This window comes from Vigna umbellata, chromosome 2 (assembly GCF_029865625.1).
Source record: "Vigna umbellata cultivar VRB3 chromosome 2, Vumbellata_1.0, whole genome shotgun sequence".
NCBI lineage: Eukaryota > Viridiplantae > Streptophyta > Magnoliopsida > Fabales > Fabaceae > Vigna > Vigna umbellata.
Genome location: NC_142166.1, coordinates 43,824,965 through 43,964,508, shown reverse-complemented (window position 1 = coordinate 43,964,508; position 139,544 = coordinate 43,824,965). Strand labels below are relative to the sequence as shown.

Below are 139,544 nucleotides of genomic sequence, written 5' to 3'. Positions count from 1 at the left end.
CAAAACAGTCAAAACTACTCCAGCCATTACAGAAGAACTGAGTTTCTTCTGTACTTATCAGTTCCTCCAAGAAATCACGGTCATAGTGCTCCATCTCTCTCTCTCTCTCTCTCTCTCTAAATGCGTGTGTGTAATAGGATGCTAATTCTTTAAGAAACACACCTTTCGAGTTCTTCTGAGAACATTTAGTATACTAAGAATGAAGAATTTATAGGGGAATACAGCAAGGCTTTGTTGCGTATGGATTATTATATACAATGTGGTATGTATGATGATGATGTATTCATTAGTTTTAGAACCTATAGCCTAAGACGGAAATGGAATCTGCTTTTTATTACACAGTGATTTATGTCTTTTTCACCGAAATTGCTGCAATCAAACACAAACTATATATTTAATTGGTATTCTTAGAAAACTTTGACTCTCGTATCTGCCTGGAAACAAAAAGAATGGAGTTGTCATCATAAAACCTGCCAGGTTCCTTGTATGTTTAAAGCTGTGTAATATAAATTGTTGCTAACACCTCTCTCTCTCTCTCTCTCTCTCTCAACCCTTGAAGAAAGTTTCCAAGTTGGGTCCCACTCTCCAATGCCTCCAAAGTTTGGCTTAGCTCACGAATTCAAATGAGTTGGTATTCTTATTTTGTTCTTTCTGCACTACCTCTTCCGTATATCCAATACGCTTAATAGTTAATGCAAATAGCAATAACTTAGATGAATATGATATTATTACGTAGACAAATGCAGTAATAGTGTAATACAACCTCACTATACACCTTCCACGGATTATTCTAATTTGGCTCTAGCAGGTGAACATTGTTCATGTAGGGGGTTCACTAGTCTTTGCTTCGGCTATACTATTATGATCTTAAATCATAATCTTCATCCACTAATTATATGACAGTTAAAGCATACATACATGGTAAGTGTTAATAATAATTATTATCTGTTAATTAGTTTCAGTAGCTGCACTGCATATTTATAAGCCTAGCAACATAGTTTTCTACTGCTAGATTTATACGTGATCTTGAGTCTTCTCCTTCAGCATCTATATGAGTCACGGATTTTCGACCCTTGGAAAAAGTGTACGCATAATGGTCTCTTGATGAAGAGTTTGTGACTAGCCATAGGTAGAAAGAACAACCTCACCAATGTCATTTTCTTTTATGAGCATAGAAGTCAGCTATGGTTATAACTTTATTATGTGTAGCACGGAATTACATCCTGAAATGCCAATGGGGGTAAATGTAGTCATTTTCGAGGTATGATCATACTGTGAAGAATCTAAGGTACACGTGCCATTGACAAGTTAATCTAATGCAGTAGGAATTGAATTTAGCAATAACGGAGATGTAGCCTTGTAGCATTCTAACAGATCAGAGCTTGTCAACCAATTTATATAATTAAAAAGAACACCAAAACCCCACCTCGAATTCAAACTAGAGAATGCACACAACACTTTCATTTAAAGAAATAAAAGTTAAAGAAGAGATGAGTGCTCGCATTTGGTGGAAGTCATTTATTGGGCCAATTGTTCTTAATCTTTTGAGATGATAGATTATTCTCAATCATTTTAGGCTAGCCATCTATACTTAGACAATATTTTATTTGAATAATGCAGTATTAACAACCACGCGTCCCTTTAATAGGGTAAGCTTGATATCATTAAATTCATATTCACTCTTCAATTAAAATTAAAATGTAATTAAATCATTTTAAATTATATTTTTTAAGTTACCTAATAGTATTCATTTTAACTATTATAAATTCACACTTAATATCTATTCCTGAAGTTTTCTAGGTTCAAGTTTGAAATTGTGATACACAGTAATGACAATGTTCTTTGACTCTTGGAATTTGTTGAAACGATTAAGTTTAAACCCAAAGTCAAACATTAACTTCAAAAAATTTATAGAAAGTTTTTAGTCTAATGGCCAAATATATATGATTTCATTGATGAGTATAACTTAAAAGTATAATAAATGAGTAATTTATACTGATGATAACTTTTATAAATTATTACACGGATTGTATAAAAAAATATAATTTTACATTTTAAGATCTAATCTTATTGTCACAACTATATATAAATTAAAATTCTTCATGTTTTAATATATTTTTAAAATTATATACTACATTATTTTTTATCTACATGTATAATATAATTTTTTTAATTAATGTAAAATTGTATAATTGTTATATATATAAAAATTAATCCAATCACATATTATTTAGACAAAATAATTTAATTTAAAATTATTAAACATAATATAATAGTTGATGGATTTATACAGTTATAAAAAAAATTAGGTAATTGCTGTACAAAAGTTTCCTAATAAAATTTCGTCATAATATATTTTAAAAATGGAAAAAAGGAAATGATTAAACTAAAGCGACACTGTTAACTGGATCCAAGATAATTAACTTATTTAGTCTAAGGTAAAAAAATTAGCCAATATAACAAATGTGTCTCCATCAAGCTTTGCTGTAATCACATATAGATTCAAGCACTGTTAGGTATTAATTAGAATTAGAATTTAGATGTTTTTACTTTTTGTCTTCTTTCCTTTTACTTGCTTTTCAGTAAACACTATTTTTTTTGTTTGTGTTTCATTTTTATTTTATTTCCATTTTTTTTATCAAAATCTAAAGAGTTTTTTTACCTTGTTTTTAACTAGAGAAACAAAACTTTCAGCGTCTAGCGATCATTAACACCTGGCTAACATAAAAAAAAATGTCATTGAAGAATAAAAGATTTTGAGAATTGCTTTTTGCAACGTAGAAGAATAGAGCCACGAGATATTGCTGAAACATTTGGGAATTGTTTTATTGCTCAAATAATAGTTAGTTGAAGCTATCTTAATGAAATGTATTTCTTGCTTTGAAACTTGGTTAGCTTAATTTTCCATTTTATAACAATTGTGCACTTTAACTTTTGGAGTTTCTTGCTATGAAACTTTGTTAACATAATTTCCCATTTTATTACAACTGTGGACTGTAAATTTTTATAGTGTCCTTCAATTCAAATTACACTTAATAAATTGTACCTAACAAAAGACTACAATAATAGCAAGAGGACATTATTTATTACTTAATTAATTGTTGTAACTAACTAATTAAGACACTTGTCACAAAGTGAGGATCAAAGATTTTTCCATGCTCAGAAGGAACTAGTTTGAAAATTTGTTAAATTCTCCTAACATGTATTTTCTTGCATCTAATATTGTGTACTGTTATATCATTTTGGGATATTTTCCCTCTCTATTCATGTTAATTTTTACATAAAAATTTTAGTTTTCAGAATGGAAATCAGAATGATCTTAAGAATAATGTAGAATGGTACTTGTTAAGATACTTTTAAAATAGTTTAGACACTAATAAAAGGGAATGCAGAATGTATGATACTTTCAAAATTAATCCAGGAGCAATAACAGCCTAACAACACGTGTCCAACTTATGCAAATTCATCTGAAATCGCTGCAGATCTGAAATTGAAGGTTAATTATGTGCATGATATTGCATTAATGGCCAAATGTCAGATTTCTAAAAGACCACCCAGACAAGAACTGAGTGGCTGCTTATGGTTTTTGTTTCATTAGTATATTTGGCCGATATTAAATTATTAATATTACGAGTCTTTACAAAAGGAAGATTTTATCCTTATTAACCAAATTTTATATGAGTGTTTATAAGTATTTTTTTTCTTTAAACATGTACTAAAAATGGTTTTATTCGAATTAATTGAAACAAAATTTTCTTTCTTAGGCAGGTGATTCATTTAAGAATGAAGAAGATCAGATTTGAATTGATATTAAAAGAAAGAAAAGAAAGGGTTGATAATAAATTGTGAAAGGAAACGAAACTTTGGAAGAGACAGTGACACATTAAAAACCTGAAAGAAGCACGAGGAGCACAGGGACAAAAAAATTACTTGGTGAAATGAATGAGTGGATGGTGGTGTGAGAAAACCGCGGCTGTTTTCCTCCTACCTTCCCGACACAAAGTGGTATTCTTAAAGCAGTTTTTGGTTTGGTTTCGATCTTCCTTTGTTTCGGAAGATTCAGCTTTGACAGCCCACAATATCTTATCTGGAGTTCTGAACTCCTACCAAAACCACCAATCTTTCTCCATCTCCCACTTTTGTCTTCTTCCACTTTTTGTTTCTTACTCACCACTCTCAAACAGTACTGATTGGGGTCCAAAAACCCACACCCATCTTAGATTCTATTATATAGATGTTATACAAATATTCATTACAAAATTATCATTTTTCTTCTTTATGTAAAATGGAATTTTCTTTAAATATATTTTAATCATCAGAATTTAAATTTAATACAATTTGGTTATATAACTTTTATAATATAACTATTTTAAATTTATTTTACATATAAATTGACATTTTAATTAAAGTCTGAACAATTTATAATGTTTGACAGTTCATATATATATATATATATATCTAAAACTTCATTTAATATATAAAAATTTATTATATCATAAAAATCATATTTAAGTTTAATAATATATATATATAAGTGTATATGATGAATCGATTCTGGCAGTTTCACGATTTTCAAAAGAATATTGAAAATTGATTCACAATCCTAAATTTTTATAAAGGAGACGACTTTTTAGAGGATTGATCGGTCACTTTAGTGTTAAGTCCATAATTATAAATTCAACATATTTATAAGTAAAAACAGTAAAATATTTATTGACTTTTGTGTTATTAATAAGACAACCTTAATTAAAAATTCACTTTAAATCTTATAATTATAACAAGGTAAGATAAAATAAGAAGGCAAATAATTAGATTATCATGAATTCAAGATTTTACTGTAATAATTAATTAATGAGACACGTTTAATTGATTTGAACGTCAGGATGTTTTTAACATGTATATACTCGGACTTGAGAGATAAAGACTAATGATAATAACAAAGACTTAAAATTATGTTAAAAAATAATAAAAAAAGTGTGAAGACGTTCTCATCCACATCCAAAACGATACATAATCTTTTTAATATGTTTTTAAAAAATATATAAAAGATTAGATAAATAAAATGAAATAATATTTTGATATGGTCGGTCATCTTCTAGCAGCATGGTTGTTGATAGTGATTTGGCCAAGTAGCTTGGCTGCGGACATTAGCATTAGCATGCATGTGAAGGTGAGTGGGGGTGGTTCTCGGTACCTGTCATCCTGTTTCTTCTCTTTCTAACATTTCATTTTAGGTGATGGCTTCTGAGGTAACAACATTGAAAACCATCCTTGTTAATAGTAATTCAGGTGTTAGCTGGCACCAAGTTAATACATTTTAATATTAATCACTTTTCTTCAAATTCCGTTTTTTCAAAATTTTTAATAATATTAAACTAATTTGTGGATATAAAGATTTAATAAAAGTTGCAATTTGAAGTAATGATAACTTACATGATTATAGTGAAAGACTTTTACTCAACACATTTGTTCTTACTCCCCAAAACCTCAAGCACGTGAGAGTTTATCTTAATAAAGAGCTGGAAAAAGTAGTTTCTAGGTCGATCACGAGTCATTTCCTGCGCAAGAAAACGAGAAGAGGCAACGAGCAGCAAACCCCACCTCATATTCATCACTCTTAATTATTTCATCAAAAGTCGTGCCTTTGATCTACACTTTGCATGTACCTTTACTCTTTCCTTCGACTGTTTCGTAGGAATGAAAACAAAAAGTACGAGAAATCAAATACATATAATAAGTTCAAAATTCACCTAACGTCTTCTCTGATCCAGAACTTAAGTTTAGCCTTTTCTTTTAATACTAAGTGCACTCTGATAACTTGTATGGTAGTCTTGTGTTGTGTTGAGGTGTGGAGTTTTTTTTTTTACTTGTGTTTTGATATGTTAAGATGCATCTTTTGTGTCATATTATATCTACTTATTGTTTGGTACAAATAAAGTCTCACATCAAATAAATAAGAAATAGACATGAGTTTATATACACATAAGATACCTCCATTGATAAGAGACATTTTGGAATAGTATCAGAGTCCACAGTTCAGGTCATACGAGTACGTCTCTCTATGATAATGAGAGGTGAAAAACAAGAGATGCTCAGTGTGGAGTCTTATGTTGTTCTTTTTCCTTGTTGATTCTTGTAAGTCTTGTGTTGATAAAGATAAAAAGTTGAGAGAACTAAACAACTTGATTTTTTAAATGCACCTTGATTAACTAATTGGCTATAAACAAAATGGTGTATGTGTGGATGAAATAGTAAAAGCTATTCAGTAAACAATTAGCACGAATACACATATACAAAAGTGGAAAATCAAGCAAGTAGAAAATCATTTTGCAGCAATAATGAAATAGATTTTGAGACTAATTACTTATGTAAGAAACCTTGATTCTTAATTACTGTATATAGTTTCCCCTCGTTTCCGGATAGCTGATAAATCAACAACACAGAATTTTGTTACCTCAACTTGCTGATTACATTCAAAATTAATTAGGTATACAAATATTCTACTCTTTGTGAAACAACTAATCACCAATATTGGAACTGAATATTTGATAGAGAAGGAACTTGATATTGTTTATTACCAGATGCATAATATTGTTAGATAATATCTTTTGCAAGACTCATACGTATATGCTCTTCTTACGTATATATGTTGCCCTAATATTAGTTTTCATCTCTTAAATTCATGAAAATCTCAATCCTTGTGAGTTGTGAGTTGTGATGTTCATGGGGTCAGCTCCATTCAAATTGAGCGGCTATGTGTTGGGTGGTCACACTACATTGTAATCTAACCTTTTGACTTTTATGAGATAGAAAAATCAATTTAATTTTCAAGGCACTTGTACTTATTGCACCAACCTTAATCATGATAACTTGCATATACTATTTATACTAAAATTCGTATTAATACACAAACTAATGCAGACAAATCCTTCTATGCGTGCACATATTTAAAAAAAAAATAATCAAAATCTAGAGATTAGTTTGTTAGGTTTTCCACAAATCCACTTCTAACATATAAGTTTCTAATTTTGAAGATATAAATATATATAGTATTAAGCTCTAAACCAGATAGCTTGTTTTTTAATACGTGGAAGAAACAAAGTAGCCCCACGTACCCTCTTTCAGAGGGAATTACAACTGTAGAATAACACGATTTGGAAAACCTAGTTCTTTAAAACCTTGCAATTCAAGTTGGGTTATAATATCCAGCAATCCAAAAAATTTGTCTTTTTCGAAACTAGAAAAACCCTTTGGTGTGCTAGCATAACAAATACTTCGAATTAGTCAAATTTGTGTGGGGGAGATGCAGAAAAGAAAATCAAACTCCTGAAAAATCAGAAGATTATGCAGATCAAGGATCCAATTTTCTAGGTTAGAAATGAAATAAAAACATGTTGTAGAATATATATGAAGTCCAACTAGCGTGTTTAGTGGACTAAAATTGAGGTCACAAACTTGTGATTGATTATAGGAAGGTTATTAAATTATAATAAGGTTTATAGTTAAGTTAAGCTAGATAGGTTTATAATTACAGTTGTGAATGAATATAAACAACACACAGGTAGTTATTAGCTGTCAGTTAACTTCAACGTTGTCAACATATGATCAGTTTCAAATTACATATGACATAAGTTCATTGACCTTTACTACCATATATATGGCTCAGTGGTGAAAGACTTCATAAATGATATATAATGTCAGTTTGGATAATTGTACAACTCATTTTTGTCAAAGAAGTATATATATGATTGTTCAGCTCCATCATTTTCAATATTATAAATTAATACTAAAGACAAAACCATATCAAACCTAAATTGGACCAAATTCAATAAACTTATAAGTCATAAGTCTTTGTTCTGATTTGCTCTTAACGATATTAATACAAAAGTATTTGGGGATGTATTAAAAATAATATGATATTCAAACTTTCATATTAAAAATAAATTGTAAACTTCTAAGCAAATTATAATTTCTAAAGAAAAACACATTGTTGAGCAAAATGTTGGATAAAAAAGTATAAATTTTATGAAATGCTATCAAAATCCTTACTGATCATATTAAAATTATAAATAGATTAACGTAAATTATATGTAATCATCTTACTATTTAAAGTAATGGATGTAATATATAATTTTATTATGTGTTTAAAAATATTTTAAATCACCTATATTATCTTGATTAAAAAATATTAAACTTTACTTTGATTAAAGTCCAACATAGTTTATGATAAGAGAATACAAAACGCGTTTAACTTTGAATAATTTAGTGCAAAAGTAAAAAAGTATATAATAATTTGAAGCTTGTTAGATACTTATATATTAAGTGGTTTTTGAGACTAATCCTATTTTTTAGGAAAGACAATGGAAAGGTTGAAATAGGTTAAAGCCACTTCATATTTATTAATACTTTTATTTATACTTTAATTAAAGGAATCCATTTTTTTTTCAAATTTATTCAAATTACTTTACCAAACGGATGATATTTAAAAAATTAAAGAAAAAATACACTTACCTTTTTCCACTACAAAAAAGAAGGGCATTACCGAAGGCCAGAAGCCCTCGGAAACAGCCCAAAACCGTCGGTAAAAGGTAATTACCGAAGGCTTATCGACGGCCAAAGAGCCCTCGGTAAATCCCTTGTCGCTAACATTTACCGAGGGCTTTCGCCCTTCGGTAATTACCGAGGGCCAAAAGCCTTCGGTAATTACCGAGGGCCAAAAGCCTTCGGTAATTTCCGAAGGGCGAAAAAAAAAACAGGGCGTTGGGCTGCTGCAGAATGTGATGCATATATATTTATATATTCTGGGTGATTGATTGGTGTAGCAACCAATACAAAAGCTACTTGGTTGGTGGACATCTCACTAAAACATGAGATAAGGCAGCTGCATTTGGTTCTGGACATCTCACTCATATCATTTCTTATGCCAACACCTCCCAACACATTAAAATTACACAAACAAAACTCTAAATTATGGAGACCATATGAAATAGAACAGAAATGAACAGTAATATCAACTTTCTTACACCAATTTAAACTTGTTCAAGCTTTCCAATAGCACAGAAAAAGCATAAACCGAAAACCAACCCTTATTATTGCCAATTATGCAGTAAAATAAACCATCACACCACCAAAATAAACATTCAAAGTAAGTGAGGTTACAAGATGCAGAATTCAAATTACAAATTACATCAGCAAGTTTGATATATGATCAAGAACTTATTTGATAAGATAACTCATGCAGATTTCAAATTACTCACAAAGGCAATGTTCCAAACCTAATTTTACTTCATATATTCAACTCAATCATCCAAACTTTGATTCAGAAATTGAAACAGGTTGCAAACCAGGTATTTGACTCAAACATACCACTCAAAAATTGCTCAAATAAGCAAAATGACAGTATAGATGGCTACCAATGGTCTAAATGCTACAACCAGAATTTTAACACTTTAAACATTAAGCAAATATAAAGCAGATCGCCCAACTGCTAAGTGCCAAAATCACAATTTGGGAAGAATTGATGTACAAGATACCAAGATGAAACCAAAGAGTTACAAGTGGATGTTACATGTGGATGTTGCTTCTAAATGGAGTTGCAAAACAGAAAGTTCAACAACTGTGCTGTGAAAGTTCCCACAACCTGTGGAGTAATCTGTGGATTCACGTAAGAAAACAGAATTAAAGCAGAGAAGAACACAGGCAGAGTGGGGAGTTTTCCATGGGCTGTGAAAGCTTCCAGGAGCAGTTATTGAGCAGTTATTGATCTCTTTTATGACTGATTGATCCTAGCTTTTTAGGTTCTACATACTCAAAATTTAAAGATGTTTAAACACAAACAGTTTGAAAACATCTTGCAATGTGAATTCACTGGTTCAAGTAACTTTATTTGATGATTTTAATTGTCTTTAAACTCTAAAATGAGTTATAAACATCCTGCAACTCAAAATCACTACTCCACTTCTATTTTAACTCAAAAAGTGATGGTTTAGAAAGCATAAACCCAAAATCAACCCTTGCTATTCCAAATCAGTTGTGGATACTTTTGCATCAAGGAAAGCACATCAAATAAGCTATGAAGTGCATTTCCACAGCTTTACTGCTTAAACCATATGATTGCACACTTTTCAACTTATCACCATGCTAGCTTTGCTTTAAATCACTAATTCGAGTTTAATTTCACCTAGTTGATATTTTCCAGCTTGATTCAGTGTTAATACTTATTTCAAAGTTGTTTGCATTGTTGTTTGGTCCTTTGTTTCACTAAAACTCAGTTTGGGGTGTGAGGTTGCTAATTTTCCTGCATAATGGGCTGTTAGGAGGTCATATTATGATCTATGTTTTTTCTGTACCAATTCCCAGCTTAAACAAATCTAATTTCATAATATAAAGTTGCTGGAATTGATTAATTGGCCTTAGAGCAACTTGTGCGCGTTTTCACATCTCAAAAATCCATTCTAAGTTCATTTTTGGTATAAGTGGATGTTGTGAAGTCTGATTTTAATTTTACATTGCAAGTAGACTTGGTTGGATTGAGTAAAAGCCTAGAATCAACAAAGTTAAATTTCCAGATAAAGTTTGCAGATTCCCTTAGTCACTTGCCACTTGCCATCTTGTGTTAGACTTGCTTACCTCAATTTACACACATGTCCTAGTTTAACCCTTTAGTGGCTCAGTCAGTGTTGATAAGGATCATTTACTCCATTTTTTTCTCTATCTTGAACCAATCAACAACCTGCTTTTGCCAACAACAGTGGCAAAAGTAAACAAATTAATAGTGGTAGCGTGGCTGAGACCTTTGGTTCAATTAACCTTGCTAATAATGACTTGTTAGAGAAGGGGCCTTAGCGTAAACAAAAAATTTTTGTAAACAAGTGAAGACAAGTCCACTGCACCTTCCATGCTTACACATGCATGATTGTTGTGTCAAAGGCAAGAGGGGCACGTCCCCCCACTCTCTCTCTTTTTTCTTTAATAATTTATTTTATTTATGTTTTTTTTTCATCCTTTGTGTCTGTCTTTGACTCTCTGCTCTTCCTCTCTGTTTAGTTTTTTTCCTCTACAAATTAACACTCTTTGTTCCCTTTCTCCCTCACTTCCTCATCCCTAAACTCACCCTTCCAATTAAAGGAACTGAACTATTGTACAAAGGCCTTACATTAACTAAAATTACTAACTTAGGTCCTAAAACAATTAAGGCACGTTGGAAATAACTCAATTAGCAAAAAGACATTGGTTCCTAGCAACTAAGCAACTGAATTTGGTCCTTATAGCAACTGGAACAGTGGTCTGAACAATCTGACCAGGGCAACCTACGTTGTCAACATTGCTCAATTATTCACTTTCCAAACACAATGTTCAGACAAGAATCCTAAAGGTTCAAACTTCAGAGAGAAATCATCCTTTCAGAAAAGAAGAGTTCCCTCCAATCACCCATCATTTTAGTTTTGTTGTGGTCAAGTCAAGTACAGCATCCTTACAGAAATATCAACAATGCAAACAAGTTCATGCATATTTGTAAGAACAGGGCAACAACCAATTACATGGACACATTGCACACAACTAGGGAAGAACAAGGCAATCAATTTATTCAAGTAGCGTTCTAAAACAGAGAACTTACCTCGCACTCCAGAACACCCAATTCAATGGAAGCCAAGCCACACCGCGAGCTCTCAACCCAACAGCCAACCTTGGGCTTCACCGCAACGACCTCCTGACGCTAATCACCACGAATCACCACCCCACTCGCCGCACAAGCCTGACGCCCACGACCACGAACCACCACCCCACCCGCAAGACCCACAACGACACGACCCACAGCGACACGACGAACCGTACGCACACAATGCCACCGGACAGGGAGAGGGATAGGGAGAGAATGAACGAAAGCAAGCGAAAGGGAATGCAGACGGAGTGAATGGGAAGGTCGATGGGGAGGGAGGGCCGAAATCGCAGCTCTTATCGGCAGAGGGGAAGGAGGGCTTTGTTTGACAAAATTGGGGGCGAACCCCAATCATTGATTTTAATTGCTCGACGCTCTTACCGAAGGTTCCAAACCCTCGCTAAGATCTTTTTGACCGTCGGAAATGTCATTTCGTCTAAGCCGTCGGTGCTTCACTTTTTGCCCCTCGGTAAATCACTTTTACCGACGGTAGTCAGGCCTTCGGAAAAATACCCTCGGTAATTCGCGCTTTTCTTGTAGTGTTCAAGTCAGGTTATATTCGTTATAATTTTAAGAAAGAAATTCACGTATTATATTTTTAATAAAATGACATTTACATCTTTTAGTTTTTAAAAACATGTTTTTTTATCTTACGTTTCAATAAGTGACATTCACTTTTTTATATGTTTAATAAAGTGATATTTAGTTTTTCATTTTATTTAAAGATATTATATTAACTAAAATTCAATTAAAAATATTACATTGACTAGTATATTTTATATAAATTTATTTGATTTTATTTTTTTTAAAAAAATTGATACAATTTAGTTGGGCAGTTTATTTCTGCAGTTTCCATAAATTTTCCCTGGACTTCATTTAAATTAAATTTTTTTTAATTGTATAATTCAAAAGTTATTTTTTATAAGTAAGAAGTAACTTCCAAATTTTGAAAACTAAAAACAGATTTTTTTTTTCTTAAAAAGAGACTTTTCGATTGTATGATAAAAAATAAAAAAATAACTTTCAAATTGCAAAATCTAAAAAAGATAAAAACAGAAGTTTTTTTTTTCTTTTTTCAATGAAGGTACAGAAAGGAATTTGTGTAGCGCAGGAAGAAACTGTCCATTAGTTATAGTTCTTAAGAAAAAACTACAAGTCCACAATAGTCCGAAGGAACCCATTTTCATCAATTAAGGGTCTCTTTCTAGTTGTGAGATCTAGCGCATGTTCACATCGATGCAATTTGGGTGTTGCTCCCTCCACCACCACAGTCTTCTCCCTCCACCTCCCCTTTATTATTTTACCTCTCAGTAAAATTTTATTTTTAGAATTATTGTTTTTTAATTTTACTCATTTATAACATATTTCACTAATAACCTACGTAGTTCCTTGTATGAGTAAAATATTTTTCTGCAAAGCTCAGTGATCGTGAAAAGAATTATCAAGCAATCTTCCTCTTGCTTTCGGTGCAGTACGTGGTGTAGTGTCACTACAAGAAAAATGGTGATTATCCACCGATAATTACATACGGATTTTGATTCGTATGTAACATAAAGATTACATACGGATATTATATACGGATCCTGAAAAAAGAGTTATATACGGATTTTTCATATATAAAATTCGTATGTACTTTGACTACTTGGTGGCGGGAGAGTTTTCTGGGGCGGGAGAGTTTTCTGGGGATAACATCCGTATGTAAGTGCTATAATGCGTACGTAAGTAAAAGCAAATGTTGTTTTACTGGAAATTAATTATTTTAAAAAAAATTGAAATTATATTTCATTAATTTGAAGCTGGTTTGGTAGAACAGAGGTGTGTTTACTCAAATCTCTCTGCAACCCTAACTTTAACTCTCCACTCTCCTTCTCTATTTTCACTTTCATATACAGAACCACTTCCGAATCTTATGGTTTCATCATCCTCTTCACTTTCCCTTCATTTTTAACCGATTAAAACCACTTTTCTACTGATTAAAACCCTTTCTGCCATTTGTTCTTCGATTTCCACCGATTAAACCTCCATTTGCGCCAGTTAAACACTTTTGTACCGATCAATCTTGTGTTTGAACCGATTAATCGGTTCATTTTATGTTTCTCCCCATTTTTAGGGTTCCTTCGGTCCAGATTAGGGTTCTTTCTCCATTTTGGAGCTTTCCCGCAATCGTTCTGGCTTCTATTCATTCGTTTAGGGTTTTTTAACATTTTCTTCCAATCATTCTCCATTTCGCTTTCGATCTCGAGTTCGTCTCATTATTTCGCTGCGTTTTCTCATCAAGGAAGCTTCGAAGGAGTTCGAGTCGAGTCCGCATCGTTCTTTTGGTCATCTCCTTGGAGGCTCTTTCGTCAAGTGGCCGCAAAATCAATCACACCCGACGACGTTTCAGCGCTCCTTCGAGCCTGCTACTCTTTTGAAACCCAAAGAAGAGGTTGGATTGAAGACTGAAGGTGCTGTAGGGATTGTTTTGAACCAAAAGCAAGAAGTGGTGACAAAATCTGCTGTGGAGATTCTAAACGATCAACATAGAAAGTGAGCAGTATTCTTGTGTTCTTGTTTCATTTTAAACCGTTGCGAGATTTAATGGTTTTTCATTTTGATTTCTTTTAAAAAAATTTCCCTCTTTTATTTTAGTTCGGCTCCTGTTGCACGCTTGGCAATGACGCGTAGGGTGCGTCCTCTCGTTTCATGAAAGTGGGGTTGATCAATTAGTAGAGATAATCAAGGTACATTTTCTTTTGCTCTTTAATATCTGGTCCTCATGTTTCGCCTCATGAGCTTACTTTTCAAAGTTGCAGTCTGTTTGTTTCTTTCTTCAATCTCAGCTTTTATTTTATACCTCAATGTTTCCTAGAAAGTATCAAATTTTTGTGGTTCACTCTGTATCATAGTCTAAATCTGAAGCCATTTGCATTGTGATTCACTCTGTTTTACTATTCGATATAGGAGTAGATTAATCCATTATACTTTAAAATAGTTGTTCATTATGGTGTTCACTTTAAATATTCATTAAAGTATTACTAAGATTTGATATTAAAGAGCATGTTTTCGAATACATGTCTAATCAAAGAAAAGTATTATTTGGATTGATGTATTCCGTGATTTGGTTTATACATTCTTTTGCCATAGGAGTTTATAGCTTCCATATATTAAGGCCATGGCTTAGCTAATGCTGTGTTTGACCCTTACAATCTATTATAATGTCAGGCTCCATAGTTTAACCACATTCTTAGATAGAATTGAATTCTATCTTATTTATAAGAATTTTATGCCAAACCGTGCCTATTATTTTTACGATGACCATCTTTAGAGTTCAGTTGCACATAATATATATTAAAGCTTAATAGAGTATATATATATATATATATATATATATATATATATTGGGAATTAATAGATCCGTGTCCAACCCACCATTGGGATAAGGTTTGCTAGTAATTTGGCATTGCTAATGATTATTAACATGTTCTAAAATTTCACTTGCCAACAAAGTTGAAGAAGTAAACTGTATTCTTTTCGCTTCAAAATAATCAATGTATAATTACAGTTTAAAATAATTACAGTTTTAATTATAAAAAATTATGAATCTTAGGAAAGTATGAAACATGAGTTTTAAAGGTGGTGTATCTGATGAGAATTTAGATAAATAGAATAATAAAAGTCGAAGCATGTATTATTGAGAAATGAAAGGCCTATCTTTGCATTGATGAAGTGAAGGTGTTTGTACTTTTATTTTATTCTTTTCCTGTATGTAGTTTTTTAGATCAAGAAAGTTGCTTTCATTAAGAGGTAACAATTATCAGTGGAGCATTAGATCTCACAGAGAAGATAGCTACTGTTGGCTTGGAGAAAGCCATTATGATAGTTCTATCTCTTGCCATCTATATGTTACAAAGAATTTGACAGTTTTCATTTCTAAGATATAAAGTAAAGGTTTCTAAGATATATACGTTAATAAAAAATGTTTTTATATTTTAGAGGATATTATCTTTTACAACAGTATGTGTATGGCTCCTTTCTTCTAATCACTAATGCTAATGTTGTGTTGGATTGTATTTTTAAAACTGCTATTGAATCACCATTTCAATCGTCATGTTTCTATTTTTCTTTTCATTTTAGCTGCATGTTCTTTTGTTTTATAGCTTTTCTTTCTTGATCTGTTTTCTTTTTCTTGTATTGAATGGCCCCAGCATCTTGTGTTTTGGTTGTGTCAATTAAAATTGATATTGTGTAGTCCATTTTTCATTCTACTGGAGTATTTTTGGTCACTTGATATTTGAAGCAAAACTATTGTCCCAAAAAAGATGTAGTCCTTAAATTTCAACAATTGTTTCCACGTTTCAAACCAAGCTACACAGAAGGCACAAAGTTTTTTTCTGTGTAACATATTCTATAGTTTTCAATGGAATTGGTTAGCTTCAAAATTCTTATTTCATAGTCATTACTCATTAGTCTACAAATATAGTGCCAAACTTGTCTCATGAGTTAAATACAAAAACTACTCAGTGCTTGTCTATTTACATTAGATTCATTGTCTTGGCATGTAGTGCGCACTATGCTCATTTCATCACATTATCAATGGTGATAATTTACATGTATAAATAATTTGGTTGTTGCCTGATGGTGATAATTTACATGTATAAAAAGACTATCCCTAGATGGCATGTATACTCTATAAAAGGGAAAGCCATTGGTTTGTTCATGGCATTTTTATTGACTCTGGGATTAGTGTGGAACCTATGGAAAATAGCTACTACTTTTTTTTTCCATATATATATATATAACTAGATGTAATAAAGCCTCTACTTGATGTGACAGAAACAACTCTGCTTCACTACTGTATGTAGTCTCTTAAGTTGATGAGGTGCAACTGTATGTAGTCTCTTAAGTCTCTTATCATCAACCTGGTAAAATATAATTTATTTGACCTGTCGTAGAAGTTTTTGTATTTCTAGTAATTATTATTTTGACAATGTCTGATATAGAATTTCTTACCCTGTCCTGTATTGGGGGATTGAATGATTAATGATTTGAAATTGAGGCAAGAATACTGAATTTATATATGGAAGCGTATTATGTTGTTCATTTTAGCATTCAACCACATCTAAGTCTGAACTATGACAATGTTTAGGTGTGGAGGCTATAGTAAAAAGGAACCTGGTGAAGTACTGACGCTTCAGAAGCGAGTGTTAGCAGTGCTAAATGAGGCAAGGTATAATGTTTGGATCTTAACTTTTAAAATATAAGAGTTGTTTTCAGTGGATTTGATTTTCCATTCAATAAGATGTGTTGGCCAGGCCCACTGAATATGTCTGAAATTATTTTTTTCTTTTTTATCTCTAACAGTAATAGATGCAAGAATTCAGAACGTTCTTTCTTTTTGAGGCCATCTAACTATTTGGACCATTTTTTATTCTTTGTCAACTGTTTGACTACTGTCCCAGGAATAATTTGGATGGTAAGATTGTTAAGAGAGGGGATTATGCGATAGCAGCAACGAGGGCGGTTTATTATGTTACCCCTGTCAATCACAGTAGTGCCTCAAAGTGAAACAAGGTTAGTATGATTGTATATCTGGTATAATTGGACATGGTATTTCTTATTGTATTTATTTTTGGTCTAATAGAAGGATACACGAATGGGGTTTTGGTGTTAATAAACTCTTGCAATTTTTATTTTAATGAATATTAAAATGGCAATTTGCTCCTCCGATTAATACTAATTTGATTCTGATGTTAATGATTTTAACTACTTTATAAATTTTTGCTATTTTTGTTATTATATCACGCATTACTATATTATAAAATTGTGACTTATAAATACTTAATTTGAAAATTTATTTTCTCTTATGATGTGACAAGATATAATTCTTTACTAGCAAACAAGTTTAGTAAAATTTTGCTGGAAAATACTACTTGTAAATATTCAATTGTCTCTATTATAATTGAAATGACTTAGACATGATCTTCGTTATTCTCTTCAATGATTGTCCTGGTGGCAACCAACCTTATATATCCTCGCCAATGATACTCTCTTTTTGTTGTAGGCCAGTGTTTATCTTAAAACAAGTAATTCATGTTTAACTTTTTTTTCAGGGCCAAGCTGAGAAATAATTTAAAGTAGAAGTAGAAGCTATTGGTAGAGTGCGACACAAAAATCTTGTACAATGAGTCATTCAAACCTTGATAATTAAAATGTCTTTTTCTTGAGCTACAGATGTAATAATTTTTCACTTTCTAGCATTATTAGTAAGAAGAAATAATTGTTTGATAACTTATTACACTTTATATTGAAAATTAGTGGAATATATAGCTTTGTTTTTTTTTCACTTACATTGTCTAGAACATGAGTTTTTGTTCAATGTTAGGTGCTTGCATTAAAGGATTTGCATTCCCTGCATGGGTTGAAATAGACACGTGGAAAGCTTGGTCTTGGTGCAAAGATGGTATTGATTGAGGAGAAATAGGTCCAGGGACTAAATAGGAAGTTGAAGTATGGGCTTGCTTTGTACATGTGGTGGAGAAAATGCAAGAGCTAATAAGTAAAAGTCAGGAAGACAGGTTAGTCTTTTCTTACCAGAATATCTTCCCCTCATGGCCATTTTCCAATGCATGTAGAGTTGGATTTCTTCTAAGGTTATTTACCAGCCCATAAAAAATCTACCAAAACATATTTGATGGAATAATAGCATTAGTCTTGATTATAAATTATGGATTTATCTTTAATTTTGGATGGTTCGTTGTGCTTAAACATTTATTGGTTTGTGATATATAGATTTTAAGTTATTTATCTTGTATTTATAATGACCATCACACTATTTACTATCATGGTGTTTTTGGATCAGTTGCTTTGCTACTATTTGAGACTTATTACTATAACACAAAATAGATTCAAATAAATTCTTTTGTTTGTGTGCAAGTGTACGTACTAAAACAAACCATAAATCTAAACTATTGGTTCCTGGCAATGTGTTACATGAAATCTTTTGAGATTGATCATGTATTGTTTATATGTAAGTTTTGAAAGACTTTTAATTTAATGCATGAATTTAAACATGTAGGTTATTAAGGAAACAATTGATTCCAATATTACAATAGAATACAAGTCAAACACAGTTGATGATTTACATATGAGGAAGCCAGATATTAGCAAAGCGAAGGAACTGCTGATTTGGGAACACAAAATCCCACTTAATGATGAAATTGGATTCTGAATAAAGATGAAGGTAAAGGGATGAAATTTTCCTTTAGGAAGGATATTTATTCTAATCTTCCATTTCAGGCTACGAAGGAAGTTAATTAGCATTTAGAAATGTTACCTTTAGAAGTTTAATTGTATATTGATTTACAATATGAAAATCAAAGTTAATTAGCTTTTAAAAATGTTACCTTTAGCAGTTTAATTGTATATTGATTTACAATATGAAAATCAACTAAGATACACGTGATTGTTAATTTATTTAGATGTTCATACTTAACTTTATCCATGTTTGTACACAGCTTGATATTATTCAAACTAAAAAAATATTCAATTGTGTATGTTTATTATGTTGTATTTTTAAGTAATTTATGATTGATTTATGTATTGCATTAGTTGTAAAAGCAATTTGATGGTTGTATTTATCTCTAGTCAGATATATAAAACTCCTAAAAGTAATTTGGTGAATATGCATTAGGGATAAGTTGTATTATAGTGTATATACTGTAAGGTATGCTTGTATATTGTGCATGGGAAACTGCTATAAACAGGGTATTTATTTAGCTCTTCTGAAACCATTATATACGGATATTTCCGTATATAAGTTATATACGGATTTTTTCGTATATAACTTATATACGGATTTATCCGTATATAACTTATATACGGAAATTATATACGGATTTATCCGTATATAAGTTATATACGGATAGTTATATACGGATAAATTCGTATATATTTTATATACGGATAAATCCGTATATAATTTCCGTATATAAGTTATATACGGATTTATCCGTATATAATTTATATACGGATAAATCCGTATATAATTTCCGTATATAAGTTATATACGGATTTATCCGTATATAAATCTAGCTACGACAGTATTATATACGGATTTTTGTCCGTATATAATCCGTATATAAACACGTATTATATACGGATTTTTGGTCTTATATACAGATTTTTGCTGTATGTAATACGATTTTTTCTTGTAGTGTGTGCTTGTCGTGGTTCCTCTCCAGGTACGTAGTCATAATCCTTCCAATAATCTTAAACCCTAAACCCTAAACCCTTCCAATAATCCTTCCAATAATCTTTCCAATAATCCTTTAACCCTAAAACGTAAAATGAAAACGAAGCCTAAACGGATGACATCCTTCAACGGATGTTGACATCCGTTGAAGGATGTCATCCGTTTAAGCTTTGTTTTAATTTTATGTTTCTGTTATTATTTTATTAGATATTTTAATATTTTGATTTATTATTTTTGAATATCTTTTTAATGTATTTTAATAATGTATATTTATATTAGTTTATATTTAAATATTAAAATATTAAAATAATAAAAGTAAAAAATTTTAACTTTAAGGATATAATTGGAATTAAAGATAATTGGAGAGGTGAAGGGAGAAGGCTGTGGAGGTGGAGGGAGCAACACCCATGCAATTTTGATCTGGTCTTTCGTTCATTTTCTTCACATAAGCAGATTGGGCTTTACAGGGCTATGTCTGGGTCCAAAGAGCAGCCCAACCTTAGACTGATTTTGATTTAATAAAAGAAAAAGGGATCCGAAGAAATAAAACATATTATTTATGTTTTACTTAAACTAATCTGCAAGTTGTGGGGAACACACAGATCTTATCATCCCCCATGCTATGTGGGAAAGTTTTGCACTGAAATCCAACTAATTTTTGTTAATTACCTATCTGTCCTTACATACCACACAAGTGGAGCATGTGAAGTTATTCATGTGGCAGTGACAGATTGAAAAAAGAATTTCTTCAACCGCCATGCGCAATGTTTATTTTTAACCAAATGCTGCAGAGAGAGGTGTTGAATGGTTTAATCTCATTCATTTATATTTTTACTGTAAAATATGTGTACATAATAAGTTATTATGTAAAATACACATATAGATGGAGAAAAAGGATCCAAGGTGACAAAAAGAATAATTTAATAATATGTTATTTTATTAGTTGTTAAATAATATGTAGGAATTTATCTTAAAAAATTATAAGTTAGTATTATAACTAAAATTTGGGTTTAATTTAAACTATTATTAGTTAAATTATCTATATATACTTTTTAATTGAATAATTTTAATTTTCAATAAATAAAAGATAACTTATTTATTTAATAGAAAATTTTTATTAAATAATTTTTCTTTATTTTGAAATAACTGCATATTTTTTTTCTTTCTAAAAGTAACTGCTGCGTAATTTTTTAAATTTATTTCTATAAACTTTTACACGTTTTAATTATTTTATTTTTCTATTTTTTGAATAAATATTTTAAAAAAATAATACAATAATAAAAATTTTATTTATTTATTTATTTATTTAAAGCTATATTATTTTATTGTAATAAAAAACGCTTGTGTATGTGTTTTATAAAAATGGTTGTTTTTGTTCAGAACTCGGAAATTTCTCAGTGTCACACAATATTTTTCTCTTATTAGGCCAACACCATGCTCATCACCCCTAATCCTATTTTATTGAATTCCAATTTTGTCCCCGGTTCCATTTCCAAGCGTGGTTGCGCATCTCCATCTTCTTCTCCATTCCTTTGCTCCTCTTATCCCTCAGGTACTCTTCTCTTTCTCCTGTACTATTTTTCTCCATGCTCCCTTTTGCTAAAAATCACCTCAATTTCCGGCCATCCAATTTACTCAGCAATTTTTCGTTTCCCGTTACATAGATTCGACGCAGTTTTTCTACGTAACGATTCACGCCCTTTCAAATTTCTTCAATTCCATTTTATTTGTTCCTTTTCGTTAGTAGTAATAAATCGAATTTGAACTCGTTTTTGGCGGAGACTGTGGCATGTTCCACGTTCCACGAAGCTTGGAGCGTAAGCTTGGTTGTGCACCGTTCTCTGTTGCCAATGTACGAACCTTCTTTTGTGGATTTATGCTTAATGTAATTTTTTTAGGTGCAAATACTTTTAACCATTTTTGCCTATTTATGGAGCTGTTCCTGTCTTGTTCAAGAGGACAAGATGTTGTCGGAAGCCTTACGGTTCATTCCTTTTAAGCTGAACCAGAAAGCTGATCTACTTTAGTGTTAAATGATAACTTGATTAGTTACCTGTTATTATTGGCTTTTCTTCAATGTCACGCAGATATGGATACTGCTGCTGGTCAAATTCTTTACCCTTTGCACCGCTGTAAAACTCTTCACCTGGTTCGTTGCAACTTTATCCTTACAACAGTTTTTTGGTTAGAAGATGTTTTGTCCCATGTAATCAATTTATTTTTCATTGTGTGTGAAATGAATCCCAAAGCTTAACTAAATCGAGATACCTCCTTTATTCCCCGTTTATATGGCCCTTCCCAGAACATTTGTTGTCTCTTCACGAATAACAAAGTTTCATTAAACTACTTTAGCTTTAAATATATGATAAGAGTAATTTTGGAACAACAACACAAATTGTTGACAAATTTATTGTTTTTTAACTATTTGAACTAATTTTCTCGAAAGGGTGTGAATTAGTTGAAAGGGTCTATTAACATAGGAACGGAGGGTGCACGTTGGACTCACTAGTATTATCTACCTATCTCTTTCTCATTGACTTTTTAAAATATACTGTGTTGTTTGAAAGCAAGAATAGTAGGAAGTGCTTAACATTTAGCTAATGCGAGTCAAATTTCACTAACTACATATTTTTAGGGTGTTCCTTCCTCTTAGTGGTTTTTGGAAAGTTGAAATTTGGATGTTGAATTCAGATTATGATAGGATACAAAATTCCTAGAATTAAGGGGAGAATAATCCAGGATCAAATAAATCAATCCAAGATATGTTGTTTTTAAGGAGTAGGCTATTATTATTCCTTTTCTATTTATATCTTGTAGGTTATTGACTTGAAAGTATGGCAGTAATACTTCACTCTCCTCTTACCTACATGGTATCTAGAGCTTTAGGGCTCCCATCCTTAAACAATTAGGTTGCCTAGTTGAATCCCAGTTCATTCCATTAGAATGGTGGCAGGACAGTGGTTTTGATGGACTTGGATAATGAGCATCATCGACCAATAACAAAATTTCTTTCTAAGAACACTTCAAATTACCAGTCATAAACTGAATGTAAAAAACCAAACTTTACATTTGGTGGTTGATGATAAGGTGAAAGAGACTTGGCTATTTGGGTGGGGAGGTGCATCCACCATCAACCACGGATCCAAAATACAGGCAGCGATGCTTTGAATTCACAGTCACTGCCTAGTTGATCAACTCCATGGATCTAGCAGCAGGAAAATTGTTTGTTTTTTCTTAAAATAGTGGAATTTAAATCTACTTCAACTTCACCAAATCAACTTATAAAGTGAGATTTACACTGACTTATATACTATGATTTGACCTTATCTTTACTTGATGTAAGTTTTTCAACATATTCTCTTTTCTACATTATCTTCTCTTTTCTAAGGACTGAACATTTCTTGTGAGACTAGAAAGGACCTAATAGCAGGTGACGAAGACCTAACAAACTTGACTAGGACTGACTCTGATACTATCATAAGAAAACTAACTTATAAAGTGAGGTTTGTACATACTTGTATACTATATTTGGTTTAGTTGATGTAAGACTTTTCAATAGTTTTCTTGCCACAGCCTGTCATGATTGGGAAGCCATAAAGGAAACCTATTTTGTTATGGATTCACATTTATTTGCATTTACATGTTTGGATGTGGAAGAAGCAATACGGTGAGGCAATATAACAACCTATTATAATGCCATAATGATTGTTTTGGGAGGGGTTGGGTTTATTTGACGATTAACAATGGGAAGGTTCAAATGACAATGTTTGCGTGATACCACTGAAGATGGTTTTGATTTAACTCGGGTTTCATAATGATATTCCATCTCAAGAATCACCAGAATCAATGAAACCAAATGATTTAATTGTGAAAATTGGTGAATTCTGTAATTGTTAAATGCCATCTTAAAATGAAAATGCCGAAACTATTCAAATGTTTGAAACAGTATAAAGGTCTTAATTACTAGGGATATTCAAGCATAAGAAAAGATAGGCTCCATTCAACAACGTCACCAAGAGTTTATGCAAATGTTGGATTACGAAGTGTCTGATGATCCTTTAGAAGTTCCTAAGATTGATGATTCAAGTTTTTTTGTGTAAAGTCTACTCAATCTTCTCATAGCGGTTAGGAAAGGTATTTGGTATTGTACAAAACATCCTTGGTCTTCCAAAGTATATATCTCTTTAATAATTTGTCTACTTCGTGTCTGGTGTAAAGAGCACCTTCTCAAATGGAGAATTGGGAGAAGAAGGGTATATGTAGCCTCCACCTAGTTTCTCTAGATGCTTGGAACAAAGGTATGCAAACTAAAACGGTTATTATACAGACTTGAGAAATCTCCCCAAAAGCATTGTTTGAAAGATTCATAAAGTTGTTAAAGGTCAAAGGTATGATTGTCTATATAGATGGCATAATTGTAATTTGTAAGTAGGGATGGTTTTGAAGATATGAGCATATTGAAACAAAGGCTAGCGAAAGATTTAGTACAACTTCTCTGAATGGAAGTCTCAAGATAAAAACAGGGTATCATGGTATCACAAACAAAAGTACATTCTTGATCTCTTGATAGAAAATGAGAAATAGAGGATCTAAGCCTTCGTATACACCTATAGTGGTCAATGCTGAGCTTAGAGAAGTCACATATGGTTGTGCCAGTTGGCACATTGAGATACAAAAGGCTTGCTGGGAAATTAATTTACTTATTACACGCCGGTTCAGACAATGTTTTTGTTGTGAGCATGGTAACTCAATTTTTGAATTGCTCTTGTGAGTTATATCTTGAAGCAATTTTGTAAAATTCTTTGCTATATGAATGGAAAACCAAGAAATGACAAGTTGTATACTGGTCATTGGTCATGATCAATTATAGGTTGGGGGTGTACATTTGGATATTGCACATTTCTGTGGGTAATTTTGTTATGTGGAGGAGCAGTAAGCAAAGTTCCATTGCTAGAAGTATCGTTGAGGCTGAATTTAGACCAATAACTCAAGAATCTGTGAAGTTCTGTGGCTCGAGTCTTAGAAGAACTGAGAAGCCTATTTATTTTGCCATGAAGTTGTATTGTGATAACAAGACAACAATCAACATTATTCACAATCCTATTTGACATGATCGAATGGAACAAGTGTGATCACAGATATTGTACCAGCTGCACAACAGGTAGCAGATATTGTGATCTCAGGGTTTTGAGATAGGCTTTTGAACTATGAGCTAGGAAATTGGGTATGATTGATGTATTTTCAACAACTTGAGGAGAAGTATCAATAAATTAGGAAGGTTGAAATTTGGGTGTTAAATTCATATTATGATTGGAAATAAATTCCTAGACTTAAGGGGAGAGAAAATAAGGATTAAATGGATCCTTATATTTTGTACTTTTAGGAATGGAATGCTGTTATTCCTTTTCTATTTTTGTGCTATAGATCATTGATGTGAAAGTATGAAAACAAAACTTCATTCTCTTCTTACCTACTCTTCCTTTTGTGCTGCGTTCTGGTTTTGGAAAGATCATTTGTTTATGTTCAAGTGTATTACTGTCTTCTCCAATCTTGTATTCAGGTTAGACATGCCCAAGGATTTCACAATGTAGAAGGTGAGAAGAACTTTGAAGCGTACAAGTCTTATGATCTTTTTGATGCAAGCCTGACCCCTCTCGGCTGGAAACAGGTAATTGTTAATCAAGTGATGTTATTTTAGGACAAATCTTGATGCACTTTTGCACTATAAAAAAGTTAAAATTCTAGGCTTTCCTATAGAGATTGGTACTTGTGTTAACTGTTATGTTTTGACACATTATAATCTCTTCCTCATAATTTCTCATGAGATGTTGGGTCAATTATAATTTCATATTTGGTAAACTTTTTTCCTTGTGATCATCTCAGTAATATTTTTTAACTTTAACGTCATGTGTAATATGTGTGGCTCCATTACAGGTTGAAAATCTGAGAGGACATGTTAAGGCTAGCGGTCTTTCCAAAACAATTGAACTAGTTATAGTTTCTCCCTTGTTAAGGTATATCCACATTGTAATTTAAAATTCTTCCTAAGACGTTTTGTCAGTATTTAATACTCATTTTACTCTCTCATGTTAAGATCGTTTTTGGTTCTCACCAAGGTCTTCAAGATTTATTGAAATATAACAGAGCTTGATAAGAATACTTGTAGATGATGTGACATGTGAGTAAAGAAAACATCGTAAAAATAATAGGGTGCATACAAACATCTTTACAAATTAGTCTAGACACAGATTAATCATGTATAAAATAACCAAATTGGATATGATTTTTTTTAAATTATAATGTTTTACTGATTGCTGTGAAGTTTCATCGAAATATGACTCTTGGTCCAAATTCTACGGTGCACAAGTTTATAAATGGAATGTCCCATGTCAACTTTAATCTTTGAATGATACAGTGTCAGTTAAACTATTCTGTTATTTGTGTATATATATGTATGTATGTATATGTGTACCTGTGTATCTATCAGTTTGTTATATATCTAACATCTAATTATTCTAGTATTTTTCAAATATTACTTTTGTTTCAAATATGAGGGCACTATGCTTATTAGCAAAATTTATTCTAATTTATTTTTTATTCTGAGAAAGCTGGAAAAACTGGAAACATTTGTGAACAGTTTATTCCAGTTTTGTATTTATTATGTGGGTATTAATCTTGATTTGGAGTGTCCTTGTAGTATCCCATGAAAATTATTTAGATGTATTCAAGTGAAGTTGTACTGGCATTTTCACTGAAGAAATGTTTTTGCATATTATTAAACATACAAAATTAAGGGGTAATGATTATCGTATGTGTATTGCTAATCATTGCATTGCAGGACCATGCAAACAGCAGTGGGAGTTTTTGGTGGTGAAGCATGTACCGATGAGACTAGTGTACCTCCACTAATGAATGCCGGTGTGGGAGACAGTGATCGGCAAGCAATTTCCAGTCTCAATGCTCCACCATTTATAGCAGTGGAGCTTTGCCGGGAACACTTGGTATGTAATGATGATGACGGTTTTGTAACTTTGGAGTTTGACAGTTTGGGCAAAAAATCAATTGTACCTTTGTTTTCTTTCAACATTTTGTTAGTTACTATATCTTATTTCTTCCCAAGCTTCAAGAAGATACAGAACCAGTAATTAGGAAGTACCTGATGAATTACTGAAATTACCTGTTGGCCGTGTCCATTACCCTTCTGGAACTTGTTTCCTTGGTTATTTAGGAAACTGATGTCAGGTCTTTTTTCGTGTTTGTTTGGTTATTGAATAAAATACAAATAATGTCAGCTTCTTGAAGAGCTTCTGTACGGTGTACTTTTCAGTTCCAACTTTGGCTCTTTTGTTTTATTTTAACCAAGTTTCCCAAGTCTTATTTCATAGTAAGTTTGTTTATTCACGCATGAGATGTGTGTTGGGTTGTTGGCTCCTCTACATTGATTTATGTTCTTACTGTATAATTTTAAAAGGAATCTGATTGGATATTTGGTGTAGAAGTTACTGGTCTTATAGCCACTAGCTAGTGACTAGATTGGGTTATGTTAAGCAGCCAAAATTTTAAAATTGAGCGATAATTTTGTTTACCCCTTCGTTGCTGTTTTTGATGTCATTTGGCATTTAATTTCAACATTTGTCTTTATCTATTATTTATTTTGGGAAATTCAGGGGGTGCATCCTTGTGATAAGAGAAGAAGCATCAGTGACTACCGACATATGTTTCCAGCTATTGATTTTTCATTGGTAAGTAGTCTGTTATGATAAGCTCATGTATGGGCTAGAGCTACCACGGTTTGTTCTGATCCGTAGTTGCTAGAACATAATCAAGATTAATTTGATGGGGTTCATGCGTCATGTAAATTGCGTCAGATAGAAAATGATGAAGACATTCTGTGGAAACCTGACATTAGAGAGAAGAATGAAGAAGTTGCTGCCAGAGGACTTAAATTTTTGGAATGGTGAGTGTGATCATACAATTTATATTTCACATCCATGAGTATTCATATTCCACAAGAGCAGTCTTATTGAAGACAAGCAGGGAGAGCTAAAGAGAAAAATAAACTTGATTGTATTGAATTTAAATGTTCATATATTATTAGAATTGAAGTTTAAACTAAATTTTTCAATTGGTTGGACTGAGTTGACATTTTGGCCATGTTGCACTTACGTGTGCTGTGGTTGCATGACATCTGAAGCACATGCCTTCAGCTAGAAATCTGATTTTTTTCGTATTTTCTTGTTGGCCCAGGCTGTGGACAAGAAAAGAGAAGGAGATAGCTGTTGTTACCCACAGTGGTTTTCTGTTTCACTCCTTGAGTGCTTTTGGAAATGATTGTCATCCAACAGTGAAGAGTGAAATCTGCACACAGTAAGTATTCATCTGAAAGCTTATTGGCCTGTCTCTTTTATGAACACCTTGTGTTGAGATATATGCAAGAAATTATAAACAACAACGTGCTTTTTGTTCTATGTGGTGAGTATTGAATGACCAATTTGAATCCTAACACCACTTAGGTTTTACTTTTATCAGACAGTGTATGTATATCATATTCATTAAATTACATGTCAGCTCTATTGGTTGAGTATAGGAGTATATAATTCATGTCCTTGTCCAACAACCACAGAAGCACAAATACTTCTACATAGTAATTGTGTCGGGTGTTGAAACTATGCTAGATATATATCATGGAGACTTCAAATATTTTTAATTGCAATTTTAAACTTGTATACTATATTTGATTAGAATACTAATAATTAATTTTTTGTTGTGTTTTATTATGTTTGAATGACTTCTATTTTTTAAAAAAATATAAACTCTAGTGATTTTAAGATTTTTGTTTTGTTAGGTTGAGTTCTCTGTATTATGTTTATTTGGTAATGATCTTCGCTTCTGAGAAAAGAAATACTTTGAAAATAAAAAACGGAAGACGGGAATTTGAGGGATATTCCTACTCATTGTTTTCACCTTTTATTTGAGGTTCCCTTAAAAATGAAGCTTAAAAATATTTTGTACAAAAATTTGTTTGAGAAACCCTTCTCTGAAGTTTTCAACGCCAATCTTTAGGAGAATATATAACTTTTAAGCAAATAGTTTTCTTCGAGCCTTAGTTGTATCAAACTTTCATGGTACTAATTAGTTGATGTTGGGTTTCTATTTTGTACATACAGCTTTGCTAATTGTGAGCTACGTTCAATGGTTGTCGTTGATAAAGGGTGAGGATTTTATTCGCAGAATGACTTACACTTTGACTTTCTACAGAAAACTCACGTAAGAATTTGATTTTCCATTTTGCAGTCTGATTGGTTCAGATGAATCATCTACCAACTATTCTGGCAAAATTCCTTATGGCCTTGATCTTCCCAGTGATGTTGCTGACGAAAACCATATAGGGAACGGAAACTGATAGTTACCGTTGCTCTGTTATAGGCTGGAATTTCTTTCGTTTTCATGATTTGCATTTATAGGTTTCTTCAATGCTAAAATCACAAGTCTTACCAACTTTTTTTTGATGGAAACATATTTATTGACAACGATCACTCAATTTTAGCATTCGTAAATGGATATCAATTTTTCATGTGTTAACTTTGGATATCAAGGTTGCCCGTGAAACTCTCCATTAATTCTTAGGCCTTTATGATTCTAGTTAAGTTAAAACATTATCAAATTCTTCTGACTTATTTGCGTGGAATGGATTTCCCTAGTATTACAATTTTAATCGTGTTTAAGAATAAATTCAAAAACAGTGAATAAATGCTTATATTTATTTCATTTAATTGTAAGTCTCAAACTTCGTATTTTAATTAAGTTTTAATTATATTCAGAATTTTTATATGTTTTCTTTAATTTTTCGTTGATTAGTTTTTTCACTGATATGGTAACGTAACTGATATCTTACTTGTTTTTAAGCTGTTATATTATTTTTACGAGTTTATAAATATGAGATTTTTTAGTTAACATAATAAGATATTGTAGTTATTGTAAAATAATGAATAATTTTTATTGTTTTAGTTACAAATATATTATATTGTTTTTAGGTGTTATTTTATTTGCTTTTAAGAATTGAAAAATGATATTTTTAATTAATATAATAAAATATTGTAATCACTGTAAAATAATTTTCATGTCTTCAGTTATAAAATTGTATTAAATAACGAAAGTTTTAAATAAATTTTTTAAAATTTATAAGGTAACTAAGATTTAATTACGTCTATTTATTTTATTTGAAATTAAATTTTAGATGAGTGTCATCTGACAATATTAAATTAAGGTTAGATAAGGGAATTCAATAACATTGTTCTATATGAATACTCTCACTAACAGTTTCAAAAACTCAATCTTCACATTCACACGAACTGAGGCCTTTTTGTTGTTCATTTTCACTTAATTTCTCTTCTGAGTTGCCAGGGAGTGATAGAAAACTCTCTCTATACATACCACATCTTAGGAAACTGAAATCAAGTCTGCTGCTTCCCATATCTAAGCTTGCCTTTCTTGTTGATTTTCACTGACATGTTGCCAGTGAATGCCAAAATTTCCCTATTTTCTGTGAAGCATATGGGGAAAATAAGATTCACACAACATCTAAAACTGGAGGAAAAACAAATGTTTTGGTCGAAAGAGTGTCTTCTTTGTATTCTTTCATCGACCATATTTCAATCCGTAGAGGCTGTTTATGCACCACCAAGCACAAATACAGATGTTCTCCCATTACCTTCAAATGATATATATCAGATTCCTTTGGAAGAAGAATGGCTAAATGATCCGGCAATGGAATCTCTAGTAATCTTTTTTCCATCACATCAACTGCAATAACTATATTTCTAAGATGTCCATTTCTGAGTTCAAACTTATGTAGAACTTACAGAAGACCACACTCAACAGAAGTCCAACAATGTGTTCTCAAAGAGAAACAATGAACCAAACGCACCGTAAATTCCTAGGGTTACCATCACCACCACAATGTCATCATCATCCATTGGGTCATAACCCATTCCAGATAGATCATGTGCCTAAGTGTCATGGTGAATTTCTTTCTGTATACCAGATGACGGATTCCACTGCACAAAATCATGGAACAAAAATTGTAAGAGAAGAAATCCCCTACAAGAACCTGCCAGGGATAAGTAGTTTTCATACCGGTCAAACCATGAAGGAATAGTAAAATTGGACACTGTATGCTAGGAATCGTCACAAAGTGCTGATTCTATGTCTACACAATAAGCTTCAGAATTGTTAACTACATTTAAAAGCTTGTAGGTGGGTGCAATTGCAGCGTCAAAATGTCTTCTTGCAAATTGGGGATCGGAGATTAGAGAGAACCATGACTTGGATAAGCATTTGCAACATAACACAGATTTCGTAGGTAGCTTCAACTGAATTTCTTTCATCAAGTCCTCGTATACAGAACGAGGAGAATCAATCTTCATCTTCTCACTTTTTCTGTCAGCAGTCTTCGTCTTCTTCCTTTTTCTGCCACCAGTCTTCACCTTTGTTATCATCTCCTCCACTGTAGATTCACCACTCTTATATGAAACATATGTACAGATGAGAAAGGTAGTTTTTTTATTTTCCTTTTTCAAATTGGTTTCAACTTTATATCTTAATAATCTACATCAATTTGAGGATATTATTTTTTCTTTTTAAGATAAATTTTAACAAGATTGATATGATATCTTAATCTTAATTTCTTGCTAGCAAAAATGACAATGTTAAAAGTATAATTTTTTTATTTTTATATTAAGAAATTACATGTCTTTATAATGAATAAAACACAACTTAATGTTTTAACTTATTTATTTTATATTCTCCTTATACTTGAAAGTCAAAATTAGTTGATACAAAAATTGGTATCGAAAGTTTCTTAGTCTCTAAAAAATTTTCAAAAAAAAATAATAATCTCCTCTTATTTAAGAAAAGTGAGAAAGATAAGTACCAATATTTCAAGATCTATGAAATGTAAAAATCCAATTTTAACCTCTTTAAATGTACAATATCCCATTTCGCATCTCTAAACATACAAAAAATTTAATGTACTTGAATAAATATGTAAAGTTCAGTTTTAATCTCTTTAAAACTTGTAATGTGAAATCATTACGTCATTAAGTTATATTTAAAATATTCAAGCAAACTAATTTGAGATGTTTCTTAATAAAATGTGCAACTTATAATTTTCTCACTCTAGAACCGAGATTAGGTTCTGAATTGATCCCATATGAAGAGCATCAAAACCCTATTGGCCTTAGACGATAAATAATTATTTTGTATGATTTCCAAGTGTAAATTGTTGTCAGCTGCTGTGCAATTTTATAAATTAAGCCAATGTGTGTCCATGGAGAGAGAATCCTAGAATAAAACCCTCAACCCTTCAGAAAGAACAGCACAAAACCAATTAACACAGATAAGAGAAGGATAAGACCAGCCGCGACAGCATTAATGTGGCCAGGCTTTGCACTTTTACTATTTGAACTCTCTCCTCCACCATCATGTTTGCTCTTGTTTTCCATGAGATGAATTTCTGAATTGGAGGGCATTGCCAGATCATAGAAAGATTTAGTTTTGAAAGATAGGACTTCTTTTTCTGGCTCCAAAATTGTAGAGACATCCATTGGAGCTTTCATGGATAATAACTCCATGCAATGGTCCTTAAAAACCTGTAGAATGAAAATCACAAGTCAGGACTAATATTTAAGAAATAGTAGTAACAAAGAAAAATTAAAATAAAAGAACAAGTTCATAAGAACATAGCAAGTAAAGTCATTATCATATTTCTTTGCCTTCTGCGATTATGTTGTTATCGGAACATAAAATCATGTAATGCATACTCCTCAATTCAAGCGCGTACACAAATACATGCATTCTTTATGTGCAAAGCACCAGGTTATACCTTATTAATTAGACAGTTGTTCAATGTATGACCTGGTGCTTTATTTCTGACAGAAATATTCCAGAATCACTAAATTATTGATATTGTCAAGACAACAATGTCTGTTTATGCACATGTTTAAGGATCAGTTCAAAATTCTTAAGCAAATAACATTTTTTTCTGCAACAATACCATAATGCAAAATAATGAATAGTTGATCTTCAAACAAAATCACGCATGGAAATAAATTTAGACACAAAATCTATTATTTCCCTACAGAAATGGAACCAACCTCGACAGTTTCAGAAGGCTGCAAATAATCACACACATACACCCCTGCTAACCAAGGTGCAAAGACTCTTCTAGGAAATGGAAGACTGCATCCTTTTCTGCCAAAAAAAACATATGATAGGTTTAATTAATCAAACAAACCAAAGCATAGAAGCCAAAATAACAAAAAATGTATCAATTTAATCTATGTATTGACATGATTATTACTTTTAGATGTTTATGGTGGCAAAATCTAGAATGAGTTTCAGATTATACACATCTAGGTCACGGATTTACTCTCTATGTATGTATCAACGTAAACTTTAACAATCAATATACAGAAAATGCTAATGGATGATTCATTTAAGTGTCAATGTGGCATAAAATCCATTGAGTGAGTGCTTGTTCCCAGCTTCAAATCCCAATTAAGCTACTTTTCCACTGCTCAAACTACCCTCCCTCTCCCCCCACTAGGCTATAGACCTCTTTGTAACAAAAACCGAATACAAATTAATAGCCCACACAATGTAATCATTTCAAACCACCAATGGAATTAATTGAACCTTGTCATCTGGATCACAAAAAGAAAAAAACCAAGAAAATCATTGTGAAATAAAAATCTGCCTAAGTGACAAATCAGACTCCCCTGTGAACTTCAGGAACTAAGAGTATACATCTACCCTACCCAAACCCTCCACAAGGCAGAAGCTTCATGCACTGGAATGAGTACTGTACCATTATTACAAGTTACCTACCTCAATGTGAGTAACACTAGTTGGGGAACAGGCTTTTCAACCGATATTTCATGTCTTGCTTCATCATGATTGTTACCAGAGTCAGCATCTACCTCATCACAGATTATATCCAATCTACTTTGCAGACTCTTAATGATATCTCCCTACACACAGAATTGTAATCCATGACAATACAAGACAACCACGAAAAGATAATGGTGGGGGGAGTTTAATTTTATTTATTACACACAAGAACTGGGGGATCAACAAATCATATTTTAGGGTAGAGGTTTCCAAACAATTTTCAACCTAAGACAACCCTTGAAAAAAAGGACAAGTTTGATCATAAAATCATGAACAGAATGAATATATATAATTATTGACTCACCTTTATATTAGTGACGGCTTGTGAAGTTGGCTCTTTTGAATTTAGATATGCAAAAGAACATATCATACCACTAAATGAAAGAAGACCAACAACATCTCCTTGGCTGCATGCTTTACAAAATATTAACTGTCAATATTAGAAAATGAAATTTTAAAACAACAAAATAAGAATAACAATAATAATAAGAACATTTATATGAGAGCGCCGAAGGCAAACATACCTTCAATAGATCTATTGTTCAGAAATGGTAGAAGCAATTCGACTTCATGCACACCATCCGATGAATATGACTCACTCTCAACAACCTAAAAGTAGAAATGATTTTCTTATAAATAATGATATCATAAGGATTTTCTACAAATTGTGATAAAAAAATAGATTGGGGCAATAAACCCAAAACACAAGCAGTATAAGGCTATGAGCCTTTCAGGACAGACTCTTTCATAAGGACTTCTAAAAGATAAAAATAAGAAAAAAAAATGACATGAATTTCTTCATGAGCTAAAATTAGTTTCTGCACATGTTAAAAATAAAAATTTAGATATGACCTTCTACAAATTAGCTTAAGTACAAACTAATTTTAGTCACTAATTATAACTTATAAAGAAGTTGATTTCATTTTTTTTTCCTTTTATTTTTCTCTCCAAGAAGTGTTTCCAGGAAAATTTGTCCAAATAGATTTCATGTCACAAACAGCACTTTTAAGATATGGCTTAACCTAAATGTGAGCTCTGGATAGCATTTTAGGTAGACAAACATTATGGTAATATGACCGTCTTAGATAAAATGAAACTGTTAGATATATTATTTTTATCTTTTATCTTTAGTTAGTTTGTTATTATTTCTTATTTGCATTTTGAACTTTGTTCATATTTCTTCTATTATAAATAAAGTATCTTACGTGTATATTCAACACAAAGAAGATTAATCTCATACATAGTTTTCACTATATCCAACAAAAACTTTAGTCCATCTCATTCTCTACACAATTACCAAACATCATAGAATAGAACTGCACACTTGAGCAGTAAGCAACATGGAATTCATATGAAATATATTCAAGACACCATATCCTGTTGCCTGTACTTGAAAATCAAGGTAATCAATAGCCTAGAAGGTATATCTGATATACTGAAATTCCTGTTTGAAAAATCAGTTGTGCTCAACAGTGCTCAACAATTATCAAACCTCCACTAAGTCCTTTATTTAAGACAGTTGCGCTCAGCAAGATCAATACAAATGATTTTAACTAAGATAGTTGTATGACACTCTATCATTTTAACTAAGATAGTTGTATGACACTCTATCAAAGATAACGGTACATTTAACTCAATACCATCTAGAAGCTGATACAATAGGGACTTGGGTATCGTGGGTGCCTACGTCCCACATTAAGTAGTATGAGATACTCAATGGAATATTATATTGTTTGGTTCTTACCCCTTAATAGCTAGCTTTTGAGGATTGATTTCCCAAGCACTTACGTAAAGGTGTGAAAGTGAGTCAAAATGGCTCACATAAGTTCACCACTAGTTAAGGTAAAAACGAATCAACTTAACTTGATTCACTTGTTAGTGAGTCAAAGATTTTGTATATTATGTTCACCACAAACTAGTGGATTGACTCAATTAAGTATGTTTTGTTCCTCTGACTTGTTTCATATATTTATTGCATACAGTCAAAGTAAATTGACTTGATCCACCTATTTATAATAGTACAATCAAATTTTTCACTTATTTCACCAAGTATTAACTACAATTAGAAAGTGATATTATAAAGATAATATATGAAAAATCAAAGTATCAGCATATATAATTGGACAAACGAATAAATTAATCATCCAAACCACTCAAACACAATTCAATAACTTTCAAGTCTTGAAAACACCTAAGATTAACCTACATAATTAGAAGTAGTAAACAATTATAATAAAATAAAGATGAAAAAACGATAAAGAGTTGTTGTCAGTAGGTTACGAGTCAATCCACTTTTAACTTGACTCGAATCTATTTAACCCACGAGTTAAGTAAATGGGATGCAGTTTGACCCATATTTAAAAAAAAAAACTATATTCTTTTTAACCCGACTGTCTCAAACCCATGAAGAGTTGGGTTGCCTCATGGGTTTGAACCTATTTTGACCCCTCTAGGCTTATGTACTTGTCATGATCACATTTGAATTAATTTTTTGGCTTGTTTGGCAAATCTTGAGCGTGCCCCCATGGGTTTTCTACTTGTGTTAGTCTGAAGGTAAATATGATGTTATAATTTAAATGTACTCTATCATTCCACCGATTAGTTTTCTAATACTCTACCACTGTTGTGCCACTAAAAACGAATTCGTATATCTCTAACAAATTGCATTGTTACTGTAACAGCTTATATTAAGAGAGCGTGAATATCAAACTGCATGGGCAGCACTGATGATACACTTGTCCAAAAATATATCAGCTAAAGTATTGTAGTCATGCTCTGGTTATGAATATCTTCAACATTTATTAACATAATTTGTTCTAGATACCATAGATCTAGTAACATACTATTAAAAAAAAGTGAGTCAAGAATCAACTTCTAAATCCTACATCATAACAAATTCTTAAAAAGTAGATTTCAAGTTTAAATCAACCTCGTAAGACCAGTTTCAAATGTGAGATTTCTTCTAATTTATATACTATAATTTAATCATATCTCTAGTTGATGTAAGATGTCCAGCACAACCCCTTGTAACATCTCAAGCATGAGACTAAATATGTGTACATGGTCTAATAGTGGATGACACACGATAACCCAATAAACCTTGCTAGGATAAACTATGCTATCATATTAAAAAAATGAATTTTAAGCCTAACTCAATCTCATAAAATAAGTTTGAAAGATGAGATTTGCACTCACTTATACATTATAATTTGACCATATTTTTAGTTGATGTAAGATTCTTAACATAAATAATGAAGCAAATGAGAATACTTGTCCATAATCTAATTATAAAAGCTTTCATCTGACTTCACCATCAACAGTCAAGCAGAATACAGTTTCAGTATTTCATCAAGGAATTTTTAGGACACCAACATCAAATTTTACATTAATTCAATGTCCAACTCAAACAAACTCTGATACAGAAACTATCTTAAACCATGTAATATCCGGTGCTGAGAGCCGCTGTACTGCAATGAAAACAATATTGTGGGAGGCAAACACAGTACAAGCAGGGAATTAAATTCTGCTACTTATAGAAACTGAAGTTTTTTCACTAAATGGGGAACCAAATTGCTTCTTACTTCTGAATAAAGTTCACTAAACATAAACAGTAGCCTGAAATTAGAAGTAATAGGCTGACGAGAAAAACAGGTAATCGAGTAGTTACCAATTTACCGTCAATCAAGGCCTTTGCACCTGTAAGCTCTTTGGTATGAACAGATATAACATGACGAAGAACGTCACTCAATGTCTGAAACTTCGATTCACTGTCACGTAGAATGGGTAACCTTGCAGGACACAACAGAATACACCATATCCAATTACTCAAATTACCAACAGATTCAGCCGATAATCTATGAATTTCACAAATTTCCGGGAAGTTACCTAATGTTGAAGTTGTAAATGCACTTGTACGTCTGTAGGGAAGTTAAGACCTTCCCCATTTTAAAATCACAAGGTCGCAAACTACTTGATGTAATATTCGAAGACAATGAACAGTTTCTACAACTCCACCTACACTAATAACAACATTCGAGCATCACATCATAAACTAAAATAATAATACAAAATGAAACAATTATTAGTATTAGGGTTACCTTCTAGGACTATAACAAATATGAAGAAGCAGTCTCTCATCCCAATCACCCTCCAAACCCCGCGCTGCGTCAGCAACACCCTTCACTGTCTACAAGACAACACATACATAGTTAATCACGAAGTCAAATACGAATGGATTAAGTAGTGACCAATTGCTAACATACTTGGCAAAGCATCATGGTAGAATTCTTGAACGCGGCATCGCTAACCCAAACGTATAGGCCCACGACCTTCATGCCACCGACGAGCATTCTAGAAACCTGGCGTGCATGTTCGGCGACCCAGTCCTTGTCGATGAACAGGGAAGAGGAATCGGCGGGCTCGGATTTAGATTTGGGCTTTGGACCCTTCTTCTTGTCGGGCTCGATGAGGGCACAGGCGGGCTCACCGGAATCGTTGAGTGGGGTGGGAACCAAATCAAAGATGAAGGCGCGGCCCAAAGCGGAGCTGAACTTGCCGATTAGAAGACCCACCTGAAAGTAAAATCGGAGGTGGTAGTTAGTTAGATAGGTATTTGGGAGAGTGAGAGTGTGACAGAGATGGCATTGGAGAATGTGCCTCCGATGGAAGTGCGGATTGGCTGAGGCGATCCTCCGCCAATTTGAGTCGGGTTTCTTCTCCGATCACTGCTTTCGCCATTGCTGATTGTTGAATTGTTACTGTCACTAACAAGTACAATACTTCATAAATCTGAAACACATAAATCACCAGTTCTATGCTTCAAATTCCGGTCACTTCAGTCCTTGAACCCTAACCGGGTTGCCTTGTTTATGCAGGTTCAGAAAATGTTTTCCCCTTTTGGTAAACCCTCAAATCTAATTCTGATGTCATCTATTTAACTGCTCTAGAATTTAACAAGGTATAATATTGATTCTAATTTTGGTTGGAAATGTTTCAAATTGTCTTAATGTTTTTTATGTTGTTTGATGTACTTCTAAAAAATATAATTTGTGTTCAATTTAGTTCTTTTTGCAAATGTTTTTTAAATTGTTAACGGCCAAATGTCCAGATGTGTAATTACATAGTGAAATGTCATGTATTACTTAGGTGGAGTCCGCGTTGTGAGTTGGATTTATTATTTTTTAAATTTATTTTATGAAACCAAATTAGGGTTTTTACTTTTGTTCTTTGAAAGCCACACTGACGTTGGATGTTAACCAATCTTTTTCCTAATTTTGGTGGTTAATGAGTCATGTCTGCTTCCCAATCTTCTTCTTGCAATAGTTTGGGGCACCGAAGTTATCATTATTCACATGGTGGTGGTTCAATGGGGCTAAGGATAATCCTCATTTACAATTGTGGTAAGATGACAGTAGTAAAAATGACTAGAACTTCAAAGAATGCGAGAAGATATTTTTGGAGTTGTCGTAACTACAAGGTAATCTGAATAACCCCTATGTTGTTTATGTGATAGTAATTAACATTGTGTTTGAAGTTTTTGTTGTTCATGAATAACAGAGTGGAGCTAGTAATGCGATGTGTTGCAACTATTTCAAGTGGTGCAATGAAGAAAATGTTGATGAAAGGGATGTTATTATTGGGAGGCAAAGGAGGAAGATTTATGATTTGGATAACACAGTCAAAGCTTTGAAGAAAATGATCCAATTATTAGTAGCAGTGGCTGGTGTTGTTAGTGTAGTGAACATAGTTATGTTCTGTGTGTTTTTAGGATGATATGTCGTGTGTATTTTGGTTCAATTGATGATGTGTTTTAAGTGGTCCCAATCTGGTTGAATGTAGTGTTTTTAGGTCAATGGAGTTGAACTGTTGTGATGTTAAGGTTGTGCCTATGTCTTTTGTAATGAATGAAGGAATGAAATTTGTGTTAGTAAATAATTGTTCAATTTAGTCTCCATTTCCGTTAATTATTTGCGAATATGGTCCATATGATTTTGATTGATGTGTCCATAAAGCAATAAACAACAATATCTTTGTAATTAAATAAAGCATAAAAACGATATCTTTGCATAAAATAAACAAAGAACATGGTTACATGTAAGGATTTAAATTATAAAGTACATCAAAACATATCCAGTGTCATTTCCAAATGTTTAGCACACAAGTAACCAATTCGAACAAAACAAAAGTACAACAACATTATAACATTATAAAGCACATGGTCTTCTAATTGGTAACTTGTCCCTTCTTCTTTTTTGAGTTTGTTCTTCTCTGGATTCTTGTGTTGGTTGTGGAGGTGCTTCAGATTGTTGTGTCATTTCCTCAGTTGGTGGTTGGGGTGGTGGTTGAGATGCCTTTGGTAGGTCTACTTCATGTTGAGGACGTAATGGGTAATTATTTCTATTATGTCCAAGTTAACGAAAAATTGCATATGTTAGAGGTAACATGTGGTCATTAGGATATCTACCAATAGTTGTTAATAACTCCCCCTTACACTTTTCTTTCAAAAAACATCCGTCCAAACCAATAAATGGCCTACAAGAGAGGAAGCTAACCTTGCAAGCTTTCAAACAAACGTAGAACCTCTGAAATGTTGTCTCACCATTGTCACTATCCACTTTAACTTTTACTGTTGATCCAAGGTTACATCTCAATAATTCATGTGCATAGTCATATATACTTTTGAACTGATTTTTATAACTACCTTCAACTTTGCAAGATGCAATTATCTTTGCCATACGAGCTTTAGAAATTGTGACATCAGTATTCCATTCCCTCAAAGCTTTTGAGCGTATTTCATTTATCTTCAAATTCAGATTTTCATGTAGTGAATTATCTAATGTCTCACTAAACCACTTAGAATTCATCATTTTAATGTTGAATTGCCTATTGCAAGTATGATTATCCAAAAAAATTTCTCAATTGTCATGTCCTACATCCTTCCAAATACCCACAATAAGCCATCCATGGATAACTTTTTTGGGCACCCAAACATCTCACTCGTACCCTTCTGTTATCATTCTCAATAAACTTCAAATTCCACCCACCATGGATTGCATAACTTCTAACAGCAGCCATAAACTCATTTTTATCCCTAAACTTTGTTCCCACTTCCCACTTGTAGTCAGACATACTCTTTTGCATAACAAATGTTCCAAATGGACCACAACTTTGCCTTTCATCACTTGCATCCTCACTTCCACTTTCTTCTAGAGGCCAAAAAATCTGAGTCTCACTCATCATTAGACAACCCCCTGTCATATGGGTTTTTCTGGCTATGTATAATATCATCTGCATCCTCACTTCCACTTTCTTCATTTTCATTAACTTCCACTGATACAGCCCCTTCTATATCGTCCAAAAGTACTTCATCAACATTTACATCAACATCCACTAGTCCTTCATCCCCTTCTCCTTCATCAACATCTGTTGTCCTTCATCACCATGCACCTCCCCTGCATCATTAGACACACTTGAAGTAAAATCTTCACTGTGTACTTCTTCCTCCATATGCATGTGTTGTTCATCCATGTCCTCCACCTCTATTTCTTCCTCCCTCTGCACATGTTGTTCATCCTCCACCTCTACTTCCTCCTCCTCCCCTGCACTTCATCATCCAAACCATGCACCTCCACTTATCATCCAAACCCTACACCTCCACTTCATTCAAACCCTCCACTTCATCCAAACCTCGCACCTCCACTTCACTCAAACCCTCCACTTCATCCAAACCCTGCACCTCCACTTCATTCAAACCTTGCACCTCCACTTCATTCAAACCCTGCACCTCCACTTCATCCTCATCCCCACCTACATGGCTATCTTCTCCACTGTCTAAACTTCCATGACAGAGCAAAAGAACTTGTTCACTTACTTCATTTTCAACCACCTCTGGCTCATCATCCACATCGTGGACCACAAACAAGTGAACTTCCCCAAAATACTTAGCAACGTTTACCATGTTCATTGCACCTCTGTCATCAACCAACTTATGCAGAATATTTTCAACGCATGTCAGTCACTTTAATATACTCCAATTCCTTAATAACATCTACCACTTCGAAATAACTCCATTTGTCAGGGTCCACACTCCAATATGTCATTTCCCCACCAACATATTTAAAAGGAAAATCATTTACTAGGGTCCCACTATGGTGGACCGCAACATTAAACCTCCCCTCAGACATCCCAAATGCAAGCCTACAAAATGAACGTTATGGGCATGAGACCACTATATAAACACTAAAAGTAACTGCTAACAGGTATGGGAAACCAAAACCAAAGACAAAAAAGCGGCAATGACCTCCACACATCCAATTATAATACGTTACACACAACAATGCCCTAAACAGTTTACACAAATGTTAAAAAAAATTTAACTTTTTCAAAATCTAACACTCACAAACCAAAAATTTTCCAACTTTTACAGTGTTGAACAAAAATGATAGATACGATTGCCACAAAGCAAAGATTACGAACGCAAACCTGATTTTCCCAAAGATGAATGCTTCCAATTCGAACAACACGTAACAGGTGTTCTCTCCCAAACTTGTTCTTCCCAAAATCACAGATTTCCCTCCCAAACCACGACCAAAACTTTACAACTAAATACCTTTAATTTATTTTTCAAAAGAACAACCCTGATAAAAGAAATACAATTTAAAAAATAATAAATCCAACTCACAACTCCACAAAGGACTCCACGTAAGCCAATAGATGACATTTCACTTTGTAATTGCACATCTGGACATATGATCGTTAACGATTTAAACGATGTTTGCAAAAAGGACCAAATTGAACACAAATTACATTCTTTAGGACTACATTAAACAACAACAAAAAATTATGACCATTTTGAACATTCCCAACCAAAATTGGGACCAAAATAGGTGTTATACCTTTTAAGAACTACTGTACATTACGATAAATACAATTTTTAATATATAAATTATATTTTTAAATTACAATATTCAACTTAAAATATAGTGTTGTCAAAATGGATCATTTGACCCGGTTGATGTAGGTTAAATGGATTGACTTACTTGATTATATGTTTTTTTTTAAATCCAAAAAACTACAATTTTTTTTAATTCAAATTTAAATAATTTCACTCTAAAATAATGTTAAACTCTAAAAAAAATTCAAAATAACAAATTAACATACAACTTAAATATAATTCAAAAGCAAACCCAAAAAACGAATAAATAATTTTATAATATTAATAATTTGTGTCACTTATCCATTTATATGATTAATAAATTTATAATATTTTGCTCTCTTTAAACATTTTTTCTTTATTCTCATTTACAATACAATAAAAAAATGCTAACTAATAATATTAAAACACAAAATAATAAATAATTAAATTAAACTAAGTGGGTTGGTGATTCAACCCGGTTCACCTTGGGTTCAATAATGGTGAACCGGGTTTTAAGTGAGCCGGGTTAAAAATTGACTCGTATAAAAAAGTTTCAGTTTTTTTAAACCCAACCCTGCTTAAACACGTGATGAGCCAAGTTGACCTGTGAGTTCTAACCCATTTTGACAGCTATGTAATATAGTATACAAATAGCATTTATTTTTTTGAAAAAATTATTGAATTTAATTTTAGAGATTGAGATGTGATAAAAATTAAATAAACAAGAAAAAAATGTATTCTGACAATGTGTTCCTTTGTGAGCATATATAAAAAAAATCTTAAAAGTTAATACTTGTTTTCAAATTTATTTTTCATTATATTTTTAAAAAAAGTTTAAGAGTGTAATAATTTTTTACATATTTTAATTTTTTTCACAAACTTTGATTTTACATGAGTTAGTTTCTATTAACTTTTTTTCTTTCACCGAGCATTCGTTAACTATAAGGTTGTATTCGTTTACATGAAATGTATTATTTATGCTAATTGGTGATGAGCGATTTGTGAGATTTATCACCTTCATTTTTGTGATTAAAAGCGAGTAATCAAGATGAGGAATTACAACATATGTGCATCCCTGTATCTTAACTTGGATTTGCAATGATTGTCAATGAAATAATTAAATGCCTCTCATATCTATGTTCATTTACTTAACAAATGCAAATAATAATAATATAATTTTTGTCTATCCATTAAATTAAATTTTACATTAATTTTTATAACTTTTCTTTCAAATCAATTTTTATTCACTTTTAAATCCCTTAAAAACTACAACAATCAATTTATTCTCAAATATTCTTAAATTTGTCCACTTTCTCTTTCCCAAATTCATCTTTCAAAACCAACACACCCTAAAGGAAATTGATTTATTATAATATTAAGGATTAAATATCAAGCATTAAAATAAATTTGTTCACTGGTTTTGACATAAAATTTGTAAGCGAACGAGTTAATGAAATATTTATTTATTTACGTTTAAGTCTTTCAAGAATGTTTTTATAATAAATTTTGTTATTAATTATGATAGTAAAACTGAAATGCCTTAAATTTAAAAAACTTTGATAAATTTTAGTTATTAAACTTTGATTTGAAATAGTTCTGACTATAGTCTCTGATAAACATTTTCAACCTAACATGAGCTTGGCAGCTCGACATCATCAGAATGTAAAAATAAAAAAATTTCAATGACGGTAGAAAAAAAAATACAAACCACAAACCCTCGAGCCAGACCAGTCCCTTTCTAGCGAATTAATATCAAATTGGCTTAAACGAGCCAAATTGATCCTTTAGACAAGAATATATATTCACGTTTCTTAAAAATAAAGTAGAAAACGGGATTATTTTTCATAAACTAAATGCAAACATTATTATAATAAAAAAAAGTTTAATGTTTAGGTAGGTTTCTTCATTTCGTTCAAAATCTAAAATAGATTTCTTATTTGTTATTTATTAAAAAAATTAAGAAAAAATAATTAAACTGAATTGTTTCGGTAGACATTAGAGATTTTTCTCGAGAGTTATAAGGTTCATTAAACGTTCATTAACGGTGAAAGAAGAAGTTGATGTTCGCGATAAGAGTTCATTAACGGTGAAAGAGAAAGTTGATGCTCGCGATAGGAGTTCGTTGGTGACTGTGCTGGCAACGGACATTGACGGTGGTGTTGCCTCTTCCCATACGGTGGTGCTGCCTTCTCGAATAGAAAAATATCAAGATTTTATCTCAAAACAAATCATACAATTGGATAAACCTACATATAATTCCAATAAAAATATCAAACTTTTCTTCCAAAATACTCATGATTTCAATCTATTTAAATTTAAGTATATCAGAACATATCTAAGATTAATACTAATTTATCTTTCATGTAAGATACAACTAATAACAGTGCTAGAATTTGAGGCCTCACAGTTTCAAGAGAATCAACACCTAAATCTGAAAATTTAGTTTGTAGAGTCAAAGTAGTTTCATCAATAGAAAGTTGCTTTGCAGAGTTTTTGGATGAGCCTTCGGCTAGTAAAGGGAACACATAAAAGAAGTCATTGTTGACAGTTTCTTCAAGCACATGTCGACAGTCACCGTCAACTCACTCCTTTCCGTCAATGAAACCCCCCAAAAGGTTCCAAACCAATTTAACTCAAATTTCTTTTCAATAAATGAAAATAAAAACAAAGAATATGGATGATGAGGAAGAGATCCAGTCGCATCTGTCGTCAGCGAGCGGATCCCGGTGTCTTCTCCGAGAGCGAACGGTAACTCTCGCGGCGTCAGTACTGGCGTCGTCAAATAGTTTGGCATTAGCGCTTCCAATTCAATAATCGTCGAAGGGTAACAGTGGGGGACGAGGCGGCGGAGAAAGGGAGAATTGTTGGAACGAAGGCACGACGGTGAGGAAGTATTCATATTTCTTTAATCCCTAATTTTCATAAACAATTCATTTTAATTAACTTTTCTCAATTTTTTTAATTTATAAAAAACAAAAATCAATGTTAGATTAACTTAATCCTTGCCATGTCATTCAAAACAGCATTATAACGATGTTTATTCAATTTAATGACTTTGTTTCAATTTTTGAAAAATAAAAATTTAATTGAAACATCCAATAAGCAGAGGACCTGATTGATATTTTTGAGGAAAAAAAACACCATTAAACCTAAAAGAACGTCTAAGTAAGTTGGCAATTCAAATTGCAATTCCCACTCGAGTGTGTGACGTCACTTGCAAAGAAACGATGAACTGTGTGAACGAGCCGAAAAACTAGGTTTAGTGCCGGTAACCACACTTAATAATTGGACGAGGTGGGGTAATCACCTACACCCGTGTCTACGGAAACTGCTCCCCAAAATGCTTTATTCGGCAATTCTTTCATTTTCCATCGTCCGCGCCACACACAATCATTCCCTCTCACCCTCTTGCTTACTCACCGCTTTGTCATAAGTCCACCATGCTTTCTCCGTCTCTAATCACAAACAAAAATAAAAAAAAATTCAAACATTTTGTCACTTCTTTTCAAATTTCCTTCTTCATTTTCTCTTTCCACACACTAATTTTCTTTTCTCCTATTTCCATTTGAGAAAAATCTCCGATTTCCCCAAACGACTACCCTTTTTATGACCAACCAACCAATAAACCTTCCTTCATTGTCATACTCTCTTTCCGTTTCTATTTACTTTTTGTTTAATTTCAAAGAGTGAGGTTGGTCTCTTTCAGTATTTCTAATTTCTTGCTAAGAAGGAACTTAATAAAGTAATAAATATAAAGTTAAAAATTGGAAAAGTGCGAAGCTTGTGATTAACGTTTGATTCGTGAAACGCTTTTGGGGTTTGAAGAGTGTGCAATGCAAAAGCTGAGATTGGTGCAGTGAGAAAGAGAGAGAGAGATGGTGCTGAGGAAAGTGGGGAAGTATGAGATTGGGAGGACGATTGGGGAGGGAACTTTTGCGAAGGTGAAATTCGCTCAGAACACAGAAACTGGAGAGAGCGTGGCCATGAAAGTGCTCGACCGCAGCACCATCATCAAGCACAAGATGGTCGACCAGGTACCACTCTCGATTAATTTATAAGCTTAACTTTCCTTTCGCTGAAAAATGTTTCATTATCGGTTTGTTTCTATTATTGTGCAGATCAAGAGGGAGATTTCCATTATGAAGCTTGTTAGGCATCCTTATGTTGTTCGCCTGTACGAGGCATGTGATAATTCCTTTCTGCTTTTGTAATTAAGGGTCTGTTTCGTTTCTTTTCAAAGTTGTCATCCAATTTGGAATCATGATTGAATTATGGAATCTGGTGTCAATTAAGGTTTCAGAAGTATTTTCGAGCAAGTAAAAAGAAAACCTGAGTCACGGATTTATGTTTTATTTGTTATTGTTTGGAAATTGGAGTGAGGAACAGTTGTGGAAGTATATTTTGAGAATCTTACTTACGTTAATGAGAGCTTTTCTAAAAGAATAGACATGCTAACTCAATATTTTCTCTGATAAGCCATTGTTGATGTTTTTCTTGTTTTGTCGCCACTCTCAAGCACTTTGTTATGCTGAAAAATATGGTTTTCTTCAGGTTCTTGCGACCCGTACTAAGATTTACATCATACTGGAGTTCATCACGGGTGGTGAATTGTTCGATAAAATTGTGAGTATCTCAAGATGAAACCTTTTATTGTAGGTTTTACTAATCACCATTCAAGATATTAGCGATGTTCATGATGAATAATATAATTGTGCAGATACACCATGGTCGTCTTAGTGAAGCTGATTCTAGAAAATATTTTCAACAGCTTATTGATGGTGTAGATTATTGCCACAGTAAGGGAGTTTATCACAGAGATTTAAAGGTTTGCATAGAGTGAGATATGAAAATTTGTCTGTTATCCTTATCACGACTTCTTCTAATTTTATTCTTTGCCTTGTGCAGCCTGAAAATCTCTTACTTGATTCTCTGGGAAATATAAAGATTTCCGATTTTGGTTTGAGTGCATTGCCTGAACAGGTGAGCTTGTTGCAAAAGTAGTTTTTTATATATGATTTTGATTCATGTAAGATACAACGATACCGAAGGGCCTCAAACTTATTGAACATTCTCACAGGGAGTGAGTATCCTTCGAACTACTTGTGGGACCCCAAACTATGTAGCTCCTGAGGTAAATACCAGTTTTCATTGATCCGCAAATGCAAAATACTGACTATTCTAATGCTGACATCTTCATTTTTTCTTTTGACTTTGTGGATTTAGGTACTCAGTCATAAGGGTTACAACGGTGCTGTGGCAGATGTTTGGTCCTGTGGGGTTATCCTCTATGTCCTACTGGCTGGATATCTTCCCTTTGATGAGCTTGATCTAACCACCTTATATAGTAAGGCATGAATTTAAGCATGTCAAATAAATAGTTACTGTATTATATATTGCATTGCAAATAAAAATATTTATCTTGCATATATAGAAATGCATCAATTATTATTTATGAGCCATTTGACATGATAATAAGTAGTAAAAAAATTGCAGTTATGGGGTCAAAATTTATCCATTTTTTTGTGAAAGAGTGTCCAAAGTAGCAAATTGACTCGGAATGACAGAGAATTGGAAATGGAAGTTTTCATCAGTAGTCTCTTGCATCTCTCAATAGATGCAGGTTGTTGTTCTGGCAAGCTATGAGTTCTCGTGTTAGCACTCCTCTATTCTGTGTTGAAAGGCTCAAGAAATATTGCATTATCTGAGGGTTGCGTTGCTAGTGTAGATTGTTTTCGTCAAAGTTGAATTTGGATTGTTATTAATGTTGATAATTTTTCATTGTTAATTTTTTTGTTTCTTTCTTTCAGATTGAGAGAGCAGAATTTTCATGCCCTCCATGGTTTCCTGTGGGAGCAAAAATCTTGATAAATAGAATTTTGGACCCAAATCCTGAAACCGTAAGTATTTGCATTACACAACAGGAGTTGAGGCACAACCTTTTTCAGCCAATTTAAAATTAATGCTCTATGGCCATAGAATCAGAAAATGACTTGGGTCTTTTGATGATATGTTGTGATACAAAGGTATCTAAAAAACTTAAGAGTGTGTGTGATGGCATATAGTTCTGGTTCATGATTGGGAACTATGTGAACATTTTTGCTTTAGAATTTACGTATTAAATACAAGAATCTAGCAGGTGTATCAATTACTGCCATCAAAACTGCAAAAGAAACTTGAAATATTTGTTACGATATTGAAATGGAGAAAAATAATAAGAGCAAAACATGCTACAACTGAATATTAAATTCTTTATATATATATATATATATATTTGGTTCAATATCGAAATGGAGAAAAATAATAAGAGCAAAACATGCTACAACTGATATTGATACACCTGCTAAATTCTTGTATTTAATACGTAAATTGAGTTGCCTGCTGTAAAAGATTTTGTACTTCATACAGAAGTGGTTGGAGAGTCTAGTCCCATAACATGTCCCCTAACAGAATGAGCCCTTTAGGCTGGACATGCATAGCTGGTTTTCTTTGTGCTGAAATTTCATTTAATTTGGAAAATGGGAGTGCCAGATACCAACTTCCCTCAATACTCAAGTTTTTATGCTGAGCTCGTTAATGGTTTTATTTCTCTATCAAGATCAATAAAATAAAATAATATAGCACATTCTTTTGATGTGGTATGACAAATCTTAATGAAACTTACGGAAAAATATCCTTCACACTTGAATTACTTATAAAATGTTGATAGTTATTATCGTACCTATATTGTACCTGTGGAGCACATATGTTCTGTATTTCATCCTGCCAAACTTGAATTAAACTGTGCTTCATCCTGTAGTTCTTGATCATTGTTTCCAATACTGGCTCCACATTTATGGACGAAGAATTTAACTAGCACGAATTATATTTGAAGCTCAGGGATTTTTTCCATTATATGAATTGGACCTCATTTTTGTTCATGTGTAATGATGTACTGATACCAGTTTTTTTTATAGATTTAAATATTACTTCTTCATCCTCATTCTTTCTGACTAGTTTCCTTGCCTTGTTTGGATGCATGTTTGCAGCGTATAACCATTGAACAGATAAGAAATGATGAATGGTTTCAGAGGAGCTACGTTCCTGTCAGTCTTCTTGAGTATGAAGATGTAAATCTTGATGATATAAATGCTGCTTTTGATGAAACCGAGGTATGTTACATCTGAGTGTGTGCTCACACGGTTATCAGCTATATGTGTGTGTAAAAAATATCTGGTGTTTGAGCTAATCTGCCTCCATTTTCTGGTCTACCTATTCAATTTCATATTGTTAGAATGAATCTGAGATAGATTGAACACACTGTTTCAGGATTTTAATTTTAAAATTAGGGTTTTGACTTTGAAGTATTTGTTATCATTATTAGGCAGGGGACTTTATTCTTTTTGTGGATTATTCATTCTAAATTAGAATAGGATAATCTTATCCGAGTTTTGGTTATACTCGGTATATGGATATATTCTCAGATTTGACATTTGTGATGCTTTTGATAACTGTAGTGAACTTAATATTTCCTTTATTTGGAGAATATTTAAAACATGAGACGGAGTAGCACTTTAGGATTGTTTATCAGGCGAGTAATTTGCCAAGAAAAGCACTTCTGGTTCCTGCCCTACATCAGAATCATATATAATGAGTGCCGTGTTGATCACTCCACAATTCTATTTGATAAACAAGCGTATCAAAGAACCATAAACAATACTAATATTAATAAAAGATATTTTGAATTATCTTATTCCTGGAGAAGCCATTTCATTACTGGTATAATTGAGTTCAATATATGAACATAATGCAAATTAAGTTGTCATTTTATACAATTGGTGTCCCTTCTCTTCAGTGAAATAGGCCTGTTATCTCTTGTGGCATTCGTCTACTAATTATCTTCCATGTTTTGCTTGCTTACTGATTATTTTATCGCTGAAGGAACAGAGGGCTGATCAACAATGTGATAACGAGGACATGGGTCCCTTAATTCTTAATGCATTTGATTTGATAATTCTCTCTCAAGGTTTAAATCTTGGAACAATCTTTGATCGTGGACAGGTATTTAATTCTTACATTGCGTCGCGATGTGGCTCGGTCAGTAATCATATCTAAATGGTCAAATAACAGCCCCATGTACTATCCTGAAGTAAACTATATATGTAATCTTTACCATGTACAGGGGTCCCTGTGATATAAAATATATGACAACACTCACAATGTTCTGTCATTTAAAGGTCTAATTTTCTTAAATATTTTCCATGATTAGCTTTAAGATATTTGATTTGTCGCTCTAATATCCTTGCAGGACTCTGTAAAGTACCAAACCCGCTTTGTCACTCAAAAGCCAGCAAAGGTGGTTTTATCAAGTATGGAAGTCGTGGCACAATCAATGGGATTTAAAACACATATTCGCAACTACAAGGTCTATTTACAGTTACATGTTTGATTTACTTGCTTTCACTGCTTTTGTTACTCTGGTTTCTTTTGCATCATAATTTTCTCCATTCACATACAGTTTTCAAATCTTTTTATCATCCGATGTCATTTTTAACATGAGACAAAGTTGGTCCTCATCTGAAGTGATATTTGTATGAATTTTCAGATGAGGGTAGAGGGTGTTTCAGCAAATAAAACATCGTATTTTTCGGTCATCATGGAAGTAAGTTTCTATCCCTCTCCCAGACTTTCGACTGCTCCATGATATTATGGCTAAAAGAATAATTCTTATTTATCTACTTGAAGATTTTCGAAGTGGCTCCCACATTTTACATGGTGGACATTCAGAAAGCAGCTGGAGATACTGGTGAATACCTCAAGGTATGTTTTTGAAAACCCCAGTTTTACCCATGTCGATTGCTTTTACTTTTGATTTATGACGAAAGATGCACTCCATATTGTTGCAGTTTTATAAGAACTTTTGTAGCAATCTTGAGGATATAATCTGGAAACCCCCTCATGAAGCAACCAAATCAAGGATCTCCAAGACCAAAAGCAAAAGGCGATAGATTCATTACTCGTGATATGTGACTTGGTTGAAATAAAAAAAGGAAAAAAAAAAGAAGCAAAACAGAAGAAAACAATGTGGAAGACAAAATTGAAGACATGACCCAGCATGTCAAGGTTTTATAAATACGGTTTGTCTAGGTTTTTTCTTTTTTCTTACACTAATACTGTTTTTTTCTTTTTTATAAATTCTGCAAATACCACATCGGAAGGTACTAATTTTAGGCACTATGAAAGTCGATTTCTCCCTTCTCGACTTTCCAATGAGAGTTTTTTTTTAACGAGATTGGTAACTCCAAAGTCTCATCATGTTACCTTATTACCATTATTATGTTGTTATTGTCAAAAGTTAGTTAATGTGAAAACGTGTCTCAATTAAATTGTTATTGTCAATATGTTTTTCTTAAGTTTATGATATTTAAATTTTCTTTCAAGCATTTTTTTTAAAACAGTATATTTAATCAAATTTAAATATATAAACCAATTTATTGTATTCGTATTTAAAAAATATGATGTGACTAAATTTTATTTCACTAATATTATAATTAGAATTGCGTAAGAAACTAATTATCAAGGATGGTGGTGGCTTATTGTTACGTATAGGATGATCGATTCGTTATGATGTTTCGTTTGTTGTCCACGGTATTAGTAATTCATTCTATGGATGAATAAAGTATACTAATATTATATTTAAAAAGAAAAACAATATGTAGTGACAGATTTAAAATCTTTTTGAAATAAAGTTGTGTGTGGTTTAATGTGATTGACTATAACTAGATATGAAAAAAATATACGGGTATATGTATTTGTGAATAAAATTGAATTGATGATTGATAGTTAGTATTCGCTAGTATTTATTATCTGTGAGTAGTAAATAACATGTATTTTAATATTAATATGTGTTTATAAACCGGTCTAATGTGAGTATTATATTATTTGTTTTTATAGTTCATAAAAGATAAAAATAAAAATTTAGTTTATATTTTATTAAATTAAATTTAATTATAATTAAAATTAATTTATATTTTATCAGGTTAAATTTAATTAAAATTAAATTTATATTTATATTTAGTTTAATTTATATTATATTTATATATATTTTTTGTAATTTTATTTAAATTTTGTTTTAAAAATTTATAGAATATATTTTTTTTAAATATTTGTAATCTGCGAATTTTAAAATACTCTTGAGTATTTTTTAAACAACTACCCATAATGAATAACAAGTAAATTTTTTTGTCGCGCGGATCAAGTAACGAGTAGACACTATCAATGTCTGACCTAATTCGTTGTCATCTCTATGATGAATAATTTTAGTTAAAAGTAGTGTTATAAGCTAATTACGAATCTCTTTGAAATTTAACTTTTTGTACCAATTTATTTATTTTCGAACTTTCTTCCGTTTTGAAATGATTTTCTTAAAATGTAAAAGAAAAAGGATTTAAGAAATCATTCTAGAATGAATGAGGGATGATTCAATAAATACGTGGATTTTTTAAAGAATCTTCTTACATATAAAGTACTCATATGTACAGGACATGATCGTGTTTAGATATTTTTAGGGTTTAAAAATAATTTATACTGTATATTGTACTATATGTATAAATGGATCATACTTATCAAAATGAAATAATCGATGGTCCAAATATGGAAGAGATTAATCAATCTCAATCAAAATCAAGTAATCATTTAATTAATTTAAACAAATCAATAATTAAATTTGAACGGAATCGTCACTATGATTATGGTCGTTTTGGTCAATTTTATACAATAGAAAGAGAAAATTGTTTTGAGAGAATAATGATCACTCTAGTTAATGTTAGACAAGAGAAAAAGGAGCCCTTGCCCCCAATGCTCTTTTTTCTTCATTTGGGTAAGCTGTTTTTTAACCAATTGGAAATACCTATTAAAGATGTTGTGAAGTTAAAGTTAGTTTGAATTTAATCGGTTAAACAATAAATGATGTAATAAATGTGTATTAAAAGTTTAAATAATCATATTTTTAACATGTATTTTTCTATAAACTTTTAATTAAGGTTTAATAGCTTATTTTGTCTTCACCTTTTCTGGATTGTGTTAATTAGGTTCCTCCTTTTAAAATAGTGTCAAATTGGTCTTCATTTAATAAATTTTGCATTAATGTCGTATCTTCCGTTAAATAGAAGCAAACAGAGTTAAGGATTGATGATCTTGCAGAAGACGTGTTATTTTGTAGATATATTTATACTAACGTGTTAGTGAATGAGTGCATAAATGGAATTAGGGGTGCACTTGGCATTTTCTAGGCTAGGCCCAAGCCCTCTTTTCTCTAAGGTTTCTTTTCTTCTTTTTCAGAAACGAAGGTCTCTTCTCCACCTTCATTAGCGGCAACTCTGCCCTCCACATGACCAACGCCACCGTGCCTCCCTCTGGCCGGCCAAAATTGTCGACGACGACACCGATCGTCGCCAAAGACACTGTCAGCCACTACGACGTTCCTCCTTCGTATTGGGCATTGTGAGGGTTGTAGGACGAAACAACGTCGTGTGGATGGAAGGTGTTTTGAGTGTGTTGTGATTGGTGTGACATGTGAGTGTGGGGGAGAAAGGGTTTGGTTCTGTGATCGCGAATGAGCTGTAACTTGCGCTGGTCGTCAGAGAAATTGATAAGATGGGTGTTGTTTTATTGGATTCGGAGTCTCAAGAAATTATAAAAATTAGGGTTGGCGGGGACGTAAGAAAGATGAGTTTGGTGGGAGTGGGGGTGGTGATAGGGTGGGGAAGGCGGAGCGGGGCAGAAGGGGAAGTGGGAGAGGGAGCAAATAGGGTAGATATTCGGTGGAGGAGTGGGACGCCATTGCCGATTATCCATTGCTAACTACAACAATGTGATTTGGAAGAAGAAGAAGAAGATTTTATCTGAGACTTCCTTCCTTTCTCTTCTCTACTAATGTGAAAAATCAGAGACTAACCCTTCAGTAAAACCCACAATTTATGCTCCCTGGTCTTCTTCTGCCTCGCGACGGGGGAGAATAGCGCAACAAAGTGAAAGGTGTAGAGGTAGGGGATGGTTATTTCTGGGATGTTGACGAATGCCATATTGCTCCAGTTCCTGGTGGACCAGTACGAAACTGTGTCATTGAAGACGAGCTCAAACTGGTCGTAGAAGGTTCGCAGGGTGGAAAGCCCAGGGGAACACAATACTTTCCACGTCAACCTTTACTTTCACAGTCAACTTCTAATTCACTAACATGTCAGCACAAATACATCTATAAAATCACTGTTTTCTGCCAGATCATCAATCCATTAACTTCGTTGTTTTTATTTAACGTAAGGGACGACGTTGACGCAAAATTTACTAAATAAGGACCAATTTAACACTCTTTTAAAAGAAGGACCTAATTGACACAATCCAACAAAATTAGAGACAAAATAAGCTATTAAGCTTTTAATTAAAGTGAAACTAACCATTAATTTACTAACAAAAATACCATTTAAACTTAATTACTAATATGTTTAAATTAACTAAATGAGCAGTTGATTTTGATAAAGATCGGTCGGTTTCTTCCATATTTGGACAATCAATTATATCATTTCGATATGTATGTTCTATTCGATACATATACTATATATATATATATATATATATATTTTAGTATTACTTTTGAAAACCTTTATGGATTTTTGAAATACATGAATTTTCAATTTCTATTTGAACTTCCTTATTTTGTAAAATTGCTAATTAAAGTTAAATAACTAAATAATTATGATATCATAATTCACTCAAAGTTAATCTTAAACTAATATATCTGGGATGGCATCACAAGCCTCAACCTCGTTACTATCAAAGTTCTTGCTACTAAAGAATTAACAAAGATGTTATTTTGAATAATAAAATGCATGTATATGGAATTCAATAAGATTTCATTTGTTTGGAACATGACGTTACAAACAATAAATGAATGGGATGTTGAAATTTCATTTGTTGCAAACACTGTTTCAAAAATATAGGTCAGACCGAAAGGAGGAGTTGCGATTACAATGGTCCTTGTCATTAAGGAACAAAACGTGCCTCCAAAAATTTTTCAAACAAGAGGAAAAGGATATATTAAAATCGTAGAAAGAACAAAGAAGAGAAAAAATTAGTCTTGGTTTGAACCTTTTTTTTCTTTTTCTTATTTGTATCTTATGTTCTTATTGGATACAAACAAAGTCCCTACATCAGATAATGAACATGAGTTTATGTACACATAAGATGCATTGGCAAGAGACTTTTTGGAGTGATACCAAAAGCAAATCTGTGAGGACTTAGTCCAAAACGGACAATATATTACCAGTATAGAGATCTATGTGTATGTGTGTGTTGAACTTTCCTACATTTATTGTATTCCAACCAACCATTATGATTTACCTGGTTAATAATGCAATTAGAAAACATGGATCTAAATCTGTTTAGACAATAGTGAATGTGTTTGGAGAACTTAATTGTTTCTGTTATTAAAAAGGTCATTGAATATATTGTATTGGAAGTCATTGTCATGTTAAAATTAAATATTTATCCTCTCTAATAAATACCAATTAAGCTCAATATCTATTAAATGTTTACATAAAATCTCATGATTTTCTCAGCTTAAATTTAACAATTTAATTATCTAGTATTATTACAGTTACAGTTAAAGTCAACCATATTTTAAATTGTTTTTCCTTTGAAATTTTTTTTCCAATAAAATAAATAATTTAATTTAAATATATTCAATAAAAACATTGTTATAAATTTTGAAGTCAAAAAATTCATTTGATCCACTCTACATTCTAATTAATATTAGTATTTTTAATACTCGTAACATTTTAGGTTGCATCGAAAATTAAAAAACACACTCAAATTAATAAACTAGGAATTGTGTTTGAATAAGATGTATAAAAGACGGGGTGCTGATTTAACATTTATAAAAAAAACATCCATAACTTAAAATAATGATATTTTAGTTATATTTATTTTATTTTTAATATAAATTCGAATACACATTATTATATTATTAACTTAAGTAATGTTATTTTTACGACGTGAAATTATTATTTTTGTAAAAAAACTCAACAAGCAAGAGTGAGTATAAAAAGTGATTCAAATATACAAGTGTTTTAGAAACATGTATCTATTTTGTTCCTAATTATAAAATATCATTTTTTAATTTTATTATTATTATTTAATTACTCTTTGTGTGTGCTTTATTTTTTATCAGATTTAATTAGAGCATTTTAGTTACCGAAACAGTGAATGTTATGATTTGTCTCTTTCTCTTTATATATTAATTATTTAATAAATCCTTAACCCGCCATTACGTTATTTGCACTGTTAACCAACGATGTGGATATAAATCCTTAGAATCACAGCCAAAAAACAAATCTATTGGTGGTTCAAATGCACCAGCCGTAATACGTGTAAGGATCTTCCCGTTTCAAACTTTCTTCTGATCAATTTTAACACCAGTGAGCGACTCAGAGGGCGGCGCGTGCGTTTATCAGTATGGCCACCGTGGAGATAGAACGCGAGCGGGCGGAGAGTCCGAAAGAAGCAAAAGGCGACGATGACGTTTCGCCGATAGAGGAGGTTCGGATGGTTGTGTCGAACGAAGACAATCCGAACGAGCCGGTCTGGACGTTCCGCATGTGGTTCCTGGGGATCATGGCGGTGGTGTTGCTCTCGTTCCTGAACACATTTTTCGGTTACCGTAGCCAGCCGCTGACGGTGACGATGATATCGGTTCAGGTGGCGACGCTTCCCATCGGGCGCTTCATGGCGAAGGTTCTCCCGAGAAGGAAGGTTCGGATAAGAGGGAGAGAATTTTCACTGAATCCTGGCCCCTTCAACAGAAAGGAGCACGTGCTGATATCCATATTCGCGAATGCGGGTGCCGCTTTTGGAAGCGGTTCTGCTTATGCTGTTGGCATTGTGGATATAATACGCGCGTTTTATGGGAGGAAGATTACCTTCTTGGCTAGCTGGCTCCTGGTCTTGACCACACAGGTAATGTTAAACGTGTAAGAGCTGAGTGTGTGAGTAGTTTGAAGATTGAAACGAATTGCGTTATTTCGTTGAAATGGTGAAGGATTAGCTATGGTGATGGACGCAGGTGTTAGGGTATGGATGGGCGGGGATAATGAAGAAGTACGTGGTGGAGCCCGCACAGATGTGGTGGCCCGGTACTCTGGTCCAAGTCTCTCTCTTCAGGTAAACTAATCGTCTTCCTGTAATTTTCACTTTTGCTTTTTCATCCATTTCCGTTCTATATTCTATTATTTTAATATTTATAATTTCAGTTAAATCTTATGAATATTGTTAGTAACACCTTTAACGTTTTTTATGATATTTATTATTGGCGTTGTATATGAATGTCATGATTTTTCCAAAATTCACTTCCTACTATTGTTGATTTATTGAATGTACATCACTTTAATTACATTGATTATATATAGCTTATCATTTTTAATTATATTTTTAGTATCGTGCCTCATATAGCTTACATTTGATGTTAAATAGAAGAATCTTTCGTCCGTTGGGCATAACATTAAGGAGCAAATTCTTATTACAGGATTATATTAAAATCTTGTCTTCTCCTATTCGTTAACTTATTGCGTGTCTTTACCAAATACTGAATTATATAGTATTTAATTAATATTTCAAAATAAAAAAATAAAAAAATAAAACATCGAGAACGCCAAGATATAAAGATTCCTTTTTTTTTCTTCTCTATTTCTACGTAAAAGGGTGTTGATCGTGCTTTTATATTTATTTTTTAAATAACGCGTTGTTTTAGTATCTCAATTATTTTGTTCTCTATATTTAAATATAATTAAGTCATTTCATTGTTTTTATTTGCATAAACCATCAACTTCTTGTTTTATTTAGGTTAAATTGTAGAAGAATAGAGTGATTGGGATTCAATTAAGGGAAAATGTGATTATTTTGAGAATATTTTTACGGTATATTTAAATGTTTTCTAACATTTATAAACATTTTTTAAATTTTTTAGTAGAAGAATAAAAAATAATTATCTGAATTCCCTCAAAAATAAACTTTTTAATTTTTTCCATTTTAATCTTTTCCTTTTTTTTAATTACTTCTCCTTTAGCTTATTTACCCAATTATTATCATTCTTCTATTTCGAATGAATATTTTTACATTTATAAATAGTTCTTTTAGTGATATATATTTGAAAAGAAAACAAAATTAGAGTTTTATTGAAAGATTTGATTCTAATATTTTTTAAAATATACAATTTTATATTTTAACAATTAAAATCGGGAGACCAAATTTTATATTAAATATATCTGTGAGGTAGGTAGTCTTATTTGTCTTAAATTTGTAGGTACTACATCATTTTTTTAAGAATTATAAAAAAAACAATCTACTTAATTTAATTCCTCTTTTTTTTTTGTTTTTCTTTATTGAAATACATTATTATTGAAAAAAATAGTTAAGTAACCTTCAACTAGACTTTTTTTTTTCTTTAATAACAGTCCTATTTAAGCAATTTACAAGCAAAGGTTGCAAATATACTTATAAATAAGGATTATGATATGTTAATTTTTTTAACAATATTTTGATAATAAACTATGTATCAATATTTTATTGGTTCGTATATTTAAAATGGACCAATCATAAACAATCACATAAATATTGTAAAAAAGTTGTTAAAAAACATTTTTCTTATACATTATTGGAACATATTAACATATAGTATAATTATTAAATTATTAAAGTTGCTATATAGGAGCAAAGGTACATGCATATGTAATTATTATATCATTGGAATAACATTTCTCTTTCGAGAAATGTATTTTGAGAGCAAAATTTGATATATTTTTATACGCATTTATGTAAAATAAAACGAACCATATAAAATGTCATGTATTTAGTTATGACGATGAAACTTCCTCTTTTGAATGTGTACATTCGGCAGAGCTTTGCATGAGAAAGAAGGGAAGCGCATGTCAAAAGAGAAATTTTTTATCATCGCACTTACTTGCAGCTTCGCGTGGTACGTGGTCCCTGGCTACCTATTTCCGACGTTGTCGATTATTTCGTGGGTGTGCTGGATATTTCCACACTCAGTTACTGCTCATCAACTTGGGTCCGGCAAGAATGGACTTGGTTTGGGTTCTTTTTCTCTTGACTGGACCACCATTGCTTCATTCCTTGGCAATCCCCTTGTCACTCCTTTCTTTGCAATAGCAAACGTCTTAGCGGGTTACATTTTATTCATCTACCTCATCATACCCATTGCATATTGGGGACTTAATCTTTACAGTGCCAACAACTTTCCCATATACTCTTCTAATCTATTCACTTCCCATGGAGACGATTATAATGTTACGGCCATTGTCAATCAAAAGTTTGAGATAGACATGCAAGCATACCAGAAACAAGGTCTAGTCAACTTGAGTGTCTTCTTTGCTGTTAGTTATGGCTTTGGTTTTGCTGCCATTGCCGCATCCCTCACTCATGTTGCCATATTTAACGGAAGGTACGTAGGTAACTACTACTCTAAAACCACTACTCAGTTTTATTTGTGTATCTTCACAAGATACTTGGGATTATCAATATTTATTTTATATAAACACAAAAATTTGTAAAGTGTCAAAATATATTAAAATTAAAAGTTATACTTTTATTTATATGCAATGGCTCATTTTGTACTTCTTGATTATATAAAACGTTAAAACTAAATTACTATTGTCGGGTTAAACAGGGAGATATATGAACAATTCCGATCTTCACGATCTGGAAAGGAAGACATTCACACAAGACTGATGAAGAAATACAAGCCAATACCTAATTGGTGGTTTCATGTGACGCTTTTAATTTCCTTTGTACTTGCACTTTTACTGTGTACTGTCATGAAAGATCAGGTACAAATGCCATGGTGGGGTCTCATCTTTGCAGCTGGCCTTGCACTAACTTTTACTCTCCCCATTAGCATCATAACGGCCACCACGAATCAGGTTTTCAAGAAACTACTACTACTTGGACCATCTGTTTCTCCCGAGTGGGAAATTGCAATTCTTCTTTTTTAATTCAACTAATGAAGAGATACTTCACATTTTTTTCATTCATTAAATGGAGAGATATAGTAAGTATGCTATTTGCCCTCCTATATATTGTTTTTACTGTATTCTTTACTCTTTCATTTTCAGAGTCCAGGATTGAATATCATTACTGAGTACATCATGGGTGTGATCTTACCGGGAGAACCAATAGCAAACGTTTGTTTTAAGACATATGGGTACATAAGTATGTCACAGGCTGTTTCCTTTCTATCTGATTTCAAACTAGGACATTATATGAAGATTCCGCCTCGGTCCATGTTCATCGTTCAGGTATATGTTCTGTTACGCATATAGGTTTTTAGTGAGAAAAATAAAAATTGTCTTGAGAGAATATACACATCTAATTCAATGTTTCTATTCATAGATTATAGGGACTCTGATAGCAGGAACCGTGGATGTTGGTGTGGCTTGGTGGTTGCTAGGTTCAATAAAGAATATATGCAAACAAGATTTACTGCCCGAAAACAGTCCATGGACGTGCCCTGGTGATCATGTTTTCTTTGATGCATCTGTGATCTGGGGTTTGGTTGGTCCAAGGAGGATTTTCGGTACTCTAGGGAAATACCAAAAGCTGAATTGGTTCTTCTTAATAGGAGCAGTGGGACCAGTTGTTATATGGGCACTCCAGAAAGTGTTTCCCAAACAACATTGGATATCCTTAATTCACCTCCCTGTACTTCTTGGAGCAACTGCAAACATGCCACCGGCTAGCACAGTGAACTTCAATTCATGGATTATTGTTGGCACAATCTTTAATTATTTTGTGTTCAAATATAGGAAGAATTGGTGGGAGCGGTATAATTATGTGCTAGCTGCAGCTTTGGATGCCGGATTGGCTTTCATGACAGTTCTTATATACTTTGCAGTTACGATGGAAGGTAAAGGCATTCAATGGTGGGGAACTGATGAGCACTGTCCACTGGCGGAATGTCCAACAGCAAAAGGTCTAATTGCTGAAGGCTGTCCTGTCTTTTGATTTCCAATTACCTGTTACTTGTTGGTTAAGATGACGAAGGAGGAAATTTATATTCATGGATTAATATTTCTTCTGTAAATACAAGGTGAATTTGATGCTTAACCTTTCGGATTGCTTGCCGTGCCAATGAATAATAAGTTTCCTTCTCTTACTTGTTTACAGGAAAATGATTCTTTTATTAGTTGTTCTAAATAACACTCATAACCTCTTTAATAATAAAATTTTACAATGATATAATTTTTTTTAAAAAGTAAAATGATAATATAAATACTTTTTAACGTTTAATACAATACAGTGAGCGTATAACATCATGCTTTTAACGTTTAATAACTGAATAATCACCGTTAGAAATGACGGTAGCATTTTTGTATAAATAAATGTAATTATTAGACTTCGTTTAGAATTGTAATGCGACGCCAATTTTTTATAAGACGTCGAATAATATTTAGAAGTTCGACGTCCTATTGGGTAAATTTTACGAAATTGTTTGGCGTGAAGGTGAAAATGTACTTACATATGACGCTGAATGCCTTAGAATTAAACGTCAAAAGATTATAAAACGTTGAATGCCCTAGAGTTAGACGTCAAAAGATTAATGAATTCAATAAAAATTTGAGCGGTCATTTGAAAATTCATTCACTTTGTCTTAGCAAGACCCTCTTCTCTCCTCAAACTTTTTTCAAACGAAGTTGTACGATCATCACATATAATCTTTCTTTCATTTGATACAAATGCATGTTGATTAACTACTTTAGATATGATTTTCGTTTGTTTTGACCGATTATTTTCGTGTTATTGTCCTTCATAGGCGCATTCTGCTTTATATCTCATTGGTGACAACACTTTATTCCGACGAACCCACCTTTTGAATGTTAATTTTGGTTTTTATTTTGAAGAACTTATTTATTAAATTGTTTATTGTTGTCGTTTGGTTGAACTTGTTTATTATTATTGTTTAGTTAAACTTGTTTGTTGTTGTTTGTTGTTGATATTACACTACACATTCATATAATTCATGCTTTATAAAACTAAAATTTGTTCTTTTTCTACTTTTTCAGATCTTGTAAAAAACGATCATAATTAATAAAAAAAATAAAAAAATTGATTAACGTGGGCAAAATTCGACATCAATTAAGGTTAATTGATGTCAATCCGACATCAATTTACTTTACTGGAGACATCATCGGATTGTTCTTTGTCTAACTTCAATTAACATAAATTAATGTTGAATTTTTTGAATTCGACATTAATTTAACATCTTTTTTATGACGTTAGCCTTATATTTGACATAAAAGATTGAAAAACACAAATATTATATAATGTTTTTGTCCTAATAAAATATAAAATATAAATTATAAAAATACTTTTCTCTTTAATTTTTTCTACTTCCCTTTCATTCGAGTTTGGAAAATAATATTAAAGAAATATAAGTATTCTCGTATAATATCTTGTATTAAATATGAGACTATAATGCCATGAATATCACTAAGCTATATGAAGATATTAAATTATTCTACCAATTAATTTTATCTGAATAATTAATTACTTCTTTATTATATTATTCTACCAATTAATTTTTATCTAACAATAACTTTTACATTTTTCCATTATGGTATACACTTAATTTTTCTCATACTCATTTTACAAATTGATATATTTTATATTGTTGTATTTAATTTTTTCTTTTGTTCAATATGTGATCAATTTTTTTACTTCATCTATATTATTATAGGACCACATAGTTTTACATTTTTCCACTTTTATTATCTAAACAATTAAAATAATTAGGAAATGACAAATATAATATTCATATTCCATTGCAATTAATAATTTAAAAACAATTAAAAAAACATTTAGGTGTAATTATCAAAGAAAAAAAATATTTAAGTATAACTAAAAAATTTATAAAAGATAACAAAAGAAAACAATGTTTATTTAAAGAAAAAAAATACATTTACGTATAATTTCTATCTTTTTAATAAAACTAAAAAAATTAAAAAACTATTTCGGAATTTGATTTTCCAACATCTGAATTCCGATTTCGGTAATCATATACCAAAACGACAGGTAGAATTTGGCTTCATAATAACTGATTTTTGATCTGTAACTAAAATCGTACTATTCGTGTAAATATGACATAGAATATGTTATCTACATAGATTTAAACACACATGTAAAGTAAAAAATCATCGATGGTTTGCAAACTGTTTTATATAATTGAAAAACTGAGTCATTAGATTCTGCTGGAACAGAGGAATACATAGGCTGATCAACCAGCATCAAAGTTAGGAATTGTTTACCTAACTTGGAAACTTAAATGTATAAAACAGATTATTCAAGTGTTATGTACTATTATATTAGTTTTTGAAAATTAAAAAAAAAATAAAAAGTTTTAAGATATAAATAAGTGTTTAAACTTGATTGCTATTATTTTAATCTTTGAACACAGTATATAATATTAAAGTATGTTATATCCTTTTTATTTTACAACATCAGTAAACAATTCCAATACTAGTATTAAATTCACAGAAGAGGTTGAAGATACTAATTTCCTTTCATGTAACCAACAATATCTATCAGTGTTGAATACAAACTGATAACACACATGTACAGTGCAGTCTGTTGTATTTGCTGCATCGGACGTGATAAATGATTGTACATACCTATGTGTATTTAAAGGCTTTAGAACCTTAAAAATCATTGCTTGAGCAATTTATGCGAGGAAGGTGCTGCATATCTAGCAGAAAATCCACGATGCAACGATTCTTCATCGTCCTCCACCAATCCGTCGTCAAAGTTCTGAGCATAGCTTAAAGGGTCATACTTAAAACCACCAACTGGTTTACAAGAGCTTGTTCTCTTCGTCCATGGAAGCTTTATTTTAAGACAACCCCAGCATGAAAGCCACCCTCCGTTTGATTTGCTTCTAGAAAATGAACTTTTTTCCATCACTTCGTCAACCAAACTTCTTCACTCTAGCTTCCAGTGTTTGTGCCTTGTGGGGTGCTATTATCTTGTTCTGGATTTTAAGTGTGTGGTAGAGAATAATAATAATAATAATAATAATAATAATAATAATAATAATAATAATAATAATAATAATAATAATAATAATAATAATTTAAGAGAAATAAAAAAAAGCCTTTTTGGGTTTGTAATAGATAACGTAAGAATCGAAGAATCTAGTTTTGTCCTTTTTATATTGACTGTGTGCTGATATGAAGAGAATATCAGAATGGCAGTGGTGCGTTTAGATTTTTATTCTCCTAGTAAAATCGAGAGTGGAAGACAATTTCTTCATTTATCTGAAAGTAGAAACAACATAGTTCAGTAGCCCTAGGTCAGTAATTTAGTGGAGAATCATAATTCCCATCACAGTCTGCTTTTGAATTTTCTTTCTATCTAATCATCATAAAGTGAAAAGTCATACTACTGTTTAAATGGAACTTGGCACAATGGTTATCACTATATTAGCTTAATGTTGGGAATCCTCTTATAAGGTTATCAAATCCTTTTATAATTTATCTTTAAAATAAAAGTTGTATCAAAAAATTTTAAAAAAAGTATATATATTTAAATTATTTTATTTCTAAATGATGTAAAACTGTTGAATGTAAGAATATATAATTTTCTACTCATTCCAAAACCTAAATCTTTTGTCTTATGAAAGCTTCTGAGTTTAAATTATTTTTGGCGAAATTTACTTATAAAAATATAAAAATAATATTTTAATATATATAAATATTTTACGTTCATATGATATTATTACTTTTTGTTTTTTTTTAAATATAAAAGATCGTTTTTTTATGATATTTTACTGTTACAATATATATTAAATAAATATAAATGCATTTCACCTTATCATTACTTATAAAAAAATTTGTTAATCATAATTACTAATCATGATTAATTCGATAATTCTAAGGTTTATTTAACTGGGACCCGCATTTTTTACAACAAATTAAAAAAAAAGCCCATTTAGACCAAGATTCTTTAGATACATAGTCTTTTTAACAAAAAGAGGAAGAAGACGATAACATCTTAGGAATCATGACATTCTCTTTTAACTTTTTTGGTTAGATGTGATGTGTTTGGTAAAATTACGTAGGATTTCAATCACGAACGTTCAAATGAAACGATGTGTTTGGTAAAATATATTAGTTGTTTCGTGTCAGATGAAACGATGGAAGAATCAAATCTCACCATTTTTTCCTTTTCCTTATAACTTCTTCTATCGTATACATACCCAACCAAACAAAGCATTATATAGAGAAAGGAAAATGTATTATTGAATAAAATCATGCATCTAGCTAGAATTCTTCTTACGAATAATAACATTTCTTGTCATAATTGAATATTTTTCTTGTTGATGTGTTATTCTTAATTTAGTAAACGTGTTTTAATATTTACATCAAATTTAAAAAAGAAAACAATGATTACTATTGATGGCTTCTATCTCTACACAAATCCATTCAAGCAAGCAGGGTTGATATAAAATCAAAGATGGTTAAATAAATGAGATACTCTTTGTTATGCTTTGAATAATGTAAAAAAAAAAACCTTGAATTATGTATAGTTTCAATTTAATTGTTCATGAATAAACTCCATAAACTTATATATATTTTATATTATTAAATTCATATAGTCATTTTTTAATTAATTTCCAATTTTACAAAATAAATAAATGAACAAACAAAAACATGTAAAATAATTAGGATCTTATACCGCATCATGTTAAATTTAAAATTAAATAATGTTTTATCGAGTCGAGTCCTGTAAACAAGAAGTTAGCAAGTCTTAAAAATACTAACATGTGTTTACCAGTCTGTTTAATGTTTATTGAAAACTTATTCAGATTAAAGGTTCTGAAATTTATATGATTTTATAAATTGTACCAGGTTTCCGTGATAATAAACGCTATGATAGAATTTAATTGCTATTAGAAAAGCTATTTCAACAATAGTTAATTCGATTATATAACAAAATGGTAAGGCAGTTTCTTTTTTTATATTCCATAAGCTTGATTTAATAAACTACATTTTTTTTCAAACAGAAATAGATTGAAAAGCAGCAATGTTGTGGAACATTCGTGAAAGAATTTTTTGTGCTGATTTTCTTGCCAGAGGAAGGAAAAGTCAGCTGAGGAGTTTATGAGCATTGCAGAGCCACCTGTGTGGAGTTGATTGTTCTGCCCCACGCGTATGAGGCTGAAATGTCTTTTGTTAGGCATTAGTTTGTGTTTTATTCTTTTTTTTTTGTTTTTTCTTTTTTGCTCTTTTCTGCAAAAAAAAAAAGTTTCTGTTATGCATCACTGTCAAAGCAAATGCATTGGAAAGAATATTAAAAGAGTATCAATAAAGGGCGTGGCAATAACAGTGGTCTATTTTATAAGAATTGAAAAACAAAATTAAGGATAGAGATTAAATATTCTTTCTCCTTCCAACTGCAGGTCATCTTCATCCATGGCCTATCCTTTCTAATCACTTGATATAAAAACAAAAAAACCATAACGGGGTTGTCATGTTTGATTTTGCCACAGTGAAAAGTAACAGCTGGCACAATAATGTTCAAATTAATGGTCAGAGTGGCAACCTTGTTCCCACCCATTTCGTAAATGTAAGATTCAAAAAAGAATCTGCTCTAATCCAAGGAAATACCCTGAATACAACTATACTAATAATATCTGCAGGTAAAGAGAAACATATTATACACACTCACCATTGGTGCATGGTTTAGACTGGCTTGGAGTGACTTCTGAGTGAGAGCCAACTTCAAGGAGTTCACACTTTTTAGAAGCCTCCTTCAAAGGTATGATGAAAACTTTGATGGGTACTTGATATATTTTGTATTTGTGTGTGTGAGCAATATAAATCCGTCAAAGGTAGGGCAGCCAACAAAGGAACGGTCAATCATGGACAATGTCAGAAAGGATTAAGAAAGGGGAGAAAGAAGCACCCCTGAAATTGTTTGAATTCTCTTTACTTTTGAGTGACCATAGATAATCGATAAATCAATCACCCAATGCCTCTAGTGGCTATAATTGTAAAAATACCACGCAAATAGTCTCCCTGCCACTGGTATTTCTCTTGTCTCATTCAGTACAGCAAGCAGAAAAATAACTCTGTCCAATTTTTCTATTAATTCTGGTCCAGTTTCATTTCATGAAATATTAAGACGCCAATTATGATGGCTTGTATCAATTTGGTAACACTAATACACTGATGAAACTCAGACCCATTGATAAAGCACATTACTTCATTTTGCAATCGACTATACTCGTATCCATATGCTGAAAAAGAAATTGCTTTAGGAAAAATAAGACATAGAAATTGATCTTTAAATCAATCATATCACGATCAGCAGCCAAGGAATTACAATTCTAGTCAAATATCTGGCATGATGAGAATAAAAAACTGTCACCATGGATGCTGTAGCAGGATGGGGAAACAATATTAGCCTATATTAATTCCCAAGCAGTATATAAATAATATAACTTAGAATTAAATATCTCTGGACTGAATTACAATGACCTGCTAACAAAATTGACACGCATTTCGCCAGCCCCTCTCCCTCTTCAAAATAAAAATCCAAAATCCAGAACAAGTAACTTACATGAGGGGTTTAACAAAATCTATGTGCACAAAAATGTTACTTAGCCATCTAAGTTACAAGGTAAAAATGCATTTTATCCTACATCTTGACTGCTACCTGTTCAGCAGAACTTTTCTTCACAAATCCTCTGGAGCACAACACATTCAACAACTCCAAAGCTTCCTCAGCTAATCCTTCATCAGCAATGCCTTCTATAAGAATGGTATATGTTACTTCGGTAGGTCTGCATCCTTGCTCTACCATATAAGCCAGAAAATCAATAGCACGGCTAGTTTGCTGAGCCTTACAAAGTCCGAACATAATAGAATTGTAAGTGATAGCATTGGGCTTAATATTTAATCCTTCCATGTCACGGAAAATTTTTATAGCCTTATCAACCTTTCCTTCACGGCCAAGTCCACGGAGCAGTGAAGAGTACGTAATTATATCAGGTTTAAGACCCTTTCTGCGCATCTCTTCCAAGAGTTCCACAGCAGACTCTGTTTTTCCCACCTTTGCAAGACCATCAATAACTGTATTATAAGTAACTAAGACAGGAGAGCATCCCTTGCTACTCAGTTGATTCAGTATTTCAATTGCAGCATCCACCTTCCCGTCCTTGCATAGTGCTGTAAGCAAAGTGTTATAGGTCACTATATCCGGGTAACAACCCCTTGACACCATTATTTCCAAATACTCAATTGCTCTATCCATCTTTTTCTCTTGACAAAACCCATGAAGCAATGGATTGTAGCTCAAGGAATTTGGCACACAACCATGCTTTGGCATTTTTTCCAAGACATCAATAGCTCTTCCCAATAACCTTTTCCGGCACAAGAAGTTAATCAAGATATTGAAAGTAACAACACTAGGGGAACAACCCTTCCTCAGCATGTCAGCTAACAGCCTCTCAGCATCCATCCATCTCCCAGTGCTACACATGCTACGCAGAATAATGTTATGAGTTATCACATTCGGTTGACAACCGTATGAAGTCATGTTATTCAGAAACTTGATAGCCTCATCCAACCGACCTTCCTTGCAAATACCATTGATAAGAACATTGTATGTGACCACATCAGGTTTGCATCCTTTCTTCCTCATCTCATCCAACAGCTTCATCGCCTGACCAACGCCACTTTCATTACAAGTCGCTTCAATCAAAATCGTGTAAGTAATCACATCAGGATAACACTCCCTCTGCAGCTGCCTGTCGAGAACCTCCATTGCCTCCTTCAGTTTCCCACTGCTACACAAACTACGCAAAATGGTGTTATACGTAACAACATCCGGAGCAACACTCATTCTTTCCAAAACCTGCAGGGCTTTATCTATATCTCCTGATTTGCAATAACCACCAATCAAAACATTGTAAGTTATGACATCAGGAACAGCACCCGAATTCTCCAAAATTTCCATCACTCTCGTTGCCTTTTTAGTCCGTCCACCCTTGCAAAACCCGCGAATTAAGCTGGTGCAAGCAATGACATCAGGGATATCCCCCTGGTAAATCATGCGCTCCAGAAACTTAAGCCCTTCCTCCAATTCCCCGTTTCTAACTAACTTCCGCAGATGAATGTTGCTCGCAAACTCCTCAAAATTCCGGGAACCGTTCACCCCGCTGGCCGAAGATTCCATAGCTATGCCATTCAAGTCCCCGTTTGGGGTGCTCACAATTTGTTGCAGTCTACCGTTCAAACCAGAGGATTCGGATTTCGAAACAGCGAAAAGGCGACTGTCTGAACGCTTTCTAGACCTAGCGACTTTCAATTTTGTAAAGTGACTACCAGTATCAGCAGATAGAATAAAAGGGCGCGAAACGGTGCTATCCGAAACCCTAGCTCTGATCACATGGAAGCGGTGAAATGAACAAAATTGTTCGGGTGGTACCACTAAATCCATTGCTTTCTCCACACTTGCAAAAGCGTTGCCACTGAAACTGTAATGATAGGTAGAAAAAGAGAATTAGATGAATGAGAAGTGATTTTTGTTTACCTCTAAAGTTGAGAGGTTCCACAGCAATGGTGAGAAGGCGCGGTGGCTGATATGTTAGGGACGAGAAAACCAGGTACTTATCCTCTACTTCTTGCTTCTCCTTCTTACAAAACGCAGATTTATGCTTTTGTCCTCACAGTAAATGTGGCTGGGTTGGGCTTTCATTTTTCTCACTTTGGCCCATCAAATCACTCTTTGCAACTTCATTTTATATCTTTTGAAAATTTAAATAATTGTTAAATTCACACTTATTAATTTAAAAAAAGAAATAAAATTTTATTTTTATCCTCTAATTTTTATAAAAAAATTAATTTGATCTTTAATTTTTATTTGGATCAATTTAACTTTTTAGTTTTAAAAGAGATTCAATTAGGTCAATTTCATATTAAATTTTTATTAGAATCTATACATTAAATTTATAACTTTTTGGTTAGATCATTTGAAGGTTTTTTCTTTCTTTTTCTATCCTTACAATTTCTTTGCCCTACCCTCAACTTTTAAAGTGTTTTGTTTTTAATCTTTTGTGAAAGCGATTGTTAAATTGCTTATTTTAAATTTTTTCTAAAACAATTTTCTTGAATTTTTTACTACATGATTTCTAAAACAAAATGTTAGAAATACGATTTCTAGAAATAGAAATTTCAGAACGAGATTAATAGAACGCATAAAATATATTTGACAACTCATCTTCTCTCTCTCTTATTCTTTCTACGTACATAAGTTTATTATTATCTATTTGTGTGGAGATGCATTTAGTAACGAGGGGTGCATAAAGCAAAAGGCTGATTTAAATTGTACTAACCAACAAGCCCATACGGCCCAACACGATGAAAAGGGTAGGTTGTTGATGGCTCCCTTGTCTTAATGGCGCGTAAGGTAAATGGCAGCTACTTTCTCAGTCATCGTCTATTTTAATGGCCGATGGTTCCGAAAAGTCTCCCCAAATAAGAGTGGTTCAACAAGAGCAATTCACTATTTTGTTTATTTTGCCCAAATTTTCCTTAATAATAACCTAACCCTCTTCTTCCTTCCGCCCTATTCTATATCTCTACTTTTGTAATCTCTCTCCCTCACATGTATTTAATTTAATTTGGTTTCTATTTTTGTTTTCTTGTTTCTTATACTTATTAAATGTCTTTCCTTTTTAATTCCTTCGTTAAGATCTGCTCCTAGAACGAGGTTGCTTGTTTCGACGACATGGCAGCGGTGTCCGATCAGACCACTAGTATATGCACTCACTGGTAAACACTTCCCTCCCAATTTATGAATGGTGTACGATGAAATGATCGATTTTTTTAATATTTGTTAAATTCGGGAACTAGGTTCAGTGATTTACTCTCCTGACAGTTCTAAGCTTAAAATTGTGGATAATCGGCCTTATTTGTTTCGTGGGTAAAAGGAATTTTACTCGTTGTTACTGGTATCGCATTTGACTCAGAACTGCTTCAAGGCGATGAAAGCCAGGATGCTGTGATTTTTTTTTTCTTTTTTCCATTTAGGGTGATACTTTGTACATATTGAATTCCTAAATCACGTGTTTATGATTTATCGTCAGGAGCTTTGATCATGATTCTTTCTCGTCACGTTTTTCTTTCTTTTTTTAGTGATCGGGCTATCCCTTCTGCAAATATTGATTTGCATTATGCTCATTGCTCTCGGAACCTTGAAAGATGCAAAATTTGTTGCGATATGGTTCCGAAAACGCTTGCCGAGGAGCACTATTTGAACACACATGCCCCGGTATGGAAACTTTTGTCTTGTTTTGTTTGATAAACAGACTACTTGAGAAGTTCTGTACTTGATGATAAAGAAAATTAGAGAATAAATATAAAATATTATGAGTTTAATTTTAGTATTTTTTAGGGTCTAAATTGACGTTTCAGTGACAATTGGTTTGAAATTTTAGTGGTGGAAAATGATATCATTCAATCAAACTCATCAAGTTATGACAATAGATATTATGAGTGGGATTGTTTAGATCTTTTGGATCAATAGTGGTAATTGGTCTGACTAGGATATATTAGACGCCGGTTGAGTCAGTGAGAGAATTGCGTAACTGAATCTTGAGATTGTCCCATGAGTCACTCGGTGCCTCTTGCTAGCTGTAGTCATATGGCTGCAGATATTTTGGACTAATTGAATCTGCGAGCTCTGAAAACTGAAACTCAATCAACACTGTCAATCTTCTTGCTCTTGTTACCCCTTATCTATCTCTAAAAATTACCTTATAATGGGTCCTCATGATTGAATTTTATCACTTGCGTCTTGTTTTCGTTATATTTAGTTCATTTATATATTCCGTCAGCTTTGTTTTTGAAACCTGTGTTATAAAAAAAATGTTCAAATCAGTATAACAAAAAATTATTTATAATTTAATTAAATAACTACTTTAGGATTTCTGGTTTTCAAATTTACATATTAATAAAAGTATAATTTACATATTGTAGCTTTGAGAAAATAGTTTCCATTTTCTTTTTCCCTCAAATTTCTCCCATGCTTTCCAACTGAAAATGACAACATTGACTAAATATAAATTTGAAAAAACCTAATAGAAACACAAGTCAATTTAAATTTGAAGAAAAATGATTACTCAACCGTCTCTGTAATTTTTAAGTTACAAATAGTAATTTTGTGTATCCTGAATTGTTAAACAGGAGAACGGCAGAGTTATAATCCCATAGATATATTAAAATTAGAAAACAAAATAATAGATGGATTGGATATACATCAAATTTTATGGATGGGTTGGAGTTGGTTTGATTGATATCTTTCTTAGCATGGCTTTTGATAGTTGTTGCTTTAGTTCTTATATTTGGGACTTATCGATGGAGTGTTGGTTCTATATTAATGGTGCTTTCATAAAAAAAAGAAGATAATGGTTCTTAAGAGGGAATACATATTGGATGGTGAGGGTTTACTTTCTTAAAGGATTTTTCGTACTTTGATATAGATATTACTTAGTTAAGCAGCTCTTTCAATTTGATATACTCAGTTGGATTTAATATTTTAGCAATCACGAATGGAAAGGGGAAGCAGTAACAGGTGCAATTTTTTTTGAACCAGTCCTAGTTTTACTATGTCCAGTATGTGATATGGATGTGCCTGTCATGTCATAGAGTGTGGAAACTTGGAGTGTCAACTCCATAGGCTAAAGGAGGCTAGCTGGCTACATGCCCATCGGTTCTTTGCTGTGGCCCTCCCTTCCCCTTCTCCCAAAGGCTGCTTCTTAGTATATTAATAACACAGTTCATGAAATCCGATTTAAAATTCACTTTTGCTATGGTTATTCAAAAGAAAATGGTAATTTGTGCAGGTTGCCTGTTCGCTGTGCAGTGAAACTATGGAACGTGATATTTTAGATATTCATAGAGATGAAAATTGTCCTAGAAGGATGGTCACCTGTGAGTTCTGTGAGTTTCCCTTGCCAGCCATTGATCTGGTTGAGCATCAGGTAGTGTTTGTAAAGGACTTTTTGTATTTGAGAAGTTTACATCAATCAATGTACTCTGGTACTAATTTCAGTTTGATTTTTAAACATCCAGGAAGTATGCGGGAATCGAACAGAACTTTGTCACCTTTGTAACAAGTATGTTAGACTGCGTGAAAGATACAACCATGAAGATAGTTGCAACAGAATTCAAGAGAATTCTTCAAGGCCTTCAAGGTAGGAAATGCTATCATTTGATTGCAGTATGAATTTCAATTAGATTATTTTGTTGTTGAAACAGCTTCAATCAATAGCTCCTTCAGAGTTTTGGGAGGAAAAAAAATGTGTTTATTTTCCACAAAATATTAAAAGCAATTATATTTTTTTAGCAAATGTTAGTTGTTAGTTGGGGGAGTTGAACTCACAACCTCTCCCACTCTCCCTTCCAAACCCTTCAAATCAACCTTATATAAAAAGCAAAATGCATTTGCCAAAGATTATTTCTTGATGCAACTTATAGATGTCACGAGATCTTGGGATGGATTTGTTTCTTAGAATTTTTTCTCATCCTGTGCTAGTCTTGAATGCATTTTTGTGCTCTCTTTCTAAGATGCTTGGTGCCTGTTAGCTGTAAACGGTGTGATTTCCCTATAAGTAGCATGAATATTTATGGTTGCTTCATATATTTTTATAATTTCTTTAGTGCTGAATTGTACATTCTGCAGGAGAGTGGCAAAGAACTGTCATTTAAAAAATATATAACAATTATTAGAATGTAGGTGGTATGAGAATCGTTGGCAGATCGTATATTAGGTGTAGATGGTAAAATAACAATTTACATACTGTTAACCACCGGCAAGTTCCATGAAATTTTGATCAATGAATCTTGAGCGATATCTCCTGTTTCTCTAAAGTTATTTAATTGTTTAAGGTATTGTTTGGCTTTGTTTGTTTTTATTCCCCTTAAAAGAAGTTCCTTCCAATTGTCTTTTGTTGAAGCTCTTTTTCTGTGACTTGCTTCATAAAACGGTTTTAAGAGATGCCATAAATACATATGACATCAACTTGGAATTATTCTGATGTTTACATAAAATCTTAAGAGGACTGGTTCATTTTATCTTGGAAGACCAAACTGATGTCAAGAGTTTCTTCATAGCACTTCAACGATACTTTAATCAATTTATATGTATATATTTTTATTTACAAAAAATGTCTTAACTTATTAGGGTAGGTGTGTCATTAACCCTGTTGGTCATTATATGCATTTGTTATTTTTCGTGATTGAATATTTACTTTTAATTTTCTTGTGAAGGTACGTGAGACCAGTTGAAAGAGACGAAGGTCCTCGAAGAAGGCCGCAGAATGATTTCCCAAGAAAGCGTGTTTTTTTCACAATAGCAATCACCGGTATTGCTGTTATTCTCGGGTCTATTTTTTTCCAGAGAAAGACAGATCTCAGCAATTTGCAATAACAGGGGAGAGAATACGTGTTACTGTAAATTTGCTTGATCTGTATAATTTATTTGCATATAACAGAAGGTCGAATGAGATAATTATGGGATATCCTTCACCTGCTGATAAAACAGATTGTCATTGTCATTGAATTATTATTGTGGTACTCTATTTGATAGTGAAAACTGCCAAGTAGCAAGAGATAAATGAGTCATTCGTTACCAATGTTGCTATTTGTTTGTTATTCGTCTGTTATCTGAGAACTGCAATATCGTTTCTGGATAAAATTTGTGGATTTTTTGTTGGGTTTTGTGAGACATTTGGGATTTGTGATTCTGTGTGACCACTCAAGTTACTTTTAATAAATTTTAGCTAATATTAAGCAAATTTTGATATATAATAACGTATACAGATGAAGGTGAGTATTTTGCAGATTTTGAAATGCTTTTTTTTGTCCTGATAAAGAGAACCCCTGATATTACTCTTTTTTAACAGGGATTACTCAATTCAAAATTTTCCTGTGTCTATTTAAGGAAAAAGCATCTCGTAAAGTGGTAGATGAATTTAAGTTCAGATAAATAGACAAATCCATACCTAATCGTTACACCTGATGTTTGGCTGATGATACCTAAGTGCACTATGCGATGGAGAGAGGATCTTTCGAAAATACAATATTAATAATAAAATACTAATAAAATCTGAACTTATTATATAAAGAATTGAGACTATTTTTAATTAAAAAGTAAATTTTTAAGTTCTTATCTTTATATAATATTTAATTTTTAGATTAAAATCACTTATCTTTTAATAAGAATAATTTGGGTGAGTAAATCCAACCTTAGATGATACAAGGATTCCGATGGACTATTCAAAACAGTGATCTTATTGATCTTCCTCTTGAAGGATACCAGTATATCTGGTTATAAAAGCAAGGAACGATGAAGACAAACTAATTACTTGAATGACACTGTCTATGTATTTGGAATGTTCCATCCTGTATCCGCACGTGCTTACTATTTTTCATCTTTTTTTTTTCTGTAAATTTGACTAATGTCCTCCCAGTATGTAGAGATCATTAAAATAAATTTTATTTTCAAAAATTAATGTAATGTATAATTAGAGAATCAAATTCTTGTCAATATGCTTAAGAAAATCAATTCCCTACCAACTATTGAATTCTATTAGTCCTTTTCATGAGTTAGAGGTTTTCAAATAAAATATTGAAATTCTTTTTTATTTGATTCATAAATATTTGTTTACGTTTCCCTTCCCTTCTCTCGTTTTTGTGAGCATTTTAAGTTGGTTTATACTATTTATATAATATTTTTCCAATCACAAATTATCTTGAAGATTATAACGTAGATTAATAAAACATGATATAAATAAAATTTATAACCAATTTACTATATTTCGTATAATTTGTAAAAATATTAAAATAGTTCAAAACATACACGTATTATTTGGTGACACTTGGATCAACCCAATTGCTGCAATTACAATGTATAGTGTTCTGTTCTAAAACCAAAACTCTGTTTCCCATTATGCACTTTCGATACAGTTGTTGTTCATGATAAGACGATTTTCACACTCTGGAGGTATGCGATCCGTGTCTCTTGATCCGTCGTATTCCATCGTCGTCCACCGATATAATACGTCTCCCCGGTTACCCCACCATTCATCCTCGTCGATTGCAATTCATGAAATATATGATTTCTCGATATATATTTTTATTTTAAATATATTCTTGAAATTTCCCTCACTGTGTATATTTGGTTGTGAATCACCCTATTTGATCGCTTCTGAAGAAGCTAAACGATTATTTCATTTTAATCAATTTGTCATGTTTGTAATTAAGATGTTTACTTTTTTGTTGACACAGGAAACTAAGGTATCGGAAATATGTAGACATAATTAGAAGTTCAAGCATTATAACTGGTTGCAACTATTTTTACATTTCATAGAAATGTAAAGTAATTGAAAATTTGAAATTGATACGATCAGGTTCTGTTTCCCTAAGTCATTCCATTTCTTTTAAACTTTGTTGATGGAATTCTTAACTAGATTCCTCTGTTATCTGCAAGCTAGCTAAAACAAAAACAAGGGTTCACCATGTCCGGCCCAGGGGTACGGTTGCACATCCAAGATCACCATGTAAGTTTGACGCATATGCCTTTTTTTCTGCCTATTTCTCTTAGTTGTGCTTCTACCACAAAGCCGTGAAAAGACTTTTTATGTTTGAGTTTGTGCAACGTGCCTAGACTTCAGCATCTAAGTTAAATTACTGTATGTTTCTCTTTTCTTGTAGCTTAAGTTTGAATGTAGGATGTGCATTAGTGAAACTTTGACAGCGTTACTTATAGCCACACTCTCAGTTAAGTTTTAGTTTCTTGTTATTGTTTAATGTCTTGGCATGTGCAGGTGGTGATGGATAATGGCATAGTCCAGGTTACGCTATCAAATCCAGGTGGGATTGTCACCGGGATACAATATAATGGTGTTGACAATTTGCTTGAAGTTCTAAACAAGGAGTCTAATAGAGGGTATGCGCCCCTAGCGATGAATAATTCTTATCTTTCTCTTCCTCACATCCACACACACTTCGGTTGACAGATTTGTCTTGGGGAGAACCGTATGTTTTACACCTTATTATTAAGAAAGACAAAAATATTCTTCTTACTCATTGTGGAGAAATCTTAGGAAGCTCTTATATTTTGAAGCCGTGAGCTGATTCTGTCTTTCAATTGAATGTTTAGGTACTGGGACCTTGTTTGGAGTGCGCCAGGAAGCAAAGGGATCTTTGATGTGTATGACAATACTACTTTCTTTTGTAAATTCATGGTGTCTTTAATATTATTCCAACAATTCAATTTCTCAATAAAGATTTATTCAAATGCATTCCCTGATTTGAGTTTGATATTATATTAGGAGTGGTTGAGTCACACTTGATCAGAAATAAACTGGTTGTCAACGAATTTGCAATTAAACTAGGAGAGGTTTTTTATGTCACACAAGCATAAGTAAAACAGTTGTCGAACCCTCTATTTTGGTTACATGGTCTACTTGCAATCTTACCATTTCCACTATTGTTCGAAGGATAATATTTTAAGCACATGCAAACTCAAGCTGTTATGGTTCAGGATTCAAGGAACTTGTTTTAAAGTTATAGTTCAAAATGAGGAACAGGTGGAGCTTTCTTTCACAAGAATGTGGGATCCTTCTCTAGAGGGAAAATTTGTCCCCTTAAATATTGACAAAAGGTCCTTGGCTCTAATTTTTCGTATCAGTTGGCTTCTTTTACTGATAGCTATAGGATTAATATTTGTGGATTGTCAATTTCAGATTTATAATGCTCCGCGGTTCATCTGGCGTCTACTCTTACGGAATTTATGAGCACTTAAATGGATGGCCAGATTTTGATCTCGGTGAAACGAGGATTACTTTCAAGCTAAGAAAAGACAAGTAAATTCTATCATTTTGACAAAAAAGTTTGATTACGTTTGTCATTCTTTTGTACTTGTTAATTGTATTTGCATATTTAACACGAAATTTGTTGAACCCTTTTGGGTGAAAATGATAATTACTAAATAATTTGATAGGACTTGCATATAATTTTGTTATATCCCAAATGTCAGTTTCTTTCACAAATATAGCCATATCAGTTGAGATTAGCTTGATAGATAAATAGGAACGGTTAATTCTTTTTAGGATTTTCATCCTCTTTAACAATGAAGTATGTAGGTTTCAATACATGGCTATGGCAGACAACAGGCGAAGGATTCTTCCTTATCCAGAAGATCGGTTACCTGGAAGATGCAAAACCTTGGGCTACGCAGAAGCTGTCCTACTAACCAATCCCAAAGACCCACATTTGCAAGGAGAGGTATCTGTTGCAAATGTTTCCTGAAATTATTTTTATTTTTTTCAAAGCTTCCAGTTGTATTTTACCGTAGTAGTCTTTGCTTCTTCAGATGGCTTCAAGGTTAGTTCCCGCTCATATGGTACAAAAGTTTACAATATATGATCCCTACTTGCGTAATTAAATATTATTTTACATTATGGTTAAACTTAATTTCCCTCATGTGGTTTGGCAAGTGTTACTTCGCCAACATGTGGTTTACACTGTCAATGTGATTTCCTATGCATGCATTTTGTATGAACTCTTTCACAGGGTTTTTATTTGAATTCAATCTAATCCACAGGTGGATGACAAGTATCAGTATTCATGTGCAAACAAGGATAATCGAGTTCATGGGTGGATATCTTTTAGTCCACCAGTAGGCTTCTGGCAGATCACACCTAGTGATGAGTTTCGTTCTGGTGGACCCCTCAAACAGAATTTGACCTCACACGTAGGCCCCACCACACTTGCAGTAAGTGAATGAATTTAAATTTTAGACCAAAATAAGAATTTCCTACAAGGCTATCATAATATGTTATCTTGTTGACATGTTTATTAAATTGGCATCATCAGATGTTTCTTAGTGGTCACTATGCGGGACAAGATTTGGTGCCTAAAATTAGAGGTGGTGAATCATGGAAGAAGGTTTTCGGTCCTGTATATATTTATCTCAATTCTGCACCAGTTGGTGACGACCCACTTTGGTTATGGGAGGATGCAAAAATACAGGTTTGCCCATGCTTCTCATGTGCTTTTGTTAAGAGGAATTTAGTATAGACAGTTGGATCTAGTAATTTTCACATAAAGGCTAATTCGAATTGATAATCAGATGATGAATGAAGTTCAAAGTTGGCCATATCATTTCCCAGCTTCAGAGGATTTTTTAAAATCGGATCAGCGGGGCAACGTCAGTGGCAGATTACTTGTCTTAGACAAGTAAGCATGCAAGAAATTCCTAGTTTATTCTTGAGGGTTATATGTTGCATTTTGCGATTTGCGTCTTACAGTGTTTGGAGTACAAGCAAAGTTTCCTACTCTATTCTTGCATTGGCAAATTTTATGAAACTATTCAAATTGTAGGTACATCTGCACAGACTTAATATCAGCAAATGGTGCTTATGTTGGCCTGGCCCCACCTGGAGATGCAGGGTCATGGCAAAGAGAATGCAAGGTGCTCTTCTCACAGTTGTGGATAACTAGCATATTAGTTGCATGAGCAGTTTGTAGTTTGTACCTCAAATAATTTCTTTTTGTAATTTTTGTCACCTTTGGTGCGTGGATGGATCTGTAATTGTGATCAAAGGGATCTTGCTGACTGCGTGAGACATAATCTTGTTTTCCTTTTATTTTGAAAAGCACAAATTATGAAAATCAATATAATTACAAGAATGCTATTATGCCCAAAATAACTCCTTACCAGAAGATTACTTAACTTTTACACCTAACAGGACTATCAATTCTGGACCAGAGCGGATGAGAATGGATTTTTTACCATTAGAAATGTACGTCCAGGCGACTATAACCTTTTTGCTTGGGTGCCTGGCTTTGTTGGGGACTACAAATTTGTAGATTCTATGAAGATAACGCCAGGTTCCTAAGCTTCGTCAAAGTTAAGTTTGTTTGCCATCTTGCAAAATAAAGTTGAGTTATGTGCTTAATAAATTTGCGATGCAGGTTCCTACACTGAATTGGGTGAACTTGTATATGAGCCTCCAAGAGATGGTCCCACATTGTGGGAAATAGGTATTCCTGATAGATCAGCTGCGGAATTTTATGCTCCTGATCCGAATCCCCAATACATTAATAGGCTTTTTATCAACCACCCAGACAGGTTAGCTCTATTCTGTGTTATTAGGAGCATATTACTCTGATCATTCTTAGCTGGTTGATCAGTTTTTCTTTTTCTTTTTCCATATAATGCTTAAGCGGATCTTGCTTAATTGTGAAACTATGCTATATCATGGCACGAAATAGTGAAAACGCTAAAATCGTTACCCAACGGTGCATTTTGTCCTTGTACGCGTAATGAAAATATTTCATTGAGATGTCAGTTTGTCTGTTCTTAGATTTTCCTTTTCTTTGCTCAACTTGTAGGTTCAGGCAGTATGGATTGTGGGAAAGGTATACAGAACTGTATCCTGATGCAGATTTGGTTTACACAGTTGGTGTTAGTGACTATACGAAGGAGTGGTTTTATGCGCAGGCTCCGAGGTCTGATTTATGGATTATTGATCATTTTTATAAGATGGGTATGTTACTAAATTTTCAAGCATGTGAAACTGCAGGAAAAAAGAGGATAACACTCTTCAAGGGACCACCTGGCAAATCAAGTTCGAAGTCAGAAGCGTGGTTAAGGGAAGTACATACAAACTGAGAGTTGCAATTGCATCTGCAACATTAGCTGAATTGCAGGTAAACCTCCCTTGCTTTTTTTCTCACATACACATCGTCACTGGTTGTAATAAGTACTTTGTAGAATGTGGTGCTGACATTATGCCTTGTGGTGAAGATTAGAGTAAATGATCCCAATTCTGCGCGACCCCTATTTACCAGTGGATTAATAGGAAGGGACAACTCAATTGCAAGACTTGGAATTCATGGAATCTATTGGCTTTACAATGTGAATATACCAGGTTCTCTTCTTATTGATGGCACAAATACCATATATTTTACGCAACCAAGATGCACCAGTCCCTTCCAAGGTATCATGTATGATTATATTCGTTTGGAAGGCCCACCTTCTGAAGGAATTTAAGTTAACCTTGGGACGTAAATGATACAAAATGTTTACTATATAGTTGTAAACATTGTATGCGTCTTTTCTTTTTTTCTTTTTTCTGTAATCTTCTGTTGTCGTTGTGTATTTGTTTGGATTTTGTTTGATATTCACGAGCATTCTGAAAGCACACATGATTTTTTTGTTTGACTAAATCATCCGCCTTTCAAGTGCACGGGTAGATTGCCAAGGATAAATAGCCACTGTAAGCTATATAGAGTTAGTTGTATGAGAAAGAATGAATAATTAGTTACTAAAATTAGCAAGGGCATCTAATTCCAATGATAGTCCTCAGATTTTTATTTCTTCTACTCATTATATCGACTCTTATGTTTTCAATAAAATAATTTGATTGATTTGTATAAAAATCTCAATTAAATTTTAAGTGTTTTATAAATTTAAATATTTTTAATTTAATCTCAGTTGAAATATTTTGTTGTAATGGCTGTTCAAGATATTTTTTTATTTTATTTAAATATCTATTAGTTTATTTTTGTTGTCTTCAACTAACCGATGAATTTATCAACCTTTATCAAATTCATCGACAATCTTTTTCAACTTTATCAAATAAAAAAAAATGTCATTTCAATTGATAATAAAATCAAACAAAAATATACTTAGATAAAATTAAAAAATATTAAGAATTCAATAATTTTTTCTAGAATTCAGTTGAATTGAAGATACTCGGTTTAAATTTAATTTAATTAAGCTTAAAAAGAAATACTAACTTTATCAATTTAGTTTTAGGAGTGGTGGTTATAGAGGCTGATGTAATTTCTTAATCAGTCCAACCTATTAAAATCTTAAATGGAAGATCCATTGTAATGAATGTCCTAAATGGTAAAGAATTACATCTCAGAAAATTAGTGACACAATTTAAAATATTTGATTTTATTATTTAATATTTAATGAAAGAAATTTAGCAAAGAAAAATATTTTTTAAACGGTGGTGGACGGATATTAGTATATATATCCACATTTACCTGATGTTTAAAGACCAAGTAGGTGTATCAAATTTCTTTCATTTTTAAAAACACAAATAAAAGGAATAAGTAAAACAATTCAAATTTATTTCATTAATTAAAATCAATTTATACAGCAAATTTTTCAAAAAAACAAATCACTTTTTAGTTTTTAAGTTGATTTTAATGTGTGTAAAGTTTGTTTACTTTCACAATTCATTATTGGTTTATCTTATAAATGTTTGTTTAAAAGTGTACCTAAAATAACTTACAATTAAGCATTCGGTTAAATATTATTTTAGATCTCCAAGATTAATAGTCAAAACTAGTTTTTGTTTCCAAAATTTTTATACAGCATTTTCTTCCTACGTCTTAAACACAATGTTTTAGACCTCATTTAATGGATTTCACGTGATGACTACATTCATTAAATTAAAGAAAACGGCAGAATCAAAACCATCTTTTTAAATTTACAAATCTTGAGACACATAAACCATATTCTATCATTATTTAGCTTGTATTTGAATAATAAAAAAAAGACAATTGAATATTGTTTGATATTACCAAAAAGAATACTTGTTATAAATAAACTTTCGGCCACAATATAAAATAAAATTTAAACCGATGTAAAATTTCTTGAGTTTTTCAGCTTTGACAAAAACTAACCACACAACTGGTGTTTTGTATATATATTATTTAATTATTTAAAACCTGAACAAAAGTGCGTGGTAAAGGGAGAATGCTGTTCAAAACAACATTCAATCACCTAATAAAAAATGAAGGAAACCAAAACAAGAAATTGATAGAACACTATATTTTTTTATCCTTCTATATGGTTGTAATTGACTGTTTCTTCACTCGTACGCCATTATCTAAAAACCGTATACACCAAACTGTGGCGACCAAGTAAAGAGATTCAAAAGAATGCTTTCTCTGTAGGTCAAGGAAGCTATCTATTCCAATTCATTTCAGCCCTCACACACTCTCCATTTTTCTGTTGGCACATTGCTGAGTAGTACAACATAAGCACACACTGTTTTTCTCCAAACTCTGCATAAAACCAGCCATTCTACCATATATATATATATATATACAAAGGCCACTCTTTCTTTGCATTATGACATAAATATTCTCAGCCATTCTCTTAAACCACTCTCAATCTGTCAGATTTTCATTGCTCACTTGTTCACTGCAAATACCACACCATGCCGTTATTGGGGGTGCAACTTACTGTTCAAGATAATCATGTATTTAAAACTTTGCCCTTTTGTCTTTCCTTATAAATTTTCGGAGCAGTCTTAGAAGTAACGAAAATTCATGTGCAGGTGGTGATGGAAAATGGCATACTAAAAGTCACTTTATCAAATCCTGGGGGAATTGTGACTGGAATACAGTACAATAACATCGACAACTTGCTTGAAGTTTTGAATGACGAATCTAACAGAGGGTATATATGTATTGTTTAGAAAGTTGTGTTCAATTTTACAGATTAAGGAACTTCATTTGGTGTTCCTAGTAATACAGTAATATGTTTTCAACCTCATGTAGCTACTGGGACCTTGTCTGGAGCTCGCCGACAAGCACAGGAACCAGTGGTACATTTGATGTGTATGTCTTTCTTTGTTTTACTCGTACGACAAATTATAGCTTAACGTTTCCTTCATTTCTTCTTTCCACTGTAACCGTGTTTGTTCAAGAAGTTAAAGTCACACATTGTCATACGTGACTGCAGCATCAAAGGAACAAAGTTCCAAGTTATGGTTGAAAATGAGGACCAAGTTGAGGTATCCTTCACCAGGACGTGGGACGTCTCTCTCGAGGGCAAGCTGGTTCCTTTAAACATTGACAAAAGGTAATTAGTTAATAATCAGTGACACCAACAACATTGTCCATGGTTAATACATAATCTAAAGTTAATTAATGAAGTAATGTGTGATTCTAGGTTCATAATGCTTCGTGGTTGTTCGGGCTTCTACTCCTATGCAATTTATGAGCACTTACAGGAGTGGCCTGCTTTCAATCTTGACGAAACAAGAATCGCTTTCAAGCTTAGAAAAGACAAGTAAAAGCTCAACATTTTTATTACTGCTTCCAGTTATAATATTACTGTTGTTCCTTAATCTCAAAGAATATATATGGATGGTGTGCAGGTTCCATTATATGGCAATGGCTGACAATAGACAAAGAAACATGCCTCTTCCAGATGACAGATTACCACCTAAGGGCAAAGCCCTTGCCTACCCAGAAGCAGTTCTACTTGTCAATCCCATCGAACCAGAACTTAAGGGAGAGGTAACCAAATTTAGGTTGGGATATATACTGATCCACCATTTTCAAATAATGCACTCGTTTTTTATGAGCATCATCAAATGAAAAGTGAAATGGTATTATATATTATGTGGTTGTATAATTTATTAATGGTGTTCATGTCAAACTACTAAAATAGAAGTTGAAAATGACATTAGGTAAAGTAAAAATGGTTGGTGGAACTTATGTGTGTATAGGTGGATGACAAGTACCAATATTCATGCGACAACAAAGACAACAAAGTTCATGGATGGATCTGCATGGATCCTGCAGTGGGATTCTGGCTTATTACGCCAACGGATGAGTTTCGATCTGGTGGGCCCCTCAAACAAAACTTAACTTCTCATGTTGGCCCCACCACGCTTGCCGTAAGTGCTCCCAACAAGATAACATATTCTGCAATGTTTCATAATTCCGTGTGACAGTTTCTTGTGTCAAAAAACATTATCTTTGCTAAAAAATAACGTAATCAGGTGTTTCTGAGTGCACATTACTCTGGAGAGGATTTGGTGCCTAAGTTTAATGCTGGTGAGGCATGGAAGAAAGTTTTTGGTCCTGTTTTCATTTATTTGAATTCTTCCTATGATGGAGTTGACCCCCTTAAGCTATGGGACGATGCTAAACTACAGGTTTAATATTTGCTTTCTGTATCTAATATTAAACTATATATAGCTAGATTTTTTGGTATAGTTAACTTAGTGACACCACCACATGCCTATGCAAACTTACAGATGTTGCTGGAAGTTCAAAGCTGGCCCTACAGTTTCCCTGATTCAGATGATTTTGCGAAGTGGGACGAACGTGGTAATGTTAGTGGCAGGCTTTTGGTCAGAGAGAGGTGTGTTCTGATAAATTTTATTTGAGATTCTGGTAATTTTGTAACCATTCTAATATAATTGAAAATCGAGTATGAAGAGAATCACAACATTGATACAATGAAAGTGCAGAAAGCAATCAGATTTTCTTGTGTTGCAGGCCATTGAAAGCACATGTAATAACTTGTGTTCAGGTGTTTAACTCCATTTTGCTATATATAGGTGTATAAATGATGACTATATCTCAGCAAAAGGTGCCTATGTTGGCTTGGCTCCTCCAGGCGATGTGGGATCATGGCAAAGAGAATGCAAGGTGACTTGAAAAGGAGGAAAAATATGTTCACCAAATGAGTGTGCATGTTCTTATTAGTATGCTTATTTAAGTTTGTCTCTTATTAACTTTTAAGCCTATAGAAAGACCATTAGCTAACAGATGCATTACATTTTAATTGTCATCAGAATTATCAGTTTTGGGCTAAAGCAGACGATGATGGCTACTTTTCCATCACCAATGTACGTGCAGGAGATTACAATGTTTACGCCTGGGTGCCTGGTTTTATTGGTGACTATAAATATGACGTAGCTATGACCATAACAGAAGGTATAAAGCAAGAAATTTTTTTGTTTTTCTTTTTAAACTACTGAGTTTTTCTATTTGGTTTACGTGAAAATAGGCTGTGAAATCGACCTTGGTGAGCTTGTGTATGAACCCCCTAGAGATGGTCCAACATTGTGGGAAATTGGCATTCCTGATCGAACAGCTGCTGAGTTCTATGTTCCTGACCCAAATCCCAAATATATCAACAAACTTTTTGTTAATCATCCTGACAAGTAAGTCACCTTTGTGCTCCTGCATTTGACTGTTTTGAAAATTAATGAAGACTATTTATGTATAACTCTTACAGTGGATCTTAATCGGCAGGTTTAGACAATATGGATTATGGGAGAGATATGCAGAACTCTACCCTGACAAAGACCTGATCTACACAATTGGTATCAGTGACTACACCAAAGATTGGTTCTTTGCTCAAGTTACCAGGTACCAAAAATGGATTCTTCTTCAAAAAGTATCATTAACGTGTTGCAATGTCTAACAATGCATTGTCGACTTTTACATTTTGCTCCCATTTTCAGGAAGAAAGATGACAACACATTTCAAGGAACCACTTGGCAGATCAAGTTTCAACTTGATCAGGTGAACAAAACCAGTAGCTATAAACTGCGGGTGGCTTTGGCATCTGCAACATTATCTGAACTTCAGGTAAATTTCTTAACTTCATTAGTCTAAGTTTTATAGTCTTAACCTATATTAATTAATGTTTACTACAATTTTAGGTTCGAGTTAATAATCCAAAGAGCCCTCGTCCTCTATTTTCAAGTGGGTTGATAGGAAGGGATAACTCGATCGCAAGGCATGGAATTCATGGACTTTATTGGCTTTACAATGTAGACATTGCAGGAACTCAATTTGTTGAAGGAGATAATACCATCTTTTTGACACAGAGCAGAGGAAATAGTCCATTTCAGGCAATTATGTATGATTATATTCGTCTGGAAGCTCCACCATCGTCTACCTTCAATAACACAAAGTGATAAATTTTCTGTTTTAGTTAGTAACCATATTGAATCGAATCTGAAGAATAAATACTGGGAATAAAGAATGGAGCTTCTGAAATAATGAAAAATTGAGTTTCTTTGTAGCTTGTAGTTGTTTGAAGCTTCTCAAGTAATGAAATATGTACAAGAACATTATGTTTAACTTGAATTATAAAGGATTAGGACTGTTATCGTCTTTCGTTCATCTATTTCACTAACACAAAAAAGGGTACAACGATGCAACGTCTGTCTAAGAAAAAAACCATCGACCGATAGTGTTTTTGTAAATAAAATGATAAGTTTGACGTCGTTCGCCATTAAACAGATGTCTACTCTTGGTGCCCTTCCACACTGCACCTGTTATCTCGTCGCGTTTTCTTAAATGGATCCTACATTTAGATTAATTATCACGTCTTAAGGATGGAAATGGAGTTAGAATAGAATGATAGGTGAAAGCAGCAGAGCACAGAGAATGTAAAAGTGTTTGATATCATGCAATGTTGCTACAAAATTATTGCTTTGCGGATGTTACAGAGAGGAAGCCAGAGTCTTGATACCTCTATAATATCCAGGTTTGTCATGGAATTTCCCAATCAGAAGCATCTACCTAACCATTTTCACCGAATTCAACAATCGGAACAGAAATATGTTTATCGGATTAATTGATCTGAGTACCACCGGATTACACAGTCCAAAACATATTATTGTATTCTGAAATGATCAATCCAAAATACATTATATAATCAGGAAATATATTACGGAATGCCAAATCCGAAAAAGGGAGATGCAGGGATTTAGCGACTCACTGATGCACGCAAAAAAAGCAATGGAGGTGCAACAACTCACTGTTGGTTGAAGAGAGGAGGAGAGCACGCCTTCGTTTCAAAAAAAAAAAGCAATGGAATTGCAGAAAACCACTACAGCGGGAGGGAGGTGTAGAGGAGAGTCAAGGAAGGGAGCTGCGGCGGCGGAAGGTAAAAGATAGGGTTGTAAAATTAAGGTTTCATTTTACTATTTACTATTTACATAGGGGTAGAAATGGATATTCCAAAACGTAGGGGAGGTGCAGGAGAAAAATAAAGGGAGTTCAGGAAGTAAGAGCCGAGGGGGCTTTTCACTCTGATCCCATTTTGGTTCCGCCGAAAAAGAGTACAAGAAGTTGGGATGAAATTATTCTTTCAATTAAAAATTAAACTAGAAATAATTTAAAATATTAATGTTTTTATTACATTATTTAAGTGGTACAAATTTGTTTTAATATTGTAACTTAAATTACTAAAATTTATTAATTAAATTTTAACTATTAAATATAAATGAATAATTTAATATATAAATATAATAATAGATATTAATCAACTAATTAATTAAAAAATAAAAAATATTTATATGAATAAATTATTTTTAATATATATATATATATATATTAATGTATATATGTATGTATGTGTAAATAAAAAATATCTTTTATTAAATTGATTGTAGAATAACAATCAAGTTAAACTGATTTCTAAATTGATCCATTTGACCACTTTTAATTAAAATTATTTAGTTATTATTAAAAGTTTTGTATTTTTCAGTCAACTTATTAATATGATTGTTATATTATTTTGCTATCTTGTTTATTTATTTTTCACTTGAAAGACTGTAATTAATAAAAACTCAATTTAAAAATGTTAAAATTTATGTAAAAGTTAAATTAAGCCTAAATTAATTAACTGGTGTAAAAAAAAAGTCTTTAATACATATATAACTAGAGTCTAAAATAAACAAAATTCTTCTTATATATGAGTAGAGACATATAAATAGAAGAAATGTAGTGTTGAGAGCAGTGTACTGGGTAGAGATGAATATTTTGAAAGGCTTGAAATTGCATAGCAGAGGCCAATGTTAATTATATCCCTACTTTCTAAAAGAAATAGAGAATAAGGATATCTAAAATTTGATTGTACTCAAGAATCCTATTTAATTTTTCTAGTTTAAGTAAACTGTAATTCTACATTTCGTTTATAGTTTTATTCTTGGGCCAAAGGAAGTTATTACTATACCTATACCTAGGACATGGACAAGTGTAAATAAACCTATTAAGAAGGGTGGGCAATTGAAGTTATAATAATAATGTAAGTCGATTCGTTAACATGTCATATTATGTAACTCTGTATGGATTTGGATTGTTTACCAATATTGGTTCGTTGGATAGAACCTAATCATACACTACAAGTTTCCAACTACCCACCATCATTTTCCATCTTTTTCCATTACTCAAATCATTATTTGTACGAAAATGCTCAAGAGCCACCATGATTAGTGCACCACCGTCAAATTAGCACCATAGAAATAAATTACCATGGTTTTCTCATTGCATTGCTGAATGTAAAAGCACCACCTTCTCATTATAACTCTCACTTAATTAGAAAGTTTAAAGAATATGTTAACAGTTTTTTTTAACAATTTTTTTATAATGAATTACATCTCATTATTTTATTGAAATGAATCAATTACAAATTATCACATAAATTGTTGAAAAAAATTGTTAAAAATATATTTTTCATTAAATATATCTCCATATTTACCTTTCTTTGGTAGTTTCAAAAGGTTCATATAACTATTTAAATTTATTATTTTTTCCGTCTTTAATTCTATATTATATGACTATATGATGAGCAATCCAACTCTAATTCTTTAATTCTGTATTATATGATTATCCCATCAATCAAATGACTATCTGATCAGCAGATGAGGGAATTGCTAACTCTCATCTTTAATTAACAAATTTTAATTTTGCTTAATTTTACTGTTTAAAAACTAAAAATAAATTTAATATTTTTGTTAAAAAAGACTAATAAATTGTGTCAGTTAAGAAATCTTTTTCATTCTTCGTGGCCGTTACAGGAAAAAGAAGTGGTTGAAGAAACAAAGTGGAACAAGATTGTTGGAAGCAATTTTTTTTTCACATGACTATAGTTTCTATTTTTACGTTACCTAACTGACAAGTTTAGGAGGACTTGATTAGCCTAAAATTGTTAATTTATATGGAGAGCCTTATGCTTTTTAACTGTCACATGTTTTCTCTTGTCGACCAACTACTAGATTCCTATACGCCACCGTCCTCATCACGCAGTCAACCTAAATCACTATTAGTTGTTAAAATGCAAATTACCTACTCATGCTTTATACTTTATAGGTTTGGGAAAGAATGATGTTATGCATTTTAGTACAGACCTTCGTATGATTTTTTTTACTAAGTACACCATATTTATCTTCATTGCCAATGATTAGTTTCATACTTTCTATTGTAATGATTCAATTAAATTGTCAATGGAAATGCATTAATGATAAAGTTGTTTCCATTTATAGTTTAAGAAATTTGTGTATTAAAAATATAATGCAATCAATTGTGTCTATTTCAAGAATCTAATCATAATTTTTTCCTTTAATATCAATTCTATATATTATATTACGTAAAATTTCATTTAAATTACAAATTAAAATATATTAATGATTATATAATCATCAAAATTTATATATATATATATATATAAGGCTATGAATTAAATATATTAATGATCATATTATTTTCATTTAAAATAATTTTCTTTAAAGTTTATGATGAAATCACACATTTTATTCTTTAAAAATTTAGAAAATGTCATTTTGATATCAATTTGATCAATTAAGTAGGTCCAATTTTACTTAAAATTACATAAATGTATTTGTTATCAACTGATACAACATTAAGCGGTATCAGAGTGGTCTTGAGTACTAGTTTGTGTTGCAGGCCTTAAACATCACTAGTAAAAAATGGGGCTACTAACGCGCTCATTATGCTTCGGTTGGCCAGAAACCAAAGCATAAAATGAGACAATGACATTTTTGAAATTATTGGAAAAGTGTATGCCTTGGTTCTATCTCAACCGAAGCCATAGAGAAGCTATAGTCTCGATTACAAGGGCAACTGAGGCCATAAAGCCTGCGAAAGTTCCCAAGAAAAGATTTTTTAGCTGACAAATATATCTGTGCATGGTTTTTGGCCTCAGTTATCTTCAGAACCAAGGCTAAACCCCCCTACTCCAACTGAGAATCCTATCTACAGCCTCACATGGTTTTTGGCCTCGGTTACTCTCAGAACCGAGGCCAAAACCCCTCCGCTCCACTAACATTCCCGCTTTGTACTTTGACGTTTGAACTAACAGACTTTTTGAAAGGGGGCTATGGCCTCGGTTCTCCTTGGAACCAAGGTAAAAAGGTTCATTAAAATTGCAAAAATGTCATTTAATATAATTTTTGAATATTTTTTCTGGGCATTTTAGGTCTCGGTTCTTTATATAATCGAAGTAATAACATGCATTTAGGCTTAAATTTCGCGAACAAAGACATTTTTAGATAGAAGGCCTTCGTTTAGATTTAAATTGCGTCGTTGCTCTCTTTCTCGCCCTCTCTTCTTCACTCCTCAATCGTGGCTTCACAAGAAGGGGGAAGTACCCATCTTCATCTTTTTTTTTTCTTCTTGTTTCGTTTCACCCCGCAGTGAGGGAGGCGCGAACCTCCTTTTCCTCTTCTCCAACTCTGGTTCGTGTTTCACATGGAGGGAAGACTCCCTTCCCCCTTCTCGGTGTTGGTTCGTTTTTGCAAGAAGGGAGGCGACTTCGACAGCTTAGGTGCATCTTTCTTTCTCGAGATGTGGTAGCAGTGACCCCTCCGCGAGGGTTTGTGTTCTAGTGTCTTCGCAATGAAGGGAAGTCGCGTTTGACCTCGTACCGATTTGGGAATTTTTTATTAATCTAATTCGTGCGTTTTTGTGCTTGCAAAATTTTCTTGCAATTTGAGATTTGTAATTAGGGTTTTAATTGTTCTGGTTTTGGGAATTTACGTTCGAGTTGGGTTTTATTTAAAAATTCTATATAAGAGCACGTGATTTTAAAAAATAAAAAATAAAGGGTTTTGACATCGATTCTAGCCTGAATCGCTGCCATAGACCCATGTTATTACCTCGGGTGCAGAATAACCGAAGTAGAAACTTTGGGCATATTATCTCGGTTGGAACCGAGGCCAAAAGTCCCCACCTTTTTACCTCGCTAGTATAGGCCTTGGTTCGAAAACCGAAGTGTATTATAAAAAACAACCGATGTCGTTTCCCTTTATAGTAGTAGTGCATCTAGGACACTAAGCAATAGACCATATCATTTAGCGTCACTTTTTACGAATGATTTGGTACTAAATAGTGCCAATGTGTCGTCATCTTTACACTGCAAGTTTGGAGCAATTTAGTTTCAAGACACTGAGGAACAAAAAGTGTAGTTGAATGCAAGGTTTTGCAATAAGGATGAAATTGAGTGTCACTTTTTATGAAAGGTTTGGCACTGAGTGCCAATTTGTATGTTGAATATGTTTTCTTTTTTGGCTATTTAAGATAGATTTATAATAAACTTTATATATGTTTATGATTATTATTATATTTGATTAAAGTGACAATATGGTTGTGGATATGTATGGTGATGGTATTGAAGGAAGAGAAATTCCTTGTGGCAATAACTATAGTGTAACTCTAGACATATGAGATTTCATAAGACGCTCTAATAATCATTCACATTCAAACGAAGTACAATGTATTATGTCGTAAAAAATAATAAAAAGTTCTAGTCGATGAATAGTGTTTGATCCTAGGCGCGAAAGAAATTAACTATGTGTGGTCGAGTGATAACCCCTTGAAACTAGGTTCTGCGGAGCCTAGAAACCACCACAGGTGTATACCTCTGGTGAGTTTCAATGTCAAGGGAATGTATCTAGATAATTGAATCAAGTGTCAACTGTTTATGTGCATCTATATGATTTATTGTATTTAATTCATGTTTAACTTATATTTGATATAATTTAATTGTCTCACGATAACTCTTTTGTACACTAGCTTACCCTGTCATTTCTTTTGTGGTTGTTTGTCTCTTTTGTGATGATCACTTAATGGTGTGAGCATGTGAGAGGAAAGTCTTGATACATTTTTAGTGGAGAGAGTAACGAGGTGTAATAGTTTTTATCGGATTGTAGTAATTATTCAGTATGAGTTTTTTAAAACTTTAAGTCATTTTTAATTGTTTTCTATACATTTTATTTTTACCGTTATTTATTTTAAAGATAACTATATTAATTATATATATATATATATATATATATATATATGAAACAATTTATTTTGTTTTACCATCTAATGTCTTATTTTTATTAGTTATAAATGGCTAACAATGGAATGTTATAAAGCCTACGAATTTTGATTCATGGTTCATATGTTTTGTTTTTGATAAAAAATTTATTTAATTGACAAATTAGTTATATTATTCAATATTTTGTAAATGTCTACTCAAACTATCAATTAAGATGCATTAAGTGATAATGTTTTTAATGTGTGGTTTTATAAAACAATTACGTGTCAGTAAAACAAATTAACTACATTTAACATTCTCGTTATATCCGTGGAGTATAACGTGTTTGTTTATTTGAGGAAATGTTACTGGCACATTCTTTAATATTCTTTGTAATACACACTTTTATACAATTAATGATAGTAAATAATATATGATACTTGCACAATATTATAATTTTTAATTAAGAAACTTTAACGTGTATATTTCTAAATTCTTGTGTTGTGTTGACTGTATTAATAACTATTTGTGCGAGACATAACTTCTGATATTTTATTAATTAACAGTATTAAAAATTCATAATATCAATTTATTAAAATTAAACTCATAATAAAATAAAGGTTGACAAAAGTTATATGCTTTTGAATGTTCTGATTACATGACTGATTATATTATTAATCTTTTCTCTGACCTTGCTTAGAATTAAGTTTCATACTCTAACAGAAGAACCTCCCTCTTGTAGCTTTTTTTCTTAAGCCTTTTTATGCAGATATAAAGAAGTTATGCAGATCCCATTGATGAAAAGAATTTGAAAACTACGTTTGTCATCATACAGAAAAGCCCAAAGAGCTCAAAACCTAAGAAAAAGACGATGGACTTCACTAAGCATTTTCTGTTCTTGATGCTGCAATTCCTCGTGGTTCTGGGAGATGATACCAAACCAGGTTTCTGAGCTTCATCTCACCCTTTTTCGATTTTAGCCTTTTTACTGAAGGCAATTCTGCCACAACTATGTTTTTATCGAGTCCAACAAATTCAATGCAGAAGAGTAAAAAAGTGCACCAGGATTTGTATTAATGAAAATAATAGCTATTTGCTAAGATATCTGAGATTTTTCAAGGGACTAATTCACTGTGTGTCATCCCCAGGAGTACGATTGGATATTCAAGATAAACATGTAATCCACTTCTGCAATGAATTCAAGATATACATTTTATTTATTGTTTAACTATGGCTTTTTGCAGAGGCTTTAGCCATTGGTTTTGTCTGTATATAACTCTGTTTGTTCTGACCAGGTGATAATGGATAATGGCATAGTCCAGGTCAACTTATCAAATCCTGAAGGAATTGTCACCGGAATTCGATATAATGGCATCGACAATTTGCTGGAAGTTCTCAACGAAGAATACGACAGAGGGTATACCAGTTTAATTTCAAATTAATAAATTAATAACGGCAGAAAGCTCTCTTCTAGGACAATTCACAAACACTGAACACGCAAAGAATAATCTCCAATGAGAATCGGCTAGCTATTTTATTGCTTGTCAGCATCCCGAATCTGAAATCGTATCCTAATTTTACTTTTTACATTTGTCTTGTTCATTTGATGTATGCGTGTAGGTACTGGGACATCGTTTGGGACGAAGGTGGAGAAAATAGAACAAAAAAAGGAGCAAAGGGAAAGGGTAGATTTGACAGGTTTGGTTCGTGGACCTTGTAATTTTTTCAAAAAAGAAAAATATTTAGGAAAGAGAAAAAAATATTTTATAAAAACATTTTACAAATAATATAAGTATTAGTTAATTGAATATATACAGAATGGAAGGCACAAATTTAACGGTGATAGTAGAAAAGGAGGAACAAGTAGAGCTATCTTTCACCAGAACATGGAATGCATCTTTTCAGGGGAAGCTTCCGCCACTCAACATTGACAAAAGGTTCTTCTACTTTCAACCTACTCCCTCTTTGTTTCTGGGGTTCCGTTTCGGAAGCAACATTGAGTTAATTACATGACTGTGATGATATATGATAACGAGGAAGATGATTATGTGCAGGTTTATATTGCTTCGTGGTTCCTCTGGGTTCTACAGCTATGCCATTTACGAGCATTTGAAGGAATGGCCAGCTTTCGATATCGACAATACAAGGATCGCATTCAAACCTAGGAAAGACAAGTGGGTAACAATTGCTTTACTTTGCGGTTCCTCAGAAAAGAATAAAAAGCGAAGCACGTGTTTTGTTTTGTTTATCTCGTAGGTTGTTCTTTTATTGGACAGGTTCCATTACATGTCTATAGCGGACAACAGACAGAGATTTATGCCTCTGCCCGATGACCGGATACCCCCAAGAGGTCAAGTGCTTGCCTACCCTGAGGCTGTGCGTCTTGTTGACCCCGTGGAGCCCGAATTCAAAGGCGAGGTATGCTTTTGGTTCATCTATCACCAAACTTACAAAATAGTCAAAATTAGGTCATTTAGGTATCTATCTAATCTCCTTTTCAGTTACTTACTAAAAACATATGATTTTGAATAAGATTATTAGTCCAAAATATATGATTCCGACAAGGTAACCTCAAAGTTGGTCTGTGTTTAAAAACAGGTGGATGATAAATATGAGTATTCATGCGAGAGTCGATACAATCGTGTTCACGGCTGGATGAGCATTGATCCATTGAATTCCACCGGATTCTGGCTAATTACGCCAAGCTATGAGTTCCGATCTGCTGGACCCCTCAAGCAATACCTTACTTCTCACGATGGCCCCACCACACTCTCTGTAAGACTTTTTGCTAACTTTTTTTTTTTATCACTGGATTGTACTTTCTCGTATTGTTTTTTTGGTTCAACTCAGAACAACACTCAATTCTATTTAAAGGTGTAAAAATCCACATTTGGGAAACTACATGAATCAGGTATTTCATAGCACGCATTATTCAGGTGCGGATCTGATAATGAAATTTGGGCCTAATGAGCCGTGGAAGAAAGTCTATGGGCCCATATTCTTATACCTTAATTCTCTATCCAACGGTGTTAGCCCAAACAAACTCTGGGAGGACGCCAAACAACAGGTATGCCACTATTATAATTTTTTCTAAACTGATTAAACGTTAAGGATAAGTCGTTGTTTTCAGAAATCATTTTTCAATCAATATCATTGTCGTTGTTACAGTGTTAAATGTTTGCCACTTTTAGTTTACAAAAGAAACATAAAACTGCAGATGGTCAATGAAGTTGAGAGCTGGCCCTATACATTTCCAGCTTCCAAGGACTTTCTCTCATCTGAGCAACGAGGTAAAGTCCAAGGTAGATTGCTTGTCCGAGACAGGTAGGTCACTTATTTAACTTTCATCTTCAGAAATCTCCAGACAGCTAAGGTTTATCTCATTGATTCTTACGTAGTAAAAGTTATTCAAGAAACGTGTAAAATATTTTTCTAGTATTTTTGTCTTATCACACTCACAATCTCAAATAAAAATTCAAATGCTTATATCAGAACTACGAGTTATTCCTGCAGAATATTATGTCGTAGACATAGACACATCATTCATTTTTTTGAAAAGGAAATCATCCAGCCTTAACAGTGTGTTAAGGTTGTAAATCAGTATAAGGAAGAATGACCAAATGATGTTTAATGGTGTTTAAAACAATTAACACTTAATTTCTTATGGTGTCACCATTTACTAAATCTAGATATTTCGGTGTATTTATTTCTTCTTCACCTTCATTTTTATACCACGATGGTATATTTATTCTATAGCTAAATCTGTTTAGGAAGGTCAGTGATGCATTCATCCCAGTTAGTGGTGCTTATGTGGGACTAGCAGCCGTAGGAGATGTTGGATCTTGGCAACGAGAATGTAAGGTAACATTTAAAATAATTCCTTTTACCATTTATATAAACAACAGCAACACATTGAGCCACTGGAGAAAAAAAAAATGACAAGTGTAATTATTTCCTTACAGGGTTATCAATTTTGGACCATTACTGATGATAAAGGCTATTTCTCAATTATTAACATACGCCCTGGGGACTATAATCTCTACTCCTGGGTCACTGGATACATTGGTGATTATCAATTCGATAAAATCATCAACGTAACTTCAGGTATGAAGTTTTTTGGAAGTTCCACAATATATTTTGTTTAAAACTCATTAGGCCAATGTTTAAACAGGTTGTCAAATTAATGTGCATGAGCTTGTTTATGAGCCACCTAGAGATGGTCCTACGTTGTGGGAAATAGGCATCCCTGATCGTTCAGCTGCTGAGTTCTATGTTCCTGACCCAAATCCCATGTACATTAACAAACTCTATGTCAACCATACAGACAGGTTCCTTTCCTCCTTACCCACTTAAACATATTTTGTCCTGTAAATGTTATGCACAAGTTCAATATATGTTGCTCCCTAGGCTTTTGTTTTTTCATCCAAATATTAATTATATCATTGAACTTTCATTTTAGAGAAAAAGGAAACTTTGTGTCCCCATTGCTTGCAGGTTTAGGCAATATGGTTTGTGGGAAAGATATGCTGATTTGTATCCAAATAAAGACCTAGTTTACACTGTTGGCGTTAGTGACTACAGAAAAGATTGGTTCTTTGCTCAGGTTAATAGGTGTGTTTTTTTTTTTTTGCTTTTCTTTTGCAATGCCAATGTCTTATGTTCATATCTATTTTAAACCCAAGCCCCACCCATGAAAGCGCACATATTATCATTTGGAAAATTTTATTTTAGGAGAGTTTAGGATCTGTACTTGTTCTTACAGCCTAGGTTTTCTCAAAAGATGTCCTGTCTCTCTCCCTCTCTGATTACTTTTCTTTACTGTTCCGCAGGAAGAAAGATAATGGCACTTATCAAGGAACCACATGGCAAATTAACTTCAACCTTGATCGTGTGAATACCAATGGAAGCTACACATTGCGAGTGGCTCTGGCATCTGTGCATAATGCAGAATTACAGGTCTAAAACTCTGTTCAATAATTTTGATATTCATCATGAAAATTTTCTGCAATGAACAAGGTTTTCTTTTTTGAAATTTTGGGAGGTAGATTCGGATAAACAAATTAGAAGCAGATCCAGCTTTATTTTCAAGCGGAGTGATTGGAAAGGAGAATACAATAGCTAGACATGGAATTCACGGTCTCTATTGGCTGTTCAGCGTTGATGTAGACGGCACTCTTCTTGTGCAGGGGAACAATACCATCTTTCTAACGCAACCGATGAACACAAGTCCTTTTATAGGAATTATGTACGACTATATTCGTTTAGAATATAAACGCTGAAAATCAAATTAACGATTGTTCTCAAGAATATTCAGTTCAAAAGTAAATGTTTTATCAACATACTCGTTTCAAAAACTTTTCTCATTCTTCTTTTCCTCTTTTCATTCTGTTTACGTTTACAAACACTTATTTCCTCTTTAAAACAAATTTAATGAAATAGCAAATAAATGGTAGATGTGAAGAGACGTCACTCTCAATCAACCCTGTTTTCAGCAAATAGTTTTTATTGGTTAAGGATTTTATTTTTATTCGTTATCAAAAAAATTTCTTTAATATCATGTACGTACAACTCGTGTAATGCACCAGCGCTACAATTTTTATTATATTTTTAATATTTATTTTAAATTTATAAAAGCATATTAGTGAATACGTGTATAAATATTTTAAAAGTAATAATATATATTTATATTTATATCGTCGGTGTCTATTGGTATTTGGTGGAAGTGCTTATCTTCAATAAAGGCAATACAGATAGCGCCAAGGACAAAACTCATACAATTTTTTTGGGTATTCTTTTTATTTTGTTTTTTAGTTAGAATTGGAATTTTAGTTCAGTGACCTTTATATCTAAATTCAATGATTCCGGCAAGAGTTACAAGGTCCTTGAACAAATATATTCCATCATCAAGTCATTCCGTCAATTCTATTAGTAAGGACAAAAAATCTAAAAAGAAGAACAGTGAAATACCTAAAGGCTCTGCTTTCCTAGTTATTTTAAAATTAAGGCTGGGTTATCCAATTTGGAATGATGATAAGTTCAAAAAAGAGATCGCATTAAATATATTTGTTTAATTATATCTGTATTGCATGATGATATTATGTAAATATTTATAGCAAAGCATCATTTGTCCATCTTGGACTTTTGAGTAAATTATTTACATTGAATTATTTAGTAACATTAATTTGTTTCTCTTACCTTGCTCACTAGCAAATTTTATTGTGTTAATGATTAGATATTGTATGTTCACACCTTTTAAAAATAATTAGGGAGATACATGTGTTTGATTATCAGTGTGTGAAATATCGTCCAATCAACATAATTCATGTCATGAGAAATGTCAGCTCAATTAACTACTAACTATTTTATTTTTCATTGAACTATTATATCATAGATGAATAATACTACGATTACACATATTAACATTCTTTACACACCTGTTATAGAAATAAAATAGTTATAAAAAAGGAAAAAAAATAATAAAAAATAATGACGAATAAATATAAAAAATTTGTATATGTTATTAACTTATGTATATTTGTTGGAGACTTGTCTTTTGTTGTACACCCTAATCATAATTATATTGGATAACTGTCGCTTAAAAAATTGATTTAAAAAAATAGTTGGATCAACCATGTTAGATAGAACCTTCCCCTTTTTCCGTGATTCTGAGTTGTGTATAGTAATCAGTTTCCCACCTGCTTCACTTCAGGTTGTGGGGCTCCCTGCAGAAACAGGTTTTTCTTTTTATTTAGAAAGACAAAGAATTGATGAAAATCCGGAAAGAATATGACCGTTAAGTGAAATGGCAGCCGGCAGTGAGTGTTTCAGTCGCACTGCGAGTATCTTTTACATTCAAATTTGACAAAGAAAAGAAGATATACAAAGTCGTACAAGAATCACACTACACTGCCGCAATGACTTCCGAGAAGAAGGATCACAAATTCTTTCACTTCGCAGCATAACTTAAATCATTTATTATATTTAATCCATAGCAGAGCAGGTATTTTTTAATAGAAAGAAAATGTTTTGAAGTTTGGTGGGGAGAAATGTTAGCATTATTTAAACTTTGAAGACTGGGAAGAAACGACAAAGTGAGGCAATTTAATATGAGATGTGTTTGATATTTACAGACGAAAGGATATAAAAAGAAAAAGCATAGTTAAAAAGTGTGTGTGTGAGAGAGTGTGAGTGCATGGAGAGTGAGAAGAAATAATTGAGGAAGTGCGTAAGAGAAGAGAGAAGGGATCTCTCTCCGTATCCGTATCCCATTCATGCACACTGGTGCAGGATCATGTCCCTTCCATCCACGTGCCTCCTTTATCAGTTGCACTTTGTTCAATTGTTGCACAAAGTTAAAGAAAGAGAGAAATAAAAAGATCCGAAAAAGAAAAAAACGAAGAAAGTGAGTTAATATTTTGTGTTGTGTTGGGAGTGACAAATCCTATGTTAAACTAGGCTAAGATACAAAGGAATGCAGTGGTTTGTCTGTTTGTGAAGGAGTGAGAGAGTGGTGATGGAAGAGAAAACCACCCCGAAGTTCCTACCGTACCGATGGTTGGGTTTGGGAATGTGTGTGTGACTTGGAAATCCAACCCAACCATCTTCTCACCAGACCCTCTTCTCTTTCTCTCTCTCCATGTCCTTGTCCTTGTTGCTCCCACTCTCTGTCTCTCTGTCTCTCTGTGTCCTCCTCGTTATTATTATTGCCATTGCTGGAGAACCTGCTCAATCCCGTGATCTCAGACACACTTCTCGAATTTATTATCCCTCTGCCACTCCAACTGTCCTCAACCTCATCATCATTGGTACGGCGCGTCCCCCTTCGTCTTCCACCTCGGCGCGTGTTCCATTGCGCCTCGCTCATTATCATCTCCGACGTCAGATACAGCAGGTCCGAAGCTTGCACGTCGCTCCATCTCTGCTGGACCCCATTCATATTCATATTCGTTTTCATTTTCATTTTCCCTGGGCCTGGCTCCGGGCCCGGGGAGACAATGATCCGGTGTTCCAACCTCCGTTCCGCGCTTGTCCTGTCTCCCTCTCTCTCCGCTTCTTGCGTCAACAACATCCCGTCTTTTCTGCCACGTACAAACCAACCAAACCCAACAACACCAACGCTCTCGTTCTTTTTCCTCGATGTGGCGCTATCCAACGAACTCCTGAACGACGTCGTCCACCTCCGACTCTGCTCCTCCGTTCCCCTCTCCCCCACCGACGAATGCCTCCGCCCAATCTCCTGCTTCTCCACGTCCATATTCAACCGTGCGCGTTCCTGGTTCGTGTTGTTGTTCTGGCTGTTGCGCTGGGGCTGAGTTTGGCAGCGGAAAGGCTTTGTGTCCTCCACCAGAAGAATGTCCTCCGGATCCACGCGGTACCGGCACAGAGGACACGTGGAATGCGCGTCCAGCCACGTGTCCACGCACTCGACGTGGAACGCGTGCTTGCATTTCGGCAACAGCCGGAGAACCTCCGCCGCCTCGAACTTCGTCAGGCACACCGCGCAGTCCAGCCCTTCCTTTTGTCCCCGCAGCGCTCCGAATCTGAAAACGGGAAGCGATTCCACTACGGTCCGGTCAATGCCGGAGTTCTTTCTCCCGGAGAACGGCGCCACCGTCCACGGAATCGAGCTCCCGCCGCTATGGATGGCGCCGCCGTTGCAGTGTTTGATGTAAAGAAGGAGGAGTGATGTGAGGGAGATTATGGTGGTCAAAACGCATACGACCACCGCAATGCCTGGTCTGAAAGGCGGCGAGGTGTCATTGTCGGTGTCGGGCGGCGGTGGTGCAATGATTCGTTGGGGAGTGGGAGGTGGAGTTTCTCTGGTGTGTGCTGCGTATGTGAGGAGTAGAAGGAGAGCGAGCAGGAGGAAGTGGGAGGGTGCAGGAGCCATGTGGGGGCGCTGGTGGTGGTTAGCTGAGGAGGGTGAAGCGCAGCATTAATTTTTAATCATGTGGAGTGGACAGGGGAAGCTATTTTGGTAGAGATTCTATGGTAAGGATTCAGGGGAAAAACATACAAAAAGACAAAGACAAATACGTATATAACTTCTCATCTTTTTATTAATTATTAATTAAATACATCACCTACTCTTCTTTCCAAATATCACTTCTTTGTACTGCTTGTCTTCATTTATTTTAATTTAACACTATTTTTTAAATATTTAATGCCTTAATATCAACATATTTCTCCGATTCTTCTTTCTTTAAACCTCTTCTGGACTAATTAATTCATTTCTCTTCAAACCAATTTTGTTTCTCTTTTTTATTTTAAGAGAATCAATTCCAGATCTTCAGAAATCAATATATATATATATATATATATATCCCCAATTCAGTTTCTACCATTCTACTCTTCTCTCTTTATGGTAAAGCTATATTTTCATTTCTTTGAGAATAATGTTCATATGATATACATCATGTAATACAGTAATAAATTAAATTTTTCTAGAAATGTATAGAAAAGTTCTGTCAATACACTCTGACGTGGTTTTACCAATTTATTATATATAGAAAGTTATAATTTCGAAAACTATTTAATATAGTAATTTATGATTAGTTAATACTTGAATAAATATGAGTGGCAGTGAGATTTTGATGGAAGGAAAAAAAAGAGATGTGATGAGAAGTTAGAGAGGGGACCACCTTAGACAATAAGCAAACAAGAAGATAAAATGGGTGGCGGTTCTTGAATGGATCTAATGGCCCCTTTTGAAACAGCATCGGGAAAGGAACCTATAATACTGAGGCTACGAGATAGGAAGAAGCGCAACATTGTAAATCTCTGCTGAGGTAAAAAAAACAGGGTAGCACAACTACCATGCTGGTATGAATTTCATTGTCATGCTGCTTTCATTTTTGTTTTTGCTCCAATTAGTCATGTGTTGTTTACATGTGAAGTCTCATCAAGAATATCGATCTCTATAACAACATTTCTGATTGCTCAAAAGTTCATTGCAGACTGCACCAGACACTAGTCACGGGACCACTGCCTCTTATCACAACTCTCACCCATGTGCTTCTGCTCATTAATTTTATTCTTCACGCTAATTAGTCTACGTAGTTTGGCCATGACATAAATTAAGCTCCAACATTATGGAACCTCGTGAAGCCAATTTCTTGTCTGTTTTCAATTCTTTTCGCAACCTAAGTTTAGGCAAATTATTGTCCTTTTACCACCCAACCATCTACAATTAGTGGTCTATTTTGCATGTTAGTTTAATATAATTACTAAACTGGCAAGCTTTTTCTATATACTCTAATATGCAGAAGAAAAACACAACTTGCCTGGTTGTTATTTGTCAGACCATCAATACAATAACTATGACTCCGTATTTATATGGTGTACTTGTTAAAATGGGGATCTGGACCACAGTATTCTATTACATGGCTAAGCCTAATTGAATATGCACCTCAAGATATACACATCACAGATTAGAATGCTGCGGTGTTATTGATTGTATTTTTATCTTGTTCTGCATGAAAAATGAATGAGTAGTGCCATACTCTTGGAAGAAAACACCTGCAAGATTGAGACTTGTATTTATTTCTTGTACTCCAGAAATCATTTGCCCTCAGCAGCTCCAATTGTGCCACACTAACTTGTGTTATCATTTCGGCTATGGTTCCTTTAATCTTTTTCGACCTTCAAAGTTCATGAATTCATGTTTGTTTTTCTTATGCTACTAACAAAGTTTTGTGTGTCTGATATTTATGAGAAACTCAAAATTCTCCATGACAGTGTTTTTAAAGTGTGTACGTGGACCTGTAAGGCATTTCCGTGATGAATAATAGTTTTTTAAAATAAGATGTTTTTGGAGTGATTGATGGATTTAGATAATGCATGATTCTTGAATTTCACTCACAAGGAATCAGCATCTGTGGACTGGGGCTAGTTTGCAGGAGTATCTCTGCTGACTGTATTGGTGCCATTTTTATCTGCTGATGATGATATAGTGAATATTGAATGCAGACCTTTTTGGTTGATTTAACACTGACTCAATGATTTGAAATTCTAACAGGTTCTGAAGCAGACATGCACTGGTCACCTCAATCAAATTATATATTTTCTACTTCATAACTTCCCACAGAAATTCATATATTAATTAAACTTAAATATAAAAAACAAAACATGATCATTTAGATAATCTTGAAATTAGGGTGAGGATTTGAGAGGAAAAAAGTAGATGAATTTGATAGGATGGAGAAGAGATTAGTGTTGTTTGGATCAAGGGCATATTCGCTTCTGCAGATTTATTGCGGAAACAGATTTAGTTGAATAGATTTACGAGAATGGACATTGTTCGCTTTCAAGATTTGTGAGCAAGTGAGGAAGAGGATTTGAGAAATGACCATCTCACTAAAATCAAGAGATGTGTGAAGATAAATTAGTCTTTCATCGTAATATTCCTCATATTCCATATTTGTTTACTTCAATAGATCGTTCCTTCTCCTTCCCCTACGCCATATAATATAATAACAATATTAAATAATAATAAATAATAGTGATAATTATAATAATATTAAATAATATATAATTATAGTGATAACAATAGAAATATTAAATAATAATATTATTATTATTAAATAACAAAAAATAATAGTGATGATAAAATAAATATTAAATAATAATATATAGTAATATTAAATATTATTATTATTAAATAATATTATTATTATTATTAAATAATAATAATATTATTAAATAATAATAATATTATTATTATTAAATAATATTATTATTATTATTAAATAATAATAATATTATTATTATTAAATAATATTATTATTATTATTAAATAATAATAATATTATTAAATAATAATATTATTATTATTATTAAATAATATTTTTATTATTAAATATTAAGAATAATAAATAATAATATATTAATTTTAACTACAAGAGTAAAATAATAATTTTATATTTTAATCTATTAAAAAAATTGTTTATCATATCAATCAAATCACTTAGAAACTTCATCTTTTATATTTTAATCTATTAAAAGAATTAACATTCATTAATAAAATTAACTTGAAAATATAGAAATTTAATTTAGTAAAATAAAATTATTTTTTTACATTTATTATTTTTATAATATAAGTATGATTTATTAAAATTGAGGTCGCACCCAATTGCCCTCGTTGCGCAACGTCCCCATCGACGGCGGCTGCTGAAAAGGTGATGGCATTTTATAAAATTATTGAGGGTAAGAGAGACATTTGAGACTAAATCAGCTCAAATCTTCGCAAAACAGCGAGACACAAAAAAACCCCATATCTCGCAAATCTTCACAAATAGTTCCTCGCTCATCCCTCCATGTGAACATGTTTTAATCTAATTTCGTCGCTCTCAAACCCTTGTGAACAGTAATTTCTGTTCAAGTGAACACGTTACCTTCAAACTCCTTTTCATTTCAGCAGATCGCACTGTTCACACGTATTTGCGAGCAACGATGAGTGATGAATTTTGTGTTCACTTGACACGAAGTGCAAGGAAGGAATTGGTGCGGTTTGCGGGATGTAAGAATTTTTTATCACCAGCTAGAACGAAGAGATTTGTAGGGATTTACGGTGCAATATCTCATTTACCATTGTACTATTATAGAATTGCAGCTCCAGTCGTCCAAAAGCTTAAATACATAATCGATTCGCAATATGAAATTTGGTTGGAACAGTGGCTGGAATAGAAGCTTAAGTACATATGAAGATGATGGTTGAAGATGAAAAGGAGTGAAGGTGCAGAAGATGAATAATAGTGGCTAGAACGAAATTTGTTGGAAGTGTATTCGGTTCCTCCACCCGTATTCGATTCCATAGGTGTGAAGATTTTATATGGAACCATGTATTCGGTTCCATATAAGGTGGTCCGTTAAGCCATTATTTTTATCCTTTTAACTGCATAGAGGTTATGGAGTAGTTATTAATTTTGTTTAAACATAAAACCCATTTATTTTGAACCTGTGATGGCCAAACTTTATATAAGGGAATGTGTTACTCTCAATTTTGATCACTAAGCCTACTCCTCTATTCAGAAAACACACCATCGAGTTTCAGTGAGTTAAGGTTTAGAAAAACAAAACTGTCTGTGTTTGGATTACAAAAGTTGCATTGACAGGAGGTACGCACGTTATTCTTTCATTTTGCTTCCGCTGTTTTTGATCTGAATGTGTTACTCTGATGTTAATATATCATGTCTAGGTCAATTTTACACTCTGTTATTTTATTATTTCACACTAAACTCGCCATCAATGTCACCGGCAGTGGCAGCAGCGCCACCCCTCTTTCTCCCTTTTCTCCCTCCACCAATCCTTCCTCCCCTTCTCCCTCAGGCTTTCTCGCCCCTCCCCCACATAACTCTGGAGCTGCATCTCTCGGACTCGTTGGAGTTTCTGTCACCCTTCTTTCACTTGCAGCAACTTTCTTCTATTAAAAGTTGAAAAGGCGATGCTTGCAGTTCAAGAAATGATCTTTAGGGGGACTGATATAGTGGCAATACTCTAGAGTGGATTCTTGTGAAGGAGGAGGTGCAGATGATGGGGTCTGATATGAGGTTGGCACCTTTCGGGTCTAGGAGAAGGGTTTGCCCTGAGAAAGCCATGGGTGTGGCGAGCGTTGAGCTTTAGGTTGTTATGTTGCCCTGAGAAAGCCCTGTGAAACTGTTTTAGTTGTTTTTAGTGAAAGGAAGGAAAAATAAATGTTGCTATATCTCAAAAGCAACTTTTCGTATCTAGAAGAAGGGACAAAGATTTTCATCCATTAAAATATGCTAGTGTCTTTGTTTGCTTTTATATTTCAAAACATACTGAATGCAGCTTATAATCATTTGTTTGTATGACGAATATAACAAATAAATTGAATAGGATAAAACCAATTTTTTTATAATTTAAAAAAAAAATAAACTTTTAACAATTAAAAAATATTACAATATTAAAATTAATTTTAATAATTTTTAATGTTAATCTTTTACTCTTTATAAACATTTTTACAATTAAATATAGCATTAACAATTATCATTTTATATTACTTTAATAACTAGGAGCATTTTGGTAATCTTCAATTTCTACCAATTAAACAATTTTTTTTGTCACATCAATCAAATCCTACACTAATTCTCACAAACTTTACTTCCAAATTCGCTCTCAATTACCTCCAAATTCACTCAAACAAACAACAAAAGATTTACCCTCACATCCATTCAATCACTCTCCCCCGAATCATCTCCTATAAACATCCTCAAGTGAACAAAGCCTTACGCTGTGTTTGTTTGAAGGGAAATGATTGTTCACGGTGATTGGCAACGATGGATTTGGAAAACGAGCGTTGTTCTCTTGCGATGATGGAACAACGATGATTTGCGAGATAACACTGTTGAAGTGATCTCGCTAATTTGTGAGGATTTGCGCTGATTTAGTACACAAAGACTCATATACCCTGTACAGATATTAAAGAGGAAGATAGTAGTTAATGGAGGACCAAGAACGTTGTTGATGATGATGAGGGAGTGGATGAAGATGACCAAACGTGGAAGAAGCAGGGGTTGAAGAAGTGATGTTCATGGCTAGGTATTCGGTTCGAAGAAGAGGGTATCCGGTTCGAGTTTTTGGAAGGAGTTTGACGTATTCGGTTACAAGGTTGGCATATCCGGTTACACATTCTCGAACAACTTCCATGGGAGGCATATTCGGTTACACATCCCGTATCCGGTTACAGCTTGTCCAAGAAGTTCCAAGCGAATACACAGTCTGCTATCCGGTTCCAACTTGTCCAACAACAGTCTGGTATCCGGTTCCAGGCAATGTGTGCGCGTGTTTAATCGGTTGTTCTGCTTCCACATTGGTTGGTCCTCCTCCTCCGAATTCTATCGCTGGCGTATTCTTGTCGCTGGTGGGGGGTCACGGCATACGATGTTTGGGGCTGGTGGGACTAGGATGCGGTCGATTGAGCGGTACGAGGTGGGGAGGGACCGGTGGGTGGCGATGGATCTGCTACCTGGGTTTCGGGTTGGGTGTGTGGGGTTTGTTGGCGGGGAGGGGAGGGAGTTCTGGGTGCTGGGAGGGTACAACGTGTCACAGATCATATCCGGGGTTTTTCGGGTGGATGAGTATTACAGGGATGCGGTGGTGATGGAAGTTGAGGATGGGGGTGGCGGGAGGTTGGGGATGTGTGGGGGCATGGGGAGAGAGTGGGAGTTGGGAAGATTGTGGTGGTGGATGCTGATGGATGTCCCACCCTTTTCAAGCTTGATGGGAACAAGATTTTGAGGCCCCTAAATTGGACCGTGTTGCATCGCTTAACTGGAAGTTTTTATTAGATGCTCTGTTATATCATTATAAACCTGTAAATTCTAATATGATGGTTAATGTAAATTCCATCGTGATTTAATTATGAGTCTTTTCCAGCTGATTTCCGAGAATAGATCTGCATCATGTTGAGCACATTGGTCATGTGGCGAATTGCAACCTTAATACTAGTTGCTTCTCGATATATGATATACATATTTATCCAAAGGTTCAATGAAGACAAGTTTTTTTTATTGGTGCTTCTGTTATCAACAACGAAGATTCGTGTGTGTTGATTGCAAATTAATGCAGAAATTGATGTTGTAATAGATGATGTTTGCAAATTACTTCTAAGCATTATAATTTTTTTACTAAATTCATTTTACTTCTAAAAATTGTAATTTTTTTTAATAAATTCATTTTACTAAATTATAATTTTTTACTTTTAAAAAATTAATTTTAATTATTATTTTTAATTTTTTACTCTTTATAAACATTTTTACAATTAAATATAACATTAACAAATAACATTTTATATTACTAGGGGCATTTTGGTAATCTTAAATTTCTACCAATTAAACAAAATTTTTAAATCTGTCACGTCAATCAAATCCTACACTAATTCTCACAGACTTTACTTCCAAATCTACTCTCAATTACCCACAAATCCACTCAAAAAAACAACAAAAATATTACCCTCAAATCCATTCAAATTATCTCCCTCAAATCATCTCCCCAAATCACCTCAAAAAGAACAAAAAGAAACAACTAAAATTCATTCACTCCAACCCATTCAAATCTACTCAAATTCATCTATTCACTCTCTTTAAAATTCATATTCAAAATTATACATAAATGAAAAAATTGGAATCGGTTTTGAATATGTTTTATATACGTGGATGTATATAATTTTCAGAATCATATTATCTAAAAAAACCTATTTTTCATTTTATTTCACTATCTTATTTTGATGATCTCCATTGTAAAAAAAATATTTTTTTTATAAAATTAGAAAAAGTAAAGTGATCAATAAAATAAAATACACTATTCTTCTTATAGGATTTACATGGTTGAAGTGTAATAATAATTAATCGAATTTGAGTGATATCATCAATACTAAAATATTAAAGTTGAAATTTAAAATTAGTATTCTATATTTTCTTAAAATTCAAAGAATAAATTTTGTTCATAAAAATACATATACGGTGAATGTTAAAAGTAATTTTTTTTTATATAATTGAATTGATTTTGAATTGAAAAGAAAAATTAACTTTAATAAAAGAAAATTTAGGATAATTAAGTAAAAATTTAAAATCTACAATGAAAAATACATAATAATTATTTCTTTCATTTGCTCTTAAAACAATCAATATACAAGAAAGACTCATGAAAAAAGTACCATAATCTATAAACTAATATTTCACAAACAAAAAAAAGTTGCTTTTGTTTTTTCAAAAATCAAATAAGAACACATGAAATAAAAGTAAAAGAAATGAATATGTTTTTATTTATTTTTTAAATACAAAAATGTATAAGTGTGAGAGATAAGTTAAGAGAAATAATAAGTAACTTAAAAGACAAGAGAGAAACATAAAAATATTTTAATTAATTTTTTAATTTTTAATTTTATGTTTTATTATTTATTAATATTAAATTCCATACTTTATTTACGATTAAAAAAATACTTAATTTAATTTTATCAATTATGTTGATATTTATACAGAATTTTAAAAATTTGAGGTTGTTAAACATAATTTATATTTAATTATGTAGTTAAATACATAACATCTTTTTATCAATTATAGAGTTTCCATTTCATATTAAATATAAATTAAGATAAACATCTTTAACAAATATTTTAAAAGTAGAACTACTAAAAGTTCAACATATAACATCCGAAAAGTTATAGTATGAACTACATGAATGAGACATCACATAATAATAAGATAGAACAGGTACTGGAAAAATAAAAGTTACTTACAGTTATTCTAAAATAACCATAAATTTAAAACTTTACAAAATATAATTAATTCAGATACAAAATATAAGAACAAAACGAGTGGTCATACAAGCAATGTATAAATCGAATGGTCCTAAACTAAGAGGTTGGAGGTTCCTCGCTCAACACCTGCTCCCGACAACACTCTTCACACTCTGCTCACACTCACAGGGTGATCATTGCAAAGGAAAACCGACAAACAAACAAGACAAGACAGAAAAGAAGGGTAAGCTAGTGTAATTTAATTAATCATGTTAACATGCAACTCAGACAAACATATGATACAATTATACACATACAAATATCATATGAGCATGTTATGACCGACCATTTTACTATGGTCGTTCGTGCACTCGTGGGAGGTAACTTGGAAACCTCACGATTACCATAGCTGGAAACCCAAGTTGCCACACGAGGTTAACCCTTCATCCCTCACTGTAGCTGGAAACCCAAGCTACCACATGAGTTTAGTCCGTGAGCTGGAAACCCAAGCTACCACGCGACCACACCTCCTACTATTCTCACCACATGCCTCACCGACTCGATGACCATTAAAATGTCAGGATGAACGCCAAGACTAGCTTCCCTTATTCATACTTTTACCACATTGAAACCAACCACCAAGACATTCCTCCTTGGAATTCTCTTTCACATCAATATTATAAATATCACATCATACTTTCACTTTGACACCATTATGTTAATGTGTACATAAGCCATTAAAGCAACTGAAATAAATATAAATATATGCCGAACAGAAATCACCAAACATATATAAACAATACCGAACATATTGTGAATGTTGGAGACCGAACGATCTCTCACTACCTAAAGAATAGGACCGAACGGTTCATAACATGTACGGCTGAAGAGATGGCCGAACGCTATTTTAAAAAAATCGACCACTATAAGATACCGAGTACACAACATGACCAAATACTACAACCAGGCCAAGAACTAAGTTAGATCTAACGCTTATGGCTTAGACAAAACACCTATAGTTTAAGTCGAACACCTATATCTTAGGTCGAATACCAATAGCTTAGGCCGAACACTAAGATATAACCGAACAGTCATTAACGGGTAAGACCCATAAGAGGTCGAACATAGTTAAGACCGATTACCAATACGAGACCGAGTATTATGAAGAGACCGAGTTCGAGTATAAGACCGAACACCACTGAGACTCATTGATAGTATAACCTAACACTATTGAGACTGAGTGATAGTACATGACCGAGCGGTCATTAACAGGTAAGGCTTATAACAGACCGAACACAGTTAAGACCGAAGGCTATGACTAGACTAGGCGCTAAATTCAATTAAATATTGGCATAATACCGATCGGTCATTAACTGAAGATCTACAATAGCAGAACTCAATTAAGACTGAGCACCAGAGAAAACTGAATGGTCAATGAAGGACCCTCAACAAATGCTCAATTTTCTGCAAAATTTTGCTGAACTTCTGCAGAATTATGAATAAGCTAGATTTTACCAAAACTAAACAATTTCCCTAACTTCTAATCCTCCAAACATGAATCCTATACACCTTTACACCTATCCAAGGTTACCTAAATCTTTCTAACATCTTTTCAAAGAGTCTCATACCATATTTCACTCCAAAATCTGCATAATCAACAACTCAAGGACCGAATATCAGATTTCTTACTTTTGGTACAGATTTGAGTGACTTAAGAGTTCTAACAACTCTTAAAAAACTTAACCAGATTCTCCATACATACCACACTCACACCTAACACCAATTTCCCATTTTCGCTGCCACACTTCCTCACAATTCACTCGGCCATGAACCAGAATTCCGCAGAAAAGCATTTAACATGAACACAACGCACACCAACAATGCCGAATACCAAATCATTCAATTTTTCACACATGTATAATTATCAAACAATATTTTCATACATACTAAATCATAATTAAATTAACTAGCTTCTCTTACCTCTTTGACCGAACAGAACAACGTTTATCTTCTCCAGAAATTGCTTTCACACCAGAAAATCCTAGAAACACCTATAGATCACCATTTGGTGAGGAAAGACCAAACATAGGACCAGAATTGAGGTCAGAAACAAGAAAAGAAAGTTGATGAACACATGCAACTCGAGACTTGGCTTGCATGTGACAGCAACCAGAATTTCTGAGAGGAAGATGAACTTACCAATTTAAAGATTGTTTTTGATCGGTGAAGAAGGAAGCTTTTGACACCAGGAAAGCTTAGGCACGACCTGATTGATGATCCGATGAAGAAAAAGTGAGAATTTCTAGAGAGAATTTGTAGAGAGAAGGATGAGAAAAGAGAATTCAGAAATTTGGAAAGAAGAAGTGCATGCAGAAAATAAACGAAAATTTTGAACTTTTTGCTTATATACTACCATCGAAACCGTGCGGTCAAATCAGCTGCATACACCTGACTTCCACTTTTTCTGAATTTTTCAATCCTTACACAACATACTTTTGAAGATAAGACGAAGTGATGTCAAAGTTTGAAAGAAATTCGTGTGAATTATGTATTAAATTACACTATATTCTCTTTCATGCTTCTTTGTTTTTACTAATTACAAATATAAAGATATATTTGATTTTTAACGTTTTTTTTTAAAAATTTATTATCTCAACTCAATTTTAATTTAAATCAATATTTTGAGAAGGAATTACGAAATATTTAAATAATCTTTCATCAGGACATAATTTGATTTATCACAGAGTTAAAATATAATTTGTACGTTAAAATAAGCTTTGTTACAATTTTTTTTTACTAACTGAATTACTGTATATTTTTTTTTTCATTTTATACTTTAATAATGTTTTATTGATATACAATGGTTCACTTTGTTCTTCATATAGGAATGTACAACTTGCTCAAAATCACACATTCTCACTTATCAAATTGATCATTAGTATAATTAACACCTCAGATGCAAAAGTGTAATATGCTTACCTCTAAGTATTTTCTTATTACAATTTTTTTTTCGTTTTAACCATAATATCATTTGTAGAATGATTTTTTTTATAAAAGTATTTATTTGAAAAAGTATTTATCATTTATATTATATCAACTAATATTTTTAACAATGATTATTTTAATTAAAGTTATAGGAGGTTAGAAAAAGAAAATGGAGATACAAGATCATTATATATTTCATCACCATCTATTTATTGTTCTTTAATATATTTTTGTGTGTGTTTATTACAATAATAAATATTTAAATTATATTAATACATACTTATTTTATAATAAATATAGAATGATTTAATTTTTTGACTCATTAGCGTAATCTATTTTCAGTGGAAAAAAAATGCATTACATAAAAAATGTAGAAAATATAATTTATGGAATCACAATAGAAGTACCATACACACACACACACATATATATATATATATATATATATATATATATATATATATATATATATATATATATATATATATATATATATAGAATAAAATAATAACAAATAATTGAATTAAAGACTTAAAATAAAATAGTTGGAAATTCTATGAACATTTTTTGTATTTTGTTTTTTAAATTTCAGATACCCATTAAAAGTTAATAATTTAACCCGAAATCTCTCTCTCTCTATATAAACACATCACTGTAATAGATAGTTTCATAATAGAGCAAATCTGGAAAACAAGGATTGTGGAGTTCTGTGACAGAGGGTAATCTCCTAGACGGTGAAGCCAGTGGGGTTTGTAATTTCCTCACACTTTTTTCTTCCTTACTTCTTGCCTTTCACATTTTTCTTAGGTGATTTATGTACTTTCCTGCCAAACATGCCTTAGACTGTATGTTTTTTTTTTCTTAGGTGATTTAATCATTCTTGCATGTCCCTGAGTTGATTCCCCAACACTATAGTCAACAATTCTTAGTTTTTGTTCTTTTTCTTTGGTGCTTTATATGACAATTGAATTCTTTGGCTAAGTAAGAACGGTGTAACAATTTTGTTATCTGGTAGGTTTAGTGTATTGTTTTGCAGTGAAAAGACCAAGTTGAGACCTTTAGGTTTTCATAGTGCTGAGATTTAAACTATGAATGGTTGTGGGGGTGAGAGCGGGAAAAGTGAAACAAGTGAAGGCTATGCCAATAACTCAGTGACTTTCGGAGATGTGATATTTATCAAGCTTCGCCGTAGCTCATGGTGGCCTGCGCAGGTAGATGAATTTTCATGGTTACTGGTTTCTATGCTGGTTAACTGATTGATGTTTGAATTACATTATTCTTATGGATGAAATCTACTTTAGGTTGTTATTGTTTTGCTCTAATGCATTTTTGGTCACTGCAAAAAGTTTAATAGCCCCTTTGGTCATTCAATTTTTCAAAATTAAAGAATTTTAATGTAACATTAGTATATCATCAAATTACTAATATAAAATGCTAATGTGCTTTAGAACTCATTGTTAAACATTGGTATTACTTATTGTTAAACTTTGATATTAACAAACATTCTGATATTAACAGTGAACCAGAATGGCTTGATTTTGAAAAATTGAATGACTAAATGTATAATTAGACTTTTACAATGATCAAAAGTAAATTTAAGCTTTTTTCTAAAATAATTGGCTTTGTTGTAGGTAGTTGATGAAAATAGTGTTAACAAGAGTGTTAAGCCAAGCAAACGGAGCAAGCGATCACCCACTGACATCCTTGTTAGGCATTATGGAAGTTACATATAGTTAGTACTTTTACTTATATTAATGTTCTTTACGATTCAATAAAATGCATGCTTATATATCCGTTTTGCATGTACTTCTGGGGGCTGAATGCACTTTAGGATAAAAATGCTTCATGTATCTTTTATTTAGAACATACTTTTAAAAGGGGTGCAATGGCTAACCAGGCACCTGTTTGCATATTTAATTCCTTGTGAAAGTCTTTCTTTGCTTCTGCAGCTCATATGTGGATCCTATTAAATGCCGTGCTGAGTTTAAGAAGGTAAGATGATATTTGGTAACCATTTGATATGTATTTACTTAGTTACATTTTGTCTCTGTAATTATCATGGCATTTACATTTTGTCTCTGTAATTATCATGGCATTGGCATGATTTTCTCTGCGCTTACATGTCTGAGCTTTCAGATAATTGAGCATAACGATGGTTCTCTCAGGAAAATACTTTTGCAAACTCTTGAACAGGTATTCATACCTTCTTTGTTAGGATTCCTAATGATAAAGTTAGGAGTCTGATCTTCAACAGTTTTTTGCTTAAGCAGCAAGTTGTCTTCAACACTTTGAATTAACCATAATTCCTTTGGTGTCATTTTCTTTATGGGCAAAGGACCTTCCTAGCACGAAATCTGGTAGGTCAAAGCGGTCTTCATTAAAGCCTAAAGGTTAGCCAATTTTCTTGTGACTCTAATGGTTTTACTTTACCAAAATACAAATATCATAGCTATTTTGAATTTTCTCTATCCAGAGAAAAGAAAAAGAAAAAGAATAAAGGAGTAAAAGAGATGAGTGTAATCAAAGTAGTGATTTGTACCATCATTTGGTGGTATCTCTTTTCCATTTGTTGTTGTTGGCTGTAGTTTATTTTGAATAATTATCAAATGCAATATTCTTATATTTTTTTTGTTATTTTCGATTCGCTAGATATCTCTAACTGTATTAGGTTAATACCTTAGTTTAGAGAGATGTTTTTTTCCTGCATTATCCCTTATATCATAAGTGTATATAATCAGTCCTAGCTGAGGGTCTCTTTTGCAAGAGATCAATAAAGCATTCTGTTTAAAATTCAAGTTGGTATCAAAGCTCCTCTGATTTGTTCTTGGTCTTTGTCAACCATTGTCCAAGATGATCCTCCCTATTTGTTTTTGGCCATGATTGGTCTATGGGTCTCCCTTTTGTTGAGGACCTATTGTTTTTGGCTAGCCTAGCTTTTCCTCACTTTGCTTATTTGGGTGCTGCATTTTTGTCTTTCCTGCCTTTTCTATATTGGGGTCTGTTATTATGATTTAGTTGTTTTTTGAATGACTTGTTTGAAAGTTGAAAAATTGGTTGATTCCCCTAAGACTGATTATAAAGGTGAAAATAAAATGTTTGGTTTTCCCAGGTACTGTAGGAAAATTCAATGACAGATATTTCTTAGAACTACTATTGAAGCTTGGTTTGTCAATTAGGGTCCTTTCGATCACCCCACTATGAAGGTAGAGGATATTACTGTTTTTGAGAGAGAAGAACAACTCGTGGATTATCATTATTCTCAAGCTAAGGGTACACATTTGTGCCCATAAAAGACTTGTTACGATGTTTCTGGAGAAAGATTGATATAATTATGCCAATGATATGCAGTGGTTGTATTTAGGGATATCAAATGAACTCGTTCAATAGCAAATGAACTCGTCTCTGTGGGCATTTTCTGAATTCATTTTGATTTTGACTAGAAAGCTCCACATTGACTGAGTGTGGGTATAAGTATGGATAATATTTGATTTTTTAAATTGGATATGGGGCCTTGATGGGTATGCACATTAAGCTCATTGGTTTGACTCCTTACGATAGCACAATGAGTTTTGAAGTATGATTTCTTTCTATAGCTTCAATTTCTTTTGACATTGCTTCTCTCCAGTGTTTATCATCAGAGCTTAGACTGGGTCATTTTCAATTGTCATCATCATTACATTTAGATTTTCTTCAAAATAACCTTCCCTAACTTCATAATTTGCCATCCTTTGGTGCTCTGGTTCGTTCTCCCCTCCCTTGAGATGAAGCAAATGAAATGCTATCCAGATTGGTTTCATCGCTGTCTTCTTCATTTTTGCCAACTTCTTGATTGCTCTCTCCTTCAACTTCATGTTCATCTTCACAATTTACTTCATCTCGTTGGATTTCAATCTCATTTCTGCCCAAGTCCCAACTTTTTTCTTCTTCAAACACCATGTCTCTATTGGAAGTGATAGTTTTTTAGATTGGATCATATAATCTCCATGCCTTGTATTCATCATCGTCTCCTAGAAAGACATACTTTCTGCTCTTATCTAGTTTAGTCTTCTTCTGATCTTCCATATGCACATTATTGAATATAATAAAACTAGGTATATAATTAATCTTCCTTGTGTAGAAAATACTCATAGGGTAATGTATTTATAATAATGAGAATGTAGGCTAAGTCCAAATACAAATAAATATGTAAAGATAACATAATTAATATTTTTTCTATTATAAATAGAGGACCCCATGTGTATATTCAACACAAGGAAGATTAATCCCATAAATAGTTTTTACTATATTCAACATGGTATATAGAGCCTAAGGTTCTTTTGAGGAAAAACTTTTTTTGTTGCCTCTGCCACCACACCTGCAGTTGCCAGTGGTGGCACCATCTATCGCTGCCGGCGGCGCCATCGTCTACTGTTGTCACTACTGGAGTTTTAGTTTCAACCGATGATCACTTGGTTTTGATCGTCTTGGCCAGGCGACCATCATGCCATTAACGACACCTTCATCGGAGCTCCTACGCACTCTCAACGCCTTTTGAAGTTGTGGATTTTCTCCCTTTTCTATCGTGCATGGTGGCATGTCTAGTAGCAATTTTGAGTGTCAAGATCGCTCGTTTTCCTCTTTCAGGTTCATCGTGCGTTGTCCCATGTCCCGTCTCCTCTCAGGCAGCTATTTAGAGCATCGAGGTTGCTCTTTTTCCTTTCTTAGGTGCCTTAATTGGAGAACCTTGGATGTTTATGGTTTCTCTCTCCTATTCATCCATGGCTTCTTCCACTGTTGTCTCTTCTTACCTCCCTTTTGTTACCATTGCGTTTGACTCGTCCATATATGCTTTTTCTCCCATGGAAAAGATGGCTTTGTTAGTTTATTTATAGTCGTGGTGGCTCTTCAACAATGACCTCTTTATCCACTGGATTCAACAATGCATTCTTCAACGACAATTTGTAAGAAGAGATTTACATTGAACAACCTCCCAGATTTGTTCCTCAGGGGAGTCTTCTGGATTGATATTTTGTCTTCTATGTTGTCTTGCACATCATTGGCAATTTGGTGTCACTCGAGTATAGAAGCAAATATTTTAATCAAGTCTTTATGGATTATATTAGTAACAAGTTTGGTACACACAATTTGTATGCACTAGCTTGAGGAGGAGTGTTAGATATATTATCTTTATTTTATATTTATTTTTTATCTTTAGTTAGTTTGTTATTATTTCTTATTTGTGTTTTGGGCTTAGTCCATATTTTTTATATATAGAGGACCCTATGTGTATATTCAACACCAAGCTTCACTGTTTTGCACTGTTCTTCCAACTTCAAAAACCATGCCTTATTTCTTGTCATGTGGTTGCTGCAACCTAAGTCAAAATACCACATTTCTTCTACACTTGCTTGTTGTGCCTTCTCATAAGACATCAACAAGTTCTCTTCTTTATGTAATTCAGCATAATTTGCTTTCTATTCCCAGTCAGAACAATCATACTGGAAATTCCCAGTTTATGACATTTGAAACGCTCAATACTGGAAAGCATAATTTGCTTTCTTTTCCATTGTCACAGACCAAATATCATAATGGCCATCAAACTAAGGAATACCGAGTTGCACAAATTTTTCAGAAGTTGACATCGTTTTTCCTTCATTTGCCTTTCTTCAAATTATATGGAATCACACACACTCTCTCACTTAGTTATCAGACTTCTTGCAAAGTTCTGATATCAATTGTTAGTTTTTTACGAATATTTTAGAGTATAAGTTGATAGAGGAAATTTAGGGCATAGAAGAAAATTGCACATTCACTCTTATTCAATCTTTTAAAACTCAAGGCAATATAAAGCAGTTTTACAGAAATATAAAACTGCACCAAATCACATTTACATGCCTAGGATATGATCCCTAAATTTTAGAAGCTAAGACTTATTCTTCCTACAAATTAGGAACACAACTGCAAAATGGAAACAAAGTAAACAAGCAGAACAGAATAAAAAGCCTTTTAATCCAAACCTTACATTTTTGTGAATTTGAGATTTAAATTGCCTTATAAGATGGATTTTCTTCCTTTTATAATGGAGGTAAAGTTATTTGCTATTATATCTTATCCTTGACCATTTATGTTAAAGTTACTTTTAATGAACATTTGAAGAAATGCATTCATATTCTTGACATCGAACAAACATGTGGGTAGCAGGATACTTACGACTTCAAAGTGTTGGTTTAACCCCGGGATATCCATTTCTCTTTTTTTTTCCCATTTACAGTAGCAGAAATAAATAGTTAGTATTTCTTATCTAACACCAAAAGTCTGTTCTGCACTGGTAGAGGAATTTAAAGGACCAACTATCTACCTGTTTCTTTTTCGAGGGAGGACTAAATTCTAAGTGTTATCAATATAAGGATGACAGGTTTTGAAATCCGGATGCATCTGTGCTTTCTCTGTGGTGGTGAGGGGTAAAACTTATTTCCTTTGCCTTAATTCTTTGTTGCAACTAAATATATTTATACATTAAATATAAGAATATAAGTTTCCAATGACAAGAAGTCCAATTGATAACAGATTGAGGTTCAAGATGGTTATGAACTAGATGCATCATGAAGAAAATGTTTGATAGAGCGAATCTGGGGAAAATGTGATGGTGCTGAAGAACCTTGAATTAAAGTGAATGACTCAAACTGAGGGGAAAGCAATAATTAGAGCTTTATAAAACTGTTATAATACTAACATATATATGTTAGAATATCAGCATTTATGTTGATTGTATTAGAGAAATTAGTAATTGATTTTAGGATAAGGTTATTTTAACTTAGATAAATCCCTGGTTATAGTACAAATACAATCATTAAATGTCATAACATTTGCGTTGCTTACCACTCATTTTATCTCGATTACTACTTGACATGGTGTTACGGCCATGCCGTGTAATTCTCTCTTTATTCCACTGTGGACCCCTTGAAACTCCTTCGTTTTACGTTTTACCCTGTTTCATAAGCCAACGCTCTAGATATTACTTTACACTGTTGTGTGCTTGTTCCTGCTGCATGTTGCACTTGTATATTCTGGCTGCTGTCCTTTTATCTCTTCCCTCTGTCTAGGTGTGGAAGTTACTTCTCATTCCATTCCCTGATGGTTCATCACACTCCGGTCAGTACACTGGATGTCCACCTTGGTTTTTGATCATTCATTTGTAGGCTTCTGGTGGCATCTGTTCATGTTAGTCATTTACCAGTCGAATCCATTCCTTTTGCAGAAGTTGTACAACTCCAAGTAGCTCTATGGGCATTTATACATTAATGTTCTAGTGCTGTTTGTATCCTCAATTGTCTTATTCATACATAGTTGCTATATTTGGATGTGTTCCATTAGTTTGACCACGCCTGGTTCCGTTTGGTTGGATGTATTTGTATGAAAGTGGAGAACATAGTAGCTCCAGAATCAGATGGTCCAGGGTTGTTAAAGTATTACCATGTTTGTTATACAAATCATTTACTGAATATTAAGTCAGAAGAAATTACTCTCCGTGATTGCAAATCAATGTATAAGGTCCAAAACGTATGAATAGCCCAACGCAACTTCTCTTTGTTCTCTTCTAACAGGATCATCGAGCAAAGATTCTGCAGGCAAGAAAAAATCCAATGGACAAGATGAGGAGCAGAACAAAATTAAGCACAAAAAGCAAAAAGATATGTCAAACGATGATAACGCTGGCCAAAGTCATGTACGTACTTGTTGAATTATTTTATATGTTGTTTATTCCATTTGTTCCTCTGGTTTAATAATTTAACATTTATATACTCAGGAAACAAGCTCCTTAGGAAAGTCCCCAGAGTTGAGTTCCAGGAGAATTAGAGTGATGGAAAACCTTGGTCTTATTGCTCCAGCTGGGTCACCATTCCAAAAAGGTGCTCATAAAGATAACCAAGCCTCGTGAATATGGATATGAAGGAGTTGGTGTAGAGAACAGCATGCAAAAACATCCTCTTCTAACATCACATGTTCGTTTAATTAGTTTAGGATAATCTTAGTCAAAAGCGGAACATTATCATGCATGCAAACTTTTGGCAACAGTTGTGTTAGGTGGTGTGATTCTTTGTGGTGAAAGAATCTAGGGAATGGTTCTTGCATCTTACTTTTAACTCTCTTTTTTCAACTATGGAGAACTCTATGTGTGTTTGTTTTAACCATTGTAATTTTTGTAATTTTTGAAATATGTGTGATCATAACTAAGATATTTCATTTAAGTAAAATATTTGTTGACTATAACTATAAAAAGATGCTTATTTTGCCTGATAAGTATAATTATATATTTTAGTATATATTTAAAAATCAAACATCCATTTTTAAATTTGAATTAATTGGGACCTATGATACGATGTTTTGGTAATTGTGTGTTTTTTTTTTCTTTTCTTGTTTTCTTAACAAAGGAAGACAAAATTATTTATAATTTATATATCCTTTTGTTTCATCAATTTATCTTTACTCCTATAAGAGAAAAACAATTGAAACATAAATTGCATTAAAAATAATAACAAAATGTTAAGTAATTGTCATACGAAAAAATAGCTTTGAAAGGCGTACAAATACTTGTGTTATAAAAAATAATGTTATATGTTATCACAATTTTAAAAATATTAAAAAGTTAAAAAAATGTAAAACTGACATGTTTTTCAAAATGATAAAAGCAAAGAACTGGAAAATGATCTTTCAAGAGGCCATAAAATTTTATAGTACTCAATACATTAAGATATTAGGACATCTTTTGAAAAATAGAAAAATTAAGAATAGGAAGAAACTACACAACGTTTAAGAAAGATAATAATTAAAAACAATTGAAGTACACTATAATATTAAAATTCTACTATTTAATGCAATATGGAATAAAATATTCAAAAAAAAATTGTTTATAAGGAAAAGGTATTTCAAAAGAATGAACTAAATGGTCATGTTTTGATCTCTTATTTAAGAAATTTTGTTGTCTGTGATTTTTTTTACAAAAAAGAAAACTGTCGCGTCTTTCAATTTTGTATATGACACATTACTGTAATGTATGGACTGTTAAGAATATCAGAGTCTAGGAATTAAAAATGTATTAATTTTAAAATAATGTAAAATAAGAAATAGCATTATAACATTTAATTCAAAAACTTGAAAATATTGATGTAACTCCCCAAAAATACACTATAAAAACTATATAAAGGAATAATCACATATTAATAATATTTCAGATCAGTCTTACAAAAGATAAGACGTACGTTTATGGTCGAACGGCCTTACAAGATAACGGGGAAATTAAAACTGTACAATTATGCAATCTAGACCGAACGCTTTACAGAAGACGTACCGAACGGTCATACAAAAGAAGAAAACAACAGATGATCGAACGATTATCACACAAAGAAACTAACTACTGACCGAACGGCTCTACTGTTCGGTCTTAACTTCTACCTCGAACAAACTTTCTTCTTCCAGCGCCTCTTCCAGCAAAGCTTCTCCTTCTGCTCACATCCACACGGATGATCATTGTAACAGAAGGACAACCACCGAACGTACAAAACGGATAAGACAGGAAATAAGGTAAGCTTATGTAATTTAATTCAATTATCAACATATATCTCACTCAATCAATTTAAACAAGATAACTCATTAACTCTTTCATGAAAAGCCTAATACTAAACTCTGACTGTCCGGACTATATGAATTTTGTGTAGCTACGACGTTCGTGCACCCAGGTGATGTAGTAACTGGGATACCCTCAACAGCTGCCACCCGAGGTTAGTATGTTCCGTCCAAATTAACCATAAGGATTAGGACCTTCTGCCATTCCCACACATGACTTACCCTTCTCTATGTGAGAAACGAGTAATCACGGAATATCAGGATGAACCGCCAGCTTAGCGTGCCCACATTCATACTTTACCATTCCAATATCAAATCATGAGATATTCCTCTCCGGAACACTCTTCCATAACCAAAGTCATTTCATCCATATCGTATTCTATCATCTTTCATTATTAAAACCTCAACTGAACTAATTTGAATAATGATCCCTTAGGATACCAAATACCGCACGTTAGTTTTTAATCCAGAACAAGACCAAACACTTGGAGTGAGACCGAGATGTCTCCAATTCAAACATAATCAAATTGAGAGAGTTACTCACTAGTTGTGAAAAGGACCGAATATAATAATACTTCTCAGAGACTAATATAATCGAATGTTGTTTACCAAGTGAGCCAATTTAATGAACTGACTCTTGAGAGTTCAAACTGAACACCGTAAAGCCTAGGCTGAGTACTAGGACTCTAGGCCGAAACCAATTGAGACAGGTACTGTAGGACACCAAATAATAGTACTTGACGGAATCATATGAAGAAATCGATCGCCAATAAATACTTAGCTTCTTAATGAGCTAAACCTCAAGGAAACCGAATGTCAATTGAAGATTGAGCACTGTAGAGAGCAAACTCTATGGAGTTTGGACGAATGCTCTTATTATAAAGATAGATTACGGAAACGAGAACGAGCGCCTGGTGTAAGACCGAGCACTTGCTTAGTACGATCGCTTGGTGTAAGACCGAACACTACTAAACTTATAGAAGAAAGGCTTGATAAATATAATAAGATACCATTTAAATAGTGTTCAAGAACGAACGAAATATACAAATACATATAGATATACTTGAGTTTATAACCAAATACCAAGGAACGACTACTCTTGGCCGAACGCTCATGTACAAATATTACAAAATGAAGACATTCGTCCTCGACTAGAATTCTTTCCAAATGAAAGAATTCCGTTTCAACTGAGTCCACAAGAAAACCCAACGGTCAAAGACCTTCAGTGACGAACATCAATTTTCACATAAAACTCCAGACTTAGAATTCATACTTTTATCAATACATTTCTCAACATCTATCTTCATACATTCATACATCCATATCATAGTAAATATTCATACTTCATACAGTCAAAACATATCAACAATCATACTTCATATTCATTCAGAAATCAACGAGCGTACATCTATTCAAGACAAGAATCTTAATCAAATTATATAAGCTTCCCTTACCTCTTACGTGACCGAACGCTTCCAGATATGGTTACTGGTTCACCTCTATAAGTCCTTCTACCCTCAACGCTCAACAATTTCCAAAACTAAACCAAGTAAAAACCAAAACACTATCAGAACCACTCATTTTAGAAGAGTGATCAACACATGAAACCAGAACTTGGTTTGCACGTCTAGGAAACCGCACGGATGAGTGAAGAGAAGAACTTACCAGCTCAGATTCACAAACCGATCTGTTCAATCGAAAGCCCTTAACACCGAAAGAGTGGAAATGGTGCCTGAGTGATGATCGGAGAAAGAAAAGATGAGAATTTCTTAGAGAGAAGATGAAGGTTTTTTAGAGAGAAAGAGGAGAAAATGGGTTCAGAGATTTGGAGGAGAAGGTAAACATGCAGAGAAGTGGCACAACATTTGAAATTTGGCATTAACTACTGTCGTAACCAAAAACGAACGCCCACTCTCCTGCAGCCACCTGTTTTTCACTTCCTGGTTTCCAGATCCCCTTCTTTGACACTTGTTTTCCACTACTTGGGGTTTTTAGTGGGTTTTAAATGGGTTCTGACAATTGATTACATAAAATAAAGTAATATAAATTTAATAATAATAAAACCTATATATTTTAATTAAAAGAAATTAAAATAAATGTTAGCATAATATGAAACAATAATCATTGCACATAACAGCATGTAATATTGAAAATTGAGAAATAGCATTAAAACATATTAAAAAGGCAAAGCACAATTGAAAGATGATGAACATTATTCAAGCCATACATTAAATGAAGTTGGTTTTAAGAGTTCGTTACAAAATGTTACTTAAAAAATATTGAAAATATATAAGTCATATTAAAATGATTTAAAACTTAAAAAAAAATCGAAATAAGACCATGTCATTTTAATTAAAAACAATGCCATAGACATGTTTTTACGTTAAAATAAAAGAGAGTATAAAAAAATTATTATTTTTATTTTTCTAAATAAGACATTAAACATAAATATCAAATAATTATAACATCCCAAAATTTATATCATTAGTTTTACTTTAAAGAAATAATAAAGCAATTTTTTAACACAATTTCTAAATTATACTTTTTATTTGAAATTTATAATGAAATGTCAAACTCATCTCCTGTTTAACAGTTCTTGTGGGAGACTGGTTAACTAACAAGATTAGGAATCAAAGCAATTAAAACAAAAAGTCAACTCTCGTGAAAATGAAAGCAATTTAAAATGTAAAATGTAGGATTTTAAAAAATAAAAATAATTATAAATATACTTTCATATCTTAGAGATAAGAACAATATATTTATTTTTATTTTCACATTTCCCAAATTAAAAGAATTTAAAAAAATAGAAGCTTAATAAATTCACATGTTTCACAAATAAAATATAATTGGAATGATGTCAATATTTGTGTATTACATGTTCTATGCATTGTTAATGTGAAAAGAAAATTGGGGGAATTTAATAGTATATTTCCACAAAAAAGTTAGCTAGACCTTTGTTCCTAGTCAAAAAGGATGGATTCATAGTCTTATAGGTTTGGTTCAAAAGTGGAGACTTTCATCTTCAAACACAATTAAAAAAGAAAAACTAATAATAGTTTGGATGCATTTTTACCTTCTTTAAAATGTGAAAATTATACACATTAATATAAAGTATATTCTTTAATTAATGACCATTATATAGTATTTTCTAAAGCAACTTTCTTTCACTAAAAAAAAAAAGCAATTCTTTATTTGGGTGCATTTAAATAACATGTTTTCGCCTGGGAGAGAAAAGAAAGTTTATATTAGGTTTGGATGTTAGGATAAAATTAAAGAGAGTAGAAAAAAAATAAATAAATGAGTAATACAAAAAAATTGAAATTATTTATTAGAAGTAAATTAGAACGAAAAGAAAGAAAGAAAATATAATTCTTAGCTGGGTAAAAAAAAAGTATTTGATCGTATGACCAAATTATGTATTGGATAAGGCTGATTTCAGTTTGTCATATATATATGAAAGAAAAATGTGGATAAAAGTACAAATAAAATAATCTTAAACATAATGTTTTAATCACAATTACAAAATAATTTGGATGCTGATACTCTTTTATTTGGATGCAAATAAAAGATATGCTAAAATCTTAGTTTACTTATCTGAATTTTATAAAAAAAATTCATTTAGATTCTTTTTTCATATTAAAATTAGATTTGTGTTAAAATTTATACATTAAATTATTTTACTTTAAAATTTTAATATTTAAATTAATTTTATTTATTAATTGAGTGATCTAATATATAAATTTTGACAGAAATAAAAAACTTAATTAAATTATTTAAAAAATTAAAGAAGTAAACTGAACCAAATAAAAATTAAAATCTAATTAATTTTTTTATAAAAGTTAGAGAACGAAAATAAAATTTTAATCTTAAAAAAACCATAGAATTTAAAAAACATGGTATATTATAAAATAATATTTAACCAAAACACCCAGGAGGTTCAATCCAATAAGTCAAATCGACATGCTCTGTTATATATTGATTAAATGACTCAACTGTGTGGTCCGTTTAGATAATAGCTTATGTGAATCAAATTATAATAATGTTATCACCAATAACACTAAATTAAAAAAAAATCTTGAAATAAAATCAATGAAAAATATTTATTTGAAAATATATTTTCACTTTTCAAATCAGAAATCATCTAACCACTGAACCTAACTTGATTTTTTTACTTCTGAAAATATTTTGAGAAACAAAGTTTATTTTCAAAATATTTATTTTAAAAATGCATATAAATTATTAATCTAAACATATAAATATTAGTTAAAAAATGAATAGATATTTTTATTGTTAATAACATTATGAATTAAATTTTTTAACTATTAATATTATTAATAATTAGTATTAGTAATTAAACGTATTTAAATATAGATTACTAAATTTAATATAAATTAATATTATGTACATTTATTTCATTTTATTTGAAATAAAAATCATTAATACTAATAATCATTTATTTAAAAATTTAATTTATTATAAAATATATTTTTAAGTATCTTTAATATTAATTATGTATTTAAAACAATAAAATGAATTTTGTTTTTATTGAGTATCTCTTTTGTAAAATCCCATTTTTACTTTCTTGTAGTTCTTCTCTATGACAAATAATATATCTTTCTCTTTCATTCTTTAAGTTTTTTTTTTCAATTTTCTAAATTTCGCAGTCATCTAGATTTTATCCTGTAATAGTTTATGAGTTAATAATCATTTTAATTTGAACAAAATTCAAATGTATTTTTTTATGTGAAAATTTGTTGATTTTTTTTTCATATGTTTTGGTCTCGATCTTGGTTTAATCAATTGAAAAAAAAAGTTTTTTTTTCAATTAGTTTAGTCTTTAATTGAATATTACTTGTTTTTGTTGTGAAGTTTTAGATCTTAAGAATATTGATGCTTCTTCAATTCGTGTGTGTTTTCATGCCGTGTGCATTGTTTATAGGTAAGGAAAACAACTCTCATAATTATTGGAAATTAAGTTATCTTAAATGAACTGGATGGTAGATAACTAAACTCGTGCATGTGATTTGTGGAAATTAAAATATGAGAGGGTTTGACAACAAAAGATAGGCTCAATCTAGAATTTTTGAATGTAGGAATTGATTGAGAAAATGTAAGTTGGAGTATAATTTTACTTTTAGTTGAGTTTGAAAACGAATAAATAGTTCTATGACAGTGTGATATGTGTTGAAGCATGAATTTAATATGTATAGTTGTGTTTTAGACCTTGAGTATGGATGATTATTGATTATCTGATAGAGGAATTCTATTATGATTTTGCATTGACTTTTAAGTTGGTTTTATTCCTAAAAAACAATGTTGATGTTATGTTGATAATAGGATTTCAAGTTGGTAGAATAATATCGTTATAGTTAATAACTCTATTTGATATATTGTCTGTTTTGAAGTTTGAAATTATGTTATGATTTTGTTTTTAAAAGACAACTCAAAGGATTAAAGAAGGAAGTGATATTATTAGGTGTGTCGGAACAAGTCGTTAGTTGAGGGTTATGAAAGTTTTTGTTTACAAAGACAACTCCAATATTCTAATTCAAAATCCATCCAGTGACATCGTTAAGATCAATTACCACATTCGAGATATTGTCCGCTTTGAAGTTTGAAACTCTGTTGTCATGGTTTTATCATTAAAAGACGTCTCAGGAGGTTAAAAGAGAAAAATTATTTAAACTTTTCTTAATTAGTCTCGACTTCTAAGCGATCTTTAACTATTGGGTGTATCGAAATAATTATGTTTAAGCATTTTGATCTAATTAAAAATGCTGAAAGTATTAAATAATTATTTTTTACAAGATATGAAGTTGTTGTTTTAATGTCAAAATGTTATTGCTTAAGAAAAAATGTGACACAAAAACTTTTTCTCGCTTAAACAACAAAGTCTTTGCCTAATAGAAAATAAACCAAAAATAAAAATATTTCTCATAGGATTGGTTCTTGCCGAAGCATTACCTACTTTTTAACTTCAATTTTCATGAATGACTTAATTCATCAATGAAAAGTAACTTATTTATGATTCATTTAAACGATCTTGAAAATGATAATAAAGTATGTAAATGTATGAAATGTATTCAATTAGTTATAAATGGGATGATATATGAGAAGTCTTGTTTGATATGTGTTATATGGTAAATATATCCTACTTTCATTGAGTGTTTCATATAGATAAAAAAACTCATGTAGTGAGAAGTTGAGAGGTAATTTATTAAACATATGCAACATTGCAAGTTTTCGATATTGGATATTTTAAGTTTATCTTAATTTCACGAAATTGAGGTTAGTATAGCTAGGTCATTAAGAATTTCACAACAATTAATTTCTCATTTATGAAGAAAATTTCTGGACCTTAATCACAACTTAATAATCAACCAAAAATTGTTGGAATAATACATGTGCATTTACCATGTTACCTAACTCAACAAATCTTTCTTGGATTCTAAATGCAATCAATTCTCTCAAAGAAATGCAAATTCATTTTTGTCTTCCTCTGCAACTTTAACATTCTCTTATTAGAATATCCTCTTGATAGATATCTTTTCCATATAGAAACATCAATTACAGTGAAATGAAGGCAGTGTGTCTCATGCAATCTTGTTAATTCACCTTAAATTTTCTTTTTACAATTATGCCTCTTCCTACACCCATGTGAGCAAATTCATCTATTGGTGTTGCTATTTCATTTTATGTAGGTGTATTGTAAACCATAGGATCTTTGGACATATTTATGAATAATCTCAATGAAAAATCTGATTTAGCTTGAAAATTATGTTCATCAATTATCTTCATCAAATCAACAACCAATGATTTGTCAAACATAGATTGTTCTTCTAAAAAGAAATTAACAAAATAAATATGAGAATAATTAATGAGAAGAAACATATGAATTTAAATAAATCAAAAAAGACACTTACCCAAAGATCATATGAATTTAAATAAATCAAAAAGACACTTACCAAAGATCGAGAGGGATTGAGTATAATTATCCTAACTTTACTAGTATTAAATTCATACAAATGAAGATATTTGGTGGTGTTAGTATAAGGATCTTGAAATCTAGCTAGAGTTTCAGTAGAAAATAAGATTGAAACTAGTAGACGTGGAGAATTTACTTTAGTCATACTTAATAGCGATTGGTGTCCCTGATATGAATCTATAGCTATGTTTTTGAGAGGGGAGTTACGACAAATGCAAAATCTCTTAATTGTCTCAATACACTGATCTCGAAAATATAGTTAAATGTATGTATGGTTGAATCATGAAGACGGAGTCCTGAGTGCTGTGCTGTGATGGTTAAGCCATGATGGTTAATTGTTTGATAAATATGTAATTCTTATTCTAAACTATTGACTTAAATTGATGATAAACTTTTGCAAAGTTGATTTTTGTTATTAAATCAAATTTTATGACAGAGATGAAGAGACTGTAATAAAGGATCGAAGATCAACTTCTATGATTGAACTATTAGGTTCTAGCTTGGAGATAATGTTTTAGGTAGCATTATTAATTCTCATTAACTTACCATTTGTTTTTACTTTTGTTATGGTGAAATCTACATCCAATAACTGTATATTATATACTGAACAAATCATCATACAAGTGATAGAAGAAATAATAGTGAAACTGCAAAATTGATGTATATATTATTATATTTTATAGTTTCTTCTAGGATTGTAATATTTATGTTACTCTTTAAAAATTTATGAAATATTCTGTGATGTTATTCACTGTTATTAATAATGAACAAAATAATATAATATTTTAATTTTAATAGTTATATATATATATATATATATATATATTTATTTATTTATTTATTTATTTGTATATTTGTATATGTATGAGTTTTGCATATAGACAAATTTTTCAGTGTTTTTGAATAAAATCAATGCGACCACGTCAATGGTTTGAAATTCCTACAAAATTGAACATGTACAAAATTGAACATGAAGAAATAAGCTTCTTTTATTTATTTTTGTTGACAACAGTTCATTATTCACAAATCAAAATTAATATATAATTTTGATTTCGTCGATGGTTAATTTTTAATAAAGATTGACTCATCACTCTTAATTATTTTCTATTTACATATTTTTCAGATAAAAATGAACTCTAAATCGTATATAAAAATATAAAATCAATTCTATTATATCCAGTATTTTTAACATTTATTATTATATTTTTATATTTTAAAACCTTAGCATTTGTTTTCTAAATAAAAAGATTCTTCAGTTTTGAAGGGTTTTGGAAAAAAATGGATTTTATCCTTTGTTTGACAAGTATTGCTTATATTACTTTAGGAAGCTTTGAAGTAAATTAAGACAAGTAAAGTTAGTGAAATATTGATTTTCTTTTAGCTACCTAATTGAATGAGTTTAAAATTAAATCATTGATATATTAACTAGAGAATAGAAAGATAATGTGTAGCTTTTGAAACACAAGATTCAATAATTAGCTGAGTGCCCATGCATTAAGAAAATTACTTTCTCTCCACTTTTACAGATTATACAAAATTAATGATAATTTGATTACTAAATATTAACTATCACATATACATAATACATCCCATACCATATCTATTTACTGGAAAAAAATTGTTTACTTTCGGGTTTTGACAAGACACGATGTGTTATTAATTAGATAGATTGTGTCATGTTTTTGATTATTTTGTTCTGTTTCACTCATCTTTTTAATATTTTTGTCTCCAAGATATCCTATTTGTTAAGAAACGTTCAGATAACACTTATAGAATGTACTTTAATACTAAAGTCACAAATCAGATAATAATTAATACAGTGATACATGTTATGTGCATGTATATGAAAGTCATATCTTAGACCTTTATATATAGTAGTTATTATGACCTTTTATCTTTTTGCCAACTTAACCATGACACAATCATACCTTAATAAGAAATTAACGGGTTGATTCGTGATTACCATTCTTATTAATAACCTTCTATAACTGATTGGTCATGTCATTCGGTTAGGATACTTGTCCAAGAGTGATATCTCCAAGAGGTCGGTCAGTCAAAGGATGGAGGACTGGATCAACCCAGAGTGGTCAGTTAGGATGATCGGCCAAAGGAGCTCAGCCTAGAGTGATCGGTCCAGAGGACCTCAGTCGAGAAGAGCTCAACCTAGAAGAGTTTGGTCTAGAGGAACTTGACCAAAGGAACTTAATCCAGAAGAGCTCAACCAAAATAATTAATTCAGAAAAGCTTGATCCAGAAAGTCATAAGTCTTGAAGTTAAACCGTTTGATTGGTTATTCATTCGATATTCACCAAACAAATACAATACACTACTTATTTATAAACCCTAAACAAATTATATGTGAATATTTGTAATTTTAATTCAAATTTTGAAGAATTTTAATATATATATATATAGAGATTAATAAGTATATTAGATTACATATTCATTTATATCTCACCAGAATTATGTAAGAATTAATCTATCTGAATTAGCCAAATGTTTTCGTGAAGGGTGACAATATATTGCCAAATGTAGTAACTTATAAAGCTATAGTGAAACATCACAAACTCAAACTTATATTTCTAACATCACTTCAAGACAGTAACACAAACATAAGAGTTTATAGGTACGCTATGAAATATAAATAGATCATACAATACCGAATGTTGTGAGTTAAAGGAAATTATCATTATTTCGTTATTGTTTCGAGAATTTTATAAGAATGATTGAATGACTTAAGAAAATAAAATAACAGGGACAGATAGGGAGAATTTGTAGAAACAGAAGGATGAAAGTTTGGCGTTTGTATTAAATGATTGGATTGTTGTATGTGAATTTGGTAAGAGGAACAGTGTTGTTTAGATGGACTATTATAAGAAATTGGAAAAAGCATTCAATTGGAAAGGTGGAAACGTAATTGAAGAAGTCAAAAATAGTGTGGGAGAATGAGTTAAGGAGAAGAAGCGATTTATTAGTGAGAGAGGTGAGGTGATTACAGAGAGAATGAAATGATAGTGGTTTGAAAATGCAAGTAACGTAAAGATGGTGATAGAAGGAAGCAATGGCGAAGATGAAAACCAAAGCCATCAAAGAGAAAGTACTAGACGGTGTGGTATGAAGGAAGAAAAAGGAAAGGCGGTGGAAGATTGAGGCACCCAATAATGCTCAATTTGCATTCGACATATATCTATCTCTATCTGTCTCATGTGTCTTGTGGACCCACCTTTGTTCCAACCAGCGGCGCCATTAGTCTTTACTTAGTTTCAAAGCTCACCCACCTCTCTCTCTCTTCTTCTTCTCAAATCCCATTCTCCATATATACCGTAATAAACAATTCTAAGCACCTCTCTTTCTTTCTCCTTCTCTTCCCAAACCTCACATCTTTCTCTCCAGCTTCTGCTATTATTTTAATACAATAACCATCCAAAACCCAATCATACACTCGCTCGGGATTGGTTATTCTATCAGATAATCGAAAACAAAAAACCCAAAAAACAAAAGCAATGAAAGGAGAATACGTAGACCAACAACAACATCCTAAGACCGAAACACCACCTCCTATGTTCTCCAAGCTTCAACCTCAACACCATCCTTTCCAACACCACTCCTTCCAACTCTCCGCCGAGGACGACAACCGTGCCCTCGTCGCCACACCCCCTACTGCGCAGAAGCCCAACTCCTCCGGCGGCGACGGTGCCACCATCGAGGTGGTACGGCGTCCCAGGGGCCGTCCTCCCGGCTCCAAGAACAAGCCCAAGCCACCCGTCATCATAACCCGAGACCCTGAACCTGCTATGAGCCCCTACATTTTAGAAGTTTCCGGAGGCAACGACGTCGTCGAGGCCATCGCACAGTTCAGTCGCCGCAAGAATATGGGCATATGTGTCCTCACCGGTTCCGGGACTGTAGCGAGCGTCACGCTCCGTCAACCCTCCACCACACCCGGCGCCACAGTTACTTTTCAGGGCCGTTTCGATATCCTCTCCGTCTCCGCCACCTTCCTTCCGCAGCAATCCGGCGTGTCTCCGGCGGTTCCCAACGGGTTCGCCATCTCGCTCTCTGGACCGCAAGGGCAGATCGTAGGGGGAATGGTCGCCGGCGGGTTGATGGCTGCGGGAACGGTGTTCGTGATCGCGGCTTCTTTCAACAACCCGGCGTATCATAGGCTGCCGCCGGAGGATGAGGGCGCATCCGCCGGCGATGGACATTCGCCGCCAATCTCTGGCGGCGGAGAAAGCGGGCATGGGCAGGCGGAGTCGTGTGGAATGTCCATGTACAGCTGTCACTTGCCTTCCGATGTGATTTGGGCTCCGACGGCCAGAGCACCACCGCCACCACCACCTTACTGATCAATCACACGTTACGTTTCTGTTTATTTTTTGTTTTTCCGGATCAATTAACTCGGTGGCTATTGTAATCAATTCTATATGTTGATCTGTTTGATTTGATTTAGTCGGTTTAGTTGAAATCCTTGGTATTAGTTTGATTTTTATTACTTAGTTATAGTTAGATTTTAAGTTCATTATAAATGGAAAGAGAAGTATTAATTAGTGGGTACTATTTGGAGTGATGTAGCCTTAGGGTTGTTTGTTTGCGGCGCTAACTATATGCATGGCAGTCCACCTCCTTGAAGAGTTTCTGTTTATGAATTATGATTATAATACTACTACTACTAGGATTGAGGATGTTGGATGTATGTTGGGTATGATTTTGTTTAGAAGTTTTGATATAAATAATTTGACGAAATGGTAAAAAGCTGCAAGGTTATGCTTGTAAGAAAAGGAAAGTCAGAAATGGGTTGTGCTGGTTAGGCTTTCTCTGTCAACGTAGGGAGTAGAGCATTATCTGGCATTACATTGGGAGTGATGGGTGATGTGGAGCGTGGTGTTCACATCTGGTCAGAATGTGGGGAGGTTTTGGTTAGAGTAGATTTTCCAAAGTGGGTTTTTGGTTTGGTTGGAATGGTGTGGGGTTGGGGTGGGATGGGGCGTTGCTTTGAAGTTTGGGAGTCTGAGAATATCTGAGGAGTGACGCAGATGCTGTGTACTGTGTGGTGTGGAAGAGGTTATTGGTTATTGGATGGGTTGATGGGTGATGATGTTGTGTGTGGTGTGACTTTTGTTCAATTTTGGATAAAGCGAGTTTGATGGCAGAGGAGAACGTGGCTAGGGTTGTGGCTTGCAGTTTCTTTTGAGCAGAAGCGGTCATCTGCTGCAGCAGCTGCAACAGCAGCAGTTTTGCTTTGCTTTGCTTGCTTTATGGAATAAGTTCTTGATATCACTTCAGAACAACCTCCCACACCCTCTTCTCAACTTTATCTCTCCATCTCATTACTTTATATCTGATCTATCTGTACTTTCTTTTGTCTCTTTCTCTTGGCCCCCTCTTATTTGCAATTAAAGAGAAAGAGAAAACTTCAAAAAGTAAAAGACCCCAATTGCCACAACTCTCTACTGTGCCTTCCACTTTATTGCATCACCCACAGATCTATCACGCCTGTTATTGCCACTCTAAATTCCATCACACTTTTCCTTACCATCAAGTTTATGTCCAGTTCTGTTCCAATGTCATTTCACTTTTAACTCCTAATTAATTCATATATTCAACACTTCACTCTTTTTCTGTTTATCCTCTTCATCACCAAAACAGATCAACTTTCATGCCCAAACTTACCACAACACATTTAATCCAACCACCACGGTCCCTCAGGTGAGAAATTTTTTAGATCTGTTCTTTTATTCGACTTATATCATTTCTGTCATATTTATCTACGTATTTCACTGTTGCATTTTTCCTTCCTATTATCACGTTACGTACATTATATTACACAAATATAATATTTCTACATGCAAAACAGTAGTTGCTGAGGAAAATAACAATGCTAAAATGTTTTTGAATTTGGAAGTATACTTTTATGAGTAAATCGCATAACTAATATTTGGTATTAATTGTCTTTTTGATTAAGTATTTCAATATTAGGCTGTAAGGTTGTGCCTATTATTCAGTCCAACTCTTTAATTTTGAAGGATAACATTAGTTTAGGATTCCAAATAAACCCGAAACGGTTGATAACTAATGGAGAATAGGAAGAAGTTGCTTTTATTCACAAACTTTAAATAAAGACTTTCTCAAACAAATTTAAATTACTTTTTTTTTTAAGAAAGTACTGTTAGTACATTTTGTATAATGTAAACCCAGACTTTAGAATTTGATGTGGGAATCAATAAATTATCCGCATAAAGTTATTTATTTATTTTTCATACCATAGAGTTTAGATTTGACGTGGGAATATCATCATTCCTACACCATATAATAGAAGCACACACTCATGCACAGTGATTTCTTTCTTCATTTTTATTATCAAAGTCACATTATTCTCTTTTAAAAGAAGGTTCTTAAGGGGAGAAGGTAAAGTAGTCTACCTTATAATGCACACACATTTCACTTATCAAAAGGTTACACACCCACAAAAATATAAACTCCATGGCACAAATCCTACATTTTCAATTCAGCTAAGCAATCAACCAAGAAATAAAAAAAAAGAAGAGAATTTCATAGTTTTAAAAAAATTAAATATATGAAATTTGAATTAATTTCACTTTGAATCATTAAAAAGGATAATTATGATAATTTTATTAAGCAATCAAATTATTTTCATACATTTTTATAATTTCAATTCTTTAATTTTTTTTATCAAGCAATATCTTTTTATAGTATCATTTCACATCTTCTATTAAAAGAATACCTTATAAAAAATTTCCATCAATATTTGTTTCACAGATTTCATATCGTCCCATTTCCTTCAGAAGTACTGGAGAAAGAAACAATGAAAAAGCACAAAAAATATAAGAAAGAAAATAAAATGATAAAACATAAATTTTCAGTTATACTTTTAACATAACGAATTATATGGTACGGCTACATATTTAGTTATGTCAAAATATTTTATTAATATTTATATTATATTATTAATATTTATGTTTTTGTTAAAAATATAAATAATTAAAAATAATATTAAACTAACAAAAAAATAAAATAATAAATTATATATATATATATATAACTTTTTATTATTTTTCATTTTAAAATATTATTATATTTTTTATCTCATTTTCACTACTCATTTTTCATTATTCTATTTATATAAAACATAACATTATTTTGATAATCGTTCAATCTACTGGTATCTGCCTACCGTGCATGTTCATAAAGTATTACCAAGGGTGACAACAAAGTAGTAACAAAGTAATTACACTACTTTTAGAAGCTAAATCTTTGCAGTTTGCATTAATTATTCCATGTATAACAAAAGATAAGTATATTTCTAATAAGTTTTTTAAGTAAAAAATTACACCTTTACTTTTGATTATTTTTTTGACTTATTATAAAAGTTGGATCCAATATTTTGTTAAAAAATATATCATAATGTACCCAAAATACTCATAGGAAAAAATAATCATGAAAAGACAAAATTATACTTACATAGTCAATTGTTTAGCTGGAGGCTGATTATATCATAGTAAGCAAAATTATAATTTATTTATGCTGCTTTCAACCAGCATTGATTTGGTAACTTTGATGTTTTCCAAGTGCCAGGCAAATTATGAAATAAACGAATAAGCCATATGAGTAAATATATATATTAAATTCTTAAAACTTTAAATTAATACATGCATCAATGTTGGCGATAATATATTTATATTTACTTTAAGTGTTTTTTTGTGCTTTTGAAATGACAAACTTATTATGGACCGAAAGAATAATGAACGAGAAATTTGTAAAAGCTTTAAATTAATATATACATCAATGTCGGTGGTAATTTTATTTAAAAAATAATTGGGAAGGGAAATCTTTTGTATTGGTAAAATAGTATTGTCTCTCATGTTTTTGTTTTAATTTCTTATATAGTTGTTCTTGTTTTAAAAAATTTTGTGAATATATGTAAAATAATTATTCTATTAGTTTTATATTAATATTATTGGAAATGATTAATTTAACAAGTGGTGTCATAAAAAAAGTTAATTATAACTTTTCGATTTCACCCATTATAAACATATAATAAATCAATTGATTGAAATAAGTCTTAAACAATGATTAAGATTATGATTATTAACTTAAGTTAAAATATTAATATTATTTATTGTAATTAGGTTGATATTAATGCAAAATCTATTTTAAAAATCTATAAATATATATTTGTGATATTATGATAAGTTGATTACATTTATTAGGTATTTATCGTTAAAATTATTAAATCTTTACTAACCTTAAATAACTTTCCAATATAATGAAAGTATAAATTATAAAATTTGAAAAACTAAACTTCAAACCCACAAATAGAAGATATATGTATTGAAATGTTAGAACTAATTAATGCAGTTAATTTTTAATTTTTTTTCTTATCCATTGTCTTCATGTATTTTTCATCACTGTAAATTATATGCATAACTAAATGTTGAATATGTAACATAACATTATGAGACATTCCGACTCTTTAGTTTAAATAAAAATGTTTTAATATAAATAAAACATAAAAATAGAAAAAAGTGAGTACGATCAACCAAAACTTAAATATTTAAAAATAATGTATACCATTTTATTTGGTAATTAATATATTATAAAGAAGAGCAATTGAGAAAGAAACACAAAGTATGTTGCAAATGTATAGTCTGAAGACAAATATTCCAAGTTTGACGATTGAGTTTTGACTAGTATAAACTAATCAACTACAAAATTCTCACACTTACTTCATACGCATTTGTGCTTCTTTTCTTGACCATTTTAAACTCCTATTTCTCCCATTTTACAATTCTAATCCTCCTCAAGTCAAATTCTCTCGGCTGAATATGAATATCTTTTCATAACATATAAAATAAGAAAAGTAAATAAATTTATATGGGTACCGAATCTTGAGGTGTCTCCAATAAAATTAAAATACTAAAAGCTAACCAGTCTTTTGTCAAA

The 139,544-nt window shown here is 32.5% G+C and overlaps 13 protein-coding genes, 2 long non-coding RNA genes and 1 pseudogene across 27 annotated transcripts in view; 10 read left to right on the top strand and 6 right to left on the bottom strand.

Annotated features, from left to right (window-relative positions):
• Nucleotides 1-232, bottom strand: part of LOC124842594 (transcription factor bHLH93-like) — a 1,770-nt gene extending 1,538 nt beyond the window's left edge. Inside the window, exon 1 of the mRNA XM_047319147.2 lies at nt 1-232. This exon is cut by the window's left edge and continues 449 nt beyond it. Within this exon, the coding sequence (XP_047175103.2) occupies nt 1-94 (94 nt within the window). The 5' untranslated portion in view covers nt 95-232.
• A 13,031-nt stretch (nt 233-13,263) lies between these two features.
• On the top strand, nt 13,264-19,138 carry LOC124822390 (uncharacterized). 8 transcript variants are annotated; one of them, XR_015784382.1, is made up of 7 exons: nt 13,264-13,357; nt 13,938-14,188; nt 14,291-14,382; nt 16,788-16,868; nt 17,101-17,212; nt 17,752-18,216; nt 18,717-19,138. It is a non-coding gene; the product is annotated as an uncharacterized LOC124822390 (long non-coding RNA). The 8 variants fall into 8 exon arrangements; XR_015784383.1 differs by lacking the exon at nt 13,264-13,357 and adding an exon at nt 13,359-13,377; XR_015784384.1 differs by lacking the exon at nt 13,264-13,357 and adding an exon at nt 13,458-13,474.
• Nucleotides 19,139-21,280: 2,142 nt separating this feature from the next.
• LOC124842680 (phosphoglycerate mutase-like protein 1) lies at nt 21,281-29,474 on the top strand. Of its 3 annotated transcripts, none has more exons than XM_088106968.1 (11): nt 21,333-21,444; nt 21,640-21,744; nt 21,980-22,041; nt 25,453-25,560; nt 25,827-25,906; nt 26,731-26,893; nt 27,560-27,634; nt 27,761-27,849; nt 28,140-28,259; nt 29,060-29,104; nt 29,187-29,474. In XM_088106968.1, the coding sequence occupies exons 3-11, from the start codon at nt 21,982-21,984 to the stop codon at nt 29,293-29,295; spliced, it is 849 nt and encodes a 282-aa protein (XP_087963094.1). In that variant the 5' UTR covers nt 21,333-21,444; nt 21,640-21,744; nt 21,980-21,981; the 3' UTR covers nt 29,296-29,474. The 3 variants fall into 3 exon arrangements, with proteins under 3 accessions (XP_047175214.1, XP_087963094.1, XP_047175284.1); XM_047319328.2 differs by having other exon boundaries at nt 21,354-21,444; nt 21,674-21,744; XM_047319258.2 differs by lacking the exon at nt 21,640-21,744 and having other exon boundaries at nt 21,281-21,444.
• A 673-nt stretch (nt 29,475-30,147) lies between these two features.
• On the bottom strand, nt 30,148-31,977 carry LOC148204084 (F-box/kelch-repeat protein At3g06240-like; annotated as a pseudogene).
• A 147-nt stretch (nt 31,978-32,124) lies between these two features.
• LOC124842878 (oxidoreductase, zinc-binding dehydrogenase family protein) lies at nt 32,125-38,762 on the bottom strand. Its single transcript, XM_047319508.2, has 10 exons — nt 38,499-38,762; nt 38,105-38,413; nt 37,940-38,028; nt 37,728-37,856; nt 37,510-37,630; nt 34,367-34,451; nt 34,147-34,256; nt 33,780-33,922; nt 33,047-33,143; nt 32,125-32,542 (listed from the first exon to the last, which is right to left on the bottom strand). The coding sequence occupies exons 1-10, from the start codon at nt 38,577-38,579 to the stop codon at nt 32,249-32,251; spliced, it is 1,458 nt and encodes a 485-aa protein (XP_047175464.1). The 5' UTR covers nt 38,580-38,762; the 3' UTR covers nt 32,125-32,248.
• A 7,373-nt stretch (nt 38,763-46,135) lies between these two features.
• LOC124822685 (CBL-interacting serine/threonine-protein kinase 8-like) lies at nt 46,136-52,155 on the top strand. 2 transcript variants are annotated; one of them, XM_047294716.2, is made up of 14 exons: nt 46,136-46,790; nt 46,875-46,937; nt 47,308-47,379; nt 47,474-47,581; nt 47,662-47,736; nt 47,834-47,887; nt 47,980-48,105; nt 48,564-48,653; nt 49,782-49,904; nt 50,680-50,793; nt 51,041-51,157; nt 51,338-51,394; nt 51,478-51,552; nt 51,639-52,155. In XM_047294716.2, exons 1-14 carry the CDS (start codon nt 46,632-46,634, stop codon nt 51,738-51,740), a joined length of 1,335 nt encoding a protein of 444 aa, XP_047150672.1. In that variant the 5' UTR covers nt 46,136-46,631; the 3' UTR covers nt 51,741-52,155. The 2 variants fall into 2 exon arrangements, with proteins under 2 accessions (XP_047150672.1, XP_047150671.1); XM_047294715.2 differs by having other exon boundaries at nt 46,137-46,790; nt 50,674-50,793.
• A 5,016-nt stretch (nt 52,156-57,171) lies between these two features.
• LOC124822684 (oligopeptide transporter 2-like) lies at nt 57,172-61,932 on the top strand. Its single transcript, XM_047294713.2, has 6 exons — nt 57,172-57,741; nt 57,848-57,945; nt 59,678-60,241; nt 60,467-60,719; nt 60,912-61,094; nt 61,189-61,932. The coding sequence occupies exons 1-6, from the start codon at nt 57,241-57,243 to the stop codon at nt 61,798-61,800; spliced, it is 2,211 nt and encodes a 736-aa protein (XP_047150669.1). The 5' UTR covers nt 57,172-57,240; the 3' UTR covers nt 61,801-61,932.
• A 6,347-nt stretch (nt 61,933-68,279) lies between these two features.
• Nucleotides 68,280-70,489, bottom strand: LOC124822688 (Pentatricopeptide repeat (PPR-like) superfamily protein). Its single transcript, XM_047294719.2, has one exon. It carries the CDS (start codon nt 70,291-70,293, stop codon nt 68,491-68,493), a length of 1,803 nt encoding a protein of 600 aa, XP_047150675.1. The 5' UTR covers nt 70,294-70,489; the 3' UTR covers nt 68,280-68,490.
• Nucleotides 70,490-71,270: 781 nt separating this feature from the next.
• On the top strand, nt 71,271-75,509 carry LOC124822689 (uncharacterized). The gene is made up of 6 exons (XM_047294720.2): nt 71,271-71,442; nt 71,548-71,627; nt 71,991-72,126; nt 73,700-73,837; nt 73,929-74,050; nt 75,126-75,509. Exons 2-6 carry the CDS (start codon nt 71,584-71,586, stop codon nt 75,283-75,285), a joined length of 600 nt encoding a protein of 199 aa, XP_047150676.1. The 5' UTR covers nt 71,271-71,442; nt 71,548-71,583; the 3' UTR covers nt 75,286-75,509.
• Nucleotides 75,510-76,744: 1,235 nt separating this feature from the next.
• LOC124822686 (uncharacterized) lies at nt 76,745-82,210 on the top strand. Its single transcript, XM_047294717.2, has 16 exons — nt 76,745-76,860; nt 77,145-77,416; nt 77,684-77,805; nt 78,019-78,069; nt 78,403-78,522; nt 78,605-78,724; nt 79,004-79,145; nt 79,465-79,635; nt 79,737-79,892; nt 79,993-80,099; nt 80,244-80,334; nt 80,612-80,753; nt 80,838-80,994; nt 81,258-81,374; nt 81,449-81,575; nt 81,673-82,210. Exons 2-16 carry the CDS (start codon nt 77,375-77,377, stop codon nt 81,916-81,918), a joined length of 1,911 nt encoding a protein of 636 aa, XP_047150673.2. The 5' UTR covers nt 76,745-76,860; nt 77,145-77,374; the 3' UTR covers nt 81,919-82,210.
• A 1,824-nt stretch (nt 82,211-84,034) lies between these two features.
• Nucleotides 84,035-88,394, top strand: LOC124822690 (uncharacterized). Its single transcript, XM_047294721.2, has 15 exons — nt 84,035-84,148; nt 84,227-84,348; nt 84,450-84,509; nt 84,634-84,753; nt 84,844-84,963; nt 85,052-85,193; nt 85,406-85,576; nt 85,682-85,837; nt 85,940-86,046; nt 86,246-86,336; nt 86,483-86,624; nt 86,698-86,854; nt 86,946-87,062; nt 87,158-87,284; nt 87,359-88,394. The coding sequence occupies exons 1-15, from the start codon at nt 84,107-84,109 to the stop codon at nt 87,614-87,616; spliced, it is 1,932 nt and encodes a 643-aa protein (XP_047150677.1). The 5' UTR covers nt 84,035-84,106; the 3' UTR covers nt 87,617-88,394.
• On the bottom strand, nt 84,608-88,577 carry LOC148204083 (uncharacterized). The gene is made up of 3 exons (XR_015784380.1): nt 88,426-88,577; nt 87,511-87,597; nt 84,608-84,734 (listed from the first exon to the last, which is right to left on the bottom strand). It is a non-coding gene; the product is annotated as an uncharacterized LOC148204083 (long non-coding RNA).
• A 5,887-nt stretch (nt 88,578-94,464) lies between these two features.
• On the top strand, nt 94,465-99,089 carry LOC148204082 (uncharacterized). 2 transcript variants are annotated; one of them, XM_088106965.1, is made up of 16 exons: nt 94,481-94,694; nt 94,899-94,927; nt 95,046-95,167; nt 95,371-95,448; nt 95,568-95,687; nt 95,805-95,924; nt 96,027-96,168; nt 96,349-96,525; nt 96,662-96,817; nt 96,968-97,074; nt 97,521-97,611; nt 97,713-97,854; nt 97,922-98,078; nt 98,245-98,361; nt 98,580-98,706; nt 98,796-99,089. In XM_088106965.1, exons 1-16 carry the CDS (start codon nt 94,622-94,624, stop codon nt 99,027-99,029), a joined length of 1,992 nt encoding a protein of 663 aa, XP_087963091.1. In that variant the 5' UTR covers nt 94,481-94,621; the 3' UTR covers nt 99,030-99,089. The 2 variants fall into 2 exon arrangements, with proteins under 2 accessions (XP_087963092.1, XP_087963091.1); XM_088106966.1 differs by lacking the exons at nt 98,580-98,706; nt 98,796-99,089 and having other exon boundaries at nt 94,465-94,694; nt 98,210-98,362.
• Nucleotides 99,090-100,410: 1,321 nt separating this feature from the next.
• Nucleotides 100,411-104,807, bottom strand: ATL43 (RING/U-box superfamily protein). The gene has a single exon (XM_088106967.1). The coding sequence runs from the start codon at nt 102,638-102,640 to the stop codon at nt 101,291-101,293; it is 1,350 nt and encodes a 449-aa protein (XP_087963093.1). The 5' UTR covers nt 102,641-104,807; the 3' UTR covers nt 100,411-101,290.
• Nucleotides 104,808-114,614: 9,807 nt separating this feature from the next.
• Nucleotides 114,615-122,187, top strand: LOC148204081 (uncharacterized). Of its 2 annotated transcripts, none has more exons than XM_088106963.1 (8): nt 114,615-114,740; nt 115,008-115,203; nt 115,624-115,724; nt 115,942-115,984; nt 116,129-116,185; nt 116,328-116,382; nt 121,576-121,697; nt 121,779-122,187. In XM_088106963.1, exons 2-8 carry the CDS (start codon nt 115,081-115,083, stop codon nt 121,908-121,910), a joined length of 633 nt encoding a protein of 210 aa, XP_087963089.1. In that variant the 5' UTR covers nt 114,615-114,740; nt 115,008-115,080; the 3' UTR covers nt 121,911-122,187. The 2 variants fall into 2 exon arrangements, with proteins under 2 accessions (XP_087963089.1, XP_087963088.1); XM_088106962.1 differs by having other exon boundaries at nt 114,657-114,740; nt 114,858-115,203.
• An 11,649-nt stretch (nt 122,188-133,836) lies between these two features.
• Nucleotides 133,837-135,137, top strand: LOC124846180 (Putative AT-hook DNA-binding family protein). Its single transcript, XM_047323395.2, has one exon. It carries the CDS (start codon nt 134,084-134,086, stop codon nt 134,927-134,929), a length of 846 nt encoding a protein of 281 aa, XP_047179351.1. The 5' UTR covers nt 133,837-134,083; the 3' UTR covers nt 134,930-135,137.
• The last annotated feature ends 4,407 nt before the right edge of the window (nt 135,138-139,544 follow it).

Coding starts and splice junctions, on each gene's coding strand:
- LOC124842680 (XM_047319258.2), top strand. CDS start 21,327: ATGCTCATCACCCCTAATCCTATTTTATTGAATTCCAATTTTGTCCCC. Junction 25,561..25,826: donor CCCCTCTCGGCTGGAAACAG/GTAATTGTTAAT, acceptor GCTCCATTACAG/GTTGAAAATCTGAGAGGACA. Junction 25,907..26,730: donor ATAGTTTCTCCCTTGTTAAG/GTATATCCACAT, acceptor ATTGCATTGCAG/GACCATGCAAACAGCAGTGG.
- LOC124842878 (XM_047319508.2), bottom strand. CDS start 38,579: ATGGCGAAAGCAGTGATCGGAGAAGAAACCCGACTCAAATTGGCGGAG. Junction 37,631..37,727: donor ATTTACAACTTCAACATTAG/GTAACTTCCCGG, acceptor GTGTCCTGCAAG/GTTACCCATTCTACGTGACA. Junction 34,257..34,366: donor GAACAATAGATCTATTGAAG/GTATGTTTGCCT, acceptor TATTTTGTAAAG/CATGCAGCCAAGGAGATGTT.
- LOC124822685 (XM_047294715.2), top strand. CDS start 46,632: ATGGTGCTGAGGAAAGTGGGGAAGTATGAGATTGGGAGGACGATTGGG. Junction 47,582..47,661: donor TTTATCACAGAGATTTAAAG/GTTTGCATAGAG, acceptor TGCCTTGTGCAG/CCTGAAAATCTCTTACTTGA. Junction 51,158..51,337: donor CACATATTCGCAACTACAAG/GTCTATTTACAG, acceptor ATGAATTTTCAG/ATGAGGGTAGAGGGTGTTTC.
- LOC124822684 (XM_047294713.2), top strand. CDS start 57,241: ATGGCCACCGTGGAGATAGAACGCGAGCGGGCGGAGAGTCCGAAAGAA. Junction 57,946..59,677: donor GTCCAAGTCTCTCTCTTCAG/GTAAACTAATCG, acceptor TACATTCGGCAG/AGCTTTGCATGAGAAAGAAG. Junction 61,095..61,188: donor GGTCCATGTTCATCGTTCAG/GTATATGTTCTG, acceptor TTCTATTCATAG/ATTATAGGGACTCTGATAGC.
- LOC124822688 (XM_047294719.2), bottom strand. CDS start 70,293: ATGGATTTAGTGGTACCACCCGAACAATTTTGTTCATTTCACCGCTTC.
- LOC124822689 (XM_047294720.2), top strand. CDS start 71,584: ATGGCAGCGGTGTCCGATCAGACCACTAGTATATGCACTCACTG. Junction 73,838..73,928: donor TTGATCTGGTTGAGCATCAG/GTAGTGTTTGTA, acceptor TTAAACATCCAG/GAAGTATGCGGGAATCGAAC. Junction 74,051..75,125: donor AATTCTTCAAGGCCTTCAAG/GTAGGAAATGCT, acceptor TTTCTTGTGAAG/GTACGTGAGACCAGTTGAAA.
- LOC124822686 (XM_047294717.2), top strand. CDS start 77,375: ATGTCCGGCCCAGGGGTACGGTTGCACATCCAAGATCACCAT. Junction 78,725..79,003: donor TTCAAGCTAAGAAAAGACAA/GTAAATTCTATC, acceptor TGAAGTATGTAG/GTTTCAATACATGGCTATGG. Junction 81,375..81,448: donor TTTTATGCGCAGGCTCCGAG/GTCTGATTTATG, acceptor GTGAAACTGCAG/GAAAAAAGAGGATAACACTC.
- LOC124822690 (XM_047294721.2), top strand. CDS start 84,107: ATGCCGTTATTGGGGGTGCAACTTACTGTTCAAGATAATCAT. Junction 84,754..84,843: donor CCTTTAAACATTGACAAAAG/GTAATTAGTTAA, acceptor GTGTGATTCTAG/GTTCATAATGCTTCGTGGTT. Junction 85,577..85,681: donor TTGGCCCCACCACGCTTGCC/GTAAGTGCTCCC, acceptor TAACGTAATCAG/GTGTTTCTGAGTGCACATTA.
- LOC148204082 (XM_088106965.1), top strand. CDS start 94,622: ATGGACTTCACTAAGCATTTTCTGTTCTTGATGCTGCAATTCCTCGTG. Junction 95,168..95,370: donor AACGAAGAATACGACAGAGG/GTATACCAGTTT, acceptor GTATGCGTGTAG/GTACTGGGACATCGTTTGGG. Junction 95,925..96,026: donor TTCAAACCTAGGAAAGACAA/GTGGGTAACAAT, acceptor TTTATTGGACAG/GTTCCATTACATGTCTATAG.
- ATL43 (XM_088106967.1), bottom strand. CDS start 102,640: ATGGCTCCTGCACCCTCCCACTTCCTCCTGCTCGCTCTCCTTCTACTC.
- LOC148204081 (XM_088106963.1), top strand. CDS start 115,081: ATGAATGGTTGTGGGGGTGAGAGCGGGAAAAGTGAAACAAGTGAAGGC. Junction 115,725..115,941: donor CATTATGGAAGTTACATATA/GTTAGTACTTTT, acceptor TTGCTTCTGCAG/CTCATATGTGGATCCTATTA. Junction 121,698..121,778: donor ATAACGCTGGCCAAAGTCAT/GTACGTACTTGT, acceptor TTATATACTCAG/GAAACAAGCTCCTTAGGAAA.
- LOC124846180 (XM_047323395.2), top strand. CDS start 134,084: ATGAAAGGAGAATACGTAGACCAACAACAACATCCTAAGACCGAAACA.